At 38.3% G+C, this 141,104-nt stretch overlaps 1 protein-coding gene and 2 long non-coding RNA genes across 3 annotated transcripts; 2 read left to right on the forward strand and 1 right to left on the reverse strand.

Moving 5' to 3' along the window:
- Positions 1 to 30,894: 30,894 nt before the first annotated feature.
- Positions 30,895 to 35,115, forward strand: LOC148426810 (transcription factor SOX-4-like). The gene has a single exon (XM_088411070.1). It carries the CDS (start codon positions 31,332 to 31,334, stop codon positions 32,559 to 32,561), a length of 1,230 nt encoding a protein of 409 aa, XP_088267196.1. The 5' UTR covers positions 30,895 to 31,331; the 3' UTR covers positions 32,562 to 35,115.
- A 7,068-nt stretch (positions 35,116 to 42,183) lies between these two features.
- LOC148426811 (uncharacterized) lies at positions 42,184 to 121,496 on the forward strand. Its single transcript, XR_015865123.1, has 5 exons — positions 42,184 to 42,301; positions 42,373 to 42,562; positions 43,650 to 43,905; positions 79,242 to 79,305; positions 119,296 to 121,496. It is a non-coding gene; the product is annotated as an uncharacterized LOC148426811 (long non-coding RNA).
- On the reverse strand, positions 67,964 to 71,283 carry LOC148426812 (uncharacterized). Its single transcript, XR_015865124.1, has 3 exons — positions 71,209 to 71,283; positions 68,625 to 68,658; positions 67,964 to 68,539 (listed from the first exon to the last, which is right to left on the reverse strand). It is a non-coding gene; the product is annotated as an uncharacterized LOC148426812 (long non-coding RNA).
- Positions 121,497 to 141,104: the final 19,608 nt, after the last annotated feature.

Here is a 141,104-nt window from a genome sequence, read left to right on the forward strand (position 1 = left end):
ACTTTACTACAGTAGACAGTAGATGTGGAAATGTGTGGTTATACTGTACGTATAACCTTGCTTCCACCTTTGCGCTCATCTCTGCGACCTTGTTTCTTTTTTCTTACCGCTTTTCTTAAATACGATAGCATTGAAGAATAAAAGTCACATCACTTTTCTTTCCCCAGCATGCATTCCTTTCAGCAGCTGCTAGCCATGTAGTTTGTCCTAATACAGTACTCATTAATGGATTCATTAAACCTATATAGTGGGCTGCTTCCCTGGCATGTCAGCTGACATGTGCCGTTACCTGCACTGCGGTGAGAACATACCGTGTTGAAAAGGTCACGGTGCCAGCGCATGTGCGAGAGTGAGAGTTTGCACCATTAATGCACGGATGTGTCACTCCCTGTCCTGCTTGCTGTCAGCCTTACACACACTTCAAGTTTTATTCTTTGTAAGTGCAACTGCAAAGCTCTTTCCTGGCAACCTGATACGAACCTGAATGTGCACTTTGACATGTGACAACTGATCTTTTAAAAAATTAAAGAGATGGAAATCACTGAGGATGTGCAGTTACTTGGGAACTTAAAAGGGGACATGCATTGGCTCCCAGGTGTCATAACATTGAACATATTTTCATCAAAACATCATAGGAGTGAAGATTTTGCCACTTTACGCACTCAATTTTGTCTTATTGCAATAAGACTGACTTGGTTCTGTCCCTACTGCTATGTGTGTCCTCTGTGCTTATATGGAATACATGTTTTAGTTTTGTAGAAAAAACAGCATTTGAACACGGTTGCTGCAACAAGACAAGTGACTATTGCATTCACAGACTACCAAATTATACTTGCCAAATAAGTGTAGGTGCATTGCTGAAAATATACCTCCACCCCACACCCACATGTGACCATGTGCAGGTCATAAGCTAAAACTTACAAATAATGAGTGTAAATCTGTGCAAACACTGCAGCTATATTTGCAATTTCTCTAGGCATAATGATGCTTACCAGGAGTCTTGAAAATGGCAAGCATACAATACCGTATTTCCCAAATATATAAGACACATTTTTCCCCCCAAAATGAAGGCTAGAAGTAGTGGGTGCGTCTTATAAACAATAACCTAAAGACTAGAATTTATTTTTATTCGAGACATTAAGGAAGATGCATTTGTCTGGCAAAAAAGTCGAGCGTTGATGTACATTTTCTATATTGGCTATTTTTTTACTCCCAATAACTACAGTAATCGGAGCTAGAGCAGTGGTGTCAAAGTCAAATGGACAGGGGGGCCCAATGGAAAAAAAAAAAAAATCTACAAGCCAAGGGCAAGACTCATCAAACGTTTATTAAAAAAGTGAAAAAGACCACACATGGTCTATTGCCGTGATTCTCAAAGTCATGTCCACGGACCCTTGGGGGTCCTTGGCCTCTTCTGCAGTGATGGGAATCCCATTGAGCATCAGATCACAAGCAGTGGGCTGGAATAGTTGTTTCTTTCCAACTTTTCATCTGAGGAGAAATGGCTTGGATAGAAAGAATTTTTCCACAATAGGGAAATGAAAAATAGATGGACATGGTTCATACACAACAAGTGTTGATTACAATGTGCGAAACTGTTAGTCTCTTCACTTGATTCCACTAGAGTGTGACCACCTGCTGTTATTTACATGTATTCCTGTGAAAATACACACAATGCGCCAAGTTAGCTTAACGTCGCTCGACCCACTATTTGTCACTATAAGCCGACATGAATGTCATCTACAGTACACAAATCCTATATAGCAGTTCCAGGATAGACATGCATCCTTTATTGCTGGGGTTTTTTTTTTCATTGCAAACACAGTGCATGACTGGCAGCCATTTCAGAAATAAGTTGAATAATCATTTTCTTGTAAAGCAGTGATTTTCTCTAGAAAAGATTCTGATATAGAACACGCATACAATACCCATTGATTATCTCAACTCCTTTTCCTCACAAAGGGTCCCGGGCATGTTGTCTTCGAGCATTAGGCAGGGAATACCCTGAATTGGTTGCCAGCCAATCACAGAGCACATAAAGACATATAATCATTCACACTCACAAGCGCACCTAAGGACAAATTAGAATGTCAAATTTACCTACAATGCATGATTTCGGAAAGGCGGGAGAAAACTGAAGCACCAGGAGAAAACCCATGCAGGTCAACAGCACACAGGAAGCCCGAAGGCGAAGACGAATCTGGACTCTCTGCACTGTGAGGTGGACATGCTAAGCAGTCTGCCACTGTGCTACTCACACATGTAAAAGATTTTGAAATTAAATCATGACTCTATATACAGTATGTGTCAGAAATCAAGGACATTTTGGTTTCAAAGTTATTGAAACGCAAACTTTTCTGATTTTCTCTATCATAGGCTTGATTAGTTCATCTTACAGATGAACACGATTAAATAAATAGTTACTTGCATCCAGTCCTCAAATAGTGGGGCGGGCCCCATTTTATGTGTGGGTGACCCCAGGGAAAAGGCGTTTTCTTTTTTTTTCTGCCATGTGAGGTATACTTGCACTATAGATTGGCAACCTTTTGTTTGTTTGTTTTTGGGCACTTTGATGCACTTGCATTTTTTCTGTTTTAGACCAACCTGTACACATGGTGTAAAAAGTAGTTATTGCGTTTTTCTTTTGTCACTGTTCAAAAGAATACAGTTGCCTTTACAGTTTTACAGATAATTCTCATAGTTATAGTCGGTTTGACAAGTGGGGAGGTTCAAAAGGGGGCTTTGCAAAAAAAATTTAAAAAAAATACAAATGAGAAGCACTGTTCTCATCACAGTAAAGTTGCAGGTGACAAGGTTGTAAATCTGTGCTAAAATTAGATTTTCTTTGGATGAGAAACTATTTGATTAGCTAGATGTTACTGCTGACCAAAAGGACAAACTTACTTAAAATCGCTGTCTTATTCTGATTATTATTCTCATTATACACATACCGGATTGGCATGAGTTAGAATGAGTCATGAAATTATGGCTATCTATTTCATAAATAAATAAATGAAAAATAAAACAGAGGACATACCTTTGCTCTACCCATTGTTTCAGAAAACTGTTTGACGATGCAGTTTATCATGTGATTCATTGCGTTCTTCTACCTTGCTAAAAAGGTTAATGCGAACAGGGTTGCATGCATGTTGTGAGACACACTTTCTATGAATAATTATTAATACGAATGAATATGATTTAATATGAAATGTTATGTTCACTGAAACAAATGTTCCCATAGTTACAACAGACAGCAATGAAATGAATAATACCACAATAATGAAATGTGAGATTAGATTTAGTCATTACCAGTGTGACAGGGGTACTCCAGACTTACTTGGTACATTTAAACTAACTAATTTCAAGCATTCTCTTGTCTTATTTTTTTTTCTTTTTTTCCACATTGTAATATTTTATATTTTGATTATTTAAAATTTGTTGGCTGGGATGCGAAATTTCCTCCAGTTCTGGAATGACCCTTTTGTATTTTAAAGAGCACATCCCTGCTAGCCAGCCCTCATTCCAGCTTGTTTTCTTTCTACTCCTGCCTGCCTCCTTGGCCTGGCTGAACTCTAAATAAATTGAAGGAGATGTATGATCAGAAATAATTGATCTACTTGAATGTGCAGGCCCCAACAATTTCCAGGAAAATATGTACTGTAAGTGTTTGAAGTCTGTGACAGAGCTAGGTTGTGGCCAACGCAGTCTTATCAAAGCAGAGAGGCCTGGATGGAAAACGGAAGCAGGCTGTTGGCTATTATTCACTGTCATGCCTTCAGGAAGCTTATCACCGAGCCACCAATACCCAGCAATTGAGTAAAGCCTGTTTGTGTATCAGTGCCTTCCTTTGCATGCAGATGTTTGACACACCAACACAAGTATGTTTACATTTCTCGCCCTCTTTACCACACACACGCATGCACGCACCTCACAACCTTTACTTTTCCTGTGCTCGCACGACTTGCAAGCCAAGCACAGGCTGCTGTACACAAAATTGGACTTGACATACAAGCACACAGACTCTGCCTGTCAACCTCCCACAGCCAAAGTCATACGCACATGCACACATACACGACAAACACATTCACACACACTGGACTGGTCCCAGCGCTTGCCATCTGCGTGTGTTTGTATGTTGGCCTATTGTACCAGAGAATGTGTGATACTAATGTGTGAAATTGAATGAATGGGTGTTGAAATGAGTCTTTTGATATTTGGAAAGTACAGAAGGTCAAGCTGTTACATGCTGTCAGGGCCAACGTTGTTCCTTGGAAGAAAGTTGAGATTGAAGTTTGCAATGAATGAGGAACTTGGAGGTAAATCAGTGAGTTATTTCAAAGCCAAATTATAGTTTTTCCTACTGCTCAGTAGAAAATACAAATATTTTAAAAAATGTGTCTTGTCTTCCTGAAAACTGTCAAATGCCACACAACTCAACAATAAAAAGCCAAATACTGCAACAATAACTCTGAAAACCCGAGAAACAAGTACAGTACCTATTGGACAGTGTCACTTATATTGGCTGTTGAATATGTATTTATATGTACCATTATTATTATTATGTGCAAACTTCTTATTAAGATGGCAGTTGAGCTGAAGGCTATCCCAGATGAGTGTGGGGGCGAAAAGTGGGAGCACCCTCGTCATTCGTCAGCCACATTTGTTTAAACTGACATTAAAAAAAAACCCAACAAACAAACTAGTAATTACATGGGAAAAAAAGGTTATTTACACAAAATTTTGCAAATAGTTTGCTTTTCCATGTCAGGTGATCACAGCACAGGTACTTTGATTTGCATTTGGGGGGCCCAATTGTGGAGCCTGTATACGCTACAGGGATGAACTGGCCTGGGATCACCCGCAGGAGGACCAGTAGTGTGTTGATGGGGGGAGTGGCACACCTGGATAACACCACTCGGCCTGCTGCCAAGGCAACCACATTTTGCACCTACACTCCTAACAAACTAAAAAATAAGCCATATATACTGTACATTCCAAAAATCACTTCACCAATTATTCTTTGAGTTTGTGTGAACTTCTCGTGGTGCAGTACAAAACACCTGCGTACATGCATGGAGTGAGCTAATTTGAGAGCATTATGGGAGATTGGTTTGACTCGGGAAATGACAAGGCTTTGCACAGATGCTGTGGTTGCTTAGCAACCAAGGTCATTTCCAGCTAGCTAGTGTGGTTTCATTTTAGGTGATGTAAGTGTGTGTGTGTTTGTGTGTGTAGGTGTGTGCGCACATCTGCATCACTGTTTACATGCAAATGTGTGCCTGTTTATACAGCATGATGGAGAGTGGGAAATGGTAAAATTTATGGAAGAAAGTTTGACACCTATGCAGAGTGCATTAAGACTACATTACATACCGTTAAACAATAAACATTGATATAATGGGCATAAAAATTGGGCGTATGCTTTCAAATCACAAAACAGCAGGCCAAAAAAAAAATCACTGAAACAAAGACATGCTTACAGTTTTAATGGGCAAATCCACTGAATCATCATGGATATGAGTTCATCTGCATTTATTTGTATGTTTCAAGAAACCCCAAATACTGGGCAAAATCTCCACCAGCTTCTTCATCCTCCATCAGCTATAAACTGTTGAATAGTTAAAGGAAAAGAGAAAAGAATATAAATGAGTACCAATGTGTATAAATGTAAGGGGAGGCAGTATGATGTAACACTATAATACAATGCGAGTTAGTGCTTAATAACAAGGTGCTGTAGTGTAGTAGCAAAAATTGTAAAAATTGTGTTTTTCTTTTTTTTTTTTTTCTGGTGGGGCAGATTAAAAGGCTACAATTTCCCGATGAATATATTAACATTTATGAGGCAAATCGGGGTCTGGCAATCTCTCCCCTTGCATAAATAATGAGCTGGTTTAATATGACTGTCTGGTGGGGAGCCTCCCTTGACATGTGTGAAATTGAATGGGATGGCGCGTGTGTGTGCGTGTGTGTAACAATGTGCATGTTCTTCAGTGGTGCTAGAGCGCTCGGGTGTTGGCTGCCAATTTGCGTGTGTACGTGCGTGCGTGCGTGTGTGTGTGTGTGTGTGTGTGTGTGTGTGTGTGTGTGCATGCATGTGCATCCATAGGCAGAATGCTAATGACTGAGTCATTGGCAATGTACCAGCATATGCTACACATGTACATAAACAGGTACGCATATGCAATTAAAACTTTTAAGATGAACTTAAAATGTAAGTATTTTCAAATTAAATTGACACAGTTGTGTAAAAGTAGCATTTCAGTAACATTTCCTCATGTCCATCAGCAGTAGGATTGTTAGAAGTGTTTTAGAGGTGCTTTGCCCCTCTATAATGTTGCCAAGTCCCCCGGATGATGATGATTTGTGAGCCTTTTAACATAGTTTTATTTATCCATCTATTCATCCATCCATCCATCCATCCATTCATTCATCCATCCATCCATCGCTGATGCCTATCCGAGCTGCCTTCAGGCAGTAGGCGGGAGACATCCTTAAATGGTTGCCAGCCAATTGCAGGGCACACTCAGACGAACAAGCAATCACACTCACAACCACACCTAAGGGAAATTTGGAGTGTCCAATATATCTACCATGCATGTTTTTGGAATGTGTGAGGAAGCCGGAGTGCTCGGTAAGAACCCACGCAGGCTCGGGAAGAACATGCAAACTCCACACAGGAAGTGGAAAATTACTTGGAAATTAATTTGTGTCCCCTAACTGTGAGGCGGACGTGCTAACCACTCACCGAGCCCAAATATCTGAATCCTGCAACTTCAGAAGTATTTCGGTGTAAACAGTTCTAAAATATCTTTAAATGTCATTGAACTCAATGCACCGAGTCACAACAGCACAATCCACCGATTTGCAACCCGTAAAAACAGACAACATTCTTTGATATTTAAACCCACAAGTACTGACTAATGCAGCTTTTGATTTGATTTAACTGGGGTTATTTATTTATTTATCTCTTTCTAAGTGATAACTGTGTACATTTTATGCACATATTTGTTATACAGCCTCTCTGGCCAGGGGATTCGGTGACGGTCCCTCGTCATGATGACCAACCATATGTTGGTCGGGCTTGAAATTTTTTTAATTAGAAGTCAGTTCCAGTAGTAAATGGAGAAGATTCAACTAAATGGCTGAGCCTCTCCCACCTTGGGAAGAGATGATGAAATAGAGCACAGCCAAGTCAAAGGTTGACATGGAGCCTGGCATTAGTCATGCCATCAACACCCATCTCCTTTCAGTTGCTGCGTAACTTTAGCCCTTAGCTCCTACAGTCTATTACATCTCCACATTTCGATGCCGCCCTCCCCAGAGCGTAGCAGATTAGTGGTAGAGGGTCAAGCAAAGTTCACAGATAAAGGCCAGTTTGATGGGGTAAAGCAGTGAAGCCAGAGGGCAAACAAGGAGGAAGCTGGGGAAAAAAGAACTGGAAGAGACTGAAATGAGAAAATAGGAGCTTTCACCTCTCTTCAATGTGATGAAATATCTTGAGACAGAAGGAGATGATCCACCATAAAGGTTAAGATGTAATCAGAGTTATTTGTGCGCGTGTGTGTGAACGCAGATCCACGTGTGATTTCATTCCCTATTGGGCTTCAACCACTTGCATTGGTTGGGGCCAACCATGATGGAGTCTGAAGTAAGTACCACTGAAGTTAATTGGATAGATCACTAAAGAAATGTAAATTCAGTTCAGTAGTGTCACTAAAAGTAACTCTCCTCTACACTGCTCTACACCAAAGAACATTCTGTCTCCGCCGCCATTTGTTGTTAATGCTGGCTTTTTTTCCGTGGATGGTTTGCACTGCCACATTTAAATATGTCTCTGACCAATCAATGGCCTCCAAAGTATTTACATCACCTTTTTGAACTGGGCTACTTTTTTAAAAATCACAAAGTAGTAGGTGCATGATGGAGCTCTTTGCTGAGGATTGCACATGACCTCCTGTGTTCTCCTTTGGTATGTTGTGTTTTCTCAAATAATATAGAAAGCGCCAGGCAGTGATCCTGGAGCACTGTGCTCACACTAAAAAATGTCAAGAACATGTTCTAAAAATAACCCATCAACTATTGAACACTGAGATTTTCCAGGAAAGTTTTCTAGGAAGGTAGTAGTAGTGAATCTTTGAAAACAAAGAGGTTTCAAGAAATGTGAAATGTTGATATGAATATTTGTAATTATTGTGAGAAATCCTTCATGTGATTGATGTCCAAACAAACAAATACCGTATTTTCCACACTATAAGGCGCACCGGATTATAAGGCGCACCCTCAGTTAATGACATATTTTTCAATCACAATATATTAATACTCAAAGTAATAACAATAATAATTCAAATAATAACTCTAAACTCTCAATAGCATAATACCTCAATGTCAATATAACCAACCTCGTTCAACGTAAACACACAAAAGAAACAGGTAAAGCTTACTTTATCAGTTCGTTCACCATCCACAAATCCCAATCTCAATATTGATTCATATATAAGGGGCACCTGATTATAAGACGCACCGTCAGCTTTTTTAAAAAAAATAAGGCTTTTAGGTGCACCTTACAGTGCGGGAAATACGGTACATCAAATACCATAACAAATTTAAACTACCGCTTTGTGCATATTACTTGCTGCACTACAAATTTGATGCATTAGTATTTCTGGATATCAGTGGAAATAACTTATTTTGGCTTATTTTGCATTTCCCGCCCTTACATTAAAGTGTGCAGTGGGTTAATTGGTAATTTAACCGTTGGCAACCAGGCAATATTTACCAATGAAAGGTGACAAGTCAAGTATGAAAGGTCTATTTACTTATTTCAACTGAATCCACTGTTTACTTGCTTGACTTAAACGATTGGAATGTATCTGACAAAGAGTGCTGACATTGTTTGATCTTACCAGTGTTCCCTAAATAATTGCTGATAATTTGTTATGCTCAAATTGTTAATCTTAATCATCACAATTACATGTCAGTGGCAAACTCACAGAGATACATCCGGAGAAGTAATTAAAAAGATGTCAATCTTTTGATCGTCAAGCACAGAGTTGCAGACCTGAGGGGCCTTGAGTTTAATCTCGTCACACTGCAAAGCTCAGAAACAGAATTTGTTGAAGTTGAAGGCCAGCCATGAAAGTATTCATGAAAATAATTATTGAAGGAGGAGAATAAAAATAAACTCCCTCCAATATTTCATGATCTATTCTGTACAGTGCAGAATCATTACTTATCATTTTTCTTTTCCACTACATTTTATGAAAGTATTCTTTGTCCTGTTTGTAATAAACGTGTGATAGTTGACTGGACCAGTGGCTTGATTCATCAGTGCAGTGTTGAGATTTTCTTTTTTTTTTCTTTTAGGATCCCTGTGATACACATTTGTGTTCATGCAAATGTAATGGATAATATGTCACATTATGTTTTATTTGTCAAAATGTCAGTGTGAGAAGGGCAAAATTGACCGCTAATTAGACCTCTGAGACTTAGTTGAAGACTTTTTTGTCCCCTTCCTTTTCTACCAATCCCACAAAATCTTCACCGTCTGCTGTGCCGTATTCTCATAAACAGACACAGTGCGAAATATTAAAGAGATTTCAACTTTCCCTCTAGCGATGTCTCTAAGCTTTCTTCATTTGCATTTCCATATGTGTACACAGGCTTATAGGCATCCATATGTACGGATGACGGGCTACACCTGTGAGTGTTTGTATGTGTGGGAACATAGTCCCTGCTCAGCTCCTGTCCATTGTCAGTGTCAGAGCTGTTCCGTTGGGTCGTTTAGTGCACAGGTGGCGATAGACTGGCCTCTAATGAGTCCATATGGGACTGTCTGGGAGGAGGGTGAGTGTGTGCCTACGTATGCGCCACTGGTCATGACTGTGTGCACTAAATGTCTTGACACGCTAATTGTGTGTTTCAGTGATAAAAACCCTGCTGAATGTGACTAAGTACAACCTTGTGAGTGCAAACTTGAACTGAGCGAACCAACTGTTGGCCAAATCTGTATCTCGAACATGACCGCGCAGATTTTTTTTTTTTTGTAGGATTTGTGCCCTGTGCTGGCTCGGGAGAAAACCTGGGTGCTCATTCCTTGGGTGCTTTGATAAAACTGAAAAGGGGATTTGCACTCATTCTGTAGTACGACATAGGGAAGCTGCCAGCGCTAACGTGCTAACGCTCAACACTTCCCATAAAGCGCTTAAAGAAAGCTTTCCGGCGATGTGGATGCAAACACCTGGTTAACAAGGCACTTTCTCATGGAGCAGGTTAACCTCTCTTTGCAGTTGCATTAGTCTAATCTGATGAAAATTTCAATTCCAATGTTTTGTAGTTAAAATTATATGTTAAAATTTCAATGTATTATTTTTATAAGATAAAGTACAAGTTGAAATATTTTTTTGTTTACAGCCATTTTTTCTGTCATTTGCCTGACAGAAAGGTAAGGTACAATATTATAAAATTTTAACCATAAAATTTAATATGCTGTTTATTTTGAGCTTGGAACAAACGCGTGAAAAACGGGGAAAATACCTTAAAGATGAAACGAAAGCTCAGTATTTCACATCGCAAAATGAAAAAAAAAAAACATAAGCCAGGATGCTGTAACCTGGGGGTCCACTACAAATAAAAAAGGGCACCTAACGATTATATATATTTTTGTCTTTATCTCTGACGAACTGAAAATAATGCTTTTATATCCACCTTTTGTACATATTGTCCATATTCAACCTGCCGTTTCATCTCAGCTGCAGTAGATCAGCAAGTAAACATTTTGCCCTGGATTTTTCTTTTCCTATCACATGGTGTTTTTGCCAAATTTGGGTGAACAAATGCATCACTTTCAGTCTAAAAAAAAATTCTTACCATATTTTCAGTTACAAATGAATACAGTAATATTCAAAACCATATTGTCAGTTACAAATGAATTATTTGACATAGATATCTATTTAGCTTCCCTCTCATTTGTAACATGTACAATATTACAATTTTTTGGTGTGTAACATATTATATTACCGCGTTAGAGTATAAAGTAATGCATTATAGTAATGAGAGTACTTTATTCTCTTTTGTAACAAGTACAATATTACAATTTTTTGGTGTGTAATATATTACATTACCACGTTACGTTAAAATGTAATGCATTACAGTACACATTACTTTTGTAATGCGTTACTCTCAACACTAGGCAAAACTATCGAACATCAGCTCATTCCAAATACAGAAACAAAAAAGAGAAGATGATATGGATTTGGTCATACATCTGCAACTCTAAATGACACATTCCTGTATTTTGAATTGGGACTCTGGGACTTTTTATGCATTCTTTTAAGCGCATATGGTATCCTTGGTTAACAGAGATCCGTTCTGACAGTAGCAATGTACCCCAAATCTGTATGTCAAAATGAGTCATAGTCTATCGCTCCAAATTGGTCCCACAAAAATGGAAAGGATTCCAATTTGACAAAATAACAGTTAGTGAGACATCTTGTCCATACAGTGTAAAGAATATGGTTCAGGCGCCTTTTGCCTCCTTCGGAATCTGTATGCATCTTCAAGTCACATCATATCATATACAAAACATATCATTAAACCATGTTTTGCATAATAACGTGTGCAGGCTGCTTGTGTGCTCATTCTCTGACAGCGGCCTCAGGACACACAGTGACGTTGTATCACCCGGTTCATACTCATTTCAATAACAAGATATGAGAACAAGGATGTGGGTTTGGCATATTTACAACAAAGGTACGGGCAAGATACATGAGTTTACTGTGATAGACCTATTGCCTTGCATGTTTATAAAATAAATTAAAAAAAATACTGCCCAGCACATTGATTGTATTCATTTTTTAAATTAAAAAAAAAACAAAACAGTATTCATATCTTATTTATTGTACCTTATTGCTTAGGAATAAGCGCTTCCAATGAATGAGAGCAGGTGAAAAAGAAGCCACAAATTGTAATCACAAGCACCCCTTAGTTTACTACCTAATACAGTAATATTCAAAACCTAATTGTCAGTTACATATGAATTATTTGACGTAGATATTTAATTAGCTTTCTTCTTGTCATTCAATGATAAAGCGTTCAGCCTCTTGATGGAGTGCGTTCAGGTTCCTGTGTGACTGTATACAGCAGTTACATCTGTTAAACTGAACAAACAGATCATTTACATGCCTTGTGCACATGCTTCACTTCAAAGTGGTGTGAGATGCATTTGTGTGTACACATTCATACAGTACATTTCCATTTTTCATCTCTGTATCTGTTGACAAAACATACTGTACTTAGTGGAGTCTGTAGTTTGAAGCAGGTTTGACCTGACTGGAACATGAAACCTGCTATTCATTTTATGGAACAGAGAGCATAGAAGCGGTAGAGAAACAATTGAGATGTGCTAAATTCATTCAGAGTTAACATTTCAATGTCCTTTTTTTTTTTAATCCTTTATTGATCAAGATACACCTTACCTGTAGTTCTTTTTTGTTGTTGTTAATCACCAAGTCATATTCATAGACTTCGATATTCTAGTTCCATGCTTCATGATGGATGTTGCTTTTGAAAATTTGGGTCACACAAAGCTCAATGCATGACGGGGCTAATGTCAACCAATTAAAAAAAGAAATGCAGAAAAAATAAACATTTGCAGTGTTTCCAACATTCGCCCTGTTGTTTGGGGTCGCGGTCATCAAACACGTCAAGCTCGCTGGAACGCCTTTCCCCACCGCTGCAAAAAATCCTAGAGGAAATATTTTTTTGGAAAACACACGGTGGCAAAAATATTCTACAAATCAGCAGAGAGACAAGTCAACAGCGTAAGTAGCAGCTAATTGGAATCATAGTTTTAAGTGCCTTGTCTTTTTACTGTACTTTAAATGCATTATGATCTGTAATATTTATATGTCAGGTGTAACTTTCCACATTCACTAATAATCAAAGTGACCTCACTGTGTAATCACAGCATTTGGATTCACCTCAACATATTATTGAGGCAATTGGATGTACAGTATATGGCACACACATACCCCCCTCCTCCCCCCCCAAAAAATCAGAAGACAATAAAATAACTGAAACTTATTTTTATTTAAAAAAAATTGAATATGCTTTGTATCAATTCTTAAATTGGCATCAGATGTAACAACACTGTGGGAGACATTCATCCATTTTCACAAGGGTCGCAGGCTTGCTGGTACCTATCCCAGCTGACTTCGAGCAGTACGTGGGGGAAACCCTGAACTGGTTGCCAGCTAAATGCCGGCATACAGTGATGAACAATCATTCACACTCTCAATCACACCCACCTAAGGACAATTTAGTATGTCCAATACACCTCCCATGCATGATTTTAAAGTGTGGGAGGAAGCTGGAGTGCCTGGAGAGAACCCGTGCAGGCTTGGGGAGAACAGGCAAAATCCACACAGGAAGGCCAGAGCGAGGTGGATTTGAACTCTGGTCCCTGAACCGTGAGGTGGACGGCGACTGCATCATGGAAAAAAAAAGATGAACTCATTCAATGCTCAGATATGTAAGTATTACGTGTATACTTGAGAACATTAATTTGCAGATACCTAAGTATTAAATTTATGCTTAACCCTTTAATGCCCCAAAAAACAAACTTTAGTTCTCAAGGGCCTATGCCCTGCATGTTTTCCAAATCTCACTTTGCAACACACCTGATTCAAATGATCAGCTCATCAACCAGCTCTACAGGAACTTCAGAATGATCCTGATCATTTGAATCGGATGTGTTGCAAAGAGAGATTAGGAAAACATGCAGGACACAGGCCCTTGAGAAATGGAGTTTGGGGTTTTTTTGGGCCTTAAAGGTTTAAGTATGTGGAATTTATTTTCTGTACTCTTTGCAAAAAAATGTGAAAATACGTCCCTGGCATTGAATGAGTTAAGAAATTGAACAAGCTTTACGAAAACCTTTGATCACTCAAAATGACTTCAGCCCTGTCAAACACAGGAGATTAAAAAAGAAAAAGTACAGTACTGTCAATAAGCGTAAAATGTTCACCTGTCAAATCACCTCACAATTGATTCATGAGCTCGACTAGTATAAAATACTCTATCAAACTGGGAGGGTGTTCTGATTATTATACTTCTGAAAAACTGGTCATAAACTCAACGACTGAAATAAACAAAATAAAATTAATAATGTAAGTTGATCTTTTGAATATAAAGCCATGAAAACAGAAAGTTGAAGAGCTGTAAAATGAAGGAAGGGTTAAGGTTATTACTATGTGTTCCTTCTCACCTTTGTGCTTCACATTTTGCTCATTCAGTGCTTCACTGACTTTTTTTTTTCTTTTTAAAGACTGCCACTTTACAGACCCGCCTACCCAGTATCAATCCTAAGGTGGAGTCTGAAGCAGTTTAACAGCCTGTTAATACTCAGTCTTATTCAACCGCAAATGAATGCTGCTATGAATCTATGAAAAACCAGGGGTAAAAATACATACACATACACGTACACACAAGCGCACACAAACAAGTTTGTTTTTCTATCGTAGTGGGAGCATAACGCATTTCCTAACCCCTAAAACTAACTTTAAACATGACACCAGTTTGCCTAACCCTAACCAGGGGGTTGGCAACCCCATTCCTAGGGAACCGCATTCCTGCATGTTTTTGATGTCGCTCTCCCTCATCACACCTGATTCAAACAATCAACTCATCAGCAAGCTCCGCAGAAGCCTTATAAAGATCCTGATCATTTGAATCAGGTGTGTTATAGAAGGGAGATATCGAATACATACAGGATAGCGGACCAGAGTTTCCTAGCCCTGCCCTAACCCTTACTCTAACCTCAATCGGTTTTCATTCCCCAACACGCCTGACTCAAATGATTAGCTTATTAGCAAGCGCTGCAGAAGCCTGAAAAAGATCCTAATCATTTGAATCAAGTGTGTTCGAGAGCAAAAACCGGAAAACACGCAGGATGTCGGGCCCCCGAGGACTGGTGTTTGACACCAGTGCTCTAAAAGCAAGTCTTGACCCTCAAAAGAGGTTTGAAGATGTGGAGTTCCCACCATGTGGCAAAAACTAAGGACACACATGCGCACACACAAACACACATCACAAGCGCTCTCCGATTCCACCACACACCAATCGATGGTGTTTACTCTAAAAAGGTGAAAGCAGAAAGCTTTCATGTTCTATTGCAGTCCCATGGAGAATCTCCCCATTGTTTAACCCTAATTGATTGGTGGGATGGTCTGCCATGTACTCAAGACAACTGGAACAAACTTAATGATAGTTCTTTCTAAAGGTGACTTGAGTTCCTGCTGGTATTCCAGCTTCGCAAAGATTTCAGAGATGCTCACAAACCAAATTAAAGGCATCTAAGAATGTCAATGCATAGAATGACAGCAAACTGTATGACCACATCCAAGCGTGCATGCTTCAAGCAAGAGATGTTCTGTGTACTTGCCATTTGGAAATAATGGACCTCAGGACCTGTCACAATATGTGGGAAGGAGACTGCATGAAAGATGTGCGTGTGTGAGGGGGTGATAGTGGTTCATTGGATGCATGTTTATATAAAGGTCAAACTTATTACGCTGATATAGAAAGAGCGGAGTGACCTAAGCAATGCTGTCACCAACGACAAGCAAGTATCTGTCAGGGTCATAGGAGATGGAAGTTACGCATGATTTAGACTCCAGTGCAGACAAAGAGAACATTCGATTGAAAACACCCACATCCTTGGGTACAATGAAAAAAATATGCTGGGATGCAGGTGTAGTTGTATTGCGGCTAAACTTCCCATTACTTCAAATGTCACCACCACTGAAAATCCCACTGTTCTGAGAGTTGTTTCTTATGATTGACAAATTTCAATAATAGAGGTACTTCAATCATTTATTTATTTTTTCCCTTTACCAATCAAACAACCAGAGTTGGTAAAAGGCAGAATATACTATACAAAACTTTCTATTAGTGTCAATAAACTGGTACAGCAAAATATTTATAGGGAAAAAAAGAAATGAAATGAAATTTTAGAATGCTGAAATATTAGTAATGTGCCTCAATTTAACGAAAATTAATAGAAGAAGTGGTGTCAATCATTTTCAGGAGTAAAATTGGGACATTTTCACACAGGGAGTTTTATAGATGAATATATTCTTAGATATTGCACATACAGTACATAGTGGTAGAAAGTGACAATATTGTGAATGGATGGTGATGACGGACTGGGGTTTTGCTGATGGATCGCCAAATGGTGAAAACATTTTAAAAACGGCAGACTAAGCCTGGTGAAGCAGTATATTGTTGTGATTGTAAATGTCACAAGTTGTAATGGTTTGTCACCTCACGGAGTTAAATCCTCCATATTTCTGAGGAATTTTTAAACTGCTATTTACATGGAAGTGTAAACACAGTCTAAACAGAGAGCAAGCTGACATACATGTATCCAGGGATAATTCAGTGAGTGCTAAAGCCGAAGAATACAGTATATAGCAGAGAGAAAAGTCTTTAATATTGCATATTGCACTGAGCGACACTTTCTCCTCTTTGAATGGAGCCAGCATGGCTGGAAGGTCAATGTTTGCTCTGCTCTTCTGTTATGGTTTCGTAAACCGAAATGCTTTCTTAAACCGAAATGCATTGCGTACACTGTCTTGCTCAACACATATCAGTGTAAAGGGCTAAAGTGAAAAAAAAAAGAAAAAAGTTAAGAAATAAGTATTTCGATATTTTATGTTATTGTGCTTTTTAAATACCATTTGAATGAGTAAATCACTCACACATAGTTGAGAAAAGCATTCTGGGATGCTGGAGAGGGGACGGCATTCAAGTGACCAATGGCCACATTGCAAAGAGACGATCACACTTAGATTAACTCTTGGCCTGGAAATGCAAGATAGAAGTTTGATTATCTTATCTAATAAATTAAGTTCAGCAAATCCTTGTTTTTTTACTTATAGTGTATGTGACAGATGACATGTGGTCAAATGTGAATTTTGTTTTACATAATCGTTTTTGTAAAACTTTTTTCAAACGAGTCCAGAAGTTGAAATCTATTTGGAACACAATAATGCTCCCCAATGGACTTGACTGATTAGAGTCTAGTGTCAAGGAAATACACGAAACCAATATACAGTTGACATGTTGCAGCATGCATTCTAGGCATTGGCATGTGGATTTAGTTTGATAATTTGCCCACCTTCTAAGTATAATTGCTAGAAAGATTGTAAGCTTTAAACTTACCTCTTATTTATGGTGACTGTTGTGTGTTATTTTCTTGGGCATGTTTTTTTTTTTTTTTTTGGGGGGGGGGGGGGGGGGGGGGCTTGGGTAGCGGAAGTGATGACAGAAGTGTTGGAATTGATGATGGAAGTAAAGTTAACATTTGGCTGATGGATTGACTATTATTGTACAGGTAAACATTCTAAAAACGGCGGACCGATGACGACGGAAGGGGGTCTGCATCAAACTCGCTGAATCATTATTGAAATATATTAATTCAACACATTATCATCCTCTTCATTAACATACCGTATTTATTTTTTAAAATTATGAGAGACGCCAGAGTATAAGGCACAGTCTGTCTTTTTTTTTTTTTTTAAATCCATGCATAGGGCACTCAGTGTTATAGGGAACATTATTGCATATTCCATTGTTAGTCGTACATCATTTGTTTGCATTAAAAAAAAACAAAAAAAAAAACAGTAGAGCAAATTAGTCAAAATTTTATTAAACTTCAGTTCGACATCCATAAGTAAAAGACATTTGATTGTAAGGTGCACCTTTCAAGGATTCAAGGATTTGAAATTTGACTCATAGTCTGAAATATATAAATGTTTTTAAAACATCCCATTGACCGCGACACAGCTATGGAGGGTGGTGGTCAGACGGTTGGTCACATACAGGTGGGTAGCAAGCTGGTCTCGGTGTCCACTTCAGAGCGGTGATCTGCAATTTCCCTAGCTAACTATACATCATCTGCTCTTGCAGATCTGTTTGTAGTTCCTTTTAAACGTACTTTGTGCATCACTCTTGCATGGACTCCAGCAAATCAGTTTCTCCTTCCACCATGTCAAGGACTATCTGCCTCTCTCTGCTGATTTAAAAGGGTGTGTATCATGCTATTTTAAACATTTCCAATTTCACTGATTATGTATCACCTTTGGCACATTAGCTATTTCATTTCTTATGACATGAGTTATCAAAGTGCCTATATTTCTAATCCATACGTAATTCGCCAGGCTCCCTTAAACCCCTGGCTGTCATTGTGTGGCCACGCCCCTTTAATGATGTCATTCTTGATGTCATTCTAATGCAGAGCTGACTATTAGGGGAATGTGGACATATTTTATTGGTGCATGGGTTGCATAGGAATAGTAGTTAATAAGTGACATAACAAAGTGAGGACCCTGTTGTTTTCTCTGATCAGCTGGAGGAGTGCTCAGGGATGGGCGAAAGGTGAAAAAAACACATAGGTGGTGTTTATGGTCATGTAATTTGAATTTGTATGATATAGGGTCCTTTGAAGGAATTGGAGCCACTTGCATTGCATTGCTGGCAAATCAAGTTGGTTGTGTTCACACCCAACTACAAGCTGCACCCATCTGCAAAAACAGCAAAACAAAATCCAGCTCAATCCAGCACAGATATTCAGTCAACCTTGATCCAAACATGCACTGTATACAGAAAAAGAGCCTCAGGAGGTCAACCCCTCCCAATTCAGAATGCAGATTATTTCTTTTTAATTCAAGTAGACATAAAACAAAGACATAAATAAACTGTCCACATGACTGAAGCCAGATTGGCAATGGCAAGATAAATGCATGATGCATTACAAGGCAGTATGTTGAAGCTTCCTATCATTCAACAAACATGTTTACAAAAATAAGAATTTTGCTGGTGAGTAAAAAGAACATGGCTGTGCAAATGTTGTTAAAGTCTGAAATCATGAGTAGCCTACTGGAAAGACAAATGTGCACTTATGACTGTAGAATTCTGATTAATCTCATTCAAGAAGGTGAAAGCAGTGTAATTTTGTCTCATGAATTATTTATATCCTCTCGCTTTGCACCCTTGATTTTTCCTGACAGGTGGCTGTGTGTCCTCTTCCATTAGCCATGTCATTTCCTCCTCTTCAGCTGCAATCCACTCTCATGTCCTTAACACTGTTCCCGAAGGACTGACATGCATGTGGGGAGAAATTATGAAGTGGGTACAAGGCACAGGAAACGTACGTGGAAAAAAGTGAGGAGGCAGAGTGAGGACTGAAAGTGAGAATGTCTATCTTAAGAAAACCATTCGGACGTCAAGATATTTACAAAGTTAGCTGAACAAGTTCACCGACAATTGGAAAACCTCATAGCATGCCCAGTGAAAAAACCTCAGGACAAGAGGGACAAATGCACAAAATTCAATTGAACAAAGGTTTCAAAAATAGTCTAAAACAAGCCACGTGCACACACAGTCATCTTTCCTCCTGATATATAAAACATGGAGCTAAGCTAACCAGTCAGGCTCATACAGTGAGACTGAAAAATTGACCTGCGGCTTGCTGTTTCTTTGCCTACACTGTCCTAGATAACAGCATGGAACCAGACGAAGTAATCCACCATTAATATACTGTTTGTTGGACCAAGTGATAAATAAATGACAGTCAAAAGGCAGTCTGGGAGAGATCATTATTGGTCGAAGTCGGGCTACAGTTATTAGCAGGGGTAGGCAACTTTGGTCCTCAATGTTTTTGATGTCTTCCTCCTGCAACACACCTGATTCAAATAATCCGCTCATCATTAAGTGACGTAGAAGCCTGATAACGATCCTGATCATTTGACTCAAGTGTCGGCATTGAATACATGCAGGACAGCAGCTCTCAAGGACAGAAGTTGACTAACCCTGCTCTATAGGGATAAGGGTGTCAGAGTTGGGTCCAGAAGAAGATGAAAAGGATGAGAAGAGTCGTGCAAATACCGGATAAAGTCTAAAAAGGAGGCATAAGCAACGACAGCATTGTGGCTTGCACATCACATGCATATTGGCATTCCCAGCTAGTGGTGGCAATTGGAAAAGCAGGTGAAATAAGGTGAAGGAAGCAAAAGATGCCTTTGTTGAAAGAAAAATGGGATGTCCAATGTTTAGTCTCCTTCGGAATCTTCTCTTTTTTCCTTTGCATTTTGTTGTGTAGCATCATTGTTCCTTCCAGCCGTTTCATCCTTCGTCTACCATCACCCTTCTCCCCCATTTTCTCTCCCCCTCTGCTCTCTCTCCCTCTGTCTTTGACTCTTAGACAGTGCTGAATGTAGGTCATCCTGTCTGGAAGCTCCCCACTCCTTCTCCACAATTCCACCGTGCTCTTCTTCCCCACTGGGACTGCAATTTCTCTGGGCTGGGTGCCGCTAGCTGGACAGCACGCTTAGCTGGAAACTACTGCACCGAGTTTGATTTATATTGCTTTTATATTGCAAGGCCCGATTGCATCTGTATCCTGGAATGAGAGTGGGAGATTTCCATCGTTTTTATCAGCAGCAGGATACACAGGCGAAGACTGACCATAGCCAAAGCCCAAAAGGGTCACGTTCTCCAAGTAAAGCTGTAAAAAATTGTTGGCTTCTCTGACTTGTCCCAGAAAAAAAAAAAAGCTTGCTCCCAATACTCCATCATACTTGTAGATCCAAATTTTGCCTTCTTAGCCCCCTCATTTTGACTTTTTTGTTGTTGTTTTATTTGGTAGGCTGAGTCATGTAAATTCCTCGCGCAGTGGTGACACTTATTTTAGCAGCTAATATCAAATAAAACACTAAAAAATTGTAAGGCTTTTGCTCGCTCCTCATCGCTTCCTTTCCCAAAAAATCTGGGAGTGAAGCAAAATGTGTGTGTGAGAGTGTGTGTCTGCCTCCCCAGCCTGCCGCAGTGCAGAGCGACTGGCTTGGAGAAGTGAGAGAGGCAAAACGCACACACTGTTGCTAACTCCAGGCTGGCAGACTGGCAGAAACTGGTTGTGAAACTGAAGGCTTTGCACAGCACTTTTCTGGTGTTTAGTTTAGATGGAGATCCATTCTTGTTTTCATAAAGGTTAACAACCTACAAGAATGGATATCCACTAGCCCCCTCCAATTTGATCTGTTCTGAAAAGGGAAACTAAAATATACATGCAACTCTCAATTTGCAATTGACAAAAAGTCAAAAGGAATACAGTGTCCCAAATAGTTAAAGATGGGGGAAATCATGTCTTTCATTTAATTTGGAGCTTTGATTACCTTTTCAATTTGGATGTCATGCCACTTTTTGCCTCCTCCCCTCTAAAAAAAGAAAATATAAAATGTGAAGGTTAGGGACTGTAATTGTGGAATAAATAAACATGTACGCATCTCCTACATCCTTGTTCTAAATGATGCTCCGGAATATTTCAAGTATCCAATTGAAATATGTTCTCAGGTTTGCCTTTATCTCAGAATGACAGCCATAAATTGCTTCGCCCTTGATTTTGAAGCCTCTGACATGGGTAGACAGTCCTTTCGTAGCAGCCAAACCTGTTATTTTACTCTCATAACTATGCTCTTCTCCCCTCTGCCAATGTAGACCTTCACAATTCCAAGGAAAAGTGTCTTACTTTCCCCACAGCTCACTTGTAAAAGTGATTTGTATGAGTGTTTGTGAAGAGTGAAAATGGAAAAAGAATTCTGCACCATTTAAAATGGATGTTACGTGGCGTGATTTCAGATTGTGTGTTCAATTTAAGGATCTCAATGCTTTGTTCCAAGGTTATCAGTCATTTCAAGTCTTATATATTTCTGTGTCAACTAGGTGAATCGATTCTCGATATCTGATCCGAAAGTCATATTGACGACATCAACACCGGTATAAAGAATGCTAGTGCGATATCATCAAACTTATCCAGTGTCAATCACTTAATGAAATCGGAGGGAAGGTAGACGCAAATGACAACCCCTTTAAAACCTTGTTCTCAGAGTTAATATGTTCACACACCACACGCATCTGTGCACATATCTTCAGTCTGCCAGGTGTGAAGAGAATATGGTAGTCAGTAATTGGTGAGAAAGTACTTTGTCACTTGGCTGGATGGAGGGCAATGTGCTTCTAATCTGACGGAAAATTGGGATAAATAATGCCTTAGCCTTATTACAGAAAACCAAAAGCGTACTCAAAAAAGTAAAAAATGTAGTATCACTCCCTCATTTAGCTCGGTGCTTCTCAATTATTTTGGCAAAGCCCTCCCTAGAAATAAAGAAAATACTTTGCACCCCCCACTTGCAGCAGTGACTGGAAGTAATAATGTCTATATATATTTTGTATACATTTTTCTAAAATTGTAACCTTTGTAACATTAACAAAAGAAAAAAAGCAATATAAATGAACTTTCAACAAATGTTAATGTTAACACCTAAATGTTACCTTTAAGAATCAGTTCCTTGTAGTAAATCAGTGCCCCCTTCCCTGACATTGCCTCGCCCTACCCCACTATTTGAGAATGACTGATTTAGCCTAATCTTGCAAAAGATTTTTGGACATGGATAAAGTGGCAGCCAGAGACACTTTTGGGCGTTTTTAAACAAATTGTAGTTTGATATTACGTCCCCCAACCACAGTGAAACACGTTTAGTTTGTCCATTAGCCATCTTTCTTTTTATCTTCCACAGGCGAAAAGGATTGCCTAACAATAGGGGTAGAAACCGGCATGGTTTTTTTTTTTTCTTCTTCATTATTTGAGAACTTGAGCTGCCCAATCATAATTGCACCTGTTAACAGCGCCATTATGTCACCATCGGTGAGAGTAAATTGCCTTTGAATCATTTCTAATAATGTATGTATGACTAACACCTCCCATTTTAGACAGTGCAGTTTTACATTACCGTGTACGCACAATCACAACATATTTTTTAGGCAGTGTATTTATCGCTCCCACTTTCTACCACATAACAAATAATCTCACTCTTGATATGACCCCCCATGTAAAGTGCTGCACCATCATCTCCCTTTACAGATCATAGCTCAACTTTTGCTCTGCCAAAACCATCATGTGAGTCATCTATTCCCCAAAGAAGCTTGGGAGTCTCATGGGATGTTAAGACGCAAACACACACATGCACACACAACCACACACAAGCATGGCCTGCTGCCTCATCACCTGAGTGTCACTCCAGGGACCCGTCACTGTGTCATCCATGCAGTCTACTTTTGGGTGAGTACTGAGAAATCCCAAGAGAGGTTGACTGACACTGACATACATACATATACACACACACCCATATACGCGAACGCACACATGCACGCTGCAAAGGTTGAAGGTGACAAGGTGATGCCATTTCATATGATTCCTGCTTCCTGTCAGAGTCAACTGACAAGTTATCACCTCTGAATGGACACTAGCTCACTTGCCGTTACATTCTCATTCTCATCAGCACAATGAGCAAATACACACACAATAAAGACTGGTGGACACATGCTGCCCATATAAACACACACAAATATATCTACACATACATGTATGCACATAACTAGTACACTGGTACTCATGCATGGCAGAAATCACTGATATGTAATGTCACATGCTTCACTTTGAGCATTTGTGTACCCTAACTAACTCTCACTCATGACAACAATTGAGCCTCAGCTGAATATTTTTCTCCCCTAGATGTGTCGTAGCTTGAAGCAAGATTTAAATGATGTGCAAGATTTACCACTCGTGTCCTCAGCTAGCAGACAAAACCGGTGTGTTTGATACAGGGTCAAAAATGTGCAGTCATTTTTTATTCGACAAGTATGAAAAGAACACGGATGTAGTGCAAATTATGGTCAGCAGAAAAGCTAATCAACAAGCAATAGCTAATTGCCCCCTTGCTAGGTGGCGAGACAAACCGCAGGAACAATGCCAGCTCTATGTAATAATTTTCTCCTCGCCTTTCAAAAAGCTAAGCACGCGTGTCTTATATCTTCCTATCCTGCGGATATTTATTTCTTTGTTTAGTGAAGCGGCATGGCCTGGCTGTCAGGGCTGCATATCATTGTTGTGAAGGCGATCGCTTACATTGTCACTTTACAGTTGATGGAGAATTTACCTCTGACTTCTTTGGGCTAATTAAACTGGGTCCCGAACGAACCACACAAACCATAAATGATAGAGTTTTGAGCTTTAAAAAGGGATCTTTGGCTCTCTGAAGGCGACTTCCATGGGTCCCATTCACTTTGAAGTCGTGAATGTACGATTCTGCAGGTACAAGTACAGTGTATAGTCAAGTCTTGTTGATTTATTTTCCCTCACACCGCGACTCTCTCTTTCCCGTAACCGCTCTCTGTCCTGCACACACGTCTAGCAAATACACCAACTAGAAACATTAAAAAGAGAAAACAAATGCAAATAAATGAAAACACGGTACATACAAAATAATGTTACCAAGTGCTAAAACTTTTCGAGGACGCAGGCTGCCTGTGTGCACATAGGTGGTGCTATGCTAATGTGTGAGCCAAACCAAGAAGTACATTGAGGAAGACTGAAAGCGATAGTACTTACCAAATAATTTGTCCTGGTACGCATCTGAATACTCTGCAAAAAAAGTTATGTGCACCGCTGTATAAATGCATGTATACAGACACTTGCATATCACAAGACATCTTTCAACCTTGATTTGGACCTTTTGTAACTGCTTAAAGATATTACAGCAACTCTGCCATGGTGGCACTTGAAAGCTTGGGGCAACTTCTGCTATGGGGAGACTGGATTTTTAGCACAATGAAATTAAATATCTTACTGAATATAAATGCTTTTATATAAACTTACAGCATTTTTTTTTTAAATATTTTTTGCATGAACCCTACTTTTTAGAAATAATTTAACATGAGAAGTTGGAGTGGCAGGAATGGAGTGTCTTCAAGTTCTTCCTGAGGTCCAAGTACCCTCATTTGAGAACAACTGTTCTAGACAACGAGAAAGTAAAAAAAAAATGTTTCTACCAATAAAAACCCAAACACCTTGCAAACTTCATGGCTCACCTTCATCAGGTTAGTCATGATTGGTCGGTATCTATGCCCTGAGCCCCCTGTGATGTCGTTTCAGGTTACAACAAGTGTCAAATTGTCGCCTCCTGAGACGCAAAAAAACTGATGGATTTTGTTGCTTAATTCATATTTCACTCATATAATATTAGTCCAAATGCCGTGTTGAGCTTTATATTTTGAATTCCCCCTTCTAATGGCCACCTCTTGTAAAATATTTGTCGTTCACATAGAAACCACCTTGAAAAGCAGCAGATGTTCAAATCCAACCTGTTAAATTTCACAAATCAAAGCACAGCCACTAATAATGAGCTCATGTCAGTTGGCAAAGCGGAAAGATCACACAAACACACGTATACACACACCAATCATTAACAGCTCAGCTTGGGTCATACTTTGCAGCTGCTCTTTCTGGATAAGATAAGACTTTGACTGCCGAGAGTGTGTATTCTTGCATGTGTATTTATGTCTGTATCATTGTCTGTATCTGTGGCTGAAAACACCTGTTCAAACAAAGCTTTAGAAATACGACCAAATAAACACATTTAATATATACAGTAACTAGCCATCTGTCTGTTAGAGGGTTGTAAAGATCTGGCTTGTGAGGACTGACTTTGATGACATTAAAAATATAGTAAATAAAAGACTGCACTGTAGCTGCACGCACAAGTTTGTAGTAATAGTAAATGTTGTGCTGCAGGACCTGTTTCCTTGCCAACAGCACTTGTGAGACAATGATGTTTCCCTTCGATTCCTGCAACAATTGTATTCTGGTAATATGTTCCCAATAATAACTTTCTTTGGTTAAAGGGGATACACAGAGAGGGCATTATTAAGTAAAAGATGACAACATAAATGCCCTGTAGATTTGTTTTAATATTTCACTCTAAAAACAGTTGGGGTTAAAAATCATCTCATTATGGGTCCTAAAAAAGAGGACTAACCCAATATTTTGGTCAGTTTGACCTGACATTCTGGATTGTTTTGCTCATTGTTCAAGACAATCTCAAAAGTTAAGGGTAAAAAAAAAGTACAAACCCAATATTTTTGACCCAACGCTCTGATTGTTGTATACAAAACGACCCCCCAAAAAGATCGTTTTGTGCAAGTCATTCGTTGCTTTACATAAAACAACCCAAGTTGGGTCAAATTGACCCAAATATTAGAGTGTTTCTTTTTTTACTCATCGTCAGATCAATTTTGACCCAACTGTTTTTACAGTGTTGTTTCGAAGTGAAATGCATTACCCTAAGTTATAGTACACATAGTGTACATACGCGCTAAATAAATTGACTAATACAGTAATATGATTTGACCTTATTGCTCTTCTCCATATAGGCCAAATTCTGAAGTCCAAATTAGCCCCTTTCATACAGCAGGAACTCTTCCGCTGTCCCCTCCTGGCTTGAGTTCCCCTTTCCGTTCACACCAAAAAACATTCAGGGTCTGGAAGGTTCTCCTCAAGATCGATGAGGAACCTTCTCAGTGCCTAGTTGCGACTAGGGTCTTCGGCTACCTACGCGGGTAGCTTGAGGGGGGCGTGTTGTGGTAACTAATGCTCATTGGTTGGTTGAACTTGAGGGTGTGTTGATTAGGAATAAGCAACCGCCATTACGCTTTGTTTTCACTGTGGTCAGTTTAAAATTTTGAAATAATGGAAAGAGAGAAAATTGAAAGGTGGATGGGTGCTCTGGGACAGACTCTACTGAGTATTTACAGTGACAAGAACATCCATTGCCAATTTGCTTCAACTAAGCGAAGAGGCGAGTCGCTGACGGAGCATCCTCCATGAGCAAGCGCTTTTGTGACAAAAATATTTGAAAAAACTACACGGACAACACCGACTGGAGCAGATTTACATCCCGCTGATCCGGATCAGAAACACACTACAATTGGTGCTCAGTCCGTGTATTCTTTTCATAGCTTTTGCTTCTATGCCTCCCGAGATGCCCTCCACAATGCAAAGGCACTAAAAGAACACACACATCGTGCAGCAAGCCCACGCCCGACTAAAGCAGACTTTTCTCAGGCATCAGAAACTCCACCACAGCTGGCGCCTAGTCCATGGCGTCCTCTTCCCTAAAAGCTCGTGCGGGGTGACAAGGAAGCGCTCGCCGATGCCCGCCTTTGATTTTGTGTCCTCCGGCAAGCTCTCTACGATGCAATCCCCCGAAAAGAACACGGACCGAGCACAAACTGCAGCGGGCCCACACCCGCCGATTGATGTCAATGCAGACGGTCCTTTCCGCCGTGTACTTTTATCAAGCTTCCCGTCACTAAGCACTCACTGGAAGTATGAAAGTGCTCACTCCGTTAGCTACTCGTAGCTTTTTTGTTGATAGATTGCACAGCTCAAATAACGTATATGCATTTATTCCCATCAAGCAATCTGAGCTGCTTATAAATAAAGAAAAAGCTAAATAAGTTCCATTTTCATGGAGTGCGTGGCAGGTACTTTAGTTCATCATCCTGCTTGTCATTCGCCTTTTTAGTTCGCACCACTTAATAGACATGAGGATGAGTGCAGTTTCTTCCCCCTGCCTCACATCATCAGTCCATTTTGAATAAGCTATCCCATCCACTGTCCCTAGGTATTAATGCAATCTCGTGGGCCGCAGACAGGGAACTTCAGACCTGGAATCTCCATGACCACGAACTCAGAGTTCCTGGACTGTTTGAAGTGAAAGGGGCTATTAACATTGGAAAAGGGGTTTACTTGACTTAGCACAAAACTTGAGTTAATTTAACATCACCTTTGACTTGAATGGACAGAATGACCTGGGGCTTGATGAGACTAGGTGAAGACTTAAGACTTAGTTGAGTTGAGTTCTTCGACTGTTTGGTGTGAAAGGGGGTATTAATATTGGAAAAGGGGTTTACTTGACTTAGCACAAGACTTGAGTTAATGTAACATCACCTTTGACTTGACTTGACAAAATGACCTGAGGCTTGCTTGAGACTAGGTGAAGACTTCAGACTTAGTTGAGACTTGTACCTGTATGACTTCCTCCCATCTCCAGGGGAAGGCATACAATTGTCTGAAATGCCTTGCTAAGAGGGGGCACAAAACATGACTGATTCATTTATTGTGTTCCAAACATTTTGTTCATATACTACATGCACCTGCTTTATGAAAGTTGAGGCCCATGACTGCTTTAACATAATAAGCATGAAGCTCAAAATTTGTCAAGGAACCCACTGTTTGTATTGTACTACTTTCCAGTCTACTCCATTGGTCCAGGAGACAATGGCAGAGCTTACGTGTTGAATCACAAAACTGGCTCTGTGATTTGCTGTACACCAGAATTTTGTTAAGTGGTACTGTGAGCACAGAAACCATAGTCGTCCACTTTTAAGAAGACTGCAGTAGTTTAGTTGTGTGTTATTTTCTTTGTTTTTTTGTTTGTTTGTTTGTTACAATTGTGTCTAAGTTTAAGCAATTTCAGTCAAACTCTCTTTGCTAAGCTTGCTGAAGAAAAGGTGAAATGATGACCAAAGTGGGGGAAGGGAACATTTAGCAATAGGGAGGCTGTGCGTTAGGGATGACAAAGAAGTACGGAGGGTGTTGCGAGGGGTGGTGGGAGTTTTCCAAAGGAACACCTGTTGAGATTAGGGTTGGCACGCGACCCACTCCAACTCGCGTGGCAGCTGCAACACACTGGAATAATGGCAGTAAAAGAATGACTGAAAAAGCAAGAGGAAAGTTTGAAAGCAGGACTTCTCCTTTCAGCTCGTGTTTGTGTTTGTGATTGCGTGTGTGCTTTTGTGACTCTGCATGCATGGCATACTAATGCGTGCACAATAGAAAACAACAACAAAAGTAAAAGACAGGACATTATTACTCAAGAAAAAGATGTGTTCAAACTGAGTATGAGGTGAGGTATGTAAAATACAATTGCTGGCTGCCTTATGAAGGTACACCTTATCCAAAGGCTGTCAACGTTGATGTCAGCACTCCATCAAAGCACTTCTATGGACCATATTAATGTGTCATTACATTTTCACACACTTTCTTATTAAAATGACATTTAGGAGCAGAGAGAGCTTATGAGTTAGCATTCTTATTTCCATTGCTGTTATGCTCCATGAACACACAAATTGGAGCCCAATTACCCATTGCTTTACTTGGATGCACTGCAGATATGAGGCCATATTGAGTATAATTGTAACCACTGAAATGCATCCAGTAACACTGGTGACTACACTTCCATACTAATTTCCCACCGGTGGTATAAGTCACCTCTGACTCTCATTTACAAACACAATGTGCGGTCACCTCATTTAGTCTGTCTCATCCCTCTTTTCATATTATTTCGATGGTAAAAAAGACATCGGCTCAGAAGTGATAACAGTTCTTGTCTGTTTTATTTAGTTCACACTCACATGTTGAAAATGCCCCAAAATGAGCATGGGTCAAACGAACAGAATGTTCAGCAATTCATCCAAGTCTAAATTATTCTCCATAAATGTGTCTAGGTACACTCCAAGTGTCATGGTTTTTACAGAGGCATTATGTAACCCCCCCCTCCCCAATCCCGACACACACCCTACATGTTTTTTTTATGCCGGGTCTGATCCCAAATTCTCTGCCTGCTACATTGCCCAACTTAATCCTGTCTAGCTCTACAACGCCATCTAGCGGCAATCAGTTGCTGGCCACGTGGTTTCTTATGTTTTGAAGCTTCTCTCCAGATAAAGTAGCAGCAAAACGTTTTAAAATATTATTGTCTTCTTTGAATTCATTGTGATCACTATGCAACACGGCGATTTGTGTGTAAATGCCATTTGTATTCGTTCCAATTAAAACTGTAAACACGGGTAAGAGCTTATATTGTTTACACGCTGCATTATTTGTCTGGTGCACAAGTACCCATGCTCTCCAAGTTTGCTCGTTTTCTGAGCTATCTTGTGGATTTTGGTGTGTGTACGTTTGCATGTGAGTGTGTGTGTAAGAGGGGTGGGGTGGGGTGGGGGGGTCAGTGTGCACACTGCCTGGATGGGTGTGCATTCATCGAACAGCCGTCTGAATCCCTCTCTTCGCGTACGACTGTGTGTGCCCCTGCATGGGGTTGGTCTGTTGTGTTCCTACAAAGGACCGCCCAACAGAGTGAGCTAGATGGTTAGAGAGGGAGAGAGTGAGAGAGAGAAAACAAGAGAACGGAGGGAGACTTCTCAAATCACTCCAACCATCTGAGGTGTCAGACATTGTGCTGAGGCTCGACTGCTCTGTTGCTCAATATTCAACGTGTTCTGCCACCCACGCACACACGTCGGAAGTGACAGCAATATTAAGTACATCGTGTCACCGTAGAGGGCAAGTTATGATAGGCTAAATATATGAGACTACAACATATTTTCACCTTATGACCATAATTGGGAATAAATGTATTTCCTTTTACTGACAAATGTTTAAATGCTTTTTTTAATGCCCCAGTGGAAGTGTATTGCCAGCAGAGACTTCCTGCTATGTTATATGCTCTTTATTCCGAATGGGGGGGGGGGGGGGGGGGGGGTCAGGGTGTCTTTTTCTTGAATTCACTTTTACCCACTAGTACAAACTGTTCTCAAACTTTCCATTTGGCAAAATACACTTTGCTTCCCTTATAGCTATATGTTAATGACATGCACATGGGCTCGGTGGTATAGTAGGAAAAAAAGGGGAGGGGGCGATAACGTAAGCCTGTGTCTCTTTAAAAATTTTGAAGTTTCTTGTATTCTGGAATGAGGTCAGACACGAGGCTGCTCATTGCACGCGCTGATTATTATTAGATTCCATTTTGGACCAATCAGCGCCGAGATGGGCGTCGGTTTGGCGCCGAGGCAGGCTAGCGACAGCCTCCCATTGGCTTATTTTTTATCACAGTTGTATCTCGGGAAGGGATAAATGCATGCAAAGGGAGCTCAGACTGCAGGGCTGCTTAAAACTCTGCTGCAAGTCTACAGATGGAGGGCGGACCGTGTTATTCATTCTAAGTTCCTTTTTTTTCCCCTTTCCCTCTCCAGCATGTCTGGCTTTTGTCTCTAGGAGAGGGGACACAGGCTGATGCCGAGAATAAAACACTTAGAAGTGCACTTCGGGAGGCCAGTCAGTAGCATAGACTGTGTTGTGCCGGGCACCACTCGTCTTTATTGATTTTTACCACATAGAAGGAAGGGAGAGAGATCAGACACTGAAAAGGCCCTGGAAGTTAAACTTTGTGTTTTATATTTGGCCAGTCTGGACTGAGTTTATACACACATCACAGGAGTGACTTTTTTTTTTTTTGTCCTTTTCTTTTTAACTCGTCTCACACGCTGGGAGGAAAAGAGCTGAGTTTGCTTTTAAGCGCACGGAGAAGAGCGGCAGCATGGTGCAGAAGATGAGCCACACAGAGAGCACCGCGGAGGCGCTTTCCTCCTTCTTCAGCGGGGATTCGAGCTCCGGGGCGAGCATGGATCTTGACCCCGCTGACTCGCCCCTATCCCCCGGCTCCACGGCCTCCTCGACCGCCGGGGACAAGCTGGGAGACAACCCGGCGTGGTGTAAAACTCCGAGCGGCCACATTAAGAGACCCATGAACGCATTTATGGTGTGGTCCCAGATCGAGAGGAGGAAGATTATGGAGCAGTCTCCCGATATGCACAACGCCGAAATCTCCAAGCGGCTGGGGAAGCGATGGAAGCTCCTGCGAGACAGCGACAAGATTCCCTTCATCCAGCAGGCGGAGCGGCTGAGGCTCAAGCACATGGCGGACTACCCCGACTACAAGTACCGGCCCAGGAAGAAGGTGAAATCGAGCGCTTCCAAGGCGGCAAGCGGCGGGGAGAAGGGGGAAAAAGTCAACAGTAGCTCTAACAGCACCAGCATCAAGTCGTCCTCGTCTACGAGGAAAAACGGACTCAAATCGCCTAGCAGCAAAGCCCACAAATCATCTTTCGGGAACAGCAGTAGCGCCAAAGCCTCACAGTTTGCCTCTGAGCAGCCAGCGGAGCACCATCACAACAACCACAACATCTCCCTGTGCAAGTCCAAGGCTCCGTCGTCCGCAGCCAAGCAGGTACCGGAGGGCAAGCGGGCCAAGCGGGTGTACCATCACGTGTACGGGGGCGGCGTGAGCGCCAGTCCCGCCTCGTCAGTTATCGTCCCGGCTAGTCCGACGCTGAGCAATTCGGCGGACTCCAGCGACCCTCTCAGCCTGTACGAGGACGCGTCCAGCGGCCGGGAGGAAGAAAGCGAGTCCCCGGGCGGTTCGTCGGGGCGTCACGGCGGGCAAGCGTACGGTAGTCGGCGGGCTTCCTCGCCCACACCCTCCGGCTCCCACTGCTCCGCCTCCTCCTCGTCGTCGTCTTCTTCCTCCTCAGAGGACGAAGAGTTCGAGGACGACTTGCTCGACATGAACCCGAGCCCCAACTTTGACAGCATGTCGCTGGGGAGCTTCGGCTCCTCGGTGCTGGACAGGGACTTGGATTTGAACTTTGAGTCCGGCTCCGGGGGCTCTCACTTCGAGTTCCCCGACTACTGCACGCCCGAAGTCAGCGAAATGATCTCCGGGGACTGGCTGGAGTCCACCATTTCCAACCTGGTGTTCACATACTGAGAATCGAGCGGTAACAAACGGAGCCTTGGATCCCGGACGCGAGTTAGGCGGGCAACTTCCTGCTTTGCCTCCGAACTACCAGATCAGTTTGTACCCATTCAAAAGTAGAGCCGCGGCGTCTCTTCTCGCCTGCAAGTGCTTGGAAAGCTCAACCTTTAAAGCCGAAAGGGGCCCGTCTGTGGGCGGCTTCGGTTCGAATGTGCGGACCGCGGAGGACTGAAGAAGAAGGCGAGCGTGGAGGGGCGCAAAACAAGCGAGAAGGCGAGAAACGTAACACTGGTGGGGTTCCTGTTTTTGGGGGGAGGGGGTGCTCGGTGGTGAACCTACTGACCCCAACGACTTTACTGTGATTGATTTGCACGTTACGCGGTCCGCCGTTCACTTAATCAATGTTGTTGCTGATTTTTTTTAAAGGGACATTTCACATTTTTTTTACTAATTTGCCAAGTGAATTTCACGACTCAAAAGGTACACAACTCTGGACGACATTTTTACTGACGTGTGGTCACAGAGGGATTTTGTATGAAACAGGTGGGTTGTTTATCTGTCCCCTCAGTTTGATATCTTCTCAAAAGCAAAAAAAAAAAAAAAACAAACAAAAAAAACAAAAAGAAAAAAGAAAAAACACCTTGAAGCATGATAGCTCACTTTGTTCCTCTCTTGTGCTGGCATCTTATGTGAGATTGTCAAGCAGTTACAAATAGTAGTACAGTATTAGGGTTATTTATGTGTATAGATAGCCTCACCTCAGTTGTCTTTTTTATTTTATTATAATTTTTTGATAAAATGACACTGAAATTATCACCAGCTGTTTTAATATTTCAAACTTCAGGATTCAAATGCAACTACAAATCAGTGCTGAACTTTATACACATGTTCTCGACTATTCAGGACCAAAATTCTAATTTCAGAAATCCTCACCAGTATGTTTTGATTCTCAGAGCTTTGTTTTGTACATGTATTCAGATGTCATTTATATGGGATGTTGTATTTATATACTGGGCCAAGCAGTTTTGTATTTTTTTTTTCCACGTTGAGTCCTCTTTTGTTCTCACAGGATTATTTGTCGTTCTGTCACGTTTTCTTCTCAGGCGAAGGGCTAGAGTTTTAAAAACACACGTTTGATTTTTGTTTTTAATATTTAAATGTACACACTTTGAACACTTAAAATATAGGAAACAGTTTGATTATTTTCTCAGTGTATTTTTGTACAAATCTATATGGAAAAGGAGGAGTCAACAATCGATCTGTGGAACCTAGTAATTCAGCTACATTTGGATTTCCTGATTGTGAAACCTCTTATGACTGGTTTCCATGCTGCGTTCAAGGTCTATTGGAAAGTTCAAAATTGTTTGTTGTGTCTGCCCAAATTTCCTGCAAAGTGAGCCACATATACAGTGGTTGTCAAGTTTTCGTCTGCCACGTTTGGCTATTTTCACAAAGCAGATATCCTTATCTGTAATTTAACTCTAATCAATAATGAATTTGTTTAATTTTGCCACAGTATCACCAGTGAGAATTTGGAGTTTTGTAACTAATCTCATATTGTCATCTTAGACTGATGTCTAGCAATGCAGACAAATGCATGTACTTTGTCCTCCCTCCCCCCCATAGCCCTTGAACGCAGCACCAGTCTTTGTGGCAGACTACCTTCTACAGTTTACAGTGCCAGTTACAGGCTTCTTTTAAGACACATGAACTGATTATTGCTAGGAGCTATTCCTGTGGAGCATGCAGTTTTAACAGTCAGTCTCTGAAGCAGCCACTCCTTATTTTTGATTTAATTTTCTGATCTATTGCCTACAACAACACAAGGAGATTGTAGCTTTAAAACTGACTCATTTTCTTGATGTTTTCATAACTGATGTCAAACTCCACCAGCCACTGGATTGAATCGGCTATCTTTTTAGATAGCAAACAAAGATCAAGATCAAGCATATTCAAATTTCCGACTTGAGTTCCGCAACATCTACTTGTACTGCGTTTCTCATTGTATTTGAATATATAATCTTTTCTACTTGTTGGGTAACTATTAGATAATTGTTTAGTATGTTTATGGCATGGTGAATAGCATTTGTATTTCGGATTCAGGTTACCTAGCTGTTGTGTTTTTCAGAAAAAAAAAGGAAAAAATGAGGACAAATGAAACTCAATCTTTGTATATTTGACTGTATCATAAAGCAAAAAGATTGTGTGTTTATGTATGTTGTTACTATCGAAGACAGGCACTGTCTGGAACGACTATCTTTTACACATCCTTACTTTTTAAGGTGGTCAGTTCAGGACTTTTTATAAATATATAAATGAAAGCGTTTTTTAAGTATATTAACTTTATTTTTCATCCATCCTGTGCAATATGCTGTGTAGAATTATCATGTATTGTCTCCAATCATGCCATAAACAAAGTAACCACCCTTTTTTTGGAGTCTCAGAAAAAGGGAGGAAAACTCATGCCAGCTAAATTGTGTTCATTCACTGCCTGTCAGATTGTTGATATAAACTTGTGTACAGAACTTTTTCAAGGAAGGAAATAAATATCAGCTGGAACTGAAAAGCTGTGATTCTCTTTCTTTATTCTCAAACTTTCTTTTTCAACAATTGGTTTTAGCGGTGCGGTATTCTGCCTTTGATAAACAATTGTTATTGGGACTCTTGGTACAAGAGCCGCTTCTGCACCCCCCCCCCCCCCCCCCCCCCCCCCCCTTCTTCAGACACACACTTCCTAGATCACACTAAGATGTGTTTCTGTCTGTGATAGCTACATATTATTTGGCCACTTAAAATCTAACTGTTCTCAAATGAAATATACTGTACCCCGAGGAGTGATTAATATGGGTACACACCTTTTTTTCTTAATTGACTTGTGACTAAGGGTTTAGGATTGGAAACTTGAATGGTAATGCTAATTATTTGATTCATATAATTATCATTCTGCTAACAAACAAGATGCAGTTTGATATCCAATGCAGTAAGGTTAGAATACTTTAAATTTACACCTGCAACAGCATACATTGAACCTTATTTTAAAATTTAGTCAAGTGGGATATTCATGTTGCCAATTCGTGTGTGATTCATAATGTATTCAAAATGAATGCATGGACAGTTCCATTGCTATCTGCAAACGGTGATGCACAAGGTGACATCTGCTGAAAAGACTGTCATGTAACGTCTACGATCCGCTGTGTATCAGCCCTGAAACGTTTAAGACCCTTAAGACACCCCCCCCCCCCCTCACCAAAACAAAAACAAAAAAAGAAAATAACACAGTTTACATTATAATCAAGGTGCAGCCATTAAGATCACATATTTAAGTATTTTTAATCCAAGTGCACAGTGTTGATATGGATGATTATGAAATCTGAATTACAATGTTATTAAGGGGCCAACTTTAATTCATATTGGAACATTGTCTGTTATTTAAAGAAATTTTATTCTAACACATTATGCTGTGTGCTGGCTGTGTGATGTTCAGACAGTCATGCTTTCCCTTCCCCCTCTCCCAGACAGATCTTTATTGTGGGGGAAGGGCTGGTTTAGTAGCAGTCAGCCAAGGGCCCTCCAGCACGCTGACAAGCATGTCTGCCTGTCTAGGTCTGTGAATATCTACAGTGTGTATGTGTGTGTATGCGCGTGTGTGTGCATGTGTGCATGTCTGTGTGATGGCTAAAATTCTATTGCATGAAATGAATGACAGTACAAGGATATCCCCACAGCGAGAGCAGACATTCTATGTCTGCCTCCTCTGTGATGATTTATGGGGTGCAGATTACTTTTTGATGGTTGGTCATGGTCTTCAATCAGGCATGGTGGTTTAAATGAGCATGCTTCAAGGTTTACTTTATTATTTTTTTGTGTACTATACATCTAGCCTAATTAGCTATATGAAATGGTGAACAATCAGTCTATACATGACAAAGAATGAAATAATGTGATGGCCATTTCCTGTTCTTTGTAGTGGTGTCATTGGAAAACATTTAATTGAATTACATGTTCGCAGCTTGTTTATCATGATGTGTTGTATTAAGGCTTTCGACCTAGTTTTTGTTTTTATTATCACACGGTAGCAAAGGAATGTAGCTGACCACCAGTATCAAAAAGGCTGATGCATTGTAGTGTTTGGAGAAGTGTATGAGATGCTGCTGTTCAATGCAGTATGTTCAGTGCATATTTCGATGAATCTGCAACAGCCCCCCCCAAGAAACGGTATAAGCCTTTGCAGAGTCACAGCAATCTGCTTATATATCCGTTTTATCCCAACAGTGCATGGCTGGGTGTAATTACCGACTCCTCAGTGAATATAAATATTTTCACATTGCTTTCAGCAGTCATTCAGTGTTAGCTGTGGTATAATACTTTATTCCTCAACCCCCCGATGATAAATATCATCATGCGCCATGCATGCACATAATAATGTCATCAGTTTCCCGTATAATCTTGTACAGTTCCAAAGAGCACTGGCACCTCTGTGCATGTGCTAAGACCCTCCAAGCTGTAGGAAGCCTGTTCAGTGTGCAGGCTCATGCATGGCTCATGCATTGCTCGGCTGACTCCTCTGTGGGAGAGTTGCAGGCGTGAGCCGGGGCACAGCAGAGTGGAGCGGAACAGTCTCGCTGCTGGAGTCAGTGGTCCAGTAAAACCACAGTGGGGGGGATAAGAGCTGTGCTAGTGGGTGGGTAAAGAGAGCCATGACTGTATTTCTATGTCGACCTATCTGCTCAGCTATCTTCCCAGGGGGGCGAAGCAGTGGTGGTATCAGTATTTCTCTCGTTTTCGATTCAGGTTTTGCTCCCGACTGAATCTGCACATTTGCTACATTAGCCCCATTATTAATAAACTATTATTAATAAACTTCAGGCCTCTCGAGTGTCCCAAAATGAATGCCTTTTGCACCAAAAATTTCAAACAGTGCCTGTACATATTTCATCTTCTTAAAGAAGTGCGGACAGTAATTTTGCATATTTGTGAAATTAGTCTTTCAACTTTGTTTTTACTGACAAACATCTGCTCCGCACGAAAGCACAGTTGTTGATGATAATGTGCTACTGAGCTGGTTTGTCAACCAATAAGATAAGAAGGCAGCCCAATGTGTTGTGGGTGAGGATTGGGGTGTGAGGGGTGGTGGGCGGATGATCACTCCTGTGCTAATCCCACCTCTCTGCCAAAACAACTCAAAGTAAAACATGTATAAAAAATATGTGACAGAGCCATATGAACTAAAACTCCATGTGTATTTGTGTACCATGTAAATAAAAGGAATAAAATGCTCCCTGACAAACAAACAGCTTCGTGTGCGTTTTAATTGATACGGCTAAAGGGCTAAGGCTGAACACGTTTGAACACAATGTTAGCAATTCAAAACCATTTATTCACAAGAGAAAGTAAAGGCCCTACCCCACTGAGATGAAAACATTTGCAAGTGTTGACAAAGGTAGCAACATGCATTCACATCAGGAATTTGTCAAGGTTCTTTAAAGGTAGCAATTATATTCAAGACTTTCTTAAGACATTCTGAAACAGTCTCATTTGTTTTTTTTTTTTGTTTTTTTGTGTAGCAAGGAAATTTCGAATGTATTTAAAAAAGGAATGTTCAAGATTTGCCAATGTTCGCCCCTCAGCAGAGGGATAAGGAGTTTTGGAAATTACTGAGTGTATAAATTCCCACAACACTAGAAGGTGACATTATCATTTTTTGGAGGGAGGGTGCTTTTTAAGCAAGCTCAAACGTAAACATAGAGTGCTTTAATGAAATATATAGAACTTAAGGTGAACCCCCTCTCCCTTGCCACCTCAAAAATGGTTTGTTCCACCCACTTCCTCCCACTCTTCCTGACAGGGCTCTGAGCGCCTGTTGGCACAGATGGATATGCTGCCTACCAGTGATATACAGACTGTACAATTTGGGTGTAAGTCCTAAATACTTGTCTTAAACCAGGAAATAACATTTCTTACATTGTGCTACCACGCCCAACACTCTCTTATAATTACCATTCTTGATTGTGGCTGAATCTAATTGGTGCTCACTGATTGTCTTTAATCTATCTAAAATATGTTTCAGGTGGTCAGAGTAAACAACAGTCTCCTCTGCCTGATTTGGCATGTGTGCATGTCTGTGTGATGGCTAAAATTCTATTGCATGTGGCTGTGGTACTGACAAGCTAACTTATTGAATACCTAAGACTAAACTGTGTTATCATTCTCTTTCATAAATGTGGGGATTAAATTGCAAAGAAATTCACAAATCAGTCCCAGGCTACAAGGATGTTCTAACAATATTGCAAACTACACACAATACACACAGATGCCTTATGGAAATAGTTAGTGTGAATTGAGCATTTTGCGCATATATATTCATGGGTGCACATAATGCTGGAACATATGCGCGACAGAAATCACTGATGCGTAATGTCACATGCTTTACTTCACGCTTTTGCATACCGTCTTAACTTTCATCCATGACACTCGAGCTTGAGCTGAAGGTGAAGGTGGCGGGAAAAACTGCAGTAACATTGCAATCTCTGTGTAATAGTTTTCTCGTTTCCCTTCGTGCGCCTAAGCATGTGCGTCCCATTTCTTCCTATTTATTTAAGTGCATACATAACACTAGGTCCAGGTACTCAAGTGAGTAACCCACAAAAAAGTGCATCCCTGGATATATTTGTTCACATAACATCTATTGCAGTGCTCCCCAAGTCCCGGTCCGAGGATCAACCGGTACCAGGCCGCGTGGGCTGCACCCGAAATAATGTTTTGGAGATAATTTAGTTTACCAGTCAATAAGTTTGTGCTTGATCTTTGTTTATTTGGCGCCACCCATGGCCGCTGTTGATATTACATACATAGTGAGAAGGATGATGTGGTTTTTAGAGCAGTCAGCCGGTCCGTGGTGATCAAAAGGTTGGGGACCACTGACCTATTGTATCACTCATTAAGACTTGCAAGTTCATCACAAGTTGTGTATAATCACATCTGAACCTCATCCCCTTAAGAAAAACAGAAAAGGGGAAAAAACAAACAAACACTGAAGCTAATATGTTTGACATGTTGCAGTTAAATATGAATTGGTAGCACTATAAAATGCAATCATAATGGCAAGTCATAGTTGATGACAAAACATGGACAATTTGAAAAAAAGAAATTCTATCTCATTTTGTACGCAATTTATTTTCTTCTTTGTTAGTGTGAAATGTCGAGCTGTATAATAACCCTGTTTGAAATATGCTGTAAACTGCAATTCCATTGCAAATTATAAGGGCCATGATTTTTTTCTTTTTTAAACTGAATAATTTCCATGATTTCAACCAGTCACACTGGCCTAAGCATAATTTAAAAAGCCAACATGGTGGCAGCCTGAAACTCAGAGCCACACAAAATAACTTTTATCAGTTTGTTTTTACCAAGTACCATGGCTAAACATTGACATTTCATGATATTGTCCTCCATTTGTAGTTATAGTTGCGATTTAGTCAAACCAGCAAGCACACAAGAGCAAACACTGTTTTTGTTGACTTGGTTAAAAGTACACTGCTTACTACTGTGAAATTCACTTGTTGCTCTTTTTAAAATATGTAATATGACCTGTTCCATACATACAGCAATGTGGCTGTGATCTATTTTGGTCTGGTTTTGAAACAGATTTGACTTGAATTTGTGCACATGACTTGACAAACCACACATGTTACAGATAATCAGTATTGCCAGATATGCACTGCATTTTGGTCTGTTCAAAAACAAAATAAATTTCACATTCCTGGATGTACAGCATTTGGAACACAAATGCAATTTAGAGTGAACTACAATATTTTGTCACACATTTGTGTTTTCATGGTGTTGGTGTCGAGCTAAGCGCATGAATGCAAAAAAGCAAGACCTGGGAATGTGGCTATGGTAATGTCACTCATGACAGTAAAAATCAACTGACTCTGAAAAAAGTAGGGACCTAAATACAATCAAATTGACCCAACTACGAGGCACACTTCAAAAAGACACCAGTGTCTGTACTGATCTTATTCATTGGCACATGCAACAAAGCTGGCATGAACAAGTAGGAACAAGTCGGTAAGGCATGACCAAGGGACACAAAAAAATGACATGAAATAAAACAAAACCAACACTGCCAACGGAATTTCATATCATGACAGAATTATGTATTTTGTTTATTATTATTGAACAGATTTAGACTGATCAATTTATTTAACAGTATGTTTTCAAAATATACATGCCTGGGTAGATTAAATTAATACAACTAACTGGCCCAAAACTCTCACATGCTCTTCCAGTTTCGTGTCTTCCTTCTGCTCCTGAACTTGCCCTTCAAGCCACAACAGTAGCCTAACAGATTATGCTGAACGAGATGGCAGCCAATCAAGTGTCTACTTCAGAGTGTTATTGAATTTAGTCAATTCTAGCACAACTGATGTATAAAAAAACAGATTTAATAAGCATACAGAAATCAGAAAGTTAGAGACGTTTTTCTGACGCTTAAAAAAAAAACAATGATTGAACTATGACTGAAAATTCATTGATCACACTTAATCTGACAATCTGACACTCCAACAAAATAGTTTTTTTTAGCCAATGAACATTTGCATGAATTTGAACAAAAAATGTCATCATCATCTTCCATCACTTTTACTATAAGTCCAACCCATATGCTATTTTGAACATGAGAAACTCATGAAACTTTTGTTCTACTTTTGCTCTGTTCAAAACTTCCATTCATCCATTTTCTAGACCCCCTTATCCTCGAAAGGTGCGCAGGCTTGCTGGTGCCTATCCTAGCTGACCTCAGGCAGTAGGCAGGAGACACCGTAAAATGGTTGCAAGCCAATTGCAGGTATTCTTACTTACAATAATTACCATAACGGTATGAGCTAGAGAGTGGACGTAAGCAGTCAGTGCTTGTTGCAGTTAACAGCAGCTCATGTTAGCCAGTACAGCAATATTTTCAATAACAGAAGTGACTAGACTGAACCAACGTGCGAGTCCATTCTCATTCACATACAGGAATATTACTAAAATGGAGAGGATCATGTACGTAATGGTTATGATGTCTCCAGCTGATTCAGTGAGTGAACTGGTTAGAGAACATGGAAAGGCATTCCATTTGACTCATGAAACATGGCTGGTGCGCAATTTCGGGTATGGCAAAATGAACTTCAGCTGTGTCGTGAGGAAAAGGAAAACCAACTGCTTTGAACTGTGAGGCGGACGTGCTTACCAACGCTCCACTGAGCCGCTGTTGAAAACTTCTGCTTTCCAAATAATTATAAGTCGTCCTCTTCGGTTAGTCCAGTTGGACAACAACTGTACAACAACTTGGATGAAAACAACCCCCACCCCCCCAAAAAAAAGTGCAGCAAAAGCACCAAATAAACTAAAGTAGGTTTTTGTGTATATATATATATTTTTTTAGAAGAGAAATGACTCAAGCTGTGTCACGAGTATAGATGATATTAGGTGAAGTAGGAACTGTTGGTCACCAATATGCACACTGCACAATATTGGTCAAGTGAAGTCTATATGGAAGTGTGCATAGTTTGACTCGGAGAGGGCGGGACTCTTGTTTGGAGAGCGCAATGAACTAGGCGCGGCCAAAACGAGCCCCATCCATCTATCACACGTGTAGACAAAGGGGGGACTCCACAACACAAAAGCTGCATGTGTCCTAACAAACTTTATTATTTATTTTTTTACTCCCATACCACACGCGCGGCTACACGCAAGGAGCAGAGCACCTTCAGGTAAGTTGCCTCAGTGAAGACTACTTGCGTGTGCGTGGGCTCCCTTGGTGATTTTGCGTGTGCTTTTCCAGTAAAAGTTGCCGCTCTTGCTGGTGCGTCAGCGCTCAAACTTGAGCACAAAGCAGCGAAGGTAGAGCGGCGTAGACACACAGCGGCAGTCAGGAGAGAGAGAGAGGAGCGGTCCCTCTTTTCCTTTGTCTGATGCGCTGTCTCGAGCTTTTTGGACACTACTTGAACGGACGTCATCATGCTCATAATACAGTATGTGGAATTCAATTAATGTTTACAAACTTTGATGAAAGTGATGATAGGCTTATTTATTTGCCTTATTTTGTTCCTTCGGGATGTTGCGACTCAAAGACAAAGCAGCCGCCTGTCAGAAGTTTACAGCGAACGCGACCCTTCGGTGTGTATATGTCTGCGTAGAGGGCACAAATAAAGTGATTTTTGTTTCCTCATGCAAACGAAATTACACAGCTCGATAAATCTGCTAATTGTTTTTATTCGCGCTCCTGCAAGCTTACGAATGCACTATGGGAATTTAGAACAACGTAATCAGGTGTAAAAGTGTAAGAAAAGAAGAAACTTGTTGAATGTATTATTAAACAATTGTGAAGAAATTGGAATGTTAAGGCTTCAATATAAGCGTCATAAAACTTGTTTAAGAGTTGAAAACTTCACGTTTACTGGAAACAGATCAACAGGTATAAGTCTCAGCAGCTTCTTTGTTACAGTAAAGGCTCCTTTGTTCTCAGCCCATACAAAGAAAACTTCAGAAAGGTGCACAAATCCAGCGGGAAATAACTTTTTTTAAGTGGAACATTTGATTTTTAGTGAGTGCAAATTTTTTTCTTTTTCTTTTTTACACCTTAAATGAAATATACATGTACTTTTCATCACCATAAAATCCATGAAGCCTCCAGTCAGGCAATGGATTTCCCATGTTAGTTCTTTTTAACCCCACAACACTACATGTTGAATTTATATAAACTTTCCTTGAACAAGTTTTTGAGGTTTACATTCCATATGTCATCCTTTCCTTTAATTTTAAGTTATAATGTACTGTACATTTATGCTGGGTTTGCAGTTGTTTTTGTAGCAAATTAGTTAGTCGGAATGGCTAATTTCAGAATTTTTGAATGTGTTTTTTTTTTTAATATATATAATTTAATCTTTTTTTTCTTCACCAACTTGCAAGCTTAGACAACCTGACATATTGTCACAAGTGTTTGTTGGTGATACATTGTTTGGATTCTTAAAATGTATTTGTAAATCATTTAATAAACCGATTTATCTGTTGTTGTTTTTTTCATGATTTACTTTTTTTGTGTGTCTTCCTTGATTTCAGCTGGAAACTAAAACTCAGACATTTGGAAGGCAGACGGAGGAACTCCAGAGTCATCTATGAGGACGCTTTAAGGATTAGGAGACAGAACACTTTTATTTTTGGAGAAGATGAGGACTCTGGATTTATACCGCTGGAGCAGCTTTGCCTTGAGGGATGCGTTCAAGATATACATGGAAATGTAAAAACCTGGATATACTTTGGAGATTAAATGTTCGGCAGGATGGCAGAGTACTGAATTTTGAACCAACGTGGTTAAGTAAGTAGATTAACGCCATACTTCTTCTTTATCGGTCAGAGATTCTCTCACAATCAATATACAAACTACTCGGAGTTCAAATAGATTTAGAATAAATGTTGTTTTGGAGACATTTTATGTAATATGAGGTTTTCTCACACATGTGCGTTTCATTGTTTCTGATAACCAGCTAAATGGTATTGCAAGTTGGACAAATGGCTATGTGCCAAGCAGAAAAACTTATTTGTCTTTGCCATCAAGCATTTTTGTTGTCAATGCAAGCTGTATGGCTAATACTGTATTGTAGCACCAACATACATACAGTTGTTTTATTTATATTTAATGAAACACTTATTCGAATTTTGGAGTGCCATTTCGGCTTTTGTTATTTAAAACTGTTGCTGTTTAAAACTCATTACTTTGATAGTCAAGTGAGAGGAAGAATCATTTGTTTGCAAAATGTTTGTCATTCAATTATTTCAGGCAAGCATCCATGTACTGGCAAAAACCTCAAATGGTTTAATAATTATTTTTAATGTGTGCTAATAATGCAAGTAAGGGAAAGTTAGGACTGAGAGTGAGAGACTCATGCTCCTTTCATTCTTTCTGCAGCCCCTTTCGATGATGTCATTGAGAACCAATGAGCACAAGTGTGTCGTTGCTGTTAATATTCAAGCACCTCCTTCAGACTTATATTTGCATAGCACGTGGCCCCGCACCATCACATTGTCACTGTGCATTATTGGCTGAGGAGGAACACATCCACAACCAACACATTCTCCTTAAAATCAGGGTGAAGGAAGTGCAAACACTGCTTGACATTGTGAAAACACAAATTGATTTGCTTGGGTCGATGCATAATATTGTGGAGTGTAAAGTGCAATTATGCTGCAAAACTGCAAGATCTCCGCTTGTGGATAATGTAGTCGGCCTCGCATATGAAATTGGACACTGCCTTGAGTCCTGTTTCTGTGTTTGAGGTGCTTGAAGGAAGGGAGAAAACACTTTGGGTGTGATTTTTGGTAAGGAATTTGCATTTTATTACAGCAAAGTCTCTCTACACAACAAGCAGAAATCGATAGTCAGAACTCGTTGTGCGCCGTTAGCGCCAATGAGACATTGTCGGAATGTTGGCATTCATCATGGGACGTCGGCTCTTCAAGTGACAAACGCAAAAAAAAAAATAATAAATAAAAACAAACAAAGGGCTAAAGTCGAAATCTTAATCCTACGCAATGCGAACAAGCATAATTTCTCACATTTTTTTTTCACATCCCAACGTTGATGTTCGGCTTAATGCCCACCTGGTCAGAAGAGTACAAGAAGATCCATCATGTGTAAAAATGAAAGCTGTCTGTTTATTTGCACATAAATAAAGCTACAGATGTCACGTGAGAAACCCACAATGCATTGCACAAAATGTATGTCACTCTGAAGAAACAATGACTATTTCCATCTATGGCACAGAGGAGTAGAATGTACGTAGCGGTTGGCGTCGCTGCACATTGTTCATAGTGAATTTATTGAGTCAATCTACTACGTAATAGGCCAATATCGACAGGGGGCCACAACGGCCCATCATGGGGTTGGTGTGTAGAGGGCCTAAAGGCCACAGGAAAGTCGGATTTTCTTTCCAGCATAGAGGACTTTTAATTATAGGCTTCCACAATAATACTGTATTTAGTTGTGTTGACAATTGCCATAACTTCTCTGTAGATTTTTACCCCCGTATCATTATTATAGGAGGATACCTACTCATTTGTCAAGGTTGAGACAGATCTGCTCATAGTGCTATAGTGTTTTAATGTGTTGTCGTACAATTTTGTTCTCCTCCCCTACAAGCTCGTGTCACATTTTGATGTAGTATGTGCCTAGCGACTATTACTGCCAAATCGTGGCCCTTTTTGCCTAATTAACATTCATTTATAATAGATATCTTCTTGTAGTTTAATAAGAGAAAACTTCACACCCTTAAATGACCAGCCATTCAAAAATTAAATTTCATTCACAGAAATTTCACGAAGCAAAAATATACAACCTTTTTGTCATCCATCCTTCCATTTTCTCGAGGCACTTATCCTCACAAAGGTCACAGGCTTGCTGGTGCCTATCCCAGTTGGCTTCGGGCAATAGGCGGGGAAAACCCTCAACTGGTTGCCAGCCAATAGCATGCCACAGAGGGATGAACAACCATTCACGCACCCAATCTCACGTAAGGACAATTTAGTACACAGGTGTTGAACTCCAGTCCTCGAGGGCCGATATCCTACATGTTTTCAAACCTTTTCCCTCAAAAACACCTGATTCAAATGATTGGGATCATTTTGAAGCTCCTGCAGAGCTTGCTAATGAGCTAATTATTTGAATCAGGTGTGTTGGGGAAAGAAAACTGGAAAACATGCAGGATGCCGGCCCTCGAGGACTGGAGTTCGACACCTATGATTTAGTATGTCCAATACACCTGCCATGCATGTTTTTAGGCATGTGGGAGGAAGCCAGAGTGCCCGGAGGGAGCCCACGTGGGCTAGGAGAAAACTTGTAAACTCTATACGGGAAGGCCGGAGCGCTTTGATTTTGGACTTGAACTCGGGTTACGTTTTGTTTATGTTTGCCTAAAATATGATCAACTTCATGAGCTGTCATTTGTTTACAGTAACTCATTCAGATAAAACACTTGTCATCAGGGGTCCTATTAAAAAAAGAGTTAAGATGAAAATGAAAATAATTTCTTTTTTATTTTATTACACCACTGATTAAGAAGTATTTTTCCATGCATTCACCAGTATATTTATGAAGTAAATACTGTCATCCATAAATATGGATCATATCCACTATCCATGCTACCATTTAGACCTGCTTTTTGTGAGTCTAAACTCCAGATGACTTTTTGTCATTAGATTATCGGATGCACTGCTACATCTGCTGTAATGTTCAATGAGGCATAGTATGGTCAATTAAATTCACTAATATCGTAAATGACAGTTAGCCCAGCATAAAAATTAAAATGCACTCATTTTTATACTCTACTTTCTGTCACTAAATTGCCACATGTGTGGGTGTCGAAAGCACTGATTGCCAGAACACCCAGCGAGGCTCAACACGGTCCAAATCATGATAAACTTTCCCCAACATGAAAGTGAAGATGCACCCATATTTATAGCAAGGGCATGATGGCCTCTCCACGTCAATAAGGTCCCACATATTCTAACTGACAGTCCCAGCAGGACACATAGTGAGTCACAATAGTGATGTATCTGAGGTTTATCAATAATTAATCTTCAGTTGTTAATGGTAGCAAACTTCAACACCGGTAAACCAGCAATCATCCGCCTTCTGCTGTTTATGTGGATCTGGTGCGGGTCACTGCCGAGAAGTGCCTGGATCAGTGGAATGTGGGTCAATCAACGGTACGGTGACACACAGGTAGGACAGATATAGGTCAGTGGTATTGAATGGGTGCTGTTGAGTCATGCAGACGGGGTTAGAAGAGATACGGTGTGTGTGTGGGTGTCTCTGTGTGTTTCTGTCTCTGTGTGTGTTCTCGATAAAAAGATGTTGAGCTGTTGAAACAGGAAGGTAGTGTTCCTGTTATGTATATCCTTGTGGCGTGCACTAGGCCAAACACTGATTTTGTTTTTATTATTTTATAGTTTTCCATGTCATTATGCTTCTATTATCACATTCTGATGTTTCTACTCTCAAGTTAAATCACTGCTATGAGCTACATCAGCACAATACTGTTAAAACAAATAAGACAGCTTTGCAAAGATAAAAAAGGTTTATCTATCATATTCTTCTTATAGTATTGATTCGCCGACACAATACAATCATACAATAGGGACAAACAATTTAGGACATTTCAACAAAGTCACAAAGGCCCTATACTGAACCCACAATCTTTGGGTTCGGGGAACAAACGCGCAACCACCTGAACCATGCTAGCAGGGTGGGGACTGAACTGAGCTGCCAATACTTATGTCAGGTGAATGTATCATCACCATTAGTCGCCACAGGCAATTCAATGCATTTATGTCATTAGATTGTGCAAGAGTAACCAAAGACCAATGAAATGAGTGTTACATACAAACTAACATGTAGCTAGATTTGATCACACTCATGCATACATACATATATACATACATACATACATATATATATATATATATATATATATATATATATATATATATATATATATATATATATATATATATATATATATATATATATATATATATATAAATATATATATATATATATATATATATATATATATATATTATAAATATATATATATATATATATATATATATATATATAAATATATATATATATATATATATATATATATATATATATATATATATATATATATATATATATATATATATATATATATATATATATATATATACAGTAAGACACACAATTCCCAGACTAAATTCAGAATTTTGCTGAAATGACTCCAAAGTACATGGGAATACATTTTGAATAAAGCTATGGAGGTTACCTTGGTTCATGAATGAATACTTTGTTTTTGATTGACTTGGCATCTGCTTTACACACTGGACTTGCAAAAAAGTTGTTATGTGGGAGTTTTCAGTTTTCTAACTCCAAGCAAGATTTGAATGTATCCTTACTTTGATCGTCTCCCCGACCTCCTTCATCTTTAACCAAAGCTGCATCCCTCACTGATGTAAATGCTCGTTAACAAGACAATTGTAGCTGTTGAAGCTACATCGTTAATATGGCTTAGTCATAGTAGAGTGTTTTAAACCACAAAGCGTTCTATTTTCATGCCCATTGCCCAGCGCAAACATATTCTGGCAAACAAGTTTGAGTTCAAGTTTGTAAATGGACCTTGGGATTTAGCAGCATACAATGAATAAAAATGAATAGAATAAACTTCCATGTAGCTTGTTTCCCCTCATTTAAAATATATCCTCTCACTAGTCAATCACAGGGAACACAGTGATAAACAACCAATCACACTCATACCTTAGGCCGATTTAGGGTGCTCAACAGACCGACCTTGCATGTTTTTGGAAATTGGGAGGAAAGCAGGCAACCCAAAGAATACAAATGCAGGCGCGGCAGAACATGGGAATTCCACTCGGGAAGGTCAGAGCCTGAAGCAAACCCGGCGACTTTGCACTGTAAGGTGGACATGCTCGCCATGCCTCCAGAAGAACATTTTAATTCCGTGGTTATATCTGACATTTAGGGTTAATGAATCCAAAGTTAAGTTCCTGTATGTGATTAGCACAGCTCTACTGCTTGAATTCTTTAGTCAAAAAGATTTTGTGCCTTAAAAAATTGTGCTGCAAATTGTATTATTGATTGACTTTCCCTTTTATCAATCGCAATAGGTAATGCAGGCCACTACTGTACTCAAAAGCTACAGTACAGTAAACTACAGTATGGTAAAACATAGCACTAGTCTCACCACAACGAATTGTACGGACGGTTCTACTTCTCATCCTGTTGGAAATGATCAGGGCTTAGTATTACAACTCAGTGCCTGTAGCTGTGAGATAACTTAGCATGCTTTGCTGGCATGCTAATTCATCCCCACACTGGGGGACAGGGATAAATTATTATTATTATTTTTTTATGTCTCCAGCAGGCACCACATTTGAAGGAATGGGGGGGGGTCAAGAAGGAAAAAATAACAACATGAGGGTTAATGATGCACAGAGTATAAAGGATGGAGACAGTGAGGGATGTGTGAGAGGGACGGAGGATAAGATAAAATGTGCAAAAAGGATGAAAAAGATTAGATTAGTGCAGACTGAATGTAACATAGAGCTTCTTATATCGGTCTCTCTTCTGTTGATAATCATGCCTCCACTTTGACTAAGTGGAGTTGTCATTTTATACATTTGTGATCATGGAATTGCACTATGTCTTCGGTCATATCGGGCAAGAACTGCATTATGAGAGGTTTTTTCTTCCAGCAGCACAAAAGTGATGCCAAATCACAAAAAAAAAAATAAAGTTTGAATGATTAGGGCAAGTACTTACTGAAAGTAATTTAATTTGAAAAAGAAAATAAAGGCAAACGAGTTGCAGCACTTACATTAATTAAAAAAAAAAAAAAATCAAAATAAATAAATGTCCAAAATAATATCCATGCATCCAAGGATCTTTCCAATTCATTTGTAGAATTTGAACAATTTGAACTATCTTTCAAGTACTTCCAGGTCATCTCACTTGGATAAGATAGGAAAGGAAATCTCTTAGACAAATATGAGGCTCTGAAGAGGCCCTTTTATTTTCTGGAGTGAAGGAGATGGTTGTTCACTAGCTGCCTATATTTGCTTAAACTAACGAGTGAAACATTGCCATGGCATTACAAACTACTGGCTAATTAAACTGATCTGTTGTAAATAATGTGAAACAAAATATAAGTTGAACCCTACTTATGAAAAAAAAAAAAACATTTTTCATCAAATACTATTTTATGTGAGTGTTTTGGCTACGTTAGGAACATTTGATTCTATTTCGCAAGTGAGGTGGAAAAAGATTCTGAATAAAAATGTCTTGACTAACCAGTAAACATCCAATTATTATGCCAGGGTGTGGTTTTAACTTGTAATAATAGGTTGAATCTAGGTGACACCATTTTAACAAAGAAGCTTACATCTTTGACGAAAGATATTTTATTACTGAGTGGTGTCAATGCAACACTGTCTGAACTTTTAACTCTGCTTGATTTGCAGTGTGAAGATTTTACCTGATTTGTCCTCATTCAGGTGTAGATGTGAACACATTGGTCCAGCAGCCCCAGCCTGCTGTCTGTCTGTCGGTTAGAGGTCATCTTACGACATCTACAAATGCACAGCATGTCGCTGTCTGGGTATGGCCCGATAATCCCTCTAAAGACCTGGGGTTCTGTCAAAGCTAAATCTGCTGCTCACACCAATGCACGCACGTATACATGCATACATGCACAAGCTTGACATATATATATATATATATATATATATATATATATATATATATATATATATATATATATATATATATATATATATATATATATATATATATATATATATATATATATATATATATATATATATATATGTGCGCGTGTGTGTGTGTGTGTGTGTGTGTGTGTGTGTGTGTGTGTGATCAAACCTTTGGATATGTAAATAGGCTGACTTAGAAAATGGGTACATGGTGTAAATGCCAGGATTTCATCACAGATAAATCTGTTATTGTCTGGTGTTTAGGAGATTATAAAGCCCAGATTTATAGACACCAACAAATACAGCCATGTGTCATTCAAAGATGAACACTAGATTGCTTAAAGTTATCAGGACTGGTCGGCTTTAACTTCTATAGTGATTCAGTAGATCATAAGGGTGTCAGCTTTTATAGAGTGCTTTCTTTTCCTTTGTAGCTCTGCATCGCATTCTTACTTCACCTCCATCCAGGAATAGCCATTTCACCAGCATCTTCCTTTTTTTCTCTTTGTGGCTTCAGTTGCCTATTTCATTTGTATTACTCTTTTTTTTTTTTCTTTAAGTGGCCATGCTTGTCAATAAAACAATAGATCTTACAAGAATAACAGTGTGCATCTGCATTTGAATATTGCTGCTTGCTCTGTGGTAAATTGTTGCTGCCAATTACAGGATACCCAGAAATTTTGCACCACCCCAAGCTGTTCAGTCAGATTAAAAAAAAAAAAAAGATCCCCAAAAGAAAAATCATATTTGCCAAATGAGCATGATTTGCCAGTAGAGCATGATTTGCCAGTACTAATGATTTGATTAGCCAGCTATTAATGGCTAACCAATTAAAGTTTGAATCAAGCACAAAAATGCACAATAAAAACGATATTGTAAGCACTCACACTCGGATCAAGTCTTCAGCATGTCACATCTTATTGACACCGTGACCTGACCAGTACCGGACCAGTCTCTTAGTGACTTGCTGCAGAGCAGGCAGTTTGGTAGGACTAGAAATTAAGAGCAATTACCTAAATACACCTGAACATGGAGACAAAACAACATAAACATTGTCAAACCCTAAGGTCATGATAGTTGCTGGATGTCATAAAGTGGAAAAAATGCTTTAAAGAGGGGATGAAAAAATGTAGCAGTCCATGTTGTCAAGTGAAAAATACGTAAGGCAGGGAAGTTGTGAACTGGGGGTCCGTTGTATTAGTTTTATTAACACTGAGCATTGAGCACCTATTAAAACAAATTTTAGGAAACCAATATGACTTTCATATGTCTTTGAGTTCATTTGAAACACGAAATATCAATAGTGACTAAATCTTCACTGAACTTTCAGATATAAAACGGGATCAAGTCACAATAATCACTGTGAAATTTTTTTTCAGAAAATATTACAACAGGCAGTTAACTGTTATCTGACCCTACTGATTCAATAATACAATTTAGAAGAAAAAAAAACTGTATATAAAACTGTAAATGGCAACTTGCCTGCATTGACGCTGTATGTTTAGTGTCAAAGTTGAATCGAATGTTGTTCCAAATAAGATACTCTAAGCAAAACATGCATATTCAAAGCGAAACAATGTATAAATAACACCAACATGGAGCTTTTCATTTTTCATCAAGGTGGAGCCATAAGACTTACATCGCGGATGCTTCAGACGCCCTTCAGTTTAAGCTTGCCCGTGGTAGCTACTTGATTACCAGTCGTTGCACCTCGATGCACATTTACGGCAGTTGAAATGCTGTTTAATATGCTGGCACGATATCAACCTTCTAGTCGTGTACTATGTTTTGCCGGGCAAACAGCTAGAAACGTTGAAATAGTGATATTGGATGGGCCCAGAGTCATGGCGCTGGGCAGAACACTGCTGACATCTTGTGGGTGAATGTGAAATTGCATTTAGCATGTTTTTTTTTTTTTTTTTTTAATCTTATTTTTTTAATGCTGGTCAGTAGAACTTGAGGCCAGATATGATTAATGTAATGTCAGGCTTCAGGTCAGATCAAATTTGACCTCTTTGAGCATGTCTGGGTTTTTAAATGTGGGTGGTGATGTGGCTGGTGTTATCACCCTGAATCAACTTGTCATCTACCCCATGCCCAGAATGTAGTAGCATTATGTCAACCTTCAGCTGCTGTTGATACAGTTGTTGAGGAGATGCTATATCTCCTTCTACTGGATTAGCTCATGAGTGCGGAATGTTAAACAAGACTTGTCCCGTACAAGCTGTCCTTGACACTCAGTTGGCACTAGCTAAAACTTTCATTTAGAAACATTGATTTATTGGATTGATACAAATTGGGGGACGACAATCAGAAGAGTCAATCTCTTCTTTTTAAATATTTTCGTTCACAAAATCTTGACATTGAATGCTGCCTTCAACAATCCATTTTAAATGAACATGCCATTGTCATTGCGGGCTCACAGTTGTGTGAACATCCTGGACTGGAGTCAATCACAACATTTACATGTTATGTGGATTTGCTATAAAACACCAATATATAAATAAAATATCACATGGAATAAAACTATTCATCTTAAGTTTTTTTTCCTCATTATTTTGCCGTGATGCAATCTCCGGAATGAGCCTTAACTTTTGTCAATCCTTATATAAAACTAGATTTAAATGCATGTGCTATAGTTTGATAAGGATGACATTTCTTGCAAGTCTTGTACCTGTTAAGACTGTTTTCATCAGGCTATTGCAGTGAACAATAACCTTGTTCAGATACAGCTATCAGATTAGAGTTGTGTGTTAAAGAGTGTCTGTTGTGTGTTTACTAATACCAGGGTACTGATCCTTTAGCAGTATAATCAGAAACTGCTCGCGTCTTTTCTATTCTCTGCAACACATTGTCGGAATTGCACTCTGCGGTTGAGCAATATTGAATCAGATTCTGTTTTGTTTGAGATATTTTTTCCATTTTAGCTGGGAATAAGGTGATGAATATGATTATGTATTGCAACACTAACTTGCCATATATGCCAGACAAAAGTGGCTGTTTTGATTTTTTTGCAAACGTCTCCAAACCAACATATAGCTACAGAGGATTTACAGATACATCAAAATGTGGAATTTATGTATTAATCGAATGGTACTTGATCTCCTTGAGCCCTTTAATACCTACTGTATACCTAACTTGTTTCTTTTACACATTTATTTTCTCCGTTCACACAATCACGCTGTTACTCTTTTTCACATTTTTGTATACAGTTGTGCTTGTCATTCATATTGCCAGATTGTTTTTCAACTGCAGATGGTTGTCACCACTGGTAATTAGAACATATCACACGGTCCTTTGATTGGCAACTCCTCAGGGCAGGTTGTGCCTATACAACAGCGACATTGAAACAGGGGGTAAGAACATTCAGAGTTAATCATTTAGTCAAATGTCAATCACGACTCCTGAGTGTAGATATTCTTCACTGTGAGTCATTTATTAATGAATCTTAATCCAAAACTAGAATCTGTGACCTCATGAGATGAATAAATACACAGCCACATTGAAAAAAAAAAATCCTAATTATTCTGATATTTCAAGACACATTGTGATCCTAGTGTAGAAACTTATATGATGCTATTCACGACATACTACAGTCACAATGATAAATAATAAAAATTGGTTTTATGTAAATTCATCAAAATCATTGAGTTTTACAGAAAACAATAGAAAGTCCTTTTTTAAAAAATGAAATACATTTATGTTTTACACATAGGCTACATACACAGGCATACCCGTCACAACATTATTTCACGTGCAAGATTAGCATATGAGGATTAAATGACCAAAACATGTTCCCTTAGCATCAAAACATTTCATAAAATGAACAGTCTTAATCTTTTAACATTTACACATTCATGGCTGTGAGTTTATAATGTATAAGAAAAAAACAAAAATCCTAGATAGATTATTCCCGAGACAAAGAGATGTATCCCATGAGACAGTCCACATTGACACGATTTTCCAGTCTAGTGCAAGTCATATTCTGAGTGGCTGTAAATGGGATGAATAAACCCAAGTAAGTTCCCAGCTCTCAATTATGTAGGAGATGCATGGCACAATACAGCTGGATGCAGGACACACTACTGCATGGGAATATGCAGCAGCACAAGAAGGCACATTTTGTGGAATGTGCATTTAACCGAATGCTTTTTCACTAACAATTCATTTTTGCCGTGTTAAAGTTGGTAATTAGTGTTTCACCGCATGTAGTTACTTTCACTCTCAATGTTTTACTCGACTGAAACACTAGCACGCTCTTATGTTGAACAAAGTCTTTTTCGAAGATACTGTATTAAGCAGTGACAATGAATGAACTAAGGCAGTCTTTGTTGTGAAGCTTGTGTAGGGGGCGCCACTGAATAAGACTACTTCTATCTCAGTATCATTAAAATGAATTAAATTAAAAAGCATAAGCCATTACCCGTTCTTTGCCATGTTTCCAGCAGTGGCTCACAAGGTCACATTCATAGTTACTTGTCTATGTCATGGCTCATTAAAATTGGATGTGCATGCCAACTGGTTGGCTGTACTGTAATTGTGACTCATGGATACTGTCCAGCCCACACGCGATGTTGTTTGGTGTTCTGGAAGCCTAGCCGTCCAGTGCTGAGTCACAGTCGGTTCAAATTCGTTTCCTGACAAGGTCGAAGATTCATCTTTCACTGAGAAATGAGCTGAGTAAGCTTGAATCATGCTCTAAATTATGCATAATCCTGAACACTGCAACAGACAGGCATGGTTAACTTCCACATGGCTGACAAAAACTAGATTTATAAATTATAATCCTTTGGCATGCCATCACTTGAACCAGATCGTTCCCTTACTGTAAAACCTATTTTTTTTTCGAAAACGTTACACCAAACTGATTGTTGCAACTGGATCGGCCATTATTTAGCATTTTAAGCACATTTTAAAATTGACCGTAATGTCATCAAAGCACCTGTATTGTGGCATTTTAAACGTTTCACTGTTAAATGTAGGTATGTTTATGATCATTTATCACCTTTGATACTGTGGAGATTCAATTTCTTATGAAATATGAGTTAATTTGGTGGCTACATTTCTAAACAGCAAATAAGCAGCCCTTAAATCCTGCCAATGGGGGTAGTACTCAATGAATGACACACTTATGTGAAAACCCTGTTGTTTTCTCTGATAGGGAGGGGCTCATACTGAGATTGCAGCAATGAGCTGAAATGTGTGAATGGAGGGAAATGGCACTTTGGGGTGTTTTTGGTGAGGCAAACAATCTTTCATGGTTAAAAGCCCCAAAAGGATTAATTCTCCTTATCCTGGCACTTAAATTCACCGATCAGTCAATGAAGGTATTGATCGGCACAGCGGAAAAAAATTACAACTTTAAGTGTTTTTCACAAAAAGATTTACCTGCAGTGGGCTGCCACAAATCGTTTTGGACTGCATCTAAAAAATGTAGATGCCACCAGTCAATATCAAAATAATTTGTAATCGCTTTCATTGCTGCATTGGAAGCTGCCTGCTGCTTGAGTGGTTTCCTTGCATAGGTGTTCTATTTGATGGTTATATTGGTGATAAGATATAGCTAAGTATGCCCCATATCATAACAATTTTTGGAATGGGTCTTATAAATTCAAACAGTTTTTATCGACTTTTCTTGTCTTTGCAAGAATTTTAATTTAGAAACATTGCTCCTGGATTTTCAGAATTTTGGATTATAGCGCAAAAAGGCATTTTTGAAAGTAAACTCAACCATTTGCAGCATATACATACAATTCTTGAGTTTGGGTTTCTCTGTAGTTTATTCTTTTAGTGAACACGTTTTGTTTTAAGGTTGTTGATGGGTCGGAAATGACTCCATGTTATGTTTAAAGAAAACCCTTCAAAGCCAGGCAGCTAAATTACTGATTTGGCTGCAGGCCAGTCGCTCATCAGCTACATTGACAAGCACAAGAGCCACAACCCTACTGTATTGTGACTCACCAGCTGTGTTGGAAGTAATGCATTACAAAAGTAATGTAATTACTGTAAAGCATTACTTATTTTCTGTAATGCGGTACACACACGAAAAAATATTAATATTGTACTAGTTACAAATGAGAGTAACACAATGCATTTTTAGCCGCATTTTTTTTTTTTTTCCCTAATTCGCCAAAAACACAGCAAGATTGGAGAAGGAAAGTCCGGACAAAATGTTCACTTGCTGTAGTAAGTATCTGCTACAGCAGAGTTGAATGGCAGGTGGAATACAATACGTACACAGAATGGACATATGCCCCTCACTTTTAATTTGTCAGAGATAAAGACACGAAGAATATAATCGGATGTATACTTTGTGCGCGAAACCTAAAAAGCTGTACACTTTATGAAATAGGACTACTAATTTGACAAACCATCTAGAGCTGTGCCATTGTAACGTGAAGTTAGCAAAAAGCTAATAGCTCTCTCTCACTAAGGGAGGCCATTTAGACCTCAAGAGTTTAGGAGATTCGTCAGGAGATATGCTTCTGCTTTCCACAGTGGATTCACCAGCATTTGGAAACCTTGTCAGCAAGATCCCTGTTGCTACTAGCAATAATGACAGGGTATCTAACGCTACTATTCATTGTACAATTTCTAATAATAGTCTATAAATAGTTGTGGTCAATGTATATCAAGATGAAGCATACAAAAATTGTTTTAAAACAGTACAATAAACACAATAGCAATATTGTTGGCTAGCTATTACCGTTAGTAACTTGCCCAACACTGCTCACCAGTTACTGTATATCCAAGGAATAAGAGAGACTCCAGATCATTGATATTTTTTTCAGGGTAACTCAAAGATGGCAGACATGACATCTTATCCTTGAGTCTTTGGCACTCATACTTGACTTTGTGTCACTGACTCGAATATAACATTACTGACTGGAATGTTCACATTTTTAACCAGGATATTGCTGCTTTTTGTGATTTATTGGTGGGCATTGTTAGCCTTGTAACGCAAAAGCTATGAACCATCAACTTAGATTGCACAGGTGGCCATAAAGGTGTGATCTTCATGTATTTGCCACACACTTCTTTCTTCTCCCTGTCAGTTGAGTTTGTTGGCATTTCAAAGCTCCTGTGTGCGCATGCACAGTGGCAGTGGTGTCACTGCCAGTGCTAAGTTAGATCCCTGATTCTCTTATCTGTTTGTTAAAAGGAAAGCTGCTGACACAATAAACTGTGGCCAGAGACATAACAGGCCAAACACACATCAGCTGTTTACACTCCTCCCAACAAGCATCTGTTTCACCATGTAATGTATTCCCTCTTGTCTAGCCCACTGCTGAAGTGCCTGATCACATTCCCTGACTTAATTTTTCTGTCTGATTCTCTCAATGACAAGCGGATATGATGCCGCGCCGAAACAGACAGGAAGAGAGACAAGTCGGCCCACCTGAATAAGTTCACCTTCAGTTCACTTGTCACCACATTGACAGAAATGATGTCAGACAGAAATGCAGATTTGACAGTGACAGCAAGTGTTGGCGGATTCAGATATTAAACATTACTATTCCAAAACAAAAAATAACTTCAAGTACTAATTTGCATTTTCTTGAAAGGATAACTCTTTGACAAGCGTCTGTATAATTCTTGCCTCAGAGGACCTTCTATCTGTTAGAATGAATAGATGTAGGCCCTTTGTGCTGACTCATCTGTCTCACTAGCTTCTAAAGGATCTAAAAATATTTTACCAGGACATTAAAATAGAGGAAAAATAAATAATTTGATGAAACTTAGTTTTATCATTGTTTTTTCCTTGCGTGGCTCGGGCTGAATCTGGACAAAGTTTGAATGCCTGCAATGTCCTGTTATAATGCCCTTGTGAAAATTCCATTACTCCATCAAGGTTGATGGTTCACTGTGGCCATATTTTACTTTGTGGACAGCAGTTAATCCTGTTGGCTGTCTGGCTTTTTTTCATTGCTAAGAAGGTGTGTAAGCAATACATGTTGTCCTTGTTCACGTGAGTTAAGTTTTCTGCGGGACCTCAAGGATGAAAGGCAGTCTGCTTTACTCCGCTCTGTTCCGTGGTACGATGGTCCAATGAAGGTTTTGACATAATTCCGCCACAGGACCCCTAGTTTGGTTCACATGTATTACCATGACGGGTAACCAGGTTACTTGCTTATTTATATTCAGTCAGATTTGTGTAGCTTTGAGAAGTTGAGTAAAGTGTTCTGTAATACACTTTGTATGCCAGAATGGAAAAGTTGGTTCCAAAATAACACATTTTAGCCAGCTAGCAAAAGTGCCTATGTTGCAAACATGTTGGTGCGGTTTAACTATCTAATCATTTATTTTTGATTAGATGATTACAATGATGATGGTTACATTTTTGAACATAAGCACAGAAACATCTTGAATACCCAAAATAATGCAGATTCTCAGTCATTTACTATACTTGGATTGTGAAAATTTGAGTTTGCATTCAGTTTTAAAAGTCTGTTCTTCATACCTTTAATGAAAACAAGCGTAGTGTTGTCACACGGCTTCCACTCTTCAATTCAGCGTGTGCTCGTTGCATCACATAAAGTGACATTAGTCAAACCCGATCTTTTTAAAGCACTTCAGCCTGAGACGCCTTCTGTCAGGGTCACATATGAAATTAGCTTCCGAATGTGGTCTCAATCTCTCCCGCACAAATCGGATTTCATATGATTCATAATTGTTCACAAAGGTACAATTGATCTGTCTGTTTTAAATATAAGTTGAAAAAAAAATCAAGATCCTCTTTCTGGAATAAAATTGCGTTCTACACAATTCTATGTCTGTGTGTTTTTAAAGCACTGAATTTGGAAGTAAAACAACAACAAAAAAACACCTCAAAATGCAGTCTGTAGTTTTACATGCGACATTATTCTGGTACCTATTTTTTTCCCACGTCAATCAGCCTGCATTATATACACATAAGCAAAGGTAGCTAGGAGTTTATGTTTTTTCAACGTTAAGTTGTTTGCGTCCCTCAAAGTCTGTATGTGCATGTCCATGTAAACAATGTATCAGCTGGTGCATCTGTGTTTGTTTATCCGCATGACTTCATCTTTGTTGTCCCTGCGCAGATATTTGCAATCCCACACTCATTGTGTGTGAGTGGCCCCAAAAAATGTGGCATTTCATACATATTCTTAACTTCAGTGCAGCTGAATTCACATTCAATTTCTTAGCCCACCCATCCAGGACGGGGGCCGTTGTCTCTAACTTGAGAGCCATATAAACACACTTTCTCAAGGGGTAGGGTGGGGTGAGGGGTCGGTATTTTGAAATCCAAGTGTTCTTATCTCATGCACTATTAAGCAAGGCATTGGGGAATGTGGGTAACATGGTTTAGAGCCCGTCTGTCACAGCCTCGGGGTTTGTTGCTTCTAGAGCTGAAAGTTATATGCATACACACACGCACCCACGCACACACATCCACACACACACACACACACGAAGCATGCATATGTGCAGGCACACACAAAACTAACACTCATGCTTGCACACCTATTTCTCTCATTTGCCCATTAACCCACACAAACATTTGTGCTGCCTCAGGGCGCTATTACTCGCATCCACTCTGGTTTTGGTGCAAGTCAAAGGGGTCAACTGAAAGCTTCACTTGCAGCTTTATATGACTTATATGTGCTTCCACATATATTTGCCCTCTATTCCACTTTGACTTGAGGGCAAAATACAAAGCACCACTAATAACAATCTTTAAAAATAAGACATGATACCCTTAATGTGAAACTTTTTAGTGGTCATTTTGATTCTTTTAATTTTTTGACAGGTCTCTTCATTAAAAAAAAAAAAAAAAAAAAAAAAAGTACTTTGGTTGCTTGCACAGTGTATGCAAACAAATGGGAGTTATTCAAGCCTTCAATTTTTTATATGGCCCTTATCACAAAAAAGTCCCAGAGGCCTTCACAAGCCCACAATTGACGAATACTAACTACATTCCGAAACTGTGCACGTTCCAAGAGGGCAAGGAAAAACAAAAAAACAGTATATGGGAAAAAAAGACGAACCCTTGAGAAGGACCCGAGGATGGTGGGAAAACACCCTCCAGGATGACCAATGGTACAATGGATGCAGATTGGGAAACATTCAACACATAGGGCCTTGTTGTGGTGGATGGCTCAATGTGCAGCCAGTATAAAAATAGGCAAAACTTCATTTTTATTTCGCAGGTCTGGTTTAGCGTGTCTGTAATTTCGGTAGACGGGGCCTTGAGTACCTAAGGTAGAAAAGCGCTATACTAATATAAAGCTCAAGTAAAAACCTTTGTCCTAAGTAATATTTTTTTAGTGGCAAGGTGATGGTGCAGTGAGGCAGTCTGCGCAATGACTTAAAGGCTCAGACACAAAATTAGTGGCCCCATTGTGGTTGACACTGCAGCATTTCCTCCACTTAGCGAGATGAACCCAAACAAGTAAGGTGCAAAATACCACCTACTGGTTCCATCACTGGTTCTTTTTCAGCCTACTGACTGTAGTATTGAACTCACGTTTTGCCTGTATTTCATCAAGGACTTTTGTGAGCTGAGCTTGTGAATACTTCTCATGCCCATTGGTGACTAACAGATAACGACAGACTGCATGAAGTGCAAAATGAGCAGAAGAATCTACTACTGGGAGTCTCTTAACATTTGCCAACAGAATGTTGCCTTGGCAAAGAAACTGTTCTCTGCGCTCAGCGAGTGATATCGCTGATAAAATGTGTGTGCATAAGTGTGTACTGTGTTTTTCTCAGCCTTTTCAGAGCAACTTGCGTCTGTCGAATGGCCTGCCACGATGACGATGACTAAATGACTGTTACGTGTCATTAATTCCACTTTGTGCGTGTTGTATCTGGGAGAAATGGCCGGTGATCAATATAGCAATTTCATGTTGACATTAGACAGCTTTTACATTTGGGATCTGGTAGCAGCATTCCCATTGCACTATTCTGACACATGTGAGCATCTTTAAAGCAAAAACCCTTATCCCCAAACAGTCTAAGAAGGTGAGTCAAATCTCCTCACTCCAAAGTGGCTTTATCAACAAAGCTCTTTGTGAACTGGAGCGAGATGAAGAGTTGAAAGTAGCAACAGGGGGCTTTTTGTAGTTGAAAGTTTACCAGAATGGGACTTTGGGATCAAGGCCCAGCTTGCTGACTCTCAGCTGACCTAAGTCCATGCTGGGGAAAAAAAAAAAAAAAAAAGATATAGCAAACACTAGTTTTAAACTTAGGGAAGTTCATATGAGTTACTTCAGAGGCAACTAATTCAGTTGGCGGGATGAGAGTATTACTAAATCGACGAATCCGAGTTTTTCTCACTTCCTCTATGTTTGTAATTAGGGTTGTGCCCAAAAATTGATTCACGTAAGAATAGGGATTTTCATTTACTATCATTTGGAATTCTTTTAAAATGTCCCAACATCGTTGTCATCAACAAAAACAACTCTTAAAAAAAAAAAAAAATCTGCTTCCTGTTGGTTTTTGTATGATCACGCATGTCATTCAGGAAGTCAAGCTTGACGCACAAAAATGAAAATGGAAGAAATTAAACGTTACTCTTACAGTATAGTTTAAAAAAAGGGGTTTATCTACATGTGTCAAGGTATTCTATACCAGACAGAAGGGTTTTCAACTGATACAGCTGTGCCATAGCTTAAAAAAATGGATTCATAGAAAAGTCGACAGGACCTTGATCAAAACGACTAGAGTAGCACTAACATATGATGCATGGATGTCAAGAACAATATAGTCTTTTTGCGTTTTGCAAACTCATGTGATGCACGAAAGTCGTGACTGTGTAACGTTTCACTCCATTGATAGTGAATGGCATTAGACTGTCAGGATCGGGTGATCGTGACTGATAATGCTCCCAATTTGCTCACAAGTACACAAGTAACATTAATTTTAATATCTTGTTTGTCAGAAATGTATTGACAAATATGAATCTTTTTCATTTCTGCAACTGTCTTTCAGACATTAATATTGTGTTTCTATTTCCTGTAAAATAACAATGTATGGGCATGAGAAAGAAAAGTAGACAAGGTTGTAAGTTCTATCCTTTTTATTATGCAGATGCACTTTGTGTTTGTTTTATCTCATTTTATACTATTAAAGGTATAAAAAAGGTAGGTCGTTTCAAAGAGTAGCTGTTGTCCAAATGCTGTTTTCGAGGAGAGAAGGCATGTTCCTAAAATATCATAACAATGTAATAAAACAAAATATACTGTATCATAACAATGTAATAAAACACAATATACTGTTTTAAATGAATACAATTGAATCGTTTTGAATCAAGTATCATTTTGATCATTCTGAACTGAATCATAGACTCAAAAATAGGAATCAAATTGTGAGATAGTCCAAGATTCCCACTTGTAATTTTTTTTACACCCCTTCTTTGACTTCATCTTGATGAAGAAGGCTTTAAATAGATGGGCCAAAAAATGAGTCAAGATGGCCACTGCAATTTCAGCTCTCCGTGTCTTTAATTAACCACCTATTTGCCTCATCATAATTCCATAATAGCATCCCAAACTATTTTTACATGACCTGACAAGCCTGCCTATTGAATTAATTAAGCCCCACAGTTGCAATCACAGCCAAATTTTCAAGTTTAGGGATACCCTTAGGCTGTTTTCTACTTGGACATTTTTTAATCCCAGTCTTCTAAATGTGCGATGAGCAGGCCTAATTAGAGGTTGAATTTGTTGCTTTGCATTGGCTGCTCAAGTGAGCTTACAATCAACCCTAAAGCACAGGAGCAGGATATTTTGGTTTCCTAGTAAAATTGGGTTTATACTATCACCAGTGTTGCAAAACAGCCCATGCATGTTTTAACTGCCATACTTCTTCTGATGCAATTAGAACTTAGATCAATTAATGACTTATTCTACTTAACATTTACTGTTAGTCAACATTAATAATGTGACTTTTCTTGGTGTCAATTTCCAATACTAATACGCCATATATTGCATTGTTTTAAATCAACATCTTTAGTAACAGCAGATGAATGCCATTTGATTAGCACTGGCCATTTTTTTTTCTTTAGTCATAAAGTTACTATTTTTTTAAGTCTCTTTTTTAGTCATAACTTTCATGTGATTCATTCATCCATTCATTATCTTAGCCGCTTATCCTCGCAAGGTTTGCTATCCCAACACTCTATCCTCAAGTGGGCTGGACTGGTAAAATAAAGGCATATAACTTAAAAAGCAATTAGTGTTAATTGAATGTAGATTTTTGCTCTGCACACTGGCCTGGTTCCAATTAGCCTCCAAATAGCAGGGTTCAACTGTATACTGTATGCTGTCAAAAAGTACATTTAAAAAAGGTAAAGATACAGTTAAAAGGCAACAGGTAACTTCCTTTTGGATCCCCTATGTATCACAATATAGCAAATATCCTTAAGTTGAAACAATTAGAAATTTTCTACCACATATTTTCCATATGTTCAAACAATATATATTTTTTATACAATACATAATAAATAATCAAATAATACAATGAAAGACAAATATCCAAAGGACATGAAATGCCCCAAAATCTGTGGTTGGACAACTTTGCAAGGAGTAAGATGGTTCTAAAGTGTCTCATTTTGGACACATGGGACAATGGGAATCTCTTCAGGGCGATGGAAGGATTTTTATCTGCGCTGAGTAATAGCATTACAAAGCTAGATGCTAATGCAAATGTTCCACTTTGTCACTGAAGTGATCGGCAAACTATTTGGCACATGCAGGGCAACTGGTCACTTCGGCTACTAAGTTGCGGTGTGGATCTTTGCATTGCTTGTAAAAATGTTAGGTAATGGGTACGGTCTTATTCATTTTTTTTCAATGCATTACTGAATCATCTTGTGGGCTGAATGAAACCTTGTATGTTTGGACCATATGTTTGATACCCCTCAATTACTACTTGCCAATTATTAATATTTTCTTAAAAGTAGAGGTTTTTTAGTGAAAACAGAGAGGTGGGATAATAAGTGGAGGTCTGATAATAAATTTTGCTTGGAGCGTCAATTTGGTCAGGGGTGGCCCAGGCCTCACGGCATGCTGCTTTCTACTTAAAATGACAAAAGTGAAAGGCCTGAAGTTTGGCTCATTACTTCAATTCGAGTTATCCTCAAACCTCGCCTCAGTCCAGCAGGCTTTTATGAGGACATTTTTTTTTCTGACTCACTAGCACAGCTGAGCTGGGAAATCCGTCTCTCTTCACGGTCTAGTTAGGATGACTGATGCAAATATGTTGCTGCTGAGTCCAGACATTGACACCATCGTAAAACTGACCAACATACTTTGTGTGTGTGTCTGTGTGTGTGTCAGAGAGACAAAGTGAATTACCACCTACCAATTATTGCTCTTATTTTGTTTTTTTTTAAGTACCTTTAACTTTTTGAGACCTGAACAGAAATCATAAGAGATCTTAAGATACACTGTACAATATATGAGACATGTATGATACAATTGATACAGTGTTCCCTTATTATTTGCAGTTAATGGGGACCAGATAAGTAAATTCTGCAAGTAGGATTTAATTTAATAAAACCTTGTCTACTATTCTTTCCCTTGCCCAATGATCTCCTAATTGCTTTTATGGAGGCCAAACAAGCATGTATTTTTTATTTTTTTTTTACAACACACAACACACACTGCATCAGATCATGGTCTGCCACTGCTACTTCCCCCCTAAGCCTGGAGCGCTACCCCCCTCCATTTCCCTGCCCATTCACCACAATGCGAGTTTTCTTCAAGGGTTTAGCCTGTGTCATTCCCTCATGCATCCGCCCCCCCCCCCCCCCCCCACACACACACACACACGCACATAAAAATGAAGCACTGAGACTACAAAAAGTGAAGCGCGAAGTGGCGAGAGAACAATGTACATGGAGATTGGCACAGTTAAAAAGTGGAGGCTGTGAAAACAGCCAACTCGATATGTCACAAGTCAAAGTGGCATTTTCTTAAACACAATGTGCGAGTCACACTGTGCATACTGTTATACACATAATGTTGTGGCATTTGGAATGAGATTGATTGTTTGTTTGGTGTGGAAAAAAGACGTGTCATTGCTTAACCTTTTGTAATGTATGCTTGCTTATAACTTGGGATTTATTCATTTGATCATTCCTTTGTGGTTGCAGGTATTATTTGTGAGTGTAACAGAAAACAATAAACTATGTCATGTGACCATCTCCTTAGTGCTCTTGTTTGTATTCCAAGTGAGAATCTATGACTCTGCTGCTCGTTAACCTTTCCTAATGCAACCTGCATTTATTAATAACACATGGTGGGAAAGGTCAATCGATGAAAGTGAGCACGTGTTTGTTTTTTCACAGAGTGCTTATGAGACCTGTTAAAGATACCATACAGGTGGTACATACATGCTCGCACTGAACTTGTGGTGCTAAATTGAATTAGCTGTGAAAAAATAAACAGGTCTGATTGTTTAATGTTGTGTTGTGTGTGATATAAACACATTTACATGATATTGGGTTGTATTTTCCTGCATATGGATTTTAGTTAAAAAGAGCCTTTATGCCACTGTGGTCATGAACGCAGTAGACTTCGCTTTTCTCATTACTTTTCCGCACACTGACATCCAAACAAACATTGCAGATGAGGTTGTCAAAAAAAAAAAATGTACGTTGTCAAGTTTTGCTGAATAAAAGAGTAGATGAGTAATGAATTATATGAATTATATTTTGATGTCATAAAACGATGCGTCCAATGATTTGTCCAATTTGAAAGTACAGTATGCGTCCCTGTCAAAAATTATGGGTCTGAGAGCATGAGACCACTGTGTATAAGAAATGAATATAACCATATGAGTTTCTTTATTCTGACCCGGAGTGAAAATGATCATTTACTTAAGTTTTCTTGAAGTTCACAGTTTCCAATCTTGTGCTATAAAATATAACTAGAAAGTATAACATAACCTCAAAGGCACAATTTATTTAGTAACTTGTACCCCTGCTCTGAATTCAGGAATATGGAATGTGACAACATACCAGGCTGTGGTCAGCAAGTGTAAGTACTTACCAAAAGGAGAAACCACAAAGAGCAGAGAATGTCCCAGCAACAATTTGTCCTTTGTACACTTTAAGATCAGAAGTCAGCAAAAATAACAAAAATGATATGAGAGTGAAGATCTTCAGAAAATCCAGATTCAGTGATTAATTGAATGTCATTTCAAATGTACGTAACTTCATATTTACCATGTATGGAATTTATAGGTGAATATCTGGTAAAAAAAAAAAAAAAAAAGACACGGTAGACTCACCTGTAGCATTAACTTTAAGGCAACAAAACATTCCAAAGTCACCCTATTCTTCCTATTGGATTAACGTTCACTTTTAAACAGCCTGCTTGTTGTGCACATTGATGGGATTAAACACACACAAGCGTGAAAAATTCAGCTTTCATTTAATTGCAAACCCACCAGTGATAAACCTCAGACCCAATTTTGGATCCCAACTCATGTTTTTGGAAACAAGCCGCCACAACTCATTGCAGATGAACATTTCATGTTGTCTCGGTATGCAATTTCCAATCTGACTGAGGGCTGATAACAGCAACATTGCTGTTACTCATTCCCTCAGATCTCTTGCCTCCATCTCCCCTAATCAGATTCCTCTGGTTGGGTTATTTATCATCGCCAGCTCTGACTGTGAGTGATGCTCGGCTAATGGGTTTAGCATTCAAATCTGCCGGCTTGATGCGACAGAATCCCAACAAGGGTTGTCATTCCTGGGGCGGCAGCAGCCTCAGAGTGGCGTAAATAAGAAGGAAATAACAATCTTGAAATATTCTTTCATGGCAAGCTTGTTATTTTTAAATTTTGCGCATTCTGTATATTGTATTATTCTGCATTGGGTATAATTTGTATTGATTTAAGATATTCAAATAAAAAGGAGACCAAGAGGAAGAAAGCAAGAGACAAAGGAACACTATAACAACACTTTTAATGTGACGCAAGTTAAAATATTGAGGAGTCAGTTTGTATACAATGCTGAACTGACACCAACACAATGGGAGACAGAAACAAATCGAACTGTTTAACCGCAGTACAACTGTGTGCAGTTTACATTTAAGCATTGAAAAAGTCTTTCAATGAATCAGGTATTATGTTTGCCCAGGGTTGCCCAATCACATTCTAATGGTCGATCACGGAGGAAAGCTTTGGTAGAACGTATGAATTTTCATGAAACAAACGAACAAAAAAAAAAACAACAACCACAAACCACAGGTTTAAACGCTAACTGCAGATGCACATATACTATGGAACAGGTAATATTTAGAACACAATTAGTTTCACCAAAAGCAAATCTTTTATTAAGGTTACATTTCCATTTGTTATTTATGCAAGTACTTGTGTGTTTACATGAGCTGATGTGAGTGCTGGACGTTTACATGACAACGTCATTCTACATGCATTGGGGGGGGCATGCTCTATGTATGGTATGTTCAATCACACGGTTGTCACACCGATTTATACTATAAACCAACTGAAAAGGAATTCAAACTGTATTTTAATGCCCATGTGATATTGGAACTAGAACTCCTTCCTGCTTTTGTGTCGATGAATCATGGAAAATGAAGTCATACTGTAGCAATGTGATAATTCTTGCAGTGGTTGCCCTGTGTTGGGTAGCGAAGTATGATGTGTCTATTAATTTTCAGATTCATGAATACGATTTTCTGGAAAAAAAAAAAAATACTGACATCAGATGATCGATAGCTACGTGGAGAAGCAAAAGAAAGCAAGTGCTGTTCTTGCTCTTACCGGAGATGCATTCACTCAGCAGTACATCTCAAACCTGGAAATAAAAATAGAAATATTAATCCAATGCCCAAACAACAGAAACTAGTCCATGAGCACATTGCAGGGGATACATGGTAAAAGATTTGTAATTACTTGACAAAGCAAAATCAGAACAGCCCACGCAAATTACAGGCGTGGGAAATACAAATTTTACTGCACTGGCACAACGCCAGTACCAAGCAAAAAACTTTTCACCATGGTGAGTGCGTTAAACAGTATAGTGATGTTGAACTGTCATTCAAGATAACATTTAGCATTAGTCAAAGTAATAACACAACCACCATACTAGTGATTAAATGTGTTCTGAATAGTTCCAGGTGAGAATGAATTTCATATTTCATTTTTAGCAAAATTTTCATGTCCCAATTTCTGTGTTTGCAAATCTGCTGACCCTACTTATTAAGGAGTTTTCAAGCAATTTTCCTGCCCTTTTTCGCAGGATGATGCTACTCAGCTCAGCCTAGTTATTTGTTATTTCAAAGTTATTTGTAATCATTTTGGCTTTGCAGCATCAAACACTTTCTCTATTATGGCATACCTTAGGAAAGCAATGAATCCGGCTGAAAATAACATTTTTAGGAAGGAAATTACAGACATTGTTTAAATGTAGCGCATCCCAATGGTCATATTTTGAAGAGGTTTAACTTGTGTGGGTGCATTTTCTGTGAGGATTTTCTGTATAGTATAGTAGTAAGATCACCTGACAGCTTGTCTTAATGTTGTTTCATTATTTGTGAAGACAGAACTCTAAATTACGAGACACCTGCTATTCTATCTTAGACCGAGTTGAAAGCCGCATGTAATACTTGATTTAAGACCATAAATAAAACAAGAGCTGTGTGTCCATTTTTTGGCCTCACACTTTTTGCGTTTACTGTTTATGTGACTCTTGAGAAACTGTCTGAGACACATTGTTTGAATGCTCACAAGTGCGCTGCTTTAAATGTTTAGTAAGAGCAAGCTTTCAATGCTAGTTAATTAGCAACGTCCACAATGGCGCTTTAAGGATTAGACATAAATCCACTCCAACAAATGTCTGCATCATTTCAGACAAGTCAGGACATGTGCAGATGTTCAGTTGGTTTCTTGTCTTTTGATCTGTAGATGCCTGCAGACACATGTGCTGCACCAGTTGACCTGGTTTCCCTGCCTCCTTTTCCTGTCCCAAAACTGTCTGTTCGCACATCTGGATGACCTGATACGACATTGACGTTGAACAACTTGTTCAACAAGTACCTTCTGACAAGGTGTGAAAGCCAACGGGAGCAGCAGTTGTTGTGTGTGTTGCATGTGTGAGGGGCTACGTGGGGAGTGAGGGCTAGTTAATAGTGGTGACATGTCTCAGCTGATTTTTATGGTGGTCTGTAACAACATGTCAGATGAGTGCTTGACTTTAAAGGAGGGGAACACTGGATATTCCTCAATCAAACTTTACCATGTTAGGTAAATTTGAACTAGTGTTTCCTCTTCCTGGTTGATTTCCCCAGGGTTCTCTTTTCCAGTATTTACACAAATATTTACAAAAAATTCGAATGATTGCAAAAAATGCCAAATAATGCAAAAAACTCTACAGAAGCACAGGACACAGGATTGTCAAAGCCAAACAGCCAAGCTTGGTCGACCCGCATAATGCTGACTCCTATGCTGAGTATCCAGTGACAGACCGCGTACATGTTACGTTCAACATGAGGCTTTTCTAGCTGGCCTTACTGTCACCAAGTCCTGTTCTGATTGGCTAATGCTATCTGTTAATTCTATGTGCCCATTCACTCACAGAGGCAGATTTTATACAGCCTGGCGACAGAAGTGAGCCGAACTCTGATTGGATATAAACTTTAGCCTAAAACTACAACACTGTAAGAGACGTAACCAAATGAATATAACGACGCACCACTGCTAATAAGTCGCAATCGAAATTTGTGAATGAGTGCAGTATCTTGATGGAATTGTGAGATACACATTATTTGTTGTCTTCTTCTACTTCTACTTCTCCTCCTTGCATGCTGATGAGCTACAATAAAACATGCGTGGATGAACACACAATGTGATGAAATTTTTAAAATGTTTTCAGTAGCAATTAATGTGGCTTTATGGATGCAAGGGTTGGTGTGGACTAACTTGAATACTTTTGCTGAACATTTGTTGATGTCTTTGAACCTTATTGATGGCTTTTGACATTTTGGGAACTTTGAAGTGTGAAAGTTGAGTGAAAATGCTTGGCATTATTCAAATATCATGAATTTAAAATGTATAACTGTATACTTTGTAGCATGGGCAACAATACAGAGAGATGTCTTACAGCCCCTGGCTTGTTCTAATTAGCAACTGTACCGCATTTGGTTGTGTTACTGTATTGATTGAAGTTCACCCCTCAGGAGATCAGTGAGCTTCTTACTGTGAAAGTACTCAACTAAGAAGTACTCATCTGTGAACTCAGTTCACACATTTGCACAGTCCGATTCGTATTATACAGAAGTCAATAGAAGCAAGCAACGCCACAAACAAACAGGCAAAACAGTTGGCTTGTAATAATTAATCTGGTTACCGACAGTCATGATGGTTCTCGTATCACCAGTGACATGGACTACACCCATCACGATTTGTCCTTGAAGGGTTTCCTGTTGATAATCCAAGCAAAAATGAAATTATATGTAATTGTCACAGTGCCTACATTTTCATTAATCAAGCTTGCGTGTTCATGTATCATTTCGAGTCTCTGTGTGTGGCTCAGCGTGAATTTACATCTCCTATTCAGCTGTGTAATGACCTTTTTTCCAGCTTTGACTGTTAATTGGAGTACTGGCAAATCACTCCCTCACACATTCACACAAGTGTTGTAACGCAACCACTGCATCATACCACACCTTGTCAAGGCCTACTTGATTAACAGGTTGTTCAATGTCGAAAGGTGCATCGAGTTATCCAAAGTCATTGTCATATTTCAACCGCTCTAGTACGCTAGTGCTTTAGATGTTTACATGTTTGTATCACTCTGTTTACTTGAGAGTTGCCATTAGTTGATGTTGATGATCAACCAATGAGAAACAATATTAACCATACAAACCGAGTTTGAACCGAGTTTGCCATTCCTTGCAGTATCAAAACTGTAAGGCTCATTGGAGTGTAATTTAGTCTGCTGGTATGAGTCAATAGGTTCACATCAAGTATGATATTATTTTTTTTGAACTTTATGTGAAATATATTGTTTAATTGGCACCACTGCCTGAATTCAATTTCTTACCCTTCAATACATAATTTCAGAGATGAAACTTGTATATATGGTCTGTTTACGGGAAAGATGAACAGACAGATGTGTGATTGTGGCATTGGTTGAAGCCATTCACCACCGTCTGTGCTCGTGTGCAATTTTTGTGACAAGAAAACCGCAGATTATTGCACATGAAATGTTATTCATACAAAGCAGCTCTAGCGTGACTATCCTCGTGCTGCAGCTCTCAGCAGCCTGTTGGAGAAACAACACACAGCAAATCCCAGTGAAAATAACGTTCCAAATCTCACCCGAGACATCCTCGCTCATTTTCTGTTCTTTCCTAAGGTCACTGTCGGGGTTTGTATCAACAAAGTGGTGCTATTTTATTTTAATAGGGTAAAACATAAAAACGTTCGGCATGTAAGGACACAATTTTTAAATGTATGCCCACTCCCACTTGTCAAATGATTTAGCTTATGTGAGTGAAAGGGGATAGGACTTACATTTTCAGGTGACAAACTCCAAAAGATATCATGACTGAATGAATTTTCATTACACTTTCAGATGACAAACTCCCAAAATATCATAACTGAATTAATTTTCAATACTTCATGTATATTTCATCAAGTGTGCAATACTTAATGGCAAATAAACAGGAAATGTGGAACATCCATAACATGAGCTGAACTCAGTTTCAATATTTGCGGTAACCTTTTTGTTTTGGGCACTGACTGGAAGAATGACATCATTGCAGTCAAAAAATGCAGCTTGTGTGCTTTGTACTGCTGCTCCCTCTTGCTGCTACAGCAAGGAACACACTCAGCTCAGTGTGTCGATTCAGCCATGTGGTTCAACTGTGACTCACGCCACACTAATATGTACGGTTCTGGTAAAACAGGTTCAAATTCCAGGTTTTTGAGATAAAAAAAAAAAAAAAAAAAAAAAAAAAATATATATATATATATATATATATATATATATATATATATATATATATATATATATATATATATATATAGAGAGAGAGAGAGAGAGAGAGAGAGAGAGAGAGAGAGAGAGAGAGAGAGAGAGAGAGCATTCAAATTCACGTATCCCTCGTCTTGCATCTGATCTGGAGAGAGAACTCATATAGGAAATTGTTCCATCTAAATTTTCTCAGACATAACTTGAGTAAGAGTGACATGCTTTATAGCAATTAACCTTTCTGTATACACATTTTGTTGGCCATGTGACCTGAACATTCGTTTTGCTGTAATAATTCCTACCTATACATATAAATTAAAAAGCACCACCTTGCATTCCATGGCTCCTGAATGAATACATGTCTGGTAATGCATAGCTGGCAACAGCACAGGTCATGGTGCTTGCAAATCTCTATATTTCAAATAGATTTATTTCCTTCAGAAAGAACAGTGACTACACAAGTGGTAGTTGCCAAGCAATCTGTAACCAGTGCCTGTTGGGTTGGCGCATTTATTTAGAAATCATAGAAAATGTGGTCAAAGCAGTCCATACGCATTTTAAATCTCTGACACTCGAACCTGAAGTCAACAAATCTTTTCAACGTAATGTGCATACTTTTGTAAGGATTCTGTCTGCAAACGTTCCTGTACAAAATACCCATCCATATCATGTCCTCACATAATGGTGAGGCTTATTTATTAAATGGTTTTCTGAAACATATCCTTCAAAAGTACAAGACGTGTATTTAGCTGTGAGCCATTTTGTCTGAGCAGGAGTGGACAGCATTTCATTCCAACCATGGATTTGGCAGAATAGACTGATGAAAGAATGGCTTCTGTTGCAAGGAATTGACGTTTCTGAAATCTGCTTCGACTTTTTAACCCTGATGTTCATTGGGTGGAAAAGTCTCCCCATTTGATCTGTCTAAGGTTCTCATTTGCTCCCATATTTGTCTGTCACTGTCGCCCTCAACACCACCTTTTTTCTGTCTCATTACCTCCCTCAAACCATCCACCCACCCCCACCAATACCGACATACTCTCACAATGCTCTTCTTCTTTTTTTCCCCTCTACGCCTGCGGTCATTTTCAGTTGGTGACTGAACTGACTGGCTTGTGTTTGTTCAAAACAGGAGGAGGATGAATTTAAAAAAAAAAAAGGGGAAAATGAGCTCTGCTGAAAAAATGAAACATGGCTATAGAGTAACTGGATGTGAAAAGGGCCATGGAAGATGAGAAAAATGTATTAGAGAAAGATGGGGATGTGGGGCTCATCCATTTTACAGCTAGATATTTGCTTGATGTTAATCGTGACCTGCTGATGTTCCGTTCACCTGTTATTGTCTACTCTGTCCTCTCTAGCGTGCTGTCTCACTAAACTTGTAATACAATGAAGTCTGCTGTTAGCTGAGCAGGGCCGTGATACAGTTTGTGAAGGCAAGCCCTGATCTGGTTCGAGTTTCCACTGCTGGGTGTGATGGGAAGGTGATAGCAGCACTAGTCATCTAAAGAAGGGTGACACAGGGTAACTGGCCTATTTATTGAACAAAGATCAAAGTGATGTCAAAAACACAGAGGGGATACTGCATTACCAATTATATATTCTAGCTCAGGGATCAGCGACCCAGAATGTTGAAAGAGCCATTATTGAAAACAAAACAAAAAAAACAATCTGGACTCGCAAAAAAATGGATTTATGTAAGCCTTATATAGAAGGCAACACATGCTGTAAGTGTCTTCATAAGCTATATTAGCCTACTATGAAAATGACTAAGTCGGCTACAATAATGAGCCTTCATGAGTAAATGTTTGCTTTCCCTGCAGCGCACTCAGCAAAGAATGATACATCATGTGACTTCTCTGCTGTATGGCGCTTTAAGTTTAACTTCCATTAAAATACTAATTTATTATGTTTGATGCATTGATGAAATTACAGAAAGACAATTTAAAAATCTGAATTTTTGTCATCATTTTTATTTTGAGGATTTGAAAAAATAGAACACCATCCTCGAACCTGAGCAACAAAACACAATAATATTCCTGTGTGTTATTTTAAATACTGTATTGTCATTTCTGTTGGTGTTGGTGGGTTGTTGGTTGTGGCTTGGTATTGGGTTTTCTGCTCTTTTTCTGAGGTTTTAGTTGTGTTTTTGAGTTGTTGGGTGTTTCTTCATGTGTTTGGTTCATGTTTTGTTTCCCTCATTTCTGTCCTCATCTGTGTGATTGTATCCACCTGTCTGCATCAACATGCCTCCCTTGTGTTAGCCAGTCATTTACAAATAAATGTACCAATAGAAGCTCTCCATCTTTGGTCCCATCGCTTTCTGAATATGATAATATTGTGTTGTAGGCCCATTTCTGATGTCTGACTTTGCCATATGCCACTCTACCTCTGTGTCTCCATGTTATTTGAGAGGAAATTGTGAGGAAAATCCCCTTGAAGGACTGACCCTATGGTGAACCTTTGCTTGCTTTAACAGATTTCTGTAACATGAGCCTTTCTTTTCACAGGTCCCCTCACTTGTTTTAATGCGTAGTGTCTTTTACCGCAAATAGACGGCAGTAAAAAAGATCAGGTCCAGCTCCATCAATGTGATTTGATGCGTGCATTCAATGTATTTCTTCACTGTGGTGTCATTGATATATTTGGTGATTATGTGTCTACATAGGGCCTGTTTGTGAGATAGGGTTAGCTTTAGTGGCAATAAGGAGTGCAGAAGAATACATTGTTTTGGCCAGGAGTATTGTCAAAGGCAATTTGAACACGAAAGTGGCTCATGCCTCTGTCTCTGAAATCTCAAAAGTGCTTATACTGTACATTAGTTTGCAGTTTCCACCTGGTGAATGTTGTTCTACAAGGAAGTACAATTTTGTTGGTTGCAGTTTTAAACCAATCAACAAACATTAAAGTCTTATTTTCCTTCCTACATTTTATATCACATGCCACAAGATGGCTGAGGTGAAAGGCCTGTTGGTTAGTGCTTGACAGCGACCAACTTGCGAGCACTGTTTCTTTATGCAACAGTTAATTAACATAAATATTTTCATCATGATTATTAACCCTCAAATTCACAATGAAGGGGAAGGTCAAAGGAAGATATTCTCATTGTGATTGTACAGTCTATTATTAGTCCTTGTCAGACCAGTGTGCAGAGAACAGCCCCTTTGTAGGGCAGAACATGAGTGATTATTGTGACTGTGAGCAAATTCCAATGGTCTAAATGAAAACGAGTATTACGTGTAGTTCTTTTAGTTGATGAAAATTTTAATAATTACTTTTGTGGGTGCTAAACGGCTATGGGTATTCCGTAAAGGTACAAATAAAAAAGTAAGGACTCCACAATGCAAAGATTAAACATATGAAAAGACATTTTGAAGGAACAGGCCGTGCAAAGATGGACATATGAGTTTATACATTTGGAAAGGGGTTAGATATTGGAAATGGCTGGAAGAAAATCTTTGGTGGTGAAATATTTGACACGGTTGGCTGCCTTGTGACAACCCAGCCCAATTGGCCATGCGCTCTCAATTACTATCTGGCTCCATGTTGAGTCTCTCCTCTGAAAGTAAAGCCTGGAACACGCAGGATGTGTGACTGTGCTGCCTTTGTCCGGTTTTTAACCAAGAACTACTAAAAACAGATTGTCTAATGTTGTAGAAGCTTATCCCATAATATTATCTTGTGCTCTCTGGTGTGTTAAAAATGATTTGTCCTGATATTGGCATCTGAAATAGGGCTCAACATTTATGGATCATAATCCAATTCTATTTTTATTTTTTTATCCAGTGGACTTCAGAAATGCAATACAAACTTTTTGTAGTTTTCAATAATTCATTTTAGGATACAGGCATTATAGGATACCAAGGTAAAGGCAAATCAAGGATTAATTAATATGAACGGTAGTTTATCCACCACAATAAGTAGAACATGACTAAATACTTTGATGTGCCATTTGGTAAGCATGCACCATGACAAAATAATGATGCTACATGTATACATTTAAATTAAAATCACTAGCTGTATCATTTCCTTCAAAACATGTTACATAAAACATGAGTAAACAAGAACTGCACTTTTTAATCACTCAATTTCTCATAGACAGTGATTACAAAACAAATAAAATAAATAAATCCAGTGTCTTTAATTAGCTGTTGTAATTAACACACTACATATCACCTCATTTCATATTTCAACAAATAAACACCGTGACCCATGACCTATCTTTTCATCCATCTGTTTGGTGCAAAATCAACAGAATTCATCCTCTAAATATTTAACAGCTCTTCAACTGCATTTGCCATGGCTCAAGGATGCACACTGTCGTCTACGTGCATGCGCTAACTTCAGAGACATGTCAGTCAAAGGAAACACCTAATCTTGCGAGGAGAAAAAGATCAATTATGTTAGATACTTGTGAGATGAAAACCTAATTTGAATGTAGTGTGACTAAAAGCTAGCATGGCAATGTAACTCTGTGAATCTCTTCCCCCGCTCTGACCAAATTAAACTGCAGTCTTTGCGATTGCAAGTGAAGCTTTTTCAAATCATGATTATATTGTAAATGCAATTAATCGTTCAGCTCTAGTCTGGAATGTGTCGAGGCCTACAATCTTAAATTGATCAGGTTCAATATTCTTGGTCCGAACGCAGCACAATTGTTGGAAAATTAACAATAACGCCGTTCAGTGGACTTCATAAATGGAAGACCAATTCATGGAAATGTGGGAAGCTCTGGAGTGCTTATTTAACGTTTTTGTTCTTTGTCTCTGATTATTTTTGTTTTTGTCTTCTCCCATGTGGTTTCTTGTGTTTTACAGTTGATGCTGTTTCTTCTTCAATGTCTTTTTCTGATCACGTTTGCTCATGTAATATTTCTTACTTGTAATTCGGCGGTGTAATAGAAACTGTGTGTTTGGTGAGCTGTGGAGATTATTGGCACCACTACAGAATGATCCAAACTATTAAATCTGTGACTTTATGTTAAGTTTCAGATATGTCTTTCTCTTTTCTTTTCATGTGCTTGCATCTTTCCTTTTTTCAATGGAGAAATTAGTCCTAGAATTTACACAAAAAATTTGCAGGTTGAAGCTCCATGGCGCCATTGTATCTATAATCACACATCAGCAGAGCTCGCATAGTCTCTTTTCTCTGAACTTTTTATGCCAAATGACAACATCACTTTTTTAATGCATCGGTGAAATCTTTTATTGAGCTATAAATGATTTACAGTTCACAGTAATAAACAAATCCCAATAATTCATCATTAAAGTTAGGCGTTTGCCAGCATGACTGGAGCAGATTGTACTTGACGTCAAAATAGACATTGCTTTAGTAGTGCTCCTTTGCGTTGACTCTTAACAACACTTCACAAAAAGACAGACATGTTGTATTTGGTAAAAACACTATATTTTGAATTGATTTTGAAACAGTTGCAATTTTTTTTTTTGACTCATTGATAGTGAAGTGTTTCGTTTGGATTCCACAGCCTACATTGAATCTGTTCCATTTCAATGAAGAGCTGCTGTCTATAGGTGCCCTATAATTGATTGGCAACAATTTAGGGTGGAGTCTGCCTTTGGCTCACAAGCGGCTGTTATCCAGCTTCAATTTTCAACAACTCTGAACAAGATAAGCAGTATAGAAAATGGATGGATGTTTGATAATGGAAAAAGTTAATACAAAAGTTCTGTCGCCATGATGTCGGAAGATAGCAGTGCGTCTAATTCCTTTTGTGTGTGGGTTGTGTGAATGTGTACGTCTACACTTACTTTTGAGAGTGGTGTGTGTTATGTCAGTATTGCACCCTCAAGGCAAATAGTCTCTGTGTGTCTAACCATTTCCACAGACAATTTGGATCATCTATTTGCTAAGATTAGGGTCAGACACATCGGTCCGGTCATAAAACAGCTTAAATTGTCTGATCATTTTATGTTCTATTACAGCTCCGGCAAGATAAAATTTTGCTCGTCTTTGAATGTTTTGTTTTCTTGTACAAGGAATACTGAACTGCTACTTGTGTAGTTATCACAAAACATGGATATGTTCGGAAAAAACCCAAACCAAACCAAAACAAAACAAAACAAAACAAAAAAAAACAACAGTAAGTAGGTATAGCTTGGATGCAAAGTACGCATATTTTATTAAAATGGTTATTTTTGGATGGATCTTCTACTGCTTAAGCCAGGATCTTTCATTTGAGGAAAGAAACTATGTTTTATTCATCTATTCATCAACTTTCTTCAGCCACTTATCCACACTAAGGTTGTTGGCGCCTAGCTCAGCCTTCTTAAAGCAGTGGGCGGTGGACACCCTTAATCGGTTGCCTGCCAATCATAGGACAACTGTATTTTATTGTTATTATTTTGACCTGATTTTCTCAATTTTGTCTGCCACTGTCATTTTAGGTGGTTAATGTGCACCTTTGAGCCACAAATCCAAATATCAACATCGATGACTGCTCTGAAGATGGTAAGCAAAATTAATGTCTGTTTTCTGTTACATTCTCTTTTTTACCCCCCCCCCCCCCCCCCCTCCCCCCAATCACACCAAACAATGCACTCATGCATATACTTCATTCAGGGCAAAATATTTGGGTAATTAATGATTAATGATTTTTAAAATTTAAGATATCAAATACTGTCAGTCCATTCGAAATAATGCTATGGCAGTAATAGGTTCTTGTCCTCATGCCAAATGAATTGGACGTTGTCTTGGCCATATAGACTGGGAAGGAAAAACAATAAAAGACAACTTTCATGTTTTTAATAATGCACTGCATTCCCAGGAGCACACCTTCACCATGTTTGTTGCTGAGAATTTGATAAGGTACAGACTCAAGACTATGATTCTGTCAAAAAAAAAAAAAAGTCTGTTTGCCTTGCACATTTTCTTTCATTATGCAGCTACTGCCATGCCCGAGTACAGTAGTGAGCAATTAGATATAGACTTTTCCAAAATGGCTTTCTTTTTGGTCAATGTGTGGGTGAGAAGGAAACATCAATGACAAGTAAATGAGTGAATAGAGGAGGAAAATATTTCTGTGATTAAATTATGCCTATGCGCTATTGTTTATGACTTGAAAGAGATCTTTGCCATCCTTGGACTGTGCTTTTGGCGTGCACTATTTGTGTGAGTTTGTGTGTGTGTTAAAATGCATGCTTGAAATGAGCTGAACCCTTAACCTCCAGTGGTGCATAGACTTGGCAAAGGTAGAACATTGCTATTGGCAGAAAGGTCTGGTGTGTGTGTTTGTTGTGCTGTGTGTTGCTAAGTGTAAACTTTATCTTGGTTTGCTTTCAGCTAGATGGGAAAATAGAACCGTCTAAAACAATCAAGCCAAGACCACAAAAGTTTCAAGTTGTTTAATTTTTTTAATACATGAAGAAAATGTCATGTGATGAGTACAAAATTGAGGTTCTCGAATATATGTATGCCAAAAGTGCGCTGGTTTCCCATCCATGCCCTGAAGGAAATTCAAGTACTAAACCACTGCTCGTCATTCTACTTTGAGTCATGGTATTATACAAGGGTGTTTTGGCAACAACACTTCACTACTCTCAGGCTGTGCGCTTGTGGCTGTGAGTGACAGTTGTGCGCAAACCTATGTGTGGGAGAGGGTTGGGGTGTGAGCAGATGCATGCAAGTGACAGCACAACCCTACTTCAAGGAATTCACTTACTGAGGGGTTTCATGGGCCCCATCCGCCATGGTGTATACACACAATGCATATATATATATATATATATATATATATATATATATATATATATATATATATATATATATATATTCTGTACATCCATTGTTGGGCAAGTTACTTCAAAACTGTAATTCATTATTTATTACTTATTGTGATCATTTCAAAGTAATTACATTAAAATATAACTGTCTTTGAAATGTAATGCATTACACTACTGCTGCATTACTTTTATATTACTCTCACCTCCATAACTGGAAATGTGGCTTTGCCTTTATAAATTTATCCATCCATTAAACATTATCCATCCACTGAAAGGTTGGTTTAAGCCTAAAATCAGGTCAAATAATTTAATCTGTATTCTATTGTAAACCTATATTTATCTCTGACTAACTGAAAATAATTTTGTGTACATAGGGTTTGGGTTAGGGTTGTCCATATTCAACCTGTGGTCTGCTGTTGCCACATTCAACTCTGCTGTAGTAGATACTAACAGAAAGTAAACATTTTGCCACGGACTTTTCTCCTATGATCTCGCGGTGGTTTAGTTAATATGTCAACCTTGCTCGTAAAAGTTTGATGGGCGGGTCCTAACACCTGATTGGTTACCCTGCTCCTTAAACCAAGACAGAGCAGGGTAACCAAACATGTGTTAGAACCCATCCATCAAACTTTGACAAGCGAGGTAGACAGAAACTAAATGCAGGAAACACCGCTACAGTGTGTTAATAAAAGTGTCAAACTTTGTGGGCGGTGCCAAAGCCCGTTTAGCTCAAATCTCGTCTGATCCAATGCTTTGGCTTGAAGTGGTTGAAAACATGACAGAGACCTTTCCTAAGCTTTCAAATGAGTTAGGTAGAGATATTTTAGACCTTGCTGAGTTTGTGAAACATTGCCTGCACAAAACAATTTTCTACAACGTAAAGTGGAGGAATGTATTGAGGTTGAGTAATTTCCACACTTTCTGATCACGACATTGAGCCTAACGTGACCCAAAGAACTATGTACATTAGTTATATCCCCTTCTCTGGCTTGCTTTGAGGACCAGGGAAACCAATCAGGTGTTAGGACCCGCCCATCAAACTTTGACGAGCGAGCTTCACAGATAAACTGAATGCATGAAACGTCGCAAAAGTGTGCCATTAAAAGTGTCATTAATTAAATACATATTTCATAAATTAATTAAAAGTGTTATTAATTAAAAAAATCTTCCATTAATGAAATAAATTTGTTATAAATTAAATAAATGTTTCATTAAGTAATTAATGTTTTTATTTATTTAATGAAACACTTAATGAATTATGAAAACATTTTTTAATTAATGACCCTCTTAATTAATTAATGAAACTTTTAATTTATTTAATGACACTTTTATTAGTTATTTAATGGTACATTTATTTATTTATTTTGGCACTTTCGGTCCTCCATTATATGGGCAACATTTTAAAAACAATTTTTAATACATAAATCTTTCTTTTGGTAAATGTTTGTTGGGTTTATGAATTTGAAATTGATTACAATTGTAACCAACTCGACTGACTGAAATACATTGAGAATGTATTCATGGGCCATATTGCCCAGCCCTACATTTGGCACAGAGGAACCCCTGACAGTGAAAACCCAGGAAATCATATCCTCAAAGTTTGATTACATTTCCCCTAAAAATTTTGAATGTAAGTTGGACAAAATACGTTGTGGGCAACTAGGCATCATGCATGACCGATGCACGTTGTATAAAAAGTTAGAATCACAAAAGGGTTGGAGCTTAGCTGGATTACTTCAATTAGTAGTGTTTTCTATCGGGAAATTTCATGTGTGATTGTGTGCAGAGATTCCTGTGTCTTCTAAAAGTGGTCTTCAGGCTTTAAAGATTTTCATAAGCCTCGTTCATTGGATTTGTCTGTAATGCTGCATAAGACATGGCTAGTACCTGTGACTGTTAAAAATATCAGATGGAATTAAAATACATTCATTTGTCTCAAGAATCCAATTGTGTCCGTTAGCGAGCCAACTTTGAATTCAAAGCAGGTCACCACTCACAATTATTACTCAGTATTAATTCAAAGACAATTTCTTCCAAACTAATGAATCAACTCATTTAAAAAAATAAAAAATAAAAACCAACACCACTAAGTCTCTATTTATGCAGGGCCAAGAGGAGACAGCCTTTTTAAAAGCAATAACAAGAAAAATGTAGCTTGGTTCTGACATCAAAAGAAGTGTCATATAATAACACGATCATGCAGAGGATTTCCTCTTCTTCCAAAAGTCATAAAAGCTGCAAAAGACTACCTGTCAAGACATTTCAAGTTTTAGTGCTAACTGTAAAACCTCTGCATATCTGTCATGTGAGCGCTCCAGCAGCTCTTGTGTTAAGCCATTAAAAGGTAATAGGCCTGATGATGTCGATCTGATTCGGATAACAGTCTTCCATAATATTTAGACAAGAAACATGAAACACCCAGTTTACTGAAAACAATTCGTGTAACTTGCTCATTTGTCATCCGATTTTCTTTTTTTTTTATTTAAACGCCAAAATGTGTGGTGTCAATAAAGAACAGAAATCCTTTATATTTTTTTGGTTTACATGCAATGTTGCTGTGACTACCAATTTCTACCTATTGTTTTTATCTATGATAAAGATGGTAATTTCACTCAGATTATTTTTTAGATTTTTTTTTTTTTTAGATAACAGACATGAATCTTTTTTTTTCAAACATTTGTTTATGTATGAAATAGTGACATCATATTCACTACTTCCGCATAAATTGCAATATTCCCCAGAGTGTTACTTGTAAAATTAAAAATTCAAAATTGACTTTGATTGACAAAATTATTGGATGACTGTATTCGCCTCATACATGACAATAAGGGTGAAACAACTCGAGTTATTTGAGTACCTTGTTTAAAAAACAAAACAAAACAAAAAACACTCAAGGCGAAACCCTAACCTGCTCATCATGTATGTGCACAATGTCAAGACTGACTAGACATGTCTCCCGGATCCTGACTGTAGGTGGGGCATTTTTGATGCCGTCACAAACTGCTGCTACAGACATCAACAACACAATGGTTGTCCTTAAATTCAAGTTTAAATATTTAATTAGGGATAAACTATATTATTATTTTTGAATTACAATCATTATTATACAGGGTGTTCCAAAAGTCTTTGTCATTGAATTTTGTCATTGAATTGAAAACTATTAAGGGTAAAAGTGCATCTGACATATTCTGGGGGGGAAAAACAAAAAAAAAAAAAACACGTTTTACATGAACTGTTCAAAGATACTCAATGAGAGCACCATTGGTCAAAATGCACACATCAAGCTAATAGTCTAATACATGCCAAACACATTCCGGTGATGGTCGCAACAGTTTCCGTTATGAAAGAAAATCATTAGCATTACTAAAAAAGAAAATTTCACTTTAAAATTGTACCAGTTTCATGCTGTTATCATTTCAAGATATGAGAACATATTATTATCTGTGTACGGTGTTCGAAAAGATTGAGTCATACAATTTACAAATATCACCTGATTTGCTTATCGATACTCGTAGGGCTAAATTCACTGATTTAACTGATTGAGCTCAATGGTGTGATATATATGACATGGAATATTTTACACTGTATTTGGTGATTCAGTACGCCTTTGGAATATTATCGGTTAACAGTGTCTAACTTGAATTATGAAGGTAGGAAGGACAGTTAAGCAATTTTGAATCATGTTACTTCCCAAATAATTTCTTTGAAATAAGCTGAAACCAACTCACATCCCATACTATTTTATTCTACAGGTGGATCCTAGAAAACATTTTTGATTCTTTATATATGATGATCAAATAACTGTTGAAGGATCTGAGACTTGTCACTTAACAACAACTAACTCAGACAACACCTAATATTGGAGCTAGAAAGAATGGTGCTTCCTCTTTAAAATGTCTGCGCAAAATCAATGGCTAATATGCTTTATGCCACGAAGGGAAGTTATAATAAAGATAATGTAGACTCCTGCGAATGTGGGTTAGGATCCATGTGTGTTTGTGGGAGGCAGGAAGTATGAGTAGAGGAGGGCTGCGTTTTAATTATTTGCAGCTGAGCAACTGAAATTCGTCACTCTCCCTCTTGTCAGTCTACCCTATAATCCAGAGTTAGGTTATAAACACAATTAAAGTTTCCATCTCTCTTGTTCTCAACCTGGGTGGCCAAGGTTTGCAAGTTTGTGTGTTTCTCTGCATGTGTAGTTTCCTGTATATTTATGCTCATTTGCCTCTTTGCGGACAAAAGTCTCAAAGGGGGTGTAGCACTCAGAAAACCCTGTGACCCTTTCTGACCCAGATTGTGTTTATTTCACCTCTTAGGACTTCACTCTTTCTCAAACAACAGGATCAGATCCGTGGTTGATTCGTAGCAAAATACAATCCCTGAAAACATCCACGCTGGTTTGATAGATACTATACTGCAGATAAAATATATATGCTTTTTCTAAACACATTCAGCAGTCCAGACATTCCCAGATCAAAAATTGCAAATGTTTGGCCAAAGGAAAGTCTAAATATGGCTCGTAATAAATGACTGTTTAAATGTACCGCATTTTCCGCACTATAAGGCGCACCGGATTATAAGGCGCACCCTGAATCAATGACATATTTTAAAACTTTTTCAACCACAATATAGTTATACTCATATTAATAACAATAATAACTCAAATAATAACTCTAACCTCTCAATAGCATAATAACTCAATGTCAATATGACCAACCTTGTTCAATTGTAAACACACAAAGTTTACTTTATCAGTTCATTCCCCATCTACGAATCCCAATCTCAATATTGATCCATATATAAGGCTCACCTGATTATAATGCGCACCATCAGCTTTTTTTTTTTTTTTTTTTTTTTTTAAAGGCTTTTAGATGCGCCTTATAGTGCGGAAAATACGGTTATCGGTTACTTTTGCTAAGTAGTCAAGTAAACGATTAATAAGGCAATTAAGTATTAAAGTAATCTTTTACTTTGAATTACTTATAGTAATCAATTACACAGTTGACAATGTTAGTAGATTAAATTATGACCTTCTAGGTTATTTTCCCATATTTTAGCCAAAGGATGGCAGATTCCTGATTGTGTCATAACTAAGTGGTTGTGCCATGTTCAACTTTGACATGGTGTCATTACCTGGGTGAAATTTCAGCTCTCTAGTGTCTTCTTTTGATGCTTTCCCTTTGATGTGAAATGCCTCTGATGTAAAGATCAAAAGCTTGGACAAAACACTGCACATGAGTTATGTGCCAAAATGAATGATTATTATAGGTAAATAAATACTGAAATAAACAATTACTTCAAGTAATAAGGTAGTAAAGTAATTAATTAGCTGCGGTACTAAAGTACTAAGTGGATTTGATTTGATTTTGAAGGTCAATTTAACGTGATACGGTGAGGTTGGAAAGGTCAGCACTAAAACAGAAGTTGCTTACGTTACGTCAAAGTATATAGTCTTTTGCTACATGATTGTGGGTGGGCTCCAAATCTCACTATGAGAGAGAGAGGTGGGTCATCTGAGAAGAAAATCCTTCCATTCTCTGAAGTTCCTAAATCAACACCAGACTGTTATTTATGAACTCTTTAAGGTGAAAGCTTTCAGTCCCTGTAGGCCTCCTTTTAGTATCTGACATTTGCCGACTCCTTTTAACATTCCCCTCTTACAATGTGATAAAATAAGCTGTCTTGGTTAACTTTCACAAAAGTTAATGATTTATAAAAGGTGTTGGCAGATGAAATTATCACCTTCTGAAAGGACCCATTGACATCCCATATGTGAGCGGCACATGTCTGCAGCAAAGCAGTTTCGCTCCGCCCCTTAAAATTCAGGTTCAACACTTTTGTAGCTTGGAGGTGCAGCATGTCAGCAGGTCAGACAAAAATTGAGTAGTGATTGGTAAACTCAAATAAAATATGGCTTTTATTTATTTGGGTACTGGAAATAGAATCACCATACTCATTATAAATGCTACAATAGTGCCTTGTGAGTGTAATGAAAGGCTGCCTTTCAAGCTATAACTTCCTTACATGCTTCCTCTGGGTGTGCAGGTTAAACACGCAAACCATAAATCACTTAACCGATGGTTCGACTTCTGAGCCTTTCTGCTCATGCATCTGTTTTGCCAGTTCCCCTTAAGAACATCATGAGATGAAAAATCCCACAGATGAAAGAACAGAAAATGAGCCAGTGTAATATGACAGCTAAATTGACAGCATTGGGCCCACTAAGCTGACTGTTCAGAGCATCTAATGAAAGATTTCTTTGAGAGGCCATGTCAGCAGGTGAATGGGGGTGAAATATATATACATGCTCCCTCTTCATATTATTCCCGGCACACCCTGTCCACCCATATCCTGCTGCCTTTTCCTTTCTGGGGTGGAAAGACGCTGCTTTGATACTGATAGTACCTGTCGGTGTCTTTCTGTCTGCCAGCCGTCCTACATTAGCGACGTACCCATCCAAATACTTGCCAATATGCATCTTACTATACTCGTTGCAAAAGCCGAAAAGAAAAACCCTGAAACAACTTTTGTTAATTAACAGCAACCTTCTGAAGGCATGAGTAAAAATTCTCACAAATTAATAGTAGATGGACTTTCACCTATATAGCGCTTTTCTACCTTGGGTGTTCAGATGGCTCTACACTAACTACTCATTTACTTACTGATGACGCAGCATCAGGAGCAATTGGGGGTTCAGCGTCTTACTCAAGGGCACTTTGACACGATCATGATGGTCGGGGAATCAAACCCACAGCCTCTCAGCTGGGAGACGACCAATCTTCCGCCGAGCCATGCTGCCCCTAGCGTAGAAATGAATATATGTCCAGGCTACATCATAAGCTGAAAACTATTTGTTACCAAGAAGAATGCTAATTCTGCAAAAACTCAAAAGCCCATGCAAACAATTTCTCTTCAGTTTGAAGAAACTGATTGAGAGGGAACCACAATAACATTGATCATGGGCAGTTACATCTTGAAGGTTTTAAGACAAGGACAGTGAAATCTCCAAATTTTTACAGAGTCTTCATTTTACCTGGAAAAGAAAAGAATGAGGGAAGGAAACTACATACCAACATAAACTACAGCAAAAAGTGGTGCATGTTTAGAAAACTAGAACAATTTAGGCTTGATACATTCACTTTGAAGAAGTCAAATAAATAGTCTTATTTACTTTAGTCTATTTTTAGGATGAGTTGCTCCAATAATTTTTGCACACACAAAAATGTGTATTTGTTTCCGCTTGCAGCTACCTTACAATGTCCTTTGTTGCAACATTGAAGGGTTGTTGCTTACATTTGCATTTTTTTTTTCAAAATGTCTTCTCTGTTATTGGCGCTGTATTCAGTGCAGCAGATTCTCCAGAGAATTGTGTTTGGCATGTGGACGGGCGGGTTTGTGTGTCATGGGCGGATCAGTCTGTGCTACATGGAGTTTGCTGATTATGTTTTTAAATCTCACATTAGATGGGAAAATGTTTTTTTTTCAACATTCTCTGATAATGGGAGTTTGCATTAATACACCTGGACCTTGAGATTGGAGAATCCCACACACATAAATTGTCAATGACTTCTAAAACCTCAGGTGCAAAGCATAGCTCAGGAATTGTATAGCGTTAATGATCAAATTCAAATACAAAGTAAATAAAACATGTTCTTTTCTAATTAGAATTAGATACGCAGATAGCTCAAGACAAAAATGATATATTTCACCACATTGTAGCTCTTCTCACCCCTGTGCCACACCCCTTCAGCCTACCCCTGAGCTAGAGGGAGACAATATGTTGTTCTAATATGCTAATTCTTCATTAAGGATTCTGTGAAAATGAGTGTGAGATCATCAAGTCATTAAAAGTTAGCATTTGCAATGTAGTATGCTAATCAGGCCAGATGGAACCATTCTTGTTTGTGTGGGGGAAAAACCAATTTCCATCATTGCTTCATCACCTGGAAGGATTGTCTTTGGTGGGCCATTTAAGATGTTTTCAAATTAAAATACATAAATAAAATGAATTGTAGATTTCTGCTTTGTATAGTGTATTGAATAGGAAATAGCTGATTCAATATCAAAGTTATTTTTTTCAACAGCAGTACTGATAACCTGGCAACCCATTTCCCAGGCAAATTAAGTCATTGGCATGGTTTTCACCCGTTATCGAATCAAAATCTTGTCCAGCGTTGTCTTTCATCCTCAATCCAATATGAAACCCAATAAAAGATAACCCAACTCAATTGCTTTTGGCTCCACCACTGAGTTGGTTGGCTACTACACCCATTTTGGGTTACTTATACTTTGGTAGTTTTAAGAGGGTGACAAAATGTATGCATGGGAATTTAAATAATCAAGTTGCTACTTGTGGACTTGAACTGTTGCAAGGGTGATCTGGAAGGTAAACCACCAAACAATTACTGCACATATGTACTTATCGCTGTATGATGGAAATGAATGCTATTCAAGATTTTTCTTTGACTTTTGCCCAGTCAAACACAACTAGCAGTGAGCGATGAATTCTACTTCCACGTATACAAAGAATACAAAAGATTAAAAAGAAAAAAAAAATAATACTAAACACTGCTCTATTCGGTGCAGATATAAATTATGTATAAATGATGCACTGATTCAGGCAATCAGCTATTGAAGTATTGTTAGTTGCAGAGGTATTGCACATTTGCAAGGTTCAGGTATGAATGGTTAGAAACGGAACATTACACATCTTTTTTTTTTTTAATATGTCTCCCCTACACAACTTTGTACTTTATTTCCACTTGTTTGTTCTGATTTCCGAGATTCATAATCTCACATATATTTAAAGACTTTGAACACAAAAGAAAGCTTTGCTTTGTGGTTTAAGTCCAGGTCTTCTCTTGGGATGTCCAACACTTTTTTCCAGACTTTTTGGTAGCATAATTTATTTAAATTGCATTTTCAATCAAGCTGTCCCAATCCCCAGGACATTTTGAGGTCATCACACAGCAGTTTAAGGAAAGTGCACAGCAACAAAAAGTTGTTTCGTAAGTTGCATTAGTCCCTTGTGCGAGGTACAATGCAAAAACAGAAAATAGGTGCCTGTATTTACATTTTCACTGGAAATCTCGTGTGTCCAAAATCCCTGTGGGCTGTTTTTTTTTGTTTTGTTTTGTTTTTTTTCCAAGAAAACACAGGGATTATGTTTGCATTCATTTAAATTCATAATACTACATCTTCAATAATAAAGTGAAGCATTTTGGTCCATATTGTATTAAATCAAGTGGAGTAATATTCTGAACATGAAGCTTCATTAATGCAATTTTAATGAGCCATAGACTTTTGTTACTTTTTACCTTTTCAATTATGCAAGTTTGTAGACTAGCATACCATGTTTGTAGTGTCTTCTTTATTTTCCTGGAGGTACATCAACCACTAAGGGAAATTGCTGTATATACAGACTATCCTCTTATTACTTTCTGATGTTCTTTTTTCTTTTCAACTTTTTTCTTCCAATAGAAAAACGTAAAAACCTCCTAAACCTTCCCAAAATTTTTTTTGATCATTTTGTTTTCAATGTAGATATGAAATGTACATTTTTTTCATGCTGAAAATAATATGTATACCAATTTTAAGGGGAAAAAAAGACATTTCCGAATATCTTTTTTAACATGGAATTGAAAAAAAAAAAGAACGGAAAACGGTCTACTGTTTAACAGAAATGTATGGAGTATTAATTTTTTGGTTATTTGACACCCCTCAGATGAGTAGGAATTGAACACTGCTGAAGTCAATCAAGAAAAACAGACCTTGCCATGCAAATTCTGACTAACAACATAAATACACAATTTCAACGCTGGAAGTTGGGACTATTCTGGGAGTTGATAAGTGTCATATTGTTTAAAAAAAAACAAAACACAGATGTTACCTTGGACCCGTTGGTGGGGCTTTGGGGGGGATATTTTCAGCGGATTCAGCATTGTAAATTGGCGTTGGACCATCATGATATTTGATCACTGATTAGTCCTTAACTAATGAATTAGCAAACTGTGAAAAAACAGGAAGTGTTGAACGCGTATACTGAAAGTGCATTAAAGCCTGAGCAATTTTGCTCAGTTTGCAGTCTGTCGGGACAGACACAAAATAGATGACTAACACTACGGTGTAGCAAAGACCAAAACTGTATGACATTACTGTAAGCGTATGTTGACATGGTGAAGAAAGCTGCACTAAGAGAAGGCACAGGGACAAAACTGCATATACAAAGTAGGATTTATGTCAGCGTTACACCATACCGTGTTAAGGGCGTGATGGTTTCTTTTGTGTGGGAGTTCAATGTGAGCAAAAAAGATACGTGCATGCATTATTTATGTTTTTATATTCCGCCCCGTGAAGACATATCCGACTGATTTTTTCTAACCGAGAGGAATAGTGACTACCGCCGCTGATGTTGTGGAGGGTTATTACTTCTCACTCATGCAAAGAAGGTACTTACCGTATTTTTCGGTGTAAGAGTCGAGTTATTTTTCCCTCCTTTTCCACCCCCATATTGGGGGGGGGGCTAACGTACCCGCATAACTCAAAACCAGATCATTTTTCTCCACACATCTGTGTTTGGATAACATAAATTTGAATGCAAAATAAGTAATATCATGTCATTTAAAAGGCTTGAAATGATTATATATACACCTCTAATTCGATATAGTATGCATTTGTTTTAGTGCGTTTGGACTTTCCTTAATGCCTTTTTGTTGTCAACAACACGGCTGCGTGGATGATTTTTCTGGCGGACTTTGCTCGTTATGAAAAGGAAAAGACGGCTTGACCTGTCCATTCAAGAAAAAAATGCAAGAGCAGTGGCACGCATGGTTTTTCCAGAGCTTGCAGACGTTTTGGTCAATGCCATGGAGGGTAGTTGTCGGTCACATGTGGCCCATGTCAGATTGCTGTATTTACTGTTGGTCTTTTTACGTTAATCGGTAGCAGCGTCGGGACAAACATGGCACTACAGACAAGGATATTATGACACTCAACCCTAACCCTATTGACACTAATGTGTTGAATATAATGTGTTTCGGTACTAAAGGTACTGTCAGCATCTGCTGGATCAGCACACCGCACTAAACAATCTAATCAGCATGTCTTTATTTGTGTAAAGGTTTACGGTGTTTAACGGTGGAATAAAAAAAAAAGTTTAAAATAAAAGTTTCATCTATAAACCCACACGCGCACACACACGCACACACACACAAAACCATTATCTTGTCAACATTAGGTCACTGTTCCATCCAACCAAATGATGTCATTTCCTTCAAAAACAACCCCAGCTTCCTCTCCAGAGTCCTTATCGGTTGTGCTTATCCTGTCGAGTGCCCTTGAAGGGCTTATTTTGCTGTTCCCTCATCTCCCACACATATCCAAACAAAGTATTGGCGTTTAGTCACTTTCTGCAGCTGCATTGGGCTACTATTTTCTCTTCAATAGTCTTTGTTTCAGTTCTATAAGCTAGGCCAAAAAGAATATGAATAGATACCGCTTCAGTGAAGACCAGAGCGAGTTGCGCAGATGTGATTAATCACTGTATATGTGCGGACTCTCCTTCATTCACCCCTACTGACTCACCGCTCATTCCAACTAAATGAAAGCAGCTGACATTGCAGCGGCTTGTCGGAGCAGTGTTTGGTTTGCACAGCAGTGTGCAGTAAATGTGCAACCACAGCCAACGCTGATGTCAAACAGTCTCAGAGTCTCAGAGAATATTGAATTCTGTCTGACCGTTTAAAGGCTCTGCTAAGCATCCAGGAGATTTATTCAAGTGGAACTTGTATTTCTTTTAATAAGTCCAGTTAAAGAAAAACAATCGAGAACACTTAGAAGAGGTTAAATGTAGCGGAGCACAGCTGTAGCCAGCATGCAACAACATGGGTCGGGTTATTGTATCCAGCCAATTTAATCACAGTCCAGATGAGCTTTAAAGCTGCCGTTTGCTGAAAATGAGTGGAACATTTTTCACTGCCATTGCCCTTTCCTCGCTATGGTTCTCAGGGAAGGTTGATATGGGCTCTGAGTTAGAAACTGCTACACACCCATGCGTGTTTTTACAATACCACATGTGTTATCAGCTGAGCCGTGAATGTGGGAAAGCCCCTCAGGCAGAATTACATCATGGCCTGTGTCTAGTTGGACCGAGTTTAACACATCGGGGCGGAACCCAGGGAAATGTAGGAAATGAAAGAGACCACTAAAAAACAGGGACACCAACATAAACATATGCCAATGGTCTGATAATGATTATTTAGACTTTGTACTTCTAGGGGTCCTCTGTCATTCGACAAGTTTGCTGATAGAAGATAGGGAAATTTTTAATGAGGGCAAGCTGAAAGGAGGTCTTTTTCAAAAAACGACGTCTAAAACATTCCAAAAAAACAAGGTCCTGTAACTGGTGAGATATTTCATAACAGGTCCGTGGTCTGCTCATGGGGTTCTCGGGAGTTTCATGGTATTTGTGGCTACCATGCTGATGACCCCTGTACTATAGAGCACGATACAAGATACCTCAATTAAAATTGTAGTGGTCCAAAAGTCCACATCAGCCAAAGTTCGGAACATAATTGTAATAATCACAATAAAAGCTAAAATTATAAAAGTTCAGCATAATTTGTTTACTGTAGACTTTTCTCCCTGAACTTTTCAAATCGGCCTGCCTGTCACACACACTTACATGCACGACACACAAAAACCCCCAATACATGAGGGTTTATCAAAATAATATGTTTGGCTCCATGTAGAAAGGCGGCAGGGTCCAGCTATAGACCATATTTGTATGACTTTATGGGATGTTGAATCTCGTACAATTTCTCGTCATGCTGGCATTCTCCCCAGTATCGATGGGCTCCTCTATAGTGTATCCAAAGAAATTGATTTTAAGATCCTGATCGATTTTCTTCTATGCAAAATCATTTTACGCTCTGGCACAGTCAGCTGTTTAGTGTTGAAACAGCTGGGACAGCTTAAGATCCCTTCCAATGAAAGTCAAAGGTTTAACCTTGTTAGTATTTCATGTTTTGGCGAACTTATTCTGGGCAAAATAAGCAGATGCTTGACTCAAGCATTCATACTAATAAAATTTCAAATGTCAACATTATCGAACAAAAAAATCACAAAATAAAGTGGAGCCTTTTTATCTTCAGTGGGAGTCACTTAGTGCAGAGGCGACGTGACAAATAAATCTACATACATGTTGCTGTGATTGGCTGATGACCATTCACACCCGTAGGCCTAATGTCGATAAGCGGTAGAGAAAATAATTAGATGGGCCAATGGACATACAAATCGACTATTAATAGCTCGAACTGAAGGAAAATGAATACTCTTTAATACTCTTTAATTGAGTTGTAAGTTGCATAGCAATATGAAATTGTATCTTTACAAGTTCGTCAATTGCATAAAATGAGCAAGAAGGTCAAATGCAATGGAATGTTTTAAAGAGGAACGTGACTGGAATATAAACGGAATAAAGTAAGTTTAACTGGGGGAATATGTAATTTTTCATAAATGCAAGTTTCATGAGACTTAGAGTTACTGACATACTGTACTTGAGAGTGAAGAATGGCAAACAAAGAACAGTGTTTCATCACTGCACAAAAGTAATCGTTGTTTGAGCTGCATATTTCATTTATATTAGATTTAACCTTCAGAGATTATATATTTTTTATGGTCTTCTACTGTCTGTTATTCCTCAGAATTTGACTGACATTTTTTGTGAAAATGATAGTAGATTAGACTCCAAACCCTCAACATGTTTATTATTAGTGTATATATCCTGCATTCAGCAAGCAAGTTTGTGTGGGCATAATAAATCTGTTAAAGTGATAAAAGAACTGGTTGTACGGGCAAAGGGAAAGGTCATGACCGCCTCTTATTCAACATTTTAAAAAGATAAACAAAGCTATAAGGAGGTTGACAACATTGTTGCTATCACAAGACTATGTACACTGATCATCATCATCGTAGATTAATTTTATCCACAAACTGAAAGGACGATATCCAGTAATTCCATTTCATGCCTTATGTGCAAATCACACCTTTTAAAAACTAAGTCACACATTGCCAGTTTTGCAGAATCTGTCAACTGCGTTTCTGTGAGTTTCTCACAGAAGAGGACCAGAAGGAATGCCGACATCATTCTCACGTTGCAGAACAATGACTAGAATCTGTAATCTTGACAAGGGCATACACATATGTCTTCACAAGTGGAATAAATGACAGCAGTGGAAATCTTTCACAGGAGTCAGCTGTCTGGCTTTCTTGAAATAAACTTTGAGAGGGGATTAAAGTGATTCAGCACAGCAGTGAACCAAAGACATGGTTCATGAACTTGGACTGTAAATGTTCAGCCCTCCCTTATGCAACGTTGCCCCAAATTTCTGTGCAATGTTCCATGTGAATCAACACTATAACGTAAAGTCATTTAAAAAACCCTCCAGAGTTTGATTTCAGACTGCCCTCAGGCACACACATAAAATTCCCAGAAGTGGGCAGCGCAGTTTAAAATTAATGATCAACATTTGAGTGAGAAAAAAAAAAAAAATCACGACGCTCAAAATTAATACCCTTAACTCAACAAACTGAGTGTTAGGCCTCAGCTAACCTCCCAAAGAGTTTTTTTTTTAATTTATTTAATTTTTTCGCAAGGGCAAATTAATGAAAGTAGGAAGCTGAGCTGCCATCTTTTCTCAAAGGAATCCTCGAAACGGCACTGAATTAAAAGCAGAGAGCGTCTCAGTTTTTGCCTCTGCTCATGCAAAGTGGCTAACATTGTAGATGTCTTTTGGAGTTCCACGCATGGATAACCACCCTAAAAGTAAGGGCATGGTGGGAAATGATGACCACAGTGCTGGAAAAACAAGTTTGTATGCAGTCAGCAGTTTCCGAGAAAAGCTTGCGTCTGTGTGTATGGGAGGTAGCTGGTGTGCCTCTGAAAAAGTCTTTCACTTACTCACTGTTGAGATAAATGCGATGAAGATATTCACCCTCCAACATGCTCCATTCTGTGCGTCACTGGGTTTTACTTCACGGATGTCCATGAAGAGATGTTATTTTTTTCTAACCACACGTGCTATTAAAATAGGATATGTAAGACCTCAGTTCTAGAGATGGTATAATTCTCTTGGCTACTATGTGCTTTATAGTGTACTTCTGATTTATGCCTACCACAAACTGTTAATGTAATAATCTATATAATTATCTGTCACTCTTTTAGGTGTACTAGCATAAAATAGAGTGTCAGTTATCTTCAGCTGGCATAGGTGCACACATAGCTACAATGCATTTGTTTTTGATGCTATTCCTATTGAGCAGACATCCTTTTCATGTATACGTTTAAGATTGTATTTCTTCAGAGGCAACTTTTTGTCCTTTGGATCACCTTATAATTTGTGCAGTATTTTGGTTCTTGACAAGGGTAACACAAATGCTGTCTTAGATTTGATACAGGTCATAGGGTCAATATCATTGAAAAAACATTTTATTTGAGCTCACGATATTTTGGAACCTTGGAACCTAACTAGCTCCAAGCACAATAAATATTCTTTTGTACTGCAGCATTTGCAATTACCAAATCACATTTTTTCAAATGGAAATTATATTAATCATTCAGTCCTAATATTTTCTATGGGTTGGTATCGCACCAATTTCCTTTTATTCAACACTCATAAAACAAATGAACAATTCCTTATGTTTCAGGTCACTGCCGGGGTCTTCAAATGAAGCGTGAAATCTTTAAAGGGACACTGTGTAAGATTTAGACCGTTTTTCATTACGGACAGCAGGAGGTGCTGCATTTACCATTGTCTTTCACTAAAACAAACTTGGTCACTTTATTGAAAACAATCAAGTCAAAGAAATGGACAAAAGAAAGAGATTTGAGATTATCCTTAATAGCCTATAACTCATGTCTTTGCTTTCATTTTCTTTATGCATGTCAAATTTAGCAGTGATGACATTGTTTAAACATGTTAAATATCACATTTTAACCTAATAACTTTTGCCAGTTTAACACAAAATCTTGTCCTTTTAAAACATAGCTATTCACTTTAGTCTGACAGAAAGCGCTTCTGTACATTCTTTGTGGATATTAAATTAGTACGGCTTTGTGTCGAATACGACTATGGTAAAACATTAAGGCAGCGTTAGCTACAGCTCTCTTGAATTGAGGTGAGCTGTCATGGGAACACTTTTTTTCCTACTCATTCTCCAAGGTGTAATTCCTCAGTTCTAGAAAGAATGGAGTGGTGCTGCTAACAGCACTCTATTAGCTGCGTGGCTCAGGTGGTGCAGTGAGATGTCTGGTCATAGAAAAGGCTTTTTATGAGGCAGAACAGTGTCATTTTTGCATTTTTTTTGTCATGGTCACAACTGCTAATCTCATGGTGTTTGCCATTGTAGGCATTTAAAAGCGTCCATCTTTTTTTCCTCATTTTGTATTCCATAAACTTCATGACTCATTATGTTTTATTATTTGACTGCGTCATCTGAGGCCCTCACATGGTCACACTGTGGTTTCTGAGCTGGGACCTCTGAATATCCCGATCCGCAAATGAGGGCCTGTGGGCATCGCCACTCTGTATTATGGTCATAAAATAAATGACTCCGACATGGAGACAAAGAGCCCTTGTGTGGGAAACAACGCGCTGCGATGCTTGAGTCAGTTCTCTGAGGGGTAATGATGTCGCTGTGTCAGATTGTTCAAATGTCTTATCTAACATTGCCTATGGGCATGATGCACCTTGGTCTCTGACTAGTGCGAGTCACGATGTGTAGAGGAAACACTAAAGCAGTGTGGAGATGTGAATCATTTCATGACACAGCCATATGACTCGTTCGCTACGGTCCATTTAACAAATTTCGCTCTCGGTTTGTGAATAATGATCGAAGGGTTTTGATCATACTCTCATACAGTTATTTCTTTCGTAAATTCTTAATTTGATCAATGAGGGAATTAATAATCCATTGTAGAAAGTGTGCGTATTGGGAGACTGTGTTAAATTATAAATGGGATTATCCTTTCTTGATTCCAAAACATAGCTTTTGTTTCGTGAAACTGTCATAAACACCAGTCAACAATAAACACCCCCAAATAGACTGATATTGCTCCAATTAAGCTCTCAGAAGCACATATTAAATATACTCAGCCCCCATTAAGCTGTTCATTAAGTCATATCATCCTTTTATTATTTCATTAAGTCTCTTTTGGTCTCTCCTCCAAGGGACTGTGGGACTGATGAGGTCTGGGGGATCACGACCTTAATTTTCTCCAAGACAGACGCTTAATTAACACTGAAGGAGTCCAGGCTGGCTCCAGACCGCCAATTGGAATGTTCAAGGGAATTAAGGTGAATTGAGAGTCTTCCAGCGATATCCTTAAAAACAGCATAATTGTAGTCATGAGAGTTGCGATGGCGTCCCACTTTGAACAAAGCCATTTTGTCTGCGACAATTCTGTTTTCCATTTAAAGTTCAACTTGCTCGAAAATAAGCAATCTGAAACAGTTTCAGATGAATGTGCTTAATGTGACAAGCCGGGAACTTACATACACAGCCGGTTGAATGGATTCAATTTGGTGTATTTTACGTACTTTACTGTATATAGAGTTACTTCTTTTTTTCCACAGGCTCCAGGAATAGATACATATTCTCCCATTTAGTTTATTTTGAGAGGTCACATACTTTGCACGCAAAGTTGTGTACACATCTCTCAGATTTTAGTGTTTGTGTGTGCAGAGTAAGGCTGGATGGCAACTCTACTAGTGCGTGTGCAAGCTAGCGAGCTAGCTATCAAGATGCGTTATCCTTCAATTTTCTGTTGTCAATCCACAATATTTTCCCCAAAACACAGTGATGGCGGTTTTGGTTCACTCCAAGCAATTTAAAGTAGACGTGCTGACAGTGCTTAGAACATAATGTAGTCTTCGCTAGTGTTATGCATAGCATGTTGCCTTGAAACGGATAAATTATGAATAAAATAAATTGTGTGCGTGTGCACGCGTGTGAATGCATTTAAAAATGTAACATTAGGTTATCTAAAACATAAACTACATTGTGTCCATGGGAAAGATGTGTTGAGCCACTGGGTCCAATTCAATCTTTTGTATGTCTGAGTTTTATGATGTTTTAGTCAAACAACAAAGGATTCCATTCTGCCATGAGGTCAGTGAACTATCCACAAAACCGTTGATGCTGATTAAGGTGTAAGCCCATAATACAAAAACAACACTAAGCTCGTGAAGGAAGGCATCATATCAGTAGCACATAAATAAGTCAAGTGATTAAAAAAGCAGAAGTTCTACGGTTCCTACCGTTTTGTAAGGAGAAGTGAAACTTTCACAGTTTGCTCCATCTGTATTATGATCCTCTCAATATTTTTTTTAAAAACAATAGCTATCACCCAATGACATTCAGGGTCCTATTTTGGTAGACTAGCGTACATGCGGTCACTGTAAAAATGTTCTAATATTCATGTTGGTGCCAGCACTGGTCTAATCTACTGTGTTTGGAGTGGTGTTGCACCAGGCTGGCGGTTGTTGAGCCCCTATTTTGATATACAGCATTTGGTAACAGAAAGTGCATCTACATTTTTGTGCTATTTAGTTTAGTGCTTTTGTGAATTTGGTAGACTTGCCACATCCCACTGAGTATTCCAGTGGACTTGTCCTGTGGTGCTACTACTAATATGATTAAAATAGATTTTAGACTCTAGGCCATCAAAAACATCGCCTATTTTGTGACACAGGTGCCATAAACGTGAATTTTGCCCATTAAACAGACGCAGGGAGACAGAATCTGCGCTCTGCAACATGTGTACAGGGATGCTATCTTATTTCATTTATAAATGTGGCAAATGTGGTCTCCATGACAACAGTTTGGGGGAAGCTTCTGAATTATTATAAAAATCATATTACTCAACTTATTCTAATCATCTAATTATTCTAATAATGCTTAAATATACTTATCGATTTATTAGTTTGTGAGCATTTATTAATAACTATATTAGCACATTTAGCACGATTGGTCGTTGTTCAACCAGGTAAACATCTTTTCACTACAATTTCCATCATGTGCAAAGTCTTGTACTCTGTGGCCTCTAGTTTCACTGTAGTTGTTGTTTTTTTTTTTTTTGTTTTGTTTTTCGGAGGGGGGGGGGCACTGTTCTAATGTATTTGACTACAAATGATTATCATCTGGAAGTATAATGTGACAAAGTGGCATTTCAAAAACAAAAAAAAAAACTGCTGACCCCACCAATGAATGCTTAGCTGAACTTTCTGCAAAGTAAGCAATTCCTGTGCACATTCTTAATTGGCTATATTTGTAGCAGTTGTCTACTCAACGAAGGAAATCAAAAGGGAACAATTGCCAACGACTGGTCACAAGCCCCAAGGGCGGAATGTGAGAGCAAGACACATGCATGTGCAAATACAAACACACCAACTGAAAGGCGGCACATATACATGCACCCACCCACACATTTCCTGCATGGTTCATGCTAAACAGCCCTCACGTCTCTCTCTTGTGTTTGGAGAGGAAGTGTGGTCTAATGACTTTGCCAATGTGCCACGTACAGCGTGTTGCATGTGGGAGACACTGAGCCACACTGCACGTGTGCATGTGATAGCTACATGATCTTGTAAAAGAGCTTTTCACATGATTTCCTCCCGCATTAGGAAACTTCATATGAACTTTAGGCCACTTTTTGTTTCCTAGAAGAAGTCACAGGAAGAAATACATTTCCAAATGCATTGGTTGATTAATGGAATCCCTCAAGGGAATTTGATCATCCTCGATTTAAAAAAAAAAAAACAAGACAAAAGTGTAAGCTGTGAAAAACTTCAACTATTGAAACAGCTGGACATATGCATTCAAATGTTTGGAGAGGCTCATGTTCAACTGTTAAGATTATGATGTGTTTTAGGTTCAATTTAACAATTTCCCCTGAAAACTGAACATCCTAACTTTTAGTCAACTTGTCTTGCACCACTTACTTGAAAAAGCTCAGCTGCACAGGAATCGCACAATGTATCTAAGGCCACAAAGAGGGTATTTTCACCTATCCCAAATTGAGGTTGGTGCTTAGCAATAAGAAAGTATCTAAAGAAACATCATTTTCAGGGGAAATGAAAAACTGGATCCAAAATATTTTTGATTAACTCTAAGGCCTTTCTTGAACTTTTCTGTTAAACTCATCACCCGCCCTCCCACCCATACCTCTATCTTTGCTCGCAGGTGTCTACTCCATCATTTTCTTCACTCTGAACACCCACTCACTCCCGGCTCTAACTCTTGCCTTTTGTGCCTTCATTTTTTTTGTCCGTTAACTTTTGAGTGTATCTCAACAAGTCCTCAGGTAAGGTGTTGACAAGTCAGCCTTTGCAGAATTTCACATACACATTCATTACATGTGCTGGAACCAAAAATGTAAAATATAAAAATCTGTTACAACGTTTGTCTGTCAGTTAGTTACCCAATTGAGGTAATTTCACATTTTATTCCTATATAAGTCAGCCTTTAGACTGGAAAGGTTTGAGACCATCAAAACTAGTAAATAGTAATTAGTAAATAGTGTTAGGATTATTATAAAAAAGACCCGACACAGTCTTGAAAATCGTGAAATGAAAAACAATAAATAAGATTCACGTGGCAATATTGCTAGTGATGTGGTCCAAGTACTTAAGTCATTTATTTCTAAATAATCTGTCAGAAAACCATAACCATATCTTAATTTTTTCTATTGTAATTTCACTGTTATGCGTTATTTAACCCTTGCACAGAATTCTCATAGTATTTTAGTCAAGGGTTTGCACACTCCTGGTAGTCTAATAAATAAGTAGTTACATTACGTTCAACTTCGACATGTTGACACAATCTGGGTGAAATTTCAGCTTACCTCGTGTCTTCTTTCAGTGTTTTACCTTTGAAGTGTAATGCCTCTGAAGTAAAGATCAAAGGATTGGACAAAATATCACAAGAGGGATAAGTAGCCAAGACAACGCAAATGACATTGGTCAACAGCAAATTTTATTTAGATGTCTTTATGTGCCCCTGAACATAATCATTTTTTTATGTTGCTTTTAATTTTTTTTATTACTTTTCTAGTACATTACACTTTTGATATGATTTTTTTTCTTTAACTATAAAAGTGCGTGCAATACAAAGTTGAGCATGCTTTGTTATGATTACCTGAAAGTTTAGAAAACATTCGACCTGTCACTGAACCTAACACTTGATTCATAATTTTTTTCTAAACATACAGTATTAATTTGTACGTATTATGTTATTGATTTTATATGAAAACTATTATAAATGCCAGCTGTGCAAGAAAAAAAACAACAAAGGCAGATTCATAATCAGCACACTATATTCAAAATATGACACTACAAAGGTTCACTTGCATCTTTGATCAAAAGTGGTGGAATTTTGTTAACGATTGTTATTTAGTGCAATAAAGCAAATAATACACTTACTATAATAAAAGAGAGCAGTTCATATATTTGCCCGACCTCATGAGGCTAGGCAGGTTTTTTGGAGCATAATCATTTGCACCCCAAAGCCCAATTAAAAAATCACAAGTGAATCAGTGCTCTGTATTCAAAGTAAAATATGCATGAGAAAAATAAAGCAAACACCATCTGGTGGATGTCTTCCTCTCTGCCCTTATATTGCCGCCACTATATTGGCGTTTCAAGGCCGTAGACAAGTTCTGTGCCGTAATAATAACTTTATTCAAATTGAAATCATTGTTTTGTATCGTTAATGATGAAACTTTAATGTTAATGATACAGTAATAAAGTAAATATTCCAACTTGTGATCAATGCTGATGAAACCAGTAGAGTTGACAGCGCGAAAAAAAAAGTTTGTTCAACTTTCATTGAAAAGTTGAGAAAGCAATTTGAAAGGAGAATTGCTTTTCCCTCAGAGTCAGGTCTGGCTCGTTCTGTCTTCGGCACTAACTATTGCACCTTTAGCTCACCATCAGCAGCAAGACTATTGATGGCAAACAGTTCAGTCGAGGTCACGCTGACTGAGAGCGCCGAGTCAGGTAGATGCAGCTGACTACCAACTAGACAGAAGGTGCTTATTTTCCTCCTTTCTTGTTGCTCTTATGAAAAGATGGAGGCCCGGGCTGAAACTTTAGAAAATTACATGTCAGAGCTAATAATATTGAAATAAATAATAAGCTGTCTTTCTCCATCATTTTTTTTTGGCCCCTTTCACATCTTTAACCCATTTCCAGTGTGCACACATTGTGATTTATTTATAACACCATGAACTCCCCTGATCTTCCGTGCTTTTTGTGAGAATCAAATACTGGTACTAGAGAGGGAGGAGGGGGGGAAAGAGAGAGAGACAGAGCAAGAGAGAGAGAGCGAGAGAGAAAATTACAGCAAAGCAAAAAAGACAAACAGGGTCAGAAAGTGATTCCAGCAGCCAGAGAGGCACAGTCAGGAAGCTGATCTTTTCCCAGACCTCTTTTTTTCCTCTTTTTTTTTTGGGGGGGGGGGGGGGGGGGGTCCTGTTCCGACAAACAAGCTTCCTCTAAGGGGGCTATTAATACAACAAGGCCATTGTGTGTAGTTTCCCCCTCATCTGATTTAGCAAGAGACGCCATTTGCGTGCAATCTTCTACTACCATTGAGTTTGGGTGGAGTTTCTTCTGCCATCAGATTGGATTGTCACACCACATGGTAATAATGCACTATTATAGTCTGGCTCAGATGAACATGAATAGGCAGATAACAGTGCTCCCGTCAAGACTGTAGATTTGTGTGTGTTGCACTTTTTGAGTCCTATAATTTGAGGCAAATCAACTGCACTACCAGATGTAAAATATGTGCAATATTATTAAAATGTCTCTTTCCTATCTGAATTAAACCGCCTCTAGTGCATCAACTGCTAAATGCACAATATTTACTGACTGGTTTTTAAATGTAATGACAGGAATGACACATTTGTCAAGGTCAACCTGAAAAATGTGCCATGACAATTTATTGTACATTTTATGACTTTTTTTTTCCCTTTAGTAATGTGTAATAACCAATATATATTTGCAGTCATACCCCAAATTTTGTGGTGTGACTAAAATGTTGTTTCCATTACTTTCCCAATTTGGTTTGCATTTGTATGATGCATATATCGTCTCTATTGCTGCAATGTGCAGTGTGCAGTTTTTGCCTGTGTTTGATCCACACATATTAAAACAAGAGTTATGCCCAACACTATGTTATTAAGCTGCTGGAATGACATGAAAGTTGTAATCAAAATCACTTGGAAAAATATCACAATATCGTTTCCTTCACCCACAAGTTTAACTGTGAGTGTGAAAGATGAATTTTGAGCATTTATGAGGTAGCTGTCTCTAACTAAAGTATTCATCAATGTGAATTGATGCTGCAAAGGGTATACTCAGGGATCATTGCATAGTGAGCGGTTAAAGATGTATATAACCAAGACAGCATAACATTAGTGGCAGAATTTAAGGGAATACCCAAATTTAGTCATGTACAACCCCACAAGCATGAGAGGCTCAACCCATGTGGCAAGTTTTTCTGTCACTTTTTACGCATAGCCCATCGGAAAGGAGCACACTGTGCTGACTTTGCCTTTTAAAATGTAATCTTAGTGTGGGAATTCAGCGAGCACTCTGTTTGAGGCATAGTTTTTAACGCCATGTGGGTCATTGTCATTTCTGTTCAGTTGCCGAACATTTTTTGAAACAGGAACCTCCTTCAAGGCTGAATAGGTGCCCTGCAGGTGGTGCTAACATTTACCATCTTGTATGGACCAATTTTGTTCCATTCACCCACCTTTCTATTCAGGAAGGATCCGCATTCACTACGAGGTCACTCATTAGAGCACATGTCTCTGCCATGGACAAACTGGTTCCTTGATCCATGTGTCTCTCCTCCACAATGTGTTGTAACATTGTATGTATGATGTTTTACTGATACTCGAATCCATTCGCTATGTGCCGTCAAAGTGAATTTGTGAGCAAGGCTGTACAACGGCAAATTTCGGATGATGGGAAGACTCAATGGTTACGCTATCCATCCATTTCATGTACTGCTTGTCCTCATTAAGACTGTGGGCTTTTGGAGACCTTCCAAGCTGGTTTTGGACATGAGGCAAGGTACATCATGACCGGGTTGCTAACTAATCACAAGACGCAGGAAGTCTTCAATTAACCTTGCATGTTTTTGGAATGTGTGGGGAAAACGGAGTAACCAGAAAAATGGTGAACTCATGGTTCGCTAATTCCCAATAAAATACTGTATTATGGGTTCTTTGTTGAAACTGCACATTGTGCCACCTGTCCACAAAATGTCCTCACGTTTTATGCATTTGTGATGACTGACTGCCGAACTAAGTAATGTAAATATCTCTTTCTTTATGTCCGTGTGCTTGGTCAAGGTGTGCTCATGTGACCCCTAGCCTTGTCTCCATGTTTGGCTGACCATGCGTCATTTTATCATTAAGTCTATCGGTTTTTCTGTGCACCTGTGCTTTTGTGTCTGTGTCCATGGATGAAATGTCCACTCTTGTTGTGTTGACAGCGCAGTCCACTTTCCTCAAGCCCACCTGGACATTCTGCCTAACCTGCCCACCCATGCTGTTTTGTTCTTCAGTACTGACTGCAACTGTATCTCACTAAAAGTAAATGATATTCAAAACTGATAAAGGTGGGACACGGGATCAAGTAATTAATTAATCAAAGTAATTGTGTTTATCTGCAGGTGATTACAGTGACATTTTTGGTGCATAATAGTCTTCTGCCCCGCTGTAAAAATTAACTCGTGTCCTCTTTAAACTTTCCTCCGGTCTCAATTGAAAGGGCAGACCCCAGTAAAACGAGGCAGCTGTCTGCTCACGCCTTGGCTCTATAAACCTATTGCCAGCTGCCTGCCCTCCACTCTTGACCTTGTTTTGATGAATATTGCAGCATGCGTGTGTGCTGTGTGAGTGCATAGGTGTCAGTAGGCTTTCAGCTGACCTTCCACCTTTGTGACTGACAGGCTAAATATAGCCACCTTGCCGCTCCCGCTTGGGCCTCTCGTGCTTCCCCTCTTTCAGTTTCCTGACTGCTTGCCTGTCGATAGGAAAGGCTCTCAGGCTGGGACTTTATGCGTGTCTGGATGACGGGTGGGTGTGCGGACGTCACACAGACAGAGAGGAAGGAGAACATGTTCAAGTGTATGTTGCTGTATTGCTCAGAGGGCACAGAGGAAGACACTGTCCAGACACCTCAAAGATAACAACCTTCATGGTCATGGAGTTTTGTGTTTGTGTGACTGACACTGGAAACACTATCTTGTAATTATTTAGTCAGGCTTTAACCTCTAACCCCTCTTATTTGACCTCTGACATCCTGTTCAACTGGTGAAGGGGTGGATACGTTTATACATATGCTCACCCATACACCCGCACCACTTCAGAGCACATTTTAATGACCTATATCCATTTCCTGGATCCTGACTCAAACCACGTGATGATTTAACCCGAGCCCTGCCTCAACCAGTTTTTGCACAATGTTTCTTTTTTAACACATTTAGGTTCACACGACATGCAGGAAATTTCTCTCTCACTTTTGTAATGCTTTCCCAGGTAATTTTTAACCAATGTTTTGTTCAGATTCAAAAGATTGTAACATAGGGTTAGGGTTAGGGTTTGGTTTAGGGTTCGGTCATATTTAAAGCTTAGGGTGCAAAAGATTGTAAATTATTACCTGAGACATCTAGAACAACATTACAAAGCATAAATGTCTTTATAAACTGATTGAATAGTAGGTTTGTAACAGGTAACCTCATTCAATCCCAGGCATAATTCTATGCGTTTTTAAAGTTCCAGACATTCAGTCTCAGACTACTTTTGGAAAAAATTCCAAGTACATATTTGGCTATAGGAGGGTCTAAGAATGGAGAATCTGAAAATCGATTACATTAGGTAATTAAAGTAACAATATGTAAGATTATGACCGTTTTTAATTGAATATGAATAAATGTAATTATTATAAATAAATAAAAAACTTGGAAATTAATGTGTTCTTAAAAACCAACAGTATTTTTAGAATATAAGTGTAGGTCTACAGTAGTGCTCATTAAATTATATTACATGGGGCACAGGAAATTGTGCTGTATATATCTCTTCTCTGCCTCTAATAAGAAGTGGTGGACAAACTGCACCTGCAGTGCTACATGCTAGGGTAGGTTCTTAAATGGACAAATTGTGTAATTACTGTATCACTTGGTTTTTAATCAAACTACTTATGACAACTTTCTAGAAATGACATGCATATATTACAAAACATATTGACAATGAAACAACGATTGTGAACAGACCTGTTGAAAACGTGTGCACAATGATCTTTATACCATCAGACTTCCCAGGTTACAGAAGACAGAAAATACCAAAATAACTGCTTGCAAAATACAACAGTGACATGCAATTACGTTTTAGAGTTTATCTGGAGGGCAAACTTTGCTGCTGAAGCTTGGTGAATAGCTTCACTTAGTGCTCGGTTGACATATTTGTTTGGGCATTATGTGTGTCAATGTGTGATTGTGTGAGAGTGTGTAGATGTCAGCAAAAATCTGTGTGTACACCAAACAGCCCCTATCCTTAAATCCAGGATGAACTTGGATGTTCCTATTTTCCAAGTCCTTCTACACAGAGTGACAGTAGTTATTTTTAACTGAGTCATCGCTCAGCCACTCAGCTCTTACATTGATGTTTATCACGCATAAAGTCCCTTTGCAGCAGTCCGACTGCAGCACATAAACCCTTAATATGATCTGGCAAGTGAGTAAAGCCTCTATGTTGAAAACGATGTGATCTGTCGGTCAAACCACAGTCTGTAGATTTCAACACACATTTCTCAGATAGGAAACACGTCTGCTCTTTCTAAAATAGCATTATGATAATATTAGAGGTTCAGTTTTTTTTTTTTTTTTTTAATTTGTCAATTCTTCAACAAATGTATATTAATGTTCTTTACTGCTGTCAAGAGACTGAAAAAATGGATTAAATAATTAAAACTGGTAAATATTTGATCTAATTTGTCCTAATCTCACTCAACATATCCTGGGGAAAAAAAATAAAAATGCAACCACGGTTTTTAATTTTAAGTTTGGATTCATTCTAATATTGTGACAGAACAAAAAATGGCCACAGTAAAATATTTGATTTCAGATGCATCTTTTATCAATCGCCACATAAATGGAAAATAGAATAAAAAAAATAAAAAAACATCGTCCATTCTGTCTGTCACACAAATTGCTGAAATGCAGAGTGCTCTTGTGTTTAGTTTGGCAAATAGCTTTGCTATAGCTTGCTGCATTTGCATCTTAGTTTTTATCATTAACCGTGGGTGCATTGCATTTATGTGGTAGGCTAAACATGGCTAAACTTACTCCTATATGGAGTAAGACGTCAAAAAGACCTATGCTTGTTAAAACATTCTTATTCATAGTTTAACTATTTGTATCTCCAATAGTTATAAATTATGAGTGTGAGCCTAAAATGTGTATTAATTATTTTTTGGGTGGGTATGAGTATTTTTTCACCATTTTGATTCATAGTCACTACAAAAGAATTCAAAACCTCACAATTTAGATTTATACTCCCAAGAAAAAAAAATACACTTTTAGATATGAATGGTTTATCACAAGAATATCTTTTTTGACAGTGATTTTAAATCATACTTCCGAACTTAAGCAAGCATCTTCCTCCAAAGAATGCATTCGACTCAAACTTTATTGACATACTACTCAATTTTCACTTCTTTCCTCTGCTCCTGAACTTGCCCTCCCACCAAAAACAGGAGCCAATCAGCTAGTACCAAACGCAATGACGGCCAGTCAGTGTCCACGTCAGAGTGTGATTGACCTTTGTTTTAGCCTGATATTTATATCAGATCTAATCAACATACAGAAAATATCAATTTAAAGAATCACATTCAGCATAGCACTGTTAAGAAAAAAGTAATGCTTTAACTATGACTAATTAATCGATCTCAATTAACCTGCTATTTTGATACTCCTATTTGTTTTTTTTTTGCATACAGGGTCTACACATGGAGTTCTCAATGTTTTTTGGGCAGCACCCCCTGGTTTCATCTAAGACACACACTAGCAAGGAATCAAAAACAGGTGCTTGGTGAGCTAAAATCACCAAGCACAAGTGATAAACTAGTCTGGTAGTACTGATATTGATATTGTCTTCTTAATGTCACTTTTTTTTTTTTAAGAAGAAATCTATTTTTGCCTCATCATTTGGACTTCTCCCCTCTCTAAAGAAGCTCACCATAGACTTTTTTTTAATTTCCAGCTAGTGGGTTTCCGTTCTTATACATCTTATCCTAGCCAGGTTTTACAAGTGAACAGAAAATGTCCCAGAAACTGATGGTCTAACAACCATTCTCTAATTGATTATGAGCTCCTCCACTGAGCTCTGTAGCCCTTTTGAAATGTATGCCAAACCCCCACAGGCAGGCCAAGCAACAAAAAGAGATAAAGACATAAGTTAGATGTTCATAGAATAAAAGTAAATCAAAAATTAAATTTAATGGTAAATAAAAAGAATTGGAGACCGAAAAAACAAACAAACAATAAAAAGTATTCCATGTCACGTTCGTAGCTGCAAGCTTGTCCAATGTCACTTCACACCACGAGTAACCGGCCTGCCTTTTCACCTAGGATGAACTTTGACCTCTGTAGCAATGGCCCTTGACCCTAACAGGTCCTAATGGTGCAGAGGGGACTGCTGGTGACAGGAGACAGAAGGAAACACACATATAAGTGAAGGCAGACACGCATGTGCTGGCTTACAAGTGGTTGTGTGGCAAGCGTTGCTCTGTAGACCAGCCGAGTGACGGGAGAACCAGAGGGACACGCAGCAGAGCTCAGCTTACAACAGGAAACTGCTGAGACATGCAGCTCATGTCTCTTCTCAAATTTATGGAGCGAGCTGACACACAAGCTCACACACTCAGAGCATGTCATTGATCTCATTCCTTTTGAGGGCTGTTGGACAAGGTTTTAGCAGTTTTCTGTTGGCTGGCCATTGTACCAGTACCACATCACAAGTCAACTCATTTTGTTTTATATGGGCTTCAACCATTAAGTTTTTATGCCATTGCAATCAAAAAAAAAAAAAAAAAATCCTAAAAAGCGGTAATCCTCTGGTAGCCAATAAAATATGGTAAAATAACAGAAAATGACTTTGTCTTAAATATACAGTTTTATCCCGTCATAATTAAAATACAGTTTTATCTGTATTCTTTACAAGATCTTGTCCTATTTTAGGTTATTTCAATGAATAATTAACAGCACTTTAACATTTTAAAATCATTAAATTGCCTATACATATCGTAAGTAAATATTGTATTAGGATTAATAATGCTTAAATTTACAGAAATATATTTTTATTAGTTGGTTTAATTGACAAAAAGGGGTTGTATTATAATTTTTGATGAAATATCATAATTTGACTTACAAAACAATGTGATCAATCATTCAAACCTGTGAAAAAATGTCGTGTTCATGTCTTGAAGCGGTGTCTTACCTCTCTGTAAGAACTCCAAAGTTGATGATTGGGCTGCTGGCTCAGATATGTTGAGACAGTTGTAAGATCACTGAACGTTATCTCTTGTCCAACCAGCGTTTCAACAAACTGCTGCTCGACCAATATCTGACAACACCGGGTAAGAATTAAACGGTCTGAACAATATTTCACAGCAAAAGCAACTCTTAAAACTTTGCATGTACCTATTGTTCCTTTGCCTCTGCACCTCTGCGTTTAGCTAAGCTAAACATAAAAAACTGGCTTAAAAAGCAACTTTTAGGTCTATAGGCTTGGACGTGACCTTCAATGCTATTGATTGACTGTGCGAAATGATGCCTTCATGTTCACTTGGGAAAATTGTGCTTACAAAAAAATGAAGAAGAAATACAATATACTTTTTTGCGTGTTATGTCTTAAATGTAGATTTTCCGTCTTTAGTAACCTAGATTTCTACCTCGGTTGACAAATTACTCACTGTTACGTGGCAAGCTAACATTAGTGTCGGTCTGACTAAATACTAAATGTAGCGGGCTGAAGACATCAGCCTTTGTTGTCATAGTTTTCTATCATTCGTATTTAGCGGATTGGATGCCTACTGCCGAACGAGTAAATTTAGCAGCACAGTGGAAAACAAAGCTAAGGCTACTTTGCTTCAGTTTTATACTTGCCTTCTAGCGCTGTTCCTCTTCCACCCTTGAGATTAGTCGCCGTCCGTTCGAAGTGTCCATTGGCCATAGTTGAACCGCCAGATGTAGTCAAATTTCAGCTAAGTCTGAACCCGATATAGTATTGAACAAACTATATTCACAAATCCAACCACCCATCCATTTCCTGTACTGCTTCCTAGAGGCCTTTATTACAAGATGCAGGTGACCTTTGACATTTGTGCATGGCTTCAATGTCTAAAAGTCACCACAAAACTTCCGTCTACTCCCCAGATACACAATATAACATCTGGGCGGAGAAGCAGTTGTAGCACAGACAAAATGTACACCTATACATCAACTGTAAATAAGCACTAATAAAGCCAGACTTGAAATGAGTTGAGCCAGGTTAGTGGGTTTGCCCTACTTCCAAAATAACTTGTCTGAATTATGTGCATACAAATACCACACCTACAGTAATTAAGTTTTTGTGAAGGTTAAACTGGACACAAACTAATTTGTTTTAGCCAGTGGGAGCATACCTCTCCTAAAAATAATGAGCCTCATAGTTTACCCTTTACTAAACCTCCCCAGTAGGCCACAGATGGCCTTTCAATTACCGAGCTAATACATACAGAAATGCAATGCATGGCATTATCAATGAACACAAGAGCATTCTTGGCTGCTTATTAGCAAGCAGACAAGTTCACATGCATACACACACACTCTGAATCATATGCTAAAGAACATATAAGCACTTTTGCATGCACAAACGTGCACGTTATTTTGCTTATGTGCTAAGTAAGCAATCTTTGTGGAGGTCACCACTTCACACTGCTGTGTTGCAAGAACACCAGTCTATACTTTCTATACTAATTTGAGCATCAAATGATTTTCTCATTTTACATATACCCTCTAAAATTTTGTGTCAACCACTTAAAAAATCTTAATATCAAAATAATTTCACTTAACTTTGAAGCTTTTTTCGACCTTCTATGGCAGGGGACATTTTCATGTGGTACAATGGTGGCTATCTTCTTTAGCATGCTAATGCATCATAAAGCACCAAAGGTATTTGCAAACTGCCCAAAGGATGTCAATTTGATTAGGTAATGAAGATTTTTAGTGCTAATGGAGCTCTGTTTGAATCTAAACTGAGTATACCATATTTTTCAGACTAAAATACACCATTGAAACTCTTCTTTTTCTCAAAAATTGATGCAGCACTGGGCATTTAAAAAAAAAAACAGACCTGCTCATAGAGTGCGCTTTATGAACCATTGTGTCTTATAGTACGAAAAATACGGTGAATCACAGCACCAGCCAACATATTAAAAATGTGAGTTATATTTGGAAAAATACATTATTACATTCTGTTGACACATATTTCAAAGGTCATTCAATAAATAATGTGAATATTTACAGATAGAAGCTTACTTTTTTTCTATTTTACTTCTTTTTCACGTGGGTTTAATTTGCTTTGCGGATTAGAAAAAAAAAAAAAAAAGAGAGTTTTGACGATTAACAAAGATGGCCGACCAAGATGCATGTTCCAGGATTGAACAGAGGTCACTTACTATGTTTTTGGTTGCTGAAGGGTGCAAACCAACAGAAATTCATCAGAGAATGTCAATTGATTCAATCAATGTCGGGACTGGGATGGATTGACGGTTTGCGACTGTCCTGTTTCAGTCAAACTGATGTGTTCAGTCTGACTAACTCCCTCTGGAAAGGTAAATGGAACGGGGACGGCGGGTGCAACTCGAACTTTTATTTCATTAACTTGTATGCAATCACCCAAGTGACAGTAATAGCAGTAGTAATAGTTTAACATTGGCACCAGGTCGCAAACCGTCAATCCATCCCGGTCCCGACATTGATTGAATCAGGTGACCACTTGCGGCTGGACACTGACATGTTAAATAGAGCCCCGCCCACCCCGCATGCACAAACCTGAAATCAATTGTAGGCAATCACCCCACCCACAACACAATCTTCATCTAGAAGTCTCAGGTAACTCAAATGATCACAATAACAAAAGAAATTGAGGTTCAGTCAGCGGAAAGTTCTACCTGGATGGTGCCACATGTTTCAGCCCAAAACATGTCTACAAATGGGCTAAATTGTTTAAAGAAGGAGGGAGCAACATTGAGGATGAAGACAGGCCTGGGGGCATACAGAAGTGAGCTGGATTGGGAACTGCTCCCTCATCCCCCTTAAGACTTTCAACCGGTTTGGTCCCTCGAAAGCGATCGCAAAGTTTAAATGTGACGATGAAGTCAAACGTTTTGTGAACTGAGTGACCGGCTGAGAGAGCAGCCCAAAGATTTTTATGCTGAGGGAATACGAAAGTTTGTGCACAGATGGGAAAAGTGTGTGACAGTGCTAGGAAAAAAAAGAAGAAAAAAAAAGAAAAGGAAGCTTCTATCTGTATTCAAAGTCCTCATACCTAAAAAAAATCCCCTTGTGTATGGAATGATCCTTGTTTTTTTCATTATCATTAGTAATATAACAATGTTTTTTTTTTACTATTATAAAAATGCTTCGTTAAAAATAAATCCTCATAATTTGTCAGGATTTAAGGATTTTCTTCTAGTTTCCTACAGCGTAAAACACATTAAAGGCCAAAGTACGTTTATAACTGCACAAGCACTCATTATCATTTTGAAAATAACATATCTGCATGCGCATGTAAAATATTTATAGACTGAGCTAATACAGAGAGAACCGAATCATAGTGGGTCTCTTCCGCTGCATTTTTTAACAGATAAATGTTTCTTTTTGGTTCTCTTTGGTGAAATGTTTGTCTAATTTTGTCTAACGTGATATGGTTTCCTACTTTGACATAATCTGATGAGAAACTTGTGGAAAGCTATACGTGTGTAGAGCCCACTGTTTCTGAATATATAATTCTCTATTGATATGATAAAAAGACATTTGGGATTGGGATTTTAAAGGAAGCTATCCACAAGGGAGTTGTGGGCTAGTAGAGGGTATCTGCATAATCAGCTCCACCATCAGTTAACTGATGTTCTGCATAATAGAGATGGGATTTCTGGGTCAGTGTGTTGTCTGTGTATATGCGTGTGTGTGTGTCTGCACGTGTGCTAGTGAGTCTTCATGTGTGTGTGGCAAGGGCTTGACGACAATGGGAGCATGTTCTTTTATCTATATGACTATGTGCAGGTCTGCATGTGTATGCATTGCTTGCAGTTTGTGTGCGTGCGTGAGTGTGTGTCAGGGGCATTGACCTCTTCCCCACAGGGAAAGACAGTCACCATCTCATTAGGGAAGAGAGATTGAGAGTGAGATGGATAGACAGAAATTAGAAAAAAAAAATTTAAATGGCGAAAATAAAAAAGACAGGGAGGCCAGAGGCAGGAATAGAATGTATTTGAAGGTCGAAGGTTACAAATTCATTACCAGAATGAGGGAGAAAGGCTCTGGCAAAAGACAACTTGAAGTTTTCCCAAGCACACACATTCCAGAATGCAGAGCTGACTGTTTTTATTTGACTAAAAGCCACTCAGATGGAGTTTGATGTTGAGGAAATTGTCCGTGTTTTTTTAGGCAAAAATATACAAGTGCGGTTGGCTGTAGAAAGTGTATGTATAAATTCTGACAGTAGCATTATGCTATTCTTCGGTCTGACTTTTTGCTGTCAGTTATCCTTCTGTCCATAATACTCTATACAGATTAAAATTTGTTGTTGCATTTTTGTTTTTCGCACAGACATTGAGGTTCCCACAAAAATGCAGGATGGGGAGGGGTGAAAAACTTCAAATCAAAAGGCACAATAGGTTTTTGTTTTTGCTCATCTCATCTTTGGTTCACCAAAGGAAAAAAATTGGATTAGAGTGTGAAGGAAACATGGCTTGACTCATGGAAGGGTGCTGGAAAAATAATACCGGTTAATAAAGAATGGCACCAAAGACCAAAGTGACCACAAGAAAGGTCTTGAACCTCAACCTAGTCTACCATCTCATGATCACACAGCAGTGCGGTTTATCTTCCAGGAGGTTCTCATTCAATTATCCTAACTCCTCCTGGAGTCATTTTGGAGAACATAAACCAACACATGACAAATAGATCTACTGTAGTTCTCTTTGATCTGACTTTTTTAGAGTTGTGTGGCGTCTCGGAACTTGAACATTTGGCTGCCAAACATCATCAAAAGTGATCTAAAATCATGGGGAAAAAAAACAAAAAACAATATTTATTCTCTTAAAGTACTGGATGAGAGTATAAATTGTGGCTTCTCATCAGATAATCCGTGATTCTTGTTTTGTTCCTTTTTTGGATGGCGGGGCTTATACATGTCATAAATATATCAATAACAATAAACTTAAAAGAAAAACTGCAGTCACAGCAAAGGTAGAAATGAAAATTTAAATTTAAATACCTTCTTGTTATTACAGTGCAGATACATGATGACATACATCTCTAGCCACCTTAATGGGTATGGAATTAATCTGCTCTCTAAGTTTACTGTTAGAGTATTGAGAGAGAAATAAATGGTTAAGGGTATAGGTGAAAGAAATTGTGATTGATAAAGAAGGAAGCAAAATCAAGCAATAGTAGCAGATCATCAGACCAAGAAAGTAAGATAAAGTGAGAAGCGGAAGCTGTGAAAAGGCACAAGAGAGTTAAAGAAACCCCAACAGAAGCCCACATCTTATCCTATCCTCATTTCTTCATGGCGGCATGAGTGGTGGTTTTGGGGCCACAACTTCCCACAGCAAAGCTCCCTCCTTATGATCTCAGATACATATTTAGACACATCTAACCATGTGGTTCTATTTGCGTGTAGGCTGCATGTTTGTAAACTACTAATGTTATGAACGTGAAGACTTGGAGTTAACTTGCATTATGAGGTTGAAAGAGTTAAGGTTTTAACTGGCCTTAGGTGCAGCTGAGGGCGAGGGTTGGGGTCAAGCACTTTGTTGTGAAGGGGCTCAGGAATGCATTATGTGCACGGCGCCGACCTCCTCCTTTCTGCTGTTCACCCCCACTCACTTCTTCACCCGCTTTGAATCTAACCTTGGCTGGTCTGGCATCGTGACATGTTTCTGTTCATACTATTAAAAAGCGTCACGCTTGCTGCCCACTTGCATATCACATCACAGTGTCTCTTGGACCTGTCATAGTGGCCCCATTTGCTGTAGATGAGTTTCTGATAGTTGCCAAACCACCATATGGATCATTCATGTGCTGTCCCAATGGGTTGAGTGTGACACGATGGCTTTCTTATGAATGTTTCATTCTGGTTTACATAAGAGTGGCTCAGCTCTTTTGCAGCACATGCTGACAGTATGAAGAAAAATATTTCTTTCTCACGTTGACTCAGACTTCAAAATCGGACTATATTGTACTTTTGTACTATAGCCATGGAACTACGGCTCACAGCTTTTGTCTCGCAGGGGTAGTCTTTCTTATTCAGCCAGTCATAACATTTCTACTTGGGTGATTTCCCTTACATTCTTGCCTTGAGTCAAATAAATTACCAAACTTTAAACTCTCAACAGATTTTTTTTTGTATTGATATTAATTTATATTGATAAATACTTCTCTTTTTTAACAAAATCCACCATAATGTGGTTAAGGTGTATATTCTTTTTTTCTATTTCACTCATTTTAAAACCTACAAGCTGTCTCTCAGATAATTGTCTTTATTTTTAACAGTTTGTTTAGAAAAAGCCAGACTCAAAGGCCACATTGGTGCATGCTCTGACTGATTATAATATGTAACTTTTACCGCAATACCTAAAACTATCATAATCTCTGCCATTCAAACTTGTCAAAATAAACTACTGACATCTAAATTATAAATTCATCATTAAAACAAATGTCTATACTGTATTTTTAATCATCTTTGTAACTGACAATCAATAAAATTTCCTGTGGCATTTTGTCAAACTGTGACACAAAAAAAAAAACCTTCCCTGCGCTCTATTTTAGTGCTGTTTCTTTCACAAACACGTCATTTAACTCAACACATATTTTAGGTGATCATATTGAATAAAATCACTTCATGGACTGATTCGTCTCTCCCAGTTCAGATGAGCTCAGCCGCTAGTGTGCTGAATGACGTAGCCAGCGTGTTTGTGTGGAAGGAACTTTTGACACCTGAGTGGATGTGACTTGTTCACTGCAAATGAATGACATTTATCCGACAGTGACCAACCACACCCAGCCCTGCACTGAGAGACATATTCTCCTCTGTGCTTCAACACTGAATTGAGATTTTTTTTTTAGGAGGAACCCTATGGAATTTATGTTTCATAAAAAAATCCTGATCCACAAATTAAAGCCACCCTTAGACTCCTGCATCACGCCTCTTTAAAGGGCTGCACAGGTTTGAAACTGTTACCCATGAGGGGAAAATTGCCACACCTTGAAGGTGCGCAAGAAATGTGCATGACTTAGGGGCATTTTCTCCTGTTTGTGCTGAAGTACTTCGTTCTCTGAAAATAAACAACATCTGTCAGTCAGTGAATAATTCTGCCCTGGGTAATTCTTACCACTTCCTTTACTTTTACTGGCATCTTTTTCCCAAATAACAGTTAATGCTGAGTCAAGCTACATGAGAACAAAGACATCAACCCATTATCTGAACAAGAACAAGTGAGACTCACAAGCATAATTCAAGATGCAGCAGCTACACTACATGGCGAGTAGAGTGGGGGTAATTGAGTTCATGCGAATGTGAAGGGGTCTTTTCTGTTAGGGTTATTTTCATGAAGAAAATATATTCAACTTAGTAGAGATAAATAATGGAAATAAATAAGTACTAAAGTTACTGATTTTCCTTTACTGGTTCCGCTAATGGTTGGTGATGTTGTCACCTATTCCTGACAACTGTTTGACGGTTATCTCTGTCACTGGCAACATTTACAGTAACTGTGGCTCTATCAATAATGACAGGGCAACACATTTCTATATTAATTTATGTATTTCTACTGAGGAGACACGTTTGCATTTTGAACATGTTCAAAATCACACATGTGTCACAACCACCGGACAGGTGTGACCCCTTGAATTCTGAGGATTCCTAAGATGTGAATTCCTTAGAGATACATTTGGAATATTTTTCACACTTTGAAATTGAACTGCATGTAGTGTGCCTGACTGTTAATCATCATCATTAACAGGCTACTTTGAAGAAATGTGCATTTTTGCATTCTATATGAAATAAAGACAGTAACAGTTATTTATGCAGAGGACTTTGCTAATGCCTGAATGTATACTTGGAGTTGTTCCTTTTTTGAGCTTTTGGGTCAACTGTTGTTTAAACATTACTTAGCAATGGTTCCTACCACGCATGCAAGCAAATCAATCCTATGGATTTTATTACTATAAATGGAAATATAAAAATAAATTTAAATAATAATAAAATGATAACAAATAACTATATATATATATATATATATATATATATATATATATATATATATATATATATATATATATATATATATATATATATATATATATACTCTTATCCTCAGCTGATCCAAAATGGGCAATTGTATGTTAGCCTCCAATTTATAATTTGTTAAGACAAGTTACTGTAATTATTACCCACCTATTAATTTTTTTAAGGGAATTGATTGACTGTTCTAAATGCAGCGGCAGGCAGCTCGTTGCAGGTGTGCCGTTGATTTTTGTTCTGTCAGTTTTGCCACAGGGCTTGAAGAAACAGAGTGAATGTGTGTCCTGTGCAACTCAGGAAGCAAGTTCAGCAAACAAAGCTTTGCATTTGCCTTCAAGGTCATATACTGTAGTCCAGAATAATTTGAAGGATATGTGGTCATACTTTTCGTGTTATTTGGTATCGTACATATACATTATATATAATGTATCGGTTGATTTTAATCCCAAGGTGTTTTTTTTAATGTTTTTGCTGTCACTTTTGCCATTAAACCATTTTAACCCCTAGTGACTGATTGCCAGTAATGAGAATATTCACAAGAATATTCATTACTGGAACCTATGCAAACACAATCTTTTCAAAGTGTTTAATATTAATGATACAATTATCTTTTGGTTACACGGCCAGACAAAGTGTTCTGTTTTTACGTTTATATAGTAGAATGTAATTTAAAAATGTAATGTGGGTACTTTATTTTGCAAATGAATGGCGAAAATGATACGCCTCTCTTGTGGCCACTTTGTAATTGTGGCAAAATGAAAATGTTTGCTGAACGCATAGTGGCTGAATATGCCATTATTTTTGTGCGCAAATCTTTGTGTTTCTGTGCACAAAGTTCCCATGTGCTCATATTGCTGTAAAACCATCTCACCTTAGTCACTGTTTTGTCTCTTGAATGAAGCAGATTGGTGCCTGCCCTATGTGACAGGTCCAAAGAATGATAAATGGTGGCTGGAGTTGTGTAATGCCAACCAAATGCTTGTGATAACATCATGAAAATAGTGCTTCTTCTTTTGCCCTATGAGGAGAAATTATTGTTTTTGTAACACTGCTGTTTTCCTGTCTCAACAGAAATCACCACCACTTTGGAGGATATAATTGACAACAGTTGTGGATCATCTCTTCTTCCCCACAAAAGACTTTGGTGACAGACTACAGTGTTTGTGACAGGTTACTCATAGGGTCAGCTATCACATTTTACAACTGCAGCATTTTTGTTTTATTGTATTGTACCTTTACCTTTATATCCAGAGAAAACTTAAGTAGGTAGGTACCATCCTACCTTGCAGTGTGTAGTTCTAAAAAATCTTGTTGTCTGGTAAATTGTATTTTTCATTTTATGTTTTGTTTTCATTTTTTTTTCCAAATCAGAAACACGTACAATGAAGTACCATATTTTTCAAACTATAAGACTATAAGAATATAAGACTATAAGAAATTGACAGTACATCAGTATATCTTATAATTTCAGTTGGTCATTTTTGATTGAAATTCCTTCTAATTTACTAGGTGTGTGTGATAAACAGATTATTTGCAATCAATTATTCATAGTCATAGTAGTAAAAGCAGTATTTTTTTTTTTTTATCACATTGGCTTCAAATTAACCATTTATGCTTTCTGTATGCTGATTGTTTTTATGTATTTAATTTTTATGCACTGGGTTTCTTTTGCTTGATTTGTTGGGGTTTGGAAAACAAAAGTTAGTCGCATGCTTAAGTGGACACTGATTGGCTGCCATTGTGTTTGGCATACGATGATAGGCTGATGGCCTGATGGTAATTGTAAACTTACCTTTTAAAAATGGCCCCGCGACAACTTTGATCAAGTTCGAGTCATCCTTTGTCAAAAGGAGTTTGCCTACCAGAAAACCAGCTCAAGTTTAGCCTTCATCTTAAATGCAAAGCACACAGCTGGGTCTGCAGCTGCCAAAATAAACACGGAAAAATCCCAAGTTTCAGCAAGTGCGAGACAAGATGGCCAATGTTTTAGATTTCTCATTTCCATTTGTTTTGCAATTGGTAAAAGATAAACACATCATTCCTCCCGTTGGCTGAAACTTGTTTTAAATACAGCAGTAGTAAAAGTTTACAACTAAATCTGTTAAAGAAAATACATAACTGAAAACAGATTATTTTGTTGTATATCAATCTTTTGATCAGCCCAAAACCTCGAGCTGAAGTTTTTTCTCAATGTATAGTTGAGATTTAAATTAAATTAAGTAGCTCTTGAATAATGAACAGATCTTGCTTAATCACTGTCGTTTGTTATTATCTTGACAGCACTACTGCTTTCTTTCGCTTTACCTATGGTTTCAAAAACACTGTACTGTAATTTCCGGACTATAAACCATTACTTTTTCACGCACTTTGGGTCCTGTGGAAGGAACAATGATGGAGCTAATTTGCCTATTTTTACAGGCCAACAAGCTATAACACTTGGTTCTATGCAGTCACAAGAATGAAGGGGGGCCCCATTTTTTGGAGGAATTGGTCCCATATCAGGGAGCAGCGACAGCTCTTTGGTAAAGCCAAGGGGCAAGTGTTATGCAGCCCGGTGTCAAACCATTTCTTCTCATTTGATGTTGCAAAAAATTAAAATAAAATATTACACGCTCTGACCATTTCGGGTGTTTACGGGGTGAGCCTTGTGAAAAGGCTCTGTGACAAGACTTTGTTATTGCTGAACCCACTTTCATATAAAACATGACATTGGGTAAGACATGTCACCGTGATTCTTTGTGAGCGGTGAAAATTATGGCAGCTGAAACTGTTTGCGAATTGAGGCAACTTCTCTTTTCACCGGCAAAAATATGTGTCTGAATGCGACAGATCCCAATGTATTAAATTCCTGTGCAGGTAATCCCTAACATTTTGAGAATAGATCCCGATAAAAGTTTAAGTTTCTTTCTGTATAAATATCCCATGTTACAGCAAGGTCATTTGTGGTTTATGACCCAGTGTAGCCTATATATGCCTTGTATATGCCTATACAAGATGTTTTTCTCAAATTGAGTGGGTGCATCTTATATGCAGATGCACTAATTGCGGTAAATCAGGATTTAATTATAATACCACAAAATTGGTTGTTATGTTAAGTTTGTTATGGACTAATTATTACATATACATTTTACTTATCCTACATGCATTTTCACTTAATTGATTTACAGTATTCATCTTATATTCCTTTTGTTCTTATTTTTATTTTATGCCTGTTCTTTTATGATGGCACATGTGAATTTCCCTGATTTGGTATTAATAAAGTCTTTAAGTTATCTTGTCTCATCCTTCAAACCATCTTGAAATAGTGCTTCCGGAAGTGAACCGCCTGGAGGGGATTTTAAACCATATGGGACCTTAATTATGCTGAAGGTATGATGTACTTATTTTCTGCAAAGCTTCATTTAGAGAGGATATGATTTGTGACTTAGCAGTACAGAGTGTAACAAGACCAGGTGGCTCTTTACTGTCTGCTGATTTATGACAGAGACGCTGTAGGCAAACCTGCTCAGGTCACATGCCTCGGTAATTAATTTCCTTTTGATATACAGATCTATATGAATTTAGTTTAACATCATTTCATTTTTATTTCTTTTTTTTGCTAATCATCCTTTTGGGTGTCAGGAGTACTGGGGCTAGACAAGTCACATTACCTTGGGTTGAAAATTCTTTAGAAGTGTTTCACTGGCCAGAAATGCAAATAATGCTATGGCCTTGCAACTTCTCCGTCACACCGCAATTTAAAAAACAACCATCTGGCTGAGTGAACCTTGCCATAGGTTCATCCAGGCTTTAGGAGAAGGCCTTTTGGCAAGTAATTTGGAGTGCCCATTGTATGTTTTCATTGAGATGCGTGTTTCTGGACCTTCCACATCTGCTGTTGGACTTCTTGGAGCCTAGAAGCTTCCTTGACAAAATCAGTCATTAGGGATGGGAATCTTTGACTCTCAATTTGATTCAAATGTATCAAAATTTTGAGTCTACGATTATATTCAGAATCAATTGTTGATTCAAAAGACTTGATTGTCAATGAATTCTGCTTAAATCTGTAGATTGTGCAAAGTATCATCATGATCTTCTGCAGTCTGCTTTGGAAGACAGAATGGGACATTGAGTTATTAGTGTCGTTTTTTCAGGTTAGGTTTCTGTGGGGTTAAGTAAGGGCTACTCTCATTTTTGTTTGAATTCAATGGCATACCAGCTACAAGAATTGTACAGTCGGCCCTCGGCTTACGAACACCCTGATTTACGAACAATTCGCCTTACGAGCTGTGGATCACGGAGATTTTTGTCCCCCACTTACGAACAAACGTTTCGCCTTACGAGCAATCTGACATGCCAGCCATTGAGTATGTAAAAATGTTCTCGCTTAACTGCGTCATTGAATTCAGCAGATGCGTCACTTTAATCACCAGAAGATACTTGTGGCAGCAATGTGAACGCTATTGCTCTTAGAACGTCACACTGACTGTCTCACTCACGGTGTCTAAATATATATTACCATTTAAGTGTAGTGTTTGTACAGCTAAAGGGAAAAACAGCTGACATGAAATTAAATGTGGCGATTGCAGGACAAAGAATTGTCATTGGTTTGAATGTGTGTTTTTTTTTAATTAATTGTCAATACATTCCAATCGTTTAAAAAAAAAGTGCGAATAATTATCAGTCAGTCACGGAGATGCGAATATGCTATTGGTCGATTAAGGTCACCCGGTCTCACTCACGGAGATGCTATTGGCCGGCGTCACACGTCAATCACAGAAATGCCGATATGCTATTGGCCGAACGCCTTTATCTAGCTTGATGGCACAGGATGGAAGGAAGGAGAGAAAATGAGTGAAAAACGGAATGTTGTGAAGACTTTGCAAACTTTATCTGTTAGACATAGCTTCTAAAATTACTAATTTAGTAGACATAGCTACTAATTCTAAAGAAATAAGAGGATGATGTTTTAGTATCTCCGTGATTTGCACCCTGACTGAAAGAGTTACTGTAACACTGTAAGACCAATAGCATAACTATCGGCGTAATGATTTTTGAGCGTTGGTCTCTGCCCCCCTCTACTTACACCCAGTTCAAGTCTCGTCGTTTCAAAGGTAAAAGCCATTTATCCATTGTATTAGTTATATAATGCAAGTGTACAGCAGATTATGTCACTCAATTTTAATATATGTATATAGTGTGACGTTTTTACCCAAGGCTTCTGCGCGCGTTGCACGCATTCACGAATTAACATGGGTTTGGATTGCCCGCTATACGAGCAATTCGAGATACGAGCGTAGCCGCTGAACGGATTAAGTTCGTAACCCGGGGGCCCACTGTATTTTATTAGTTATTATAAACAATTTGACCTAATGTAATTGAGTAAAATAATAAGTAATTTCACTCCCATCATTCTTCTTGATATAAGTAAGCTTCTACAATATGAAAGAAAGACCACATTGTTTAGATAGTTACAGTTATTAATTCTAGTTGGTAGCAACCACCACTAAAAAAAAAAAAAAAGCAAAAACAAAAAAACCTTAAATAAAAGCGTACTATAGACTGCTTTTACATCTGTACTATTTGGTGTGTATGTTTTGTTGTTGGCCTTCACAGCATGTTGTTAATGTGTGATGTCTTTACATTGTTTATTTTGAGGTGTGGATTTTAAAATGTTATCTTCTGTTTATTCAAAACTTGTTTCCAGATATTTATTTGTAGTCAATTTGAATCTTTCAAAATTGTTCTTATTATTAATTTGAATCTTTGGATGCATTCTTGTGTACGCTTTCCTGCGTGGGTGGTAATATGACATATGCTTATGATACAGTGCCGTCTGTGTGTCTTATACTTACACAGTGTCTCTATGTGGAAATTATATAGAGACCCCGCAACATTGTCAAAGTCTTGACTGTGTAAATCATGCACTGGTGTGACTGTGACTGTGTGTGTTCCTACTATGTAGGCCACCAACATATTTCCGATGATGTCTAGCCCTCTGGAGGACTACAGATATGGGGAACCTAAATTAGACCCTATTATCTGCGTATATGTGTGTAACTAGACCATAGGTGTTAAACTCCAGTCCTCGAGGGCCGCTATCCTGCATGTTTTCGATGCTTCTCTCTTAAACACACCTGATTGAAATGATTAGGAGTATTTTCAAGCTCCTGCAAAGTTTTCTGATGAGTTAATCATTTGAATCAGGTGTGTTTAAGAGAGAAGGATGGAAAAAAATGCAGGATAGCGGCCCACTGGACTTTTACACCATGAACTAGACCCTAGACTGTTATCAGGAAAAAGCCCCAAAGGCATGTACTGGGGGTCTACGTCACATGGTTCAGCTTATGCTGAGTCATGAGTGTGTTTGTGTCTGGAAGTAAAAAAAAAAAAAAGTATTTCCACCATAATACATTTGACTGTGTGTGTGTGCGTATGTGTGTGGTGTGTGCGCGCATGTGCAAATTCATGCTGGGCTTCATCTGACAGGCATGTTACCACTGACCTGGGACAGTAGACCATAACCCTTAATTTTAATGAGCGTTAGCTCTGAAAGCCTGTCCAGATTGCTGTAAGCAAGGCTGCTAATAAGCCTCAAACATCACTCTGACAAAATCATGTCAGACACTGTATATTGGCCCACCAGTAGTCGTTTTCTCAGGTGTTGCAAAATATAAGAAACACACAGTATACAACATTCATGAGAGATCTGTTGTAATGATGGTGAAATACCAGCTGTCATAGTTTCTGGAAAAGGAAGTAAACATATTCTACTCTCACCTGCTAGAATACATTGGTACCATTGTAAATATATGATTTAAATTTTATTGAGGCTACATTCTGACAAAACCGAATAATACATGCGGCCTGGTTGCCTGTATTTGTTTCAGTTTTTTTTTTTTTTTAAGGAACAGTGAACAACAATTTTACCTCATGCAACTTTAACACTACACACTAATGGCAAATAAAAACGTTGGCATCACAAATGTAATGTCACAGGCGTCACTAAGTGTTTTTGTACATTTAGTGGTTTGCAATGTTTAAGCATAAAATTGTCATTATTGAGTTAAATTCAACTAATTAGTGACATTTTAAATTACATGCAACAGACTTTTTGTTTGTTATATATATTTTGTTTTGTTTTTAATCGGATAAAACAAACAAACAAAAAAAAACTTCTCATTGTTTGTTCACAGTTGCCAAGGCTTGGCTAATTAAATGACGTCCACTCCACAGAAGCTGAGATGAATTGTATTTGTTTATGGGGGCATCATTTTGGCAAAAGTGTGAGGCAGCTTATCATGTAGGAACTGGGTACCTCTCTAACCTGAAGTGGAAAAATACAAATAAAAAAAAAATAAAAAACATGATTTTTTTTTTTAACTGGGTCCATTACCCACTTTTGGGTCCCGACCCAGTAGTTGAGAATCACTGCTGTAGCTAATAAAGAACTAGGCACCACTGATAATCATTACATTTGTTTTTAAAAAAAAAAAAAAATCCAAACATTTCTGTTTTGAGATGTTTCAATACTCTGAACACATTTTTTGGATATAATACGCCTCATGTATAAAATAAAATTGCTAAAGAAACTGGATTTTTTTTTTTTTTGCTCCCAATGTTTTTGTGTTATTGTGTGTGATGATGACTTATTTTTTATTTGGGGTAAAAATAACTGCAAAGTAACTTTCAAAAACATCCTTTTGACATTCAAAGGAAGACAACTCACTTTTAGGTATTCAATAAAAAAATTATGAAAACATTTTTTAAGTCATATGACAAGTGCAAGCTCCTATGTATTTTAACTTTTAAAAGACGTGTTAGGCTCTCCTTTCCGCATCAAGGGCAAAGAAAATGAGGTTTCTCTTCTTCAAATTATATGACCTGTGTCATTTGCCTAATAAGAATGTGGCTTTCTGAATAGACCCTGATTTAAGACCATTTGCTTAAACATTTCATGTAATCCATTCATTTCGTGCGCTCTATATTTGCAGTCGACTTAGTGTCTGTAAGTCACATGCAGCCAATCTGTCAAAGCTTTTTCGAATTTTGCCAGAGCTCAGCCAAAAAAATTCTATTCAAGCCAAGGGGGATGAATGAGAATGTCTACCTTTGAAAAGCTTCATACTTTGACCAAATCATATGCTGTCACTGTAAGCTTTAGAAGGCCTGCACTTTTCATCAAAGCTCTTGATGGCTACCTTTCACAGTACTGACGAATACACCCTCAAACGCGTCCCTCCCTCCTTTCCTCTCCCAAATCCCTTTCTTCTTCCTTCCAATGTTGACTAGCCCCTCTTCCCTGTCTCTCCTTCCCCCTCCCAAAACTCTTCCATACCCCTTGTACTAAATCTCCCCACTGCCACTCACTTCCCTCCTCAATCAAGCACCCCCAGCACTACCCACTCCCCACCACACACACACACGAACACAACATGTGACTTCAGTACTTGTCAAGGTATATAAAACGATGAATTCAAATAAACCAGTCATCCCCTGCAATGGTAACAATCCACTGCTACTCTTTCCATGTAGCAGGGGCTGATGTTGCTGGATTTTTTTTTTTTTTTTTAGCTGTATTTGCATATTTGTTTCGCGTTTGTTTCCTTTGATGAATTATTTACAGCAGAATGAAATGACAGCGGAGATCACTGATGATTGCTGTCGCGGGCGGACGGAAGTCTTCTCCTCTTTGGAATTATTCCTTGTTTTCTGATATTCAATCATGTTTTTTTTTTTTTCCTTTTCCCCCTTGTGTTCCCTTGCAACAGCAGTCAAGAAGCAGATGAAAACATTTTAGCATCGCAGGTGGGACCTTTTCACCGTTTGTGGGAATATAGCGTCCTTTGTTCTTGTAATGATTGCAGGGCAGCAAAAAAGAAAGAAAGAGGAGGGAAAGAATAGTAATCAAATGGAAAAATACTGTAGCCAAATGCTCTGGTGAAAACCAACTGCACATACAGGAAGAAAAAAATATTCCTTATTCAACCAATCAGGAGTTAATATAATGGTGATATAAGATTAAAAAAAAGTCTTAATATTATTTCCAACAAAGCAGCTCATCACATTTTCCTAACCTTTCACTATCATTGTATTTCCCTCAAAAAATAAAACTCACGGCATATATTACTTTTTTATAAGTCTATGACACTGAAAATTTGTAAAAAAAAAAAATAAAAAATCCCACTTCCATAGATTAGGTCTATAGTAGCGTATTATCAATGTACGTGAAAATACCATTGGAGCTGTCGATCCCATAGAATGTGATACTTGTGCAAAAAAGTGCCATAGAAGTGGAAATTACTTGTTGCCAAACATGAAGAATATACAGTAAATGTATACCTACTGTATATATACACCACTGGGATTCATTCTCCCACCAAGAAATATCACTGGAACTTTGTACCCCATAGACCATGACACTGGTACAAAAAGGTGCCAGAGAAGTGAAAACTAAAACCAAACGCCTACAATACATAGTAATCAGTGTAATCTGTAGTATCACACATATATAGCATATTTCCGCAGTACTAGCTCGCTACTTCACAAGAAAACGCAACCTACCTCGTTGACAGTCGGCCCAGCACTGGCTTGTTGTACTGTATATGGAAAAGTTGCTAAATGCCACTAGAATCTGTAGATGGTTGCATAATCAACCGCTGGGATGCCATTTCGTATCATTAAAACGATTCCTATACCCACTGCGATTTTCGAAAAGCTGTACGTGGGACACGTTGTCCCAATGAGAGTGCAAGGGATAAAGCAGGCCTGTCCAATCCTGGTCTTCGAAGGCCTCTATCCTGCCTGCTTTCATTCATTATTATTATATGGGATAAATTATTATTGGTTTGGACACCCTTGGCTCCAAGGTGCAATTGCGTGACTCTTGAACTTTTGTGAAATTTGAAACCTGAACTTGCATGTATTTACACAGAACAAACAAATCAATGTTGTCAGATGTGTAATCACACGAGCTCAGTCAATGCTGGTGCTTTGACTGATAAGTCTTACAAATTCTAGTTAGTGTGTGAACCATTGTTACACGCACATACATAACACACACATGCTGAGACACACTGTCCCTCCAATGCCCTATCCAGGAATAACAATGCATAATTCATGTCCTGAAGTCTCGTCTGCAGACAAAAGTCAGCGTTGCATCAATTATTTATTGAAAACAGCTCACATGATGAATCCTTGAACAAACACAGCATCTAGTGAGAGCTGTACCTATTTCTTCTTTTCCTATTTGTGTTTTGGCATGGATTTAAGTGGGCTCATTAGCAGAAATGAGGATGTAGGGAGACAAATGTCAAGGGAGTGAGTGAGGAGAGATGTAGAAAACCAATTGGGGGTGTGAGGAAAAAATAAGGCCAAAGGATAGATTAATGATTTTGGTGTAGGTAAGTATTAATGAGAGGCCTAGACACCAGCAGCTAAATAATTAAATGATCCTGAATGCCAAAGCATTGGCATACTTAAAGTTTTGTTTCACTACCCAAGTGTAAATAAAAACACATCAACAATACTTCACAAAGATAGTTTAACCTGGATAGGCTGCACGTGTATATATAGGAATATATTTTCACAATTTGAATCACTTCTGCATCACTGAACAATCCTCTACCCAGAATCATAATTGCACCAATTTTCTTTGTCAACCTCTGTGAATTGGGGAGCAGCCAGCTGACTAACAAACAGATGGAACAGCGATGCGTCACTAAGATTCCTGTTTTTCTTCTGTTAACAGTTTTGGCTGTATACAAAATGATATTCTGGTCATTAAAGTTTTTTTGCCAGAAGGAAAAACACATTTTACCATGGTGCTGTTTGTGATTGTTTAAACATATATGCAAAATAATGTGTTTGTCCATGTGTTGCAGATTGAATATATTGGACGGTACAATTTAGGTGTAACCTCATCCAGTACAAATCCCAATCCTAATGTTGCAATGTGTAAAATATATTCTGGTCATTAGTTTTTTTTCTTTGCCAGAAGGAAATACACATTGTACCATGGTGGTGTTTGTGATTGTTTAAACGTAAATGCAAAATAATGTGTTTGTCCGTGTGTTACAGATTGAATATATTGGACAGTACAACTTAGGTGTAACCTCATCAAGTACAAATCCCAATTCTAATGTTGCAATGTGTAAAATGTGAATAAATACGGAATCCAATAATTTGTGAGCCCTCTCCAACTAATATTCACTTGAGTATACGGCAAAGAAAATACAGTTTCTTTATTGTTCAAACTGAATGTTATTTTCCTTTGGCAAATATTCTCTCATTTTGAATTTGATGTCTACTACACATTATTAAAAAAACAAACTGGGAAGGTTGAGGAATGCTCAAGAACATCTGTTTGGAACATTCCACAGGTGGACATGTTAACTGCAAACAGGTGAGTGTGATTGGGTATAAAATGAGCATCCCCTAAGGCAAAGGTGTCAAACCCTGGTCTTCGAGAACCGGTGTCCTGCATGTTTTATAACCTTCACTCTCACTCACACCTGATTCAAACGATTAGGATGATTTTCAAGATCCTACAGAGCTTGCTAATGAGCTAATCATTTGAAACAGGTGTGTAGGGGCGAGACAACCGGAAAACCTCCAGAATACCAGCCCTTGATGACTGGTGTTCCATATCTGTGCCCCAAGGCTTAGTTGTTCCTGATCTTGTGAACAAATGAGCATTAGTCCACCAGTTCAAGGACATTTCTCAATATACAATTGTGAGAAAATTAGGGATTTAATAATTTATGGTCCATTATAACATCATCATTGCATTTTGTGAACCAGGAGGAACCTCTGTACCTAAGAAGGAAAATCTACATTGAACACACTTGAACTTCAATACCTCTGTTGAGACGTCAAAAAAAAAAACAACCTCATTGGGCTTATTATACTTTCAGGTGGGACCAGAAACACTTCAGAAATAACAAAAACCCTATGTCAATTAACACAGTTTGTCGTAAGTTAAATCTCGACCGTGCAAAGCAAAAGCCATTCAATGAAAACACTCAGAAATACCTCCAGCTTTTCTGTGCCTGAGTTGATCTGGAATGACATAAAGTAGACAGCTTGCTGTGGTCTGATGTGTCCACATTTCAAATTGTTTTGAGAATTTCATGGATGTCGTGTCCTCCTGGCCCTAGAAGAAAGAAAGAAGAAGAAGAAAGCCAGGATCTGTGATGGTGTGCAGGTGTATTAGTGCTGAGGATGGCATCTGGTAACAGGCACATTTGAAAGGCAATATTAAGGCTAAAAGAACATATACTTTGGAGCAACTCTTCCAACGTTCATCCATTGAAAATGTGTGTCACATTACGGAGTAGAAAATACAACAACGAATGCTCCAAAGTGTAGGACCACTAAAGATTTATATTTACCAAGAATCAATGATGTCCAAGAACCTAAAACTGAACCATCAATATCAGCACAATGGTAAACATGCCTCTGTTTTTATTGAAAATGATCGAAAAATCAAATTCAAAATAGGTGAGCATTTGCACAAAAACGTTTTTCGGTTTAGAAATCAAGTATCTTGCCTTTGTAGTGTATTAAATTGACTATGGGTTAAAAAGAATATGCAAAACATTGTATCTCATTTAACTGGAAATGGGGTTTATACCTAATTGAAAAACAAACTGTAAATTATCCATATCATGTCATCCACTGAGGCATTCGTGAGGGAACCAATCACTTATTTTATATGAGAGCTTCTGATACAACACAACCATTCCTCAATAATGTGTTGCTGAGTTTGTTTTGTGCACTGAGGCTCAGCCACAGTGGCATAGAACAGGGTCTTCCCCAAACAGTTACCACAAATTTAAAAGTAGACAATCGTGAAAAATATCTTTAAAGCATGAAGATGTTTCTTAAAGTAAATAAACACCAACCCCTGAGAAATTCTCACAATTTGTTTGTGCCTCGGTTCAGCTCTCAATGATTAACAGTATTCTGTCTTAGTATTTTGCTTGGTGATTTAACGTGGACAATTTGCTTGCAGCTGCATAGCCATAGCTCTGAAGGTCCTGGCGCAGTTTTTCATGGTGCTGTTGATGCCAAAGGAGGTTTGGAACGCTGTATTTCTGAGTCAGCAGAGTGTTGGCGACTTTTGCGCTCCATGTGTTCTGCATTCAAGGACCCGGCTCTGTGACTATGTGGTCTACCGCTTTGTAGCCGAGTAACTGTTTTTCCCAAACATTTATTAATAAGACCATTTTCAGCTGACCATAGAAAATCCAAGATAAATGAATGCACCATCTTTCACCCATGCTTCATTTATAATTTATTTGAATAAATTGGTTCTATTCACAGGGGGTAGTTGGAATAAATGATATTTGAGGATTGGTAGGCCTGTCCCAAATCGTTCAATCCTGTAATTTCAATAGAAGTCTATGCATTCCTGAGTTATACGGTAAGTGTATGAGAAGAACATTTAAAATGTGCTTGGGTCCACTGGTTTTGAAGAGAAACCGAGCATTGTCTTGGTAAGACCAGTTGTAGGAGGGAGGTCAATTTATTAAAAACTGACAGAACTAACCTGATAATTTATTCCAGAATACTAGAAAAAAATACCAGAATACTAAAAAAAAAAAAAAAAATATATATATATATATATATATATATATATATATATATATATATATATATATATATATATATATATATATATATATATATATATATACATATATATATATACATATATATATATATATATATATATATAACTTTTAATAGTGAGTGGTCTTTTAGTTGAAATATAAATATATAAATACAAATGTCAAATCTAATAATGCAAGTATTGAATCGGTCATGTGTTCTGAAAAAAAAAAAAAAAAAAGAGAATGAAGTAATCATAGCTTTGTGGAGGTTGGAGGGAAATCAAACCCAGTGTTGGAGCTTGTCAGACTGAGCCAGAAGGGTAGGGGGGCATTATGTATTTGGGATGACTGCCCTGGATAATAATAATGAACAGCAAAGCGTTTGGGGGATTAGAAGATTTTTGTTCAGCACTGTACCTGACACTTTATGGGTGCCCACCCATGTTTTTTTTTTTTTTTTTTTTTTCCAGCATGACCATACTACAGCAGTCCAGCATTAATACTGTAAGATATTCTGGTAAACAAATTTTTAGTTTACTGTGCTGGTTTAGGATTCCAGTAAACTGCAGTAGAGAATGACGCACGGTTTGCTGCTTGGGTGTTTTTGGAAGATGATCATGGCACAGAAAAAAAAAGTACTTAACATATCAAGTGTAGGGTATGGTAGCCCTAAAGAGCAAATCACAAAAAAAAAAAAAAACCTATGCAAACCAAAAAATAGGTAATCCCAAACAACAAACAAAAACACCCTACAAAAGAGATGCAAAAAAGATGCACACAATAAAAAAAGAGCACAAAAGGAACATGCAAAAATCCTTTTCTTTCTTTTTTCTTTTTTTTTTGCAAATTTTTGCAGACAGACAATGGAACATTTAGACTCTAACTTATTCACGAACAGAACAGTAAGAAAACAAAAAAAAGTCTTCACACTACTGCTTTAACACCTGTTATTGATGAACAGAACACAAAAGGTCTAACTGTTCTGTTCATCAATAAATACAAAGTGGCTGCTTCATAATGGATTGTCTGCAAGACATTGTAAACAAAGGATAAAACTAAAAACATAAAAATATGCTTTCAATAACAGTTGAACCCAGAAACCTGATAATCACATTATCTTTTAAAGCCAGATGTTTAACTCACAACACCAATTGAGGATGTAATGATCCCCATCTACAATCATTGCATACCTTAATATAGTGCAATTTATTGGTTTGGTTCCTGTATTTTTTTTTTTTTTTGAGTGCTCTTGGTGTGCTCCTGGTGTGCTCCTTTTTTCTTGTGTGCTTCTCTCTTGTAAGATGTTTTTTGTTTGTGATTACATTTTTTTGATGTAGGGGGCTCAAGGATAAAAATCGAACAAGTCTTACAGCCCATGTTTTCTTTTTTCCTTTTAGTTTGTATTTTATTCAATATCAGGCTTGAAAAAAACTCGGATTAGACAGATAGTTCCATTAAGAGGCATTGAGTATAGAGGCATTGAGTTACTGGTATGCTGTATATTGACTTCAGTGACTCAAATCAGTACAAAAGGATTTGTGCATTTATACCTAATCTACGTCATTCTCCAAACATACAGGAATCAAAACATTACCGCTTGTCCATTTACATTTTGCCGAGGTAATCAGATACTAATCTGTTTTATTTGGCAACTGAGAAGGTCACTTGTTTTTTGTTTTTCTTTTTTGTCCAGTTTATTATCTGCTGACTGAAAATGCCTCTCTGGTAGATCATTGCATGGTATATAATTGTGTATTAATTGAATTCATTTTAAGCATACTTGACTTTGTGGCTTTTGTTAAACAGACCATCAAATCTATGCACAAAAATGAAATCTATCTAGAAAGGAATATTTTCTTGGACCACTTTGGCCCAGATAACACAGATAACATATTTTGGTACACTCTTTGTCAGCGTTATGATGCAAATGATGATTGATGATGATGACAGAAATGACTTTTTACGTCTCTGTTTTTGTTCATAACTTGAATATTTAGACATTTTAGTAAAACTGTTTGAATTATTTCACATAAAAGTTCCACTTTCAAATAGAACCATGTTTGAATTGTTTCACCAGCAAAATATTCACAACAGTTAAATCTCCTTTTGTGAGGTCACGACCCATTGGTTCGATTCCATGTGTAAAACAACATGCACACTAAAATTAGAATAAAAGGAAAATGATGTTACTTTATGAAAGTTGTGGCCTTATATGTGATGAATACCACCCCTCTGTCCAACTTAAACGCTTTAAGTGTAAATAGTGTTCCAGTCAGGGGGCTTATTTTATGAATTCACTGCTTCCTCTATTACTGGCTGCCTTCTGTGCAATCCACATTGTGAGAAGACCACCTCACAGGGATTTTCCCCTTCACCAGGTAACCACAAAGAAAGAAAAGAAGCATATTATCCACATGGACAACACACCCCCAACACACGCACTCACACGCACACACACACACTCTTACACTTTTTGTACTATAAATTGCTACAATGCTGACCACCAGCACAGCAAGAAACAACACACACACATGCGCACTTGCAGAAACCCACGTACACACAGCATTATCTTTATGAGGTGTTATACACCAGTGACCACCAACACGGGGTCTCAGTGTTCTCTAATCCACACTGAGGCTGAATAGGCTGCACCATGCAAAAGAGGGATTACACAGACGGATTAATAGGTGTTTTAATTTGAGTCATTGTAAATGCCTTGATAATGAGGGAAGGTGCACGGAGGAATAGCACTTCTGCTTTACAATAGCATTAAATATGTTACAAATGTCCATTTTGTCCCATGCGGTTACTGCAATCTCAAACATTATATGCATAGTCCCATTTTTCATGTGACAAAAGCAGAATACATTCAGCCTGCTATTATCATCTTCTTACTTCTCTCTTTAACATCACTATCAATCTTGGGACTCATGGATAACCAATTCAAGTTTGAATTAAGCACTAAAATGCATAAATAAATACAATATTGAAAGCACTCTCATACAAGATCAACTCTTTGTGCCAAACAATAGCAGACCAGCATCTTCGTGACCCCTTCACGCTGGGCAATGGTAGACCAGTATCTTAGAGAGTTGAAATGCCGACCAATAGCAGACCAGCATTGTAGTGACGCATTGCAGCGGAAGCAATTTGACACCAACGGAAAATAGGAGCAATTACCTAAAAACGCCTCAAGAGGGAGGCAAAACAACAAACACAACTAACCTCAAAGGTCATGATGGTTGTTGATGATAATTGTAAAGTGGGATAAATGCTTTAAAGAGGGGATGAAAAAACTCAGTGTTCCACATTGTAATGTGAAAAAAACGTAAGCCAGGGACGTCGTAACCCAAGGGTCCAATGTATTGTACTCGTTACAAATGAGAGTAACGTCATGCATTACAATTCATTTTAATTCTGAAAGTGGTGGGGGGTTTTTTTGTTTTCTTTTTCCAAATCCACCAAAAACACAGCAAGATCAGGGCAAAATGTTAACTTGCTTATCTACTACAGTTGAGATGAAACAGCAGGTTGAATATGGACCATATCTACACAAGATGGAAACGATAAATATAAAAAGAATGTCATCATTAGGTGAACTTTGTGTACAACACCTAAAGAGCCGCCCACTTTACGAAATAGGACCAGTAATTTGACAAACCATTTAGAGCCGGGCCATAGTAACATTAATTTAGCCAAAACAAAACACGCAGAGGAATGCACTCTCTTGCTGAGGGATGACACTTCGACATCAGGAGGTTAGAAGATTCTTTAGGAGATGTGCTGCCGCTTTCCACAGAGGATTCCCCAGCATTTTGAAACCTTGCCAGCAAGATATATCCCAGTCGCAACTAGCAATAATGACACGGTAACCTAAGGCTTATTTTCACTGTACATTTGCTAATAACAATAGTCTATAAATAGTTCTAGTCAATGTGAAGCATACAAAACTCATGTTTGCCAGTATGTTCAACACCTTAACAATGATGTAGGCTAGATGCTGACGTTAGCCCCACCAAAACCACCTATTTTACAAATGTCTGTCCCTACCTAGCCAACTGAACTTGAATTTCAATATAAACATTGACATTGTGAAATGCACTGTTTTTGCATAGCTACAACATAAACAATGCATCATTTTGCAGTGAAGATAAGTCATCGAAGGATTAAAATACAATAAAAGATTTTGCATCTTTTCTTTAAAGGTTTACAATACAATACAGATTAAATGATTTGTACTGTTTTTAGGCTTAAACCAACCTTTCACTGGATGTGCAATGAGCGCAATGAGCTACATTTAGAATGGCAAATCCATTTTGCCAGTTATGGTGGTGAGAATAATATAAAAGTAATGCATTTGTAGTGTAGTGCATTACATTACAAATACAGTAATATTGTAATGTAACTAATCATGTACTTTAAATTAGTTCATGAAAGTCCATAAAAACATTCTCTCCACTTCTTCCATCGATACATTCAGTAATTAGTTTAAAAATTCATATAAAAAACAAAATATCTAACTTTTTCCAAATACTACAACATGCTATTTTTCTCAAATATTTTTCACAAAGCGATATCACTCTATTTGTGCTGAAATAATCCATCCAATTTACAGGAGTAGCATTCCAAGATGCATGATTATTGTTGTTTGCACTAAATAGCTACTCTAAAATGTGCAGTTTTATTGTTTTGGAGAGGTCCTGGGGGAAGGTCAGAATGTCAGCGCTATCTGGTGACCTTTTGTAACAAGCAGAGAAGCATATCTTTACAGAGCCATCCCAATGATCCGTGACCAACACTTCATGTTTCAGGGTGATAATAAATTACTCCATGAAGCAAGGATCTAAAAACATACCAGCTTGCATCTTCACCAAGCGTGTCACCCATTGAGTGTGGTTGGGATACTCTGCTTGAGAGTGTTCTAGTTCCTGCCAATATCCAATAACTTGGTTTCGTCATTGAAAGAGAGTTGACCAACACCAACAGTCTAGTCAACCAGCATATCAATTTGCTGAGATGTGTGTTGTATTGTCTGAGGCAAAAGGTGCTCACTCAAGATCATTATATTATTAATTCGTGATTTTGCTTTCCCATCTTGTCGTCCTGAGTCACTGGGAAATGTATTAAATATCAAAACTGTATATAATCTTCCGACTATACTTAGAATGTTTTTAAGTCAATAAAATCCATGAAAATGTGACTGAAAACATTATAAGGAACACAACATGCATTTTTTTGCGGACATCAAAATGCAATAAAATACATTAAGAATTAAACTAAGACTAAATAAATAATTACATTAGTAAAATTAAACTAAGCCTAGGACTAGATTCAACTAATCCTAACCATCTGGAAAACATCACAGTACCTTACAGTTAGGCATATGGTTCTTTCAGCATCCAGGAAATGGCTTATTTCTCCTATGCAGACCTGCCTGAACCAAGGAAGTGGCTAACCACATGAAACTAACGCGATCCCTCATGTTTACTTGCCGACATTTGCACAGGTGAGAGATGAACACAGCACGGCCTTTTATTTAGCTCCTTCGACTGAACAGCAAAAAGTGTTTGGATAAGTCATGAATTCATGTCATTGATAGATTTGGGACTCACATATGCTCAAGTTTTAATTCACACATGAAAAGCAAATAGTCTACTTTTACATAGTTTGGAGTTTTTTAATGGGCGGGACATCCTGTGTAGCATCAGGAAAGAGTCCCAATTAAACCTACTTGAATCTATACTTTGCATCAACAGCATACTGTGGGTGCACTTGTGCTGTATGCTTCATCGTCTTAATATAACACATTTACTGTAACTACTGTACTCAGACTAGGTTGACTGGCTGCTGTAGTCTTACTTTGTAACTTTAGAACTTTTAAGGATGGCTTTTCGGGAACTTTGGATATTTATGTTTGCATATTTTCACTCGTGTTTCTGTTCAAAGACAGAGTGGAGAAAAAAGGTTTTGGCAAGAGTGTTCAATGGGTTATTTAGCTTTTCTTTTTTTGAGTACATTTGGTACGTAGATGGCCTTGCAGCAACAACAAAGCAAAGCAATCAATGCAAAAAAAGACGTTAAGCATCTGAACTCAGAACCTTTTCTTTTTACCAATCTTTCATATTCAAAAAAGAGGCACACAACATGAGTTCACGAAGAATTTTATAATTAACCTGACTTATCGCTGTTCAGTAAAGAAAATATAATCAACATGTTCACAAAGTACAAAAACATTCAAACTGTCCTTGGGCCAGTTGGACCTTTTAGAAGTTAATAGATTGATTTTGAATGTACTCATAGCTGCGTGTTACCTTCCTTTTTAAATGAGATTTTACAGTGTACAATGCATTAATCTAAGGTCGTGAAAAAAACACTTGTCAGCACTCGCCATGGAGAGCAGCACAGTACTACATTAAGTGAAATAATAAAAGAGCTGCCTGTCTTGATTCAGTAATGTCTAGAAATTGAAGGGTTTGCATTTGATGCACAATTGATACAAAGTTGTCTTTCATACACATCTCCATCAAATGATGACATCTGGGAGTGACTGCCTCATTTGTCTCATACAGTTCTCCTGCATAGGGCCTCCGGCAATCTCCTTGATTGCGTCTGGTGGACCTGGGAAGTTGTATTTAGAGAAAAAAAGATGTCACCCATAAACACACGCACAAACACCGTCACTTTCACACACACGCTTATGCACATCCAAAAAAATCTGGACCATGACTAATCAGAGAAGCCCCGCACCCTTCACAATGTCTGATTGGTTTGGACCAAAATGTGCTTAATGTGTGTTTGTTGTTGAACCAACATGCTTTCTGTCGCACAGACGCCCCGCCGATGGCACAGGTGTAACCCAATTTTGTCCCAACATTGAGGAATTACTCGAGAGCCCTGTGAAAGGTAACTAATAAACCACCAAGAGATATCTGAAAACAACATAGTGACTACATGTTCAACTTTTTTGTTGACAAGCGTTAAAAACGATGATAAGTAGGCATACACACTACCACAGGGCAAAGTTTATTATAACGCAACATTATACATGTAAAAAAAAAAAAAAAAAAAAAAAAAAAAATCTATAGACTCTTTCTTCCCCGAACGTTGATCCTGATTTCTTTTCTGACTGGCTGCCCTGTTTCTTCTATCAAATCTCATAGAGCTTGTGCAAAAATGAAAAGAGGTGAGAGAGTTTCAGTGCGGAAAAAAAGAGTGGTAATAGCCCCGTATTCCCTCAGTTGGGTTTTAATTTCAGGATAGAAGAGTGTGTTCGAAAAAAACAGCAGGTGTTCCCCTGTCTCGATTCCATGCCAGATTTTCTCATAGGGAGCAAGCAGGAAAGGAGTTACCAAGGGAGCAAAAAACATTTCGACAGTAAGTTACCACTCGAGCCGATAAAAGAACTTGAAACTTACAAAAACACATTGAGGAAAAGACATTCTGACTACAAGTAGGGAGGATGTTACCATTGAATTTCAATAGCTTTGGTTCAGCCAGCAGCTCAATCACATAAAATCTCTCCTTTTGCTGACATTGATTGTCTTTGCTCAACAAATCCGACAGTATACCTGGCACAAAAAAAAAAAAAAAAACAAGGAGAGAGACCCTGGAAATGAGACGGACAGAGACAGAGGGCATTATGGATAAACACAGAACTACATGCCACTCACAGTGCATTAACATGGCTATCTGATTAGCCCAGGTGTCTGTATTCACACATGAGCATTTCAATTTTAAACTCTTCCTCCAAACATGTGTCAGCCATCATCCATCTGTCTGTCACCTTGCCATGCTCTGACAATACAACCAGCACAATTAATGGAAATCTGTCAGGATGGGCCAATTTACTCCTAATTTCCTCCTTGCTACTCAAATTGTGTGTGTGCGCGCCTGTACGTGTGCTTGAGTGTGTGTTTTTCATAACATGAGTAGTGTCATTTTATTTGCAAAAAGCATCTCCATTTCAATAAGGATGTCCCAATTGGCCCTTTTTTGAAGTGCATCCAAATTTGGAGCTAACCATTGCTGTAGTTATATTTGAACACATATCCACATCAAAAGGAAAATGCTGGATAAAAAAATGTCCTTTTGTTACAAGATTTGCATTATTACTAATGTCTACCAATAGAATAGGCCTATTTTGATTTAACAATAGCAACGTCCATATCATAGACCGTGCTGTGCTTATTTTTATTATTATTTTTTTTTTTATGTATTTACCATGGGCAGCAGTGGTAAATGCAGCCACCTTACAATTCTGAGGTTGTGCGTTCAAATCCAATACATTATTGTGGAAGTTTTATGTTATTTTATTTTGCAGGCACATTTGCATAGTTTTCCGGGGGTATGCCGGTTCTCTCCCTGACACATTTCAGAAACATGGTTAAGAGAGGGAATTTGCGGACAATCATCTATACTGGGTTGGTGGTAGTGGTGCATGTGTGTGTGTGTGTGTGTGTGTGTGTGTGGGGGGGGGGGGGGGGGGGGGTAAAATGATCAATGATAGCCTAATGACCTATGGTGGGTGGTAGCAGTTCTTCTTATTTTTTAATACCACTAAACAAAGTGTAAAATGACCAGGTACACAGCCTGCCAATCTTCTCCATTGTAGTAAAGCAACCAAACGTAGTGAAAAGGCCAGTCATCCCTTCAAAATAAACCGCACCATCATGAGTAATGCATGACATGAATGGCCTTGGTCTGCTTTTATTTTAAAGTTTCTCCCTGAAGTATAGTCGTGACAATGGTAAACTTGAGATTTTCCTCCCAGAGCAGCCCGTGATTTAAACAATACACTGCTGACGTCTTTTTTTTTTGCCACTTTTAACCAGCTCAGGGTGTCGCCAGCCTGCTACCTAGTCAGCTGGGATAGGCACATGCAAGCCTGCGAACCTTTTGAGGATAAGCGGCTCTAGAATGTGTAGTGCGCACATATTAGCAAATGACTTTACATGGTCTTTGATGTCGGGGTGCTAAGTTAATGGAAAAGAAACCACTCTGGCTCTTAAATTAGACTGTGATATCAGTGCGCCACCAGCCATGATACTAAACATATATCACTGACGGTTGCGACATAAATAAAGTGTACCTACCCATCTTAGGGGTTGCGCCCAGGTGTTTTCATTGTGAGTCACATCCTGTCAGATGCAAATTAACAGATTATGGAGATCATCCAAGGAAATCTTTAATTATTTAACATCAGTTTGCGCTCAGTTTGTCACATCATTTGCTAAACTTTTAATGAATCTTGTCTGTATGAGAGGTTATTTTGTCAGCTGACAGCTC

This window comes from Hippichthys cyanospilos, chromosome 3 (genome assembly GCF_059441005.1).
Source record: "Hippichthys cyanospilos isolate Australia breed blue-spotted pipefish chromosome 3, RoL_Hcya_1.0, whole genome shotgun sequence".
Taxonomy (NCBI): domain Eukaryota; kingdom Metazoa; phylum Chordata; class Actinopteri; order Syngnathiformes; family Syngnathidae; genus Hippichthys; species Hippichthys cyanospilos.

What these genes read in the sequence shown, in the direction of transcription:
- LOC148426810 (XM_088411070.1), top strand. Translation starts at nt 31,332, where the DNA reads ATGGTGCAGAAGATGAGCCACACAGAGAGCACCGCGGAGGCGCTTTCC.